We start from the raw sequence: 144179 nt of genomic DNA, 5'->3' as shown, positions 1-144179 counted from the left end.
GGATTGCCTAAATTCAAGGTTGCAGAAATGCATAAGGTATGTGAAGCCTGTCAGTTTGGAAAATAGGCAAGGAAACCATTTCCCATACATGTTCATAAGCCATTGGCATTAATCCACTCTGATGTGTGGACTACTAAAGCTGCATCTCTTGGAGGCTGTCATTATTTTGTTACTTTTATTGATGACTATAACAGAAAATTTTGGGTGTATTTTATGAAAAAGAAAAGTGAAGTTTTTGGGCATTTCAAAACTCTTAAAGCTATGGTTGAAAAAGAAACAAGCCTGCAAATAAAATGCCTAAGGTCAAATGGAGGGGGAGAGTACCTCTCAAATGAGTTTGCAAGGTTCTTGCAGGAGCATGGCATAAATCAGCAATATTCATGCAGTCATACCCCACAACAAAATGGAATTGCAGAAAGGAAAAACAGGCATATTGGAGAGGTATCTCATGCCATGCTCAATGAAAAACACCTGCCAAAATTTTATTGGGCTGAGGCAGTTGCTACAGCAGTCTACATAATGAACAGGACTCCCGCTGCAGCAATACATGGGATGACTCCAGAGGAGAGGTATACTGATAGGAAACCAGATATTTCTCATTTAAAAAAATTTTGTTGCATTGCCTATGTACATGTGCCAGATGAGTTGAGATCCAAGTTGGATCCAAAAGCTGAGAAGTGCATCTTTATTGATTACTCTTTGCAGCAGAAAGGGTATAGATGCTATAACCCTTCTACTCGTAAGTTTACAGTGAGCAGAGATGTTGTTTTTGATGAGATGAGTAGCTGGTATAAACCAGTAAATGTGATTGATGATGTAGATGCACAAAATGGTAATGCTACACAGAATTCACAACAACAGTCACAAAATATTAGTGGACCTGGAGCGTCCTCTAGCAGTGGTTCACATTCTTCACCATGGACAGGTAGATTGAGATCAGGAGAATCTTCTCAAAGCAATGCAGATAGTGGTATGCAGGTATCACGAAAAGGAAAAGAGAAGGTTGATCAGCCCATGTTTGATGTGAATGCAGGTCACTCTTATGTGGATGGTGAATCCAGTGGCTCAGAACAGAGCATTGATGATGAGTTGGGTATTCCTTCTATTGTTACACCTGGAGTAAGGAAGACCAGGGATGTTTTGAGAGCACCTGGGAGTGAACCTACATTGCGCAGGTTTACGAGAGCTAGGTATCCTGTGGATAGGCTGAAATATGATGGATTTACAGCCATTCACTATGCATATATGGTCAAAGTGATACAGGAACCAGAACCCACTTCTTTTGAGCAAGCCATGGGAAAAGAAAAATGGGAGAAAGCCATGGATGAAGAAATGGATGCCTTGGAAGCAAATGCTACATGGGAATTGGTACCTTTGCCTAAAGGTAAGAATGCAATTGGCTGTAAGTGGGTTTATAACGTGAAGCACAATGCAGATGGTTCTGTGAACAGATACAAGGCAAGATTAGTAGTCAAGGGGTATGCACAAACATATGGCATTGACTATGAAGAAACATTCAGTCCGATTGCAAGGATGGCAACCGTAAGAGCAGTCATTGCTATGGCTACATCAAAGGGATGGTCTTTACATCAGATGGATGTAAAGAATGCCTTCTTGCATGGTGATTTGCAAGAAGAGGTCTATATGGAGCAGCCACCAGGTTATGAGCATGCTGTTCATCCTGAGTTTGTTTGTAGGTTGAAGAAAGCCTTGTATGGCTTGAAGCAAGCACCTAGAGCATGGTCTGACAAGATAGGACAGTATCTTGTCACTATTGGCTTTCATATTTCCAAGGGAGATTTCTCACTTTATGTGAGAAAAACAGAGAAATGTATTATGCTGCTTGTCATTTATGTTGATGATTTGATTATGACAAGTGACAGTGATGAAGATATCCTTCATGTGAAAATGCTATTGAAGCAAAAGTTTGAGATGAAGGATTTGGGAGAGCTGCATTATTTCTTGGGCATTGAGGTGATTAGATCACCAAGTGGGATACAGCTCTTGCAGAGGCAGTATGGATTGGACATGCTGTCCAAATATGGGATGACAGGCTGTAAGCCTATTTCAGTCCCTTTGGAGCAGAATGTGAAGTTGAGCGCAGATGCAGGTGAGCTTCTGGAAGACCCTACTATGTACAGACCCATAGAAACCGCATTTGGATGCGGCTAGACGCATACTCAGGTATGTGAAGTCCACATTGCAGTATGGACTATTTTATGAGACTCGGGTTCAGATACGGCTGCATGGATACACTGATGCTGATTGGGCTGGTAGTATTTCTGATAGACGATCTACCAGTGGATATGTGTTCTCTTTTGGGAGTGCTGCAGTCACTTGGAGCAGCAAGAAACAACCTACAATTGCCTTATCGAGCACAAAGGCCGAGTACAGGGGTACAACAATGGCTGCATGTGAGGTAGCTTGGTTGCATAAGCTACTTTATGATATGCATCAGCCTACAGATGGGCCAGTTGTCATTTATTGTGACAACATGAGTAGTATACACTTGGCAAATAACCCAGTCTATATTGCTAGAACAAAGCACATTGAGGTGCATTATTACTATGTGCGGGAGAGGGTTTTACTAGGTCTTATTGATCTAGTTTATGTTAGCACAGAGGATCAGGTAGCTGACATATTTACGAAGGCATTGGGCGCAGAGAAGCTGCGCAAGTTCAGAAACCTGCTTGGTGTGCAGGAATTGGGATTGAGCTCGAGGGGGAGTGTTGAGATATCGAGCTCCACTCGTGATATGCCAGGGTGACCGTTGTGCATTTATGTCACCGACGTGTTAGTTGCAGATGCGGTTGGTACACCGCCCATGAATAATAGCTACATGATAGCTATCCTTATCTACTCTAGTTCGTGGCTCAGTTAGTATACCACCTTAGTTAGTTGAGTTTGGTTTGAGACCCATATATAGGGTTCTTCTATTTCCTTGTACTAGAGTTCTTTTGGCTTACACAACTAAGAAGAGGAAAACTGTTTTCAGCCTCCACCCTTATGTATATTCCCCCATTGTGCAAGCAAGAAAGCTACAAGTGAGACTCCTTCCTTCTCTCCCACAATCTTGACACTTTTAGGGGCATACTCTCCTCGGAAAGCTGCATAGAATTGATCAATCATGGTTATAGTCCCAAACTCTATGTTGTGATACCATACCACAGCCCTTCCTTTTAACGTCATATTAAAGAACATCATGAGATGTCCCTCGTCTTGGATGCGATAATTGAACATCAATCTTTGGAACTCACAAATGTGAAATTCTACATCCTCTTTTGCTAACCCATTAAAAATGGGCAAGGGAACTCCTAAAGCTAGTAAATCTGGCGTCTCTGCAGAAATTGCAATGGGTTGTGCCATGGTGACAATCAGATTAACAATAGGAGTTTGAACGGGTGAATTCACCCCACCACTTGAAGTGGGTAGACTTGGTGGAAAAGAGGAAGAACTTACGCTTCCTCTTGCACCTAACGGACTATGTAGAGCAGTCAGGTTACTAAGACCACTGCCTCTTATACATATCGGGCTACTCCTTTGAGGAGAATAACGACTTAAAATCTCTAACCGTCGTCTAGCCTTCTCAGCATGTTCTGCTTCTTGGATTTCGGCTTGACGGTCCTTGTCAAAGGACATAAACCAACTTTCTTTTGGTCCCTAGAAACCCTAGATTCGAAAACCACCACTTATAGGCGGCTTCCAGCAAACCACCATTGATGGAACCTAAAATGGGCTGGCACTGGCTATGGCACTAGCCGGACCTCATGCTCATGATACACAAATACCCTCATGGCCTCGCGGACCAGGAGTGTCAATCAAATGCTAAAGGACAAGCTGCCCTAAAGTTTAACTCATGCGTTCATAGTTTATAGTCCAACGTTTCCCTTAAACTCCTCGGAGGGAGATCCCAAAGTACATAGGCATAATGCCTCGTCACACATAGATAGGAGACACTCCATCGACTAATAGTCGGAGCCCCACTGTAGCTCTCCTACATCGCAGGGAATGGCCCTTTGATGCACTACTAAACATATAACACAAACGAGCACAAACTCCTCTCAAGATACCAATATTTTATGTTCCAGGGTGTACCATTCCTCACTACACTTTCCCCTTAGGACCCAACGACTAACCTACAGCTTAGGACATCCTCTCACGCTCATCATTGGTCACAACCTAAGGAAGACATGTGCCATGCATCCAGGAGGTTTTTCTGATACCTTTTAATTATTATGCTTAATGCAAATCGTGTATGACTATGTGCTCAGACAAAAGAAAAATCAGCATCATGCATAGTGCATAAAGCTTTCTTTCCATGAGTTTTACTAGCCCATGTTGCGTTGAAAGGAGGCACCGAGCCATATGCTCATGCTACTATCCTCTTTATTTAAACCGGTTCCTATATGCCAAGTGCAATGCATAAATCAAACCTTTTCTTTATCTTTTAGTATTTCAGTCCCTCTTCATCCAACTCTTAGCATTTTGTATCATTGATCGGTTAGATAGGGTTTCTATGCATTTCTCCCTTTAAAAAACCGATAAATCCACACAAAACATAGAAACGGAGACAAACCGAGGCCAACCTCGTGCTTTGCCATCGTTGTACATTGCACAAACATAGATATAATTTTTTCTAATTTTCCTCAGCCCGTTTTCTATTTTTCCCTAATTTTAAACCCATTTTTTCCATTTTGTGGGTATTTTTCCCTATTTTTCTTTAATAGATCATGACTGAAAATGAAGATTGATTTTAGGCTATGGCCCTTAGGTTCATTGACAGCAAAAACTTAGATTTAGTTGGTGTGACATACCATATTTCTCATTTATATAGCAAAACCCCCAATTTTACCCTTAAAACGCGTGTTTTTCATGTAATTTGACACTAATTCCGGCCATGTAGCCTTATATTTTCTGATTTTCAGGTTGCAAACAGATGAAACTCATGGCCAACAATATCATAATGAACTTTCATCCCATATGAACAAGGTTTCATAAAGCAAATAGCATAAAAAGATCATTTTCCTTTATAAAAATAGTATTATTGCTTATTTTCAGGTCTCGGTTTCTTTGTTCTTTGTTTTGGGACTGATTTCCAGCATGCATTTAATGCTCAGCATGACCCCAAGAATCATCATCAGCCTCACGGTCGTCTAGATGCCATCCGATACATTGCCGAACAATGCATTCTCACCCGGGCTTCTTCTTTCTTCTTCCCGCATGCACCACCCCTTAGAGGAGAGAGAGGGAGGAGAGAGAAATACTGATTTATGTCCTCTCTCTACAGTCCATCATTCCATGTGCGAGAGGCGGCGATTTGAAGTGAAGGATCAATGTGTTTCCCTGTTGCCTTCATTACTATGACTTATTCTCAGCCAGAAATCACATCGGGGGGGGGGGGGGGGGGGGCGGAGGGGGGAGGTCCCAAGAGGCACCCCTCTTGACCCCTTACATGTCCACCTTTTCATTTCTGGCCTTTTTTCCGGCCTTTCCCGCGTCCAGTGTCCGAATTGCATTTTGAAAAATTCTGGGCATCCGTCTCAGCATCCTGGATTGGCCGGCAGCTTCTCTGACTCACATAGGTGCACGGAAAAATTACTAAAAATCTGAAAGTGTCGCACGGGTGCCTTTAAAGCACTTGACGCTTAAAATCGTCCTAGCTGGAGGCATCGCCTTCGTGATTGAATATTTTTCTGCTAAATTCCACATTTTTTCGTAATTTTTAGTCCCATTTGCCACCCTAAAATCCAGCTTTCACAGCAGCTTGAAAACGAGACACAGGAGCTAGTGAAAATGCAAAGAGAGCACAAGCTCCTAATAGTTCAATACCAGGAGCTCGCTACGAAATCTACTCAGGTTGATGCGCTTGTGGGTTGAGCTGACTGCCACGGATGAGGAGAGAAAACAAGGCATAAAGGAGCAGCAAGAGGAGATCAAGTGCCTGACAGATCAACTAAACTCTGAAAAAGAAGAGCAAGAGAGGCTAGTCAGGGAGTTGGAAGACCATGAGCAGAAACTCATGATGCTAACCCTAAAGCAAGGAGAGAGCTTGGAAGAGATGAACAAAAGAGTAGAGGAGTGGGCTGCACATAATGAAAAGATGGTGAAGACACTGGCGTGGCGCCTTGCTCTGGTAGAGAAGGAGAAAATCGTCACAGAGAGCAAGGCAGAAGCTGCCCAAGTGTTCTTCAGCACTCAACAGAAGGCCTTCCTCGACACCATCCTGGACACGATCCACGCAGCGCAAGGAGAGTCGTTGGAGGTGACGCAGAGAAAGCTCGGCATGGCACGAAGAGCCTTACACACTGGAATGTAGATGCCACCCCTACCTGCGAAGGTTAGGCTGAGCTTGGATGAGCAACGAAAATACCTATTGCTGGCCGGCCTAACCCCCCAGGAAATCGACGCCCTCGGATTCGAAGAAGAAGTAGCATAGGGAGAACGGTAGGGGGAGGAAGCAGAACTTGAAATCGACATGAACCGATTCAGGGAGGATGTAGTTCCACAACCCCCCTCACCGCAGTCTCAAGAGCCACCACAAGAGGACCCATCTGCGGAAAGAAAAGCTGCCTCTAGGGAAAGATGCAGAAAGCTAGTAGAGGAAGCTAGGAAACAGCTGAGAGCCAAACCAGCCGTGCTACCGTCCGCACCTCTCCCACCGTGCCCTGATGATCTCCCTACGGGATACCACGCAGAACTGGTGTTGTGGGACATATAGGAACAAGGAAAGGATCCATTCATCTTTAGTTTCCTCCTACCTAACAGTCTGTGGAGGGTCTTTTCGCTCAAGGTGATGGACGAGGTAATCGCGATCGGTGGCCGGTTGGGGCAAAGATGGCTAGAAGAGCGAGAAAAAACCCCAACCTCTTGGGGCACAGAAGCCGCTGATTTTACTGGCAGAACAAAGTTTTTGAAGTCCCACACACTATACAGGGCTACAAAAGCCAACCCCTGTGGAGGAGGCGAGTATGGACATCAGCGTGCTCGCCTGGATGGCGTTTTGCAACACCCTACCATTCGAGCGGAACAACCCTACCTACATGGCATACCCTCGAAGGATAGGGGTGGATTTTGATGCCACCCTCCACGGGCGGTACGACTTCCCTATTATTTATAACTCCACTGTAGTATCCTTCGAGCATGCCCTTCTCTTTACTGCCAAAAGCCTAGATGATTCTATGACATGCTTTCTTGCGGATTTCTCCTCATGCCCTGACCCCACCTTTGTAACAACCTGTAATTATCTTAGGTTACTTAGGTTACTCCTTAAGCAGGACCCAACTCCGCAAGAGCGCGGCCTACCTCCCCTCTTCTTTGACCCTAACGCTATTGACAACTACGCCATGGCTCGTTTTATGATGAGGGCTAGCCTCCTCCCCTCTTTTTGCCTAGCCCTCCTGGAAGATATGAATGATAGCCAATTCACTAGGTGCAATCACCCTTTCCTCTCCACCACTTCTCTTCATGTCCGCATGAATCTGAAAGATTGCATGCAAAGTCACCAGTTTTTGAGAAAATCTATCAAACCCCCTTCCCCTCCTCATTTCGATGAAGACAATTAGACCTGGCTATCATTCCACAATATATTTACAAAGAGAGAGAGAGAGAGAGAGAGGGTGAACTGGGAAGAAGAGACAACAACAAAGAATAGCAAGCCAAGGGATGAATCTACTACTAAGCAAAGACAAGAGAGAGAGGATTTCACATGACTCGCTTGCAACTTCCCTTCGCCTTGTTGTGCACCACAACCACTACACCTAGGGTTCTCCCTAGCCCCTTCCCCACTTCACACTTAGGGCACATCAAGGGCAGGACTTTCAGACCTGTCACCCTAAGACTTGCACCGCACCTCCAATGATACACGAACTGGGTCCTCAAGTGTGGGACATTACCAAGGGCTTGCCCAAGGTTCGACCCATCTCCCAGTTCCACTGCCACGGGCACCACGCACTACACGGAGAGGCAGACACATCCCTTAGGGAGTGCACAACTTTTCTTGCAGGTTATGTTTGAGTTTCAAGAACTGGCTATTCAGCTGAAGAAGATCACCCATGGCGTCCTTTAATGATCAAAATTCTTTCCATGTGCCGGACATGACACCATTGATGTTGTTTCGGGAGCTTTTCTGCATTGGAGTGGATGGACCAATGTGCTTCATGTCGCCAACTATCTGCCTTGCTGATGGCTATCAAGCAAAAGGAGTACTCAGTAATAGATCTACCATTGGCATAGATCTTGGAACCTCGTCTTCCAAAGATGCATGCCTAACGCCTCAAGATCTACGGATCGCTTATTGATTCCACAAGCCTGAAGATTTGCAATGGAAGGGTGAAGATCTTCAACACAATACTGAAGACCTTCAACTCAAAGACAAAGATCTTCAAATCAAAGACACAGATCTTCAATGCGAAGACAAAGCCTATCTTTGTCAAGGCAAAGTTCGGGGGGGGCTTCTCCAAGATAAATCCCTCCAATACCATCCTCCTAAGGGATTGCTTATTAATCAAGCGTTTCTATTGCTCAAGGGATGACCGGCTACATATTTTCCACCAGCCCACTGGAACCCCAATCAGCCGTCACAGAATGAAAGCCACAACTGTGTGAGAAATGCCAAGCATCTTCATGAAGCCTAAAGCACGCCGGAATCTCTCCTAGTCATCGTCATTAAACTCCATCACCTCTCTACGAGTTCTGCCTAGCAGTAGACCCAACTAGCCACTACTTCCCGCCGCAGTGCAATGGGGCTGGCACTTGGCTAGGAGGGGGGTAATGTTTACCATGTTTACCACCGCACAGAGAAGCAGGAAAATGGAAAAAAGGAAATAGCAAAAAAGGCGTAGGATAAAAGCAGAAAAATGCTCCTTGACCGATAACCAGACCCTGAAAAATTAAATGTTCGGGCACGACCCTCAGAAAGTCTCAGCGTCACCCCAAACAACAAAAGAGTAAAAGGCGCACCATTAAATGTGGAAGCGCTCCCAAATCCTTGTAAAAGAGCACCAGGCTCGCTCCTGTGCAAATTGTACGCATTAGTTGGGAATAGGATAAATTATAATGGTGGGAAATGGGAAAAAGGGCCTAGGCTACGATCGACCATGTAAAAAAGGGAAAAAGGGGATGACCGCCCAAAAGGGATTTAGGGTTTTGTATATAAAGTTGAAAAGTGAATGAGAAGCCCATTCTTTTGGTGTGTGGCAAAAGGAGTCTTCCTCTTCCTCTCTTCTTCTCTCCTTCTTGCTTGTGTGTGTGCTCTTGAGAGAGGGAGTGTGAGGGAGCGAGTGTGTGGGAGTGAGGGATCAAGTGGGTGAAGCTCTTCACCATCTCCTCTTCTCTTCTTCTCTTCTTCTCTTCTCTTCTCTTCTCTTCTCTTCTCTTCTCTTCTCTTCTCTCATGTGCGCGGCTATGGAGGATGGAGCTTGGAGATGGAGGAGGCTTGTGGATGCTTGAGCTAGCATCAAGAATCGTGGAGCTACCGGAGTGCAAGAGAGAGGAGGGTACTCGATCAAGCATCAAGGTAAGCTCACTACACTCGTAGGATCAACGGCGCGTCGGCTAGGTGAGAGATAGCCATTAGAGCTCGTTTGGAACGCTTGAAGCAATAAGTGGTCCGTGGGTCTTGGCGGTTGAGCGAAAGCTCCCACAAGCACAGACCTGTGCAAACTGGCTGTTTACTGCAGTAATCAGCAGGTGATTCCAGGGCACTAGTGGCTTTCATCCTAACAATGTATATGCCCTTATTATCATGCATTTGAGCATGATATTGGAGTGTTAAATGCTCAGTTTTGGAGCTTATTTGCAAGCTGGAAACAGTGAACTGGTTGCTGTCCTGAATTTGCAAACAATATACATACATGGTTGAAGTATCTGTGATGCTTATTTGCTAGTGACAAATGCTTGGATCATACCTCTTGAGTGGTAGATGCTTTTTGGGATATTGTGAGTGTTGAAAGTCCAAAGTTTGGACTGATTTATTATTGGTTGTACCAAGGTATTGACTAGTTATTGTCTGCAGGAAGGATACCTATCATCTTCACTTGACATAATGCAATATATTCTGACCGGTTAGACATGTATCAACTTCTACATAGAGTGGCAACTGAATGAGATGTTTTGGGGCTATTTTGAGGTCTGAATACTCTTGTTTTAACAGAGAAAATACTGCTAGTTATAGCAGTGGGCTGGTTGTATTTGGTACTGCTACTTGCATAGAGTACAAACATTGATACTTGTATGGATATAGTTTGTTGCTGGGATGTTTTGCCACTACCATAGAATGTTTTGAACTGATTTGAGATTGTTTTATGCTCAGTTGACTATGTTTTTTCATTGTTGTAATACAGTTTACAGCAAGCAGGTTGTTAGGAAAACTGTCCTAAATTGTAGAAAACTATCATGAATAGCAGAAAACTGGTCCTAAACTGTAGGAAAAGGAGTTAGATACTTACAGGTTGTATACATCACTGAATATCTAAGCTGCAGCTATGGCAACTGCTCAAGGCACTGACAATATCACTCAAATTGTGGAAGAAAAGTTGGACAACAAAAATTTTGCTTTATGGAAGTTCCGTATGAAGAATTTTTTAGTTGGCAAAGGTTACTGGGACTTATATACAGGTAATGAGGCTAAACCTGAAATGCATGAAAGAAATTTGACAAATGATCAGAAAAGGGCTCATAAGCTATGGACTGAGAGAGCATGCAAGGTGTTACATTGGTTTTCCTTGTGTATATCAAATGCTATGGTTATATACGTTTACCGCAGCACAGCAAAAAATGGAGCAAAAGTGTGGGAGAAATGGAAGGAGATAACCAAGAAGGCACAAGACAAAGAAAGGAGAAGGGTAAAAGCGTGCCTGGATGGAGGGCAAACTCTAAAAACCTGAACGAGGTGTCACCTCGAGAAAGAAAAGAGTAAAAGTGTGCCATTAAATATGAAGGCGTTCCTGAATCTTTGTAAAAAGAGCGACCGGCTCACTCCCATGCCAATTGTATGCATTAGTGGGAACAGGATAAGTTAGAATGGTGGGAAATAGGAAAAGAGGGCCTAGGCTAATGGCCAGCCATGTAAAAAATGGGGATGACCGCCCAAAAAGTAGGGCATGTATATAAAGTTCAAAAGTGAATGAGAAGCTCATTCTTGGGTGTGGCTAAAGCTTCTTCTTCCTCTTCTCTTACTTCTCACCTTCTTGCTTGTACTTGAGCGAGGGATTGAGGGAGTGTGAGGGAGTGAGGGATTGAGTGTGTGTGAGTGAGGGATCGTGGAGAAGAAGCTCCCCATCTTCTCTCTTCATTGTCCCTTCTCTTCTTCTCTCCTCTCGTCTCGCGCGGCTATGGAGGATGAAGCTTGACGGAGAGGGATTGAGGTTGCTTAAGCTTGCTACAAGGATTATGGAGCTACCGGAGTGTGAGAGAGAGGAGGGAACTCGATTGAGCATCAAGGTAAGCTCACTACACCCACAAGGTAGGCATTGCACGTCGGCTATGTGAGAGATAGCCATGGCCGCTCGGCTTGAAACGCTTGATCAATAAGTGGTCAGTAGGTCTCGGAGTAGAGCTCCGTAGCTCCCCTACATTTTGGTTCCATTGCCGGGATGGACGGAATCAAGCCTTGAGCGCCACGCACATCGTATCGAGCATGGCAGTAGGGTTTATAGCATGAACCGGTGCTTGAGATAGTTAGGAGGATTAGGAGGTTTTAATCCCTAGAGCAAGTAAGTATTTTGATTTGCTATTGAATGTAGAGTAGGACCATCTGCCTTTATTTCTGTTTCTGTCTTTATTTCTGTTTTTGTTTTCTGTTGCAATAGGTTAAGGATAGGACAGGAAAAAGAAGGGAACAGAAGGGTTCTGCTGTTACTGGAGACAGGGAAGTTGGGATGTAGATTTAGACATCTGGCAAGTGGAGTGTATGTGATTAGTCTCTGAGTCCACAACAGACTGTGGGAGGTAATAAGGGGCACAGCAGATTAGGGTGTCCACATTTGACACCATGTCTTCTGAGACAACTGTGAGATTGGGAGCCCGGGAGAGAACGAGAGAGGGAGAGCACTGCGGGAGATTGCAAGGTGCTGACCGATCGAGCGCCCCATCGCTTCGAGGTATGCCAGGCTTTTCCCTCTATTGCTCGCATTGATTTGGAAAGTGCGGCACAATTTGATAGAGTAGGCATTAACCTAAAGGCGCCGTGCACAACTTACGGGCCATTGGCCACGCAGTCGGACCAGTCCGACTGCGTCCACCATCCAATTGCGAGAGTCGGATCGGTTGAAAATCGAACCAATTGAATCCGATTCCCAGAATCGGACTAGCCCACCTAATCGGACCACGTGTCCGAGTCCCAAACTAGAGCCACTCGACCCATTGCAGTGGTGGTCGGATCACTCCCCGTTCGACTAAGGGAGGTAGGACCAAAGTAAGACCAAACCTGCCCACCAGAATCAGACCAGACAGTCCCGTAATCGGACCAGAGCACCAGAGCCTAAATAGAAGGTGACTCTCCTTGGCCACAGTCCTGGGAGTCCTCGTGATGTCTCTGACCCTCCAGGGAACCCAATTTGATCTTGGAAGTTGGATTCTAGACAAGGTGACTGAAGAATCACCCCAAATAGCTAGACACCAGGCTGACATAATCGGGATTGGATGCAACGGTCGGCGACCAGCCACCCAACTAACCAACCATGAAGTAGAATAGGGAATGCAGTAGGGTCTTTCTGTAAGACTTTAGAGTGGCCAGGACCTGCATCTAAAGCCACATCAGGCCACAATTGGAGGCAGTGAGGTGGGACCTGCACCACGCATTTAGTGCATCCTCATCTCACCTCCTGATTTCACCACCTAGGATGCACTACAAGGAAAGGAAAAGCCTACTTCCACACCCAGCACTAGAAAGCACTAAGCACAAGTTGTGGATAAGTTTAATGACGATTTTTAGTAACAAGGATCTTAACAAGAAACATAATAACATCAAGGAATCGACTACTAGGAGAGGATCCCAAGGCATAGTGGGCTACTAGGGAACTCCATCTGTAGGGCCCTGAGAGGACACAAAGGTCCGGAGGACCACAACATAGAGAATCAGATGTCGCCAGAGCTAATAAAGTTGGTTGACGACCTAGTGAACCGGGAAGCAGAAGCAATGTCAGGATCCCAAGGCAAACCCGAAGAGGACAAATTGGACTTGGGAGAATTTCCAGTCATGGTGCAGGAGTTAGTCAACGAGTATGACTTGCTGGCCAGGACGGTAGTTCAGGGTAGGCCGGTAGAGGAAGTAGTAGCGGCCCTAGAAGAGGAACAAAAAGCAATCAGAAGGGCGCTAGAGAGCATGATCGCCTATAACCACAAGCAGAAGACTAGGAGACTCCAACAAGACATGGATATGTACGAGGCCCATGTTAGCCCTGGCTGGAGCAGCAAAGGCAGGACCAAATGCGGAGAGAGAGCGGGCAGTGGAGGCCGACTTGTCATTAAGTGAACTTGTAGCCAGGCGACTAATGGACAACACATCCGCTGAGCAGGGTGCGGCAGCCTTGGCCACAGCCTTACTCTCAGGATTGGGGGTCACACAAGGGGCAAAGGGGCAATCTAGGATCCCTATAGTGGCGAAACAACTGGACAAGTACGAACCTAGCAACGACCCATATAGCGTTGTGGAGCAATTCGAACAAGTTTGTGAAGCAAACGGTCTCACAGACCCTGCACAACGCTCCCAAGCTTTTGGGTTGTGCTTAGACGACAAAGGGAGGGTGTGGTACACTATCCTGGATGCAACCGAGCGTGTGAACTTTGCCCATCTTAAGGACCACTTTATCAAGAGGTTCTCTAAGGCAGGATACTCGGAAAACCTCATCGTCTGCTTGATGAATGTCAGCCATAGAGAAAAGGAGGATGTAAGAGACTACGTCACACATGTACGTAGCCTCTTCAAGAGGATCCCGACCAACGAGCGACCTAACGAAAAGGCTGTGTCTACAATGTTCATAAATGGAATCCGTAGCGAGGAACTCTACAAGGCCTTGGCTAGTAACTCCACACTACACAGAGACGTGCTGGCTAGGGTTTTTGATGAAGCAATAAGAGTAGACGACCAGCTGAGGGAGCGAAGCATGAGGAACACAAGTTAGTACGGCGCATGTGAGAGGGCTTCAGAGTGATCAACGATGTTGGGTGAGAGAGAGAGCTCTAGCGCGCGGGATAAGGGAAAAGGAGTCAACCTAGGCCAGGACCTGGCAGAGGTGAGAATGAAGCTTACACGTTTGCAAGAACAAATAAGGAAGCCTATGCGAGCCCATGTGCAGTGCATACACTGTGGTGGAAACCGCCTTTCAACTAAGTGTCAAGATTCAAGATCTAGACCGTGTTCAAATTGTGGTAGGTTTGGACATGACGTGTTGCACTGCAGATTGCCCAGGAGGTTTCCATACACTCAGTAGTACAACCCTCCTTACCTAGGCAACAGGCCATCTAACTTCCTTGGCAAGGGAGCCCAGCTGGCCCTCCCAGCACCAAACGACACAAGACCAGCCATCCCTAGGCTAGAGATGAACCCAACAGGCATACCCAGACCACCTGGACCCTACGTAACTTAACCACTAAGTGACGCTCCTGTTCATTTTGTGGAGGAACCTAGTGAAGAAGAGAGCTACATAAACCCATACATCTCCGATGATGAGGAGGGCAATCCAGTCCTGATGGACTATCGATCGATGCCGGTGATGGCGCTGGGCAGAGGAAGAGGCAGAGGCTTTGGAGGAACAAGCCAGGATCCAATGGACCTGCGGTCATCCAGGCCATATATCATCACGCTGCCCACCAGAAAGGGAACAGGAAAATCAGGACAAGGGAGACCTTAGGTGGGCTGAAATGTGGGATCACGCACTTGTTCCCTGACTGCCCTAGGTAGAAGCCATCAGCCAGTCCGGCCAACGTGCCCTCCATGCCCTTGGGGCTGTTTGGCGTAGAGACCTTTGGTGGAGAGGACACACCTATCCCATTGCATGTCATGACACGAGCGCAAACAAGATCGAATAGGCATCTCACTACCTGGGCAAAGTAACCTCGACGCCGCCTCTCTGGGAAAGAAAAGCCAGAGGAGAAGGAGAAAGAGAGCAGACGCAAGGATCACTCTTAAGACCGAGGAAGCTACAACCTTAGCGGCAGGAAGAGGGGTCACAGAAGCCGAGGCAGAGACCTCCTCCCCCAAGATGGCAGAACTAGGTAGTGCCAAGGTGGGGGAATACCCTCATCCCAGGCAGCAACTCGAGGCTATCACTAAGGTAAAGGAGTGGGTCAAGGATGCCCAAGAACACCTTAAAGATGTAGAACCCATATTGGAGGATCCAGTGGAGGACCTCTCTAGTGGAAGCCCACCCGATTTTCCATCGCGGCCTCAATCGGGGAGTGCACTGACACCCCGAGAGATGCCACAAGGGCAAGACTAGGAAGAAGCTTATCAACAAGCTGGCCATGACATGTGGCCGAAGAGTGGTGACCGAGGAGAAGGCCGAGGAGAAGGCCAACTGCCCATCAATCTCCTCACCACCGTAGTAACCACCCTAGTGACCATTCATTTAGGAGACCTGCCTCGGCATCACCCTCCATTGTGGCGAGAATTGAGGCACTGGGTGGAGGGAAAGGGGGAGTATGCTGCTGCTGACTTGCATAAGCAAGACGCAGTCACGCAAATTCCAAGCCTAACACTGCACTCGGCTCCAAGGTCACTACACATCAACGCCTTCTGGGAAGGCACGGAGATGCATGCAGTTCTACCTGTCCTAGCCTTAGGGGACTCAATACGAATAGGAATTGTGGACACCAGCGCAGGGGTCACTGTCTTGAGCCACGCAGTTCTACAGGCATGGGGAAACACACCTGTGGAAGCGGCTAGGTTCAATGTTACACTAGCCAACGTAATGAAGGTCAGACCATTCGGGGTCTTTAAAAACTGGCCAGTAAAGATCGCAGGAGCGCAGATCTCCGTAAATTTCATTGTCATGAAAGGGGTGGACTACGACATACTGCTAGGCCGGCCATGGATGAGGAATGCATGAGTGATTGAAGACTAGGGAAACAACCTCATATTCTTGGGGAATAGGGCAGAAGCGGTAAGGGTTGAGATGGACACATGGAAAACTACCCCAGTCAACCTCAACGCTATCTCAACAATGTTAAAAGCTGATGCTGCCCAGGCGCGCAATCCTTATGGGACACTGACCAAGTACATTGCCTGCCCTAAGGATGAGAGGGATTGGATGCATTCTTGGCAACCATTGACCTACCATTCTCGGATGAGGAAGATTTGTATAAGCAAGTGGCTAAGTCACCAAGCATGCCAGCAAAGGAACCCACGGTTCCGCTCTGCATGATGGCAGGGAGCTTGTGGGAACCAGGGAGACCGGTCTCGTTCCACACCCCCACGAATAAGCTCGAGCTTCAGGGAATCATGGGGTAACTAACCACCAAACTGAAAGGCAGCGAAGCAGCTAATCTAAAGCCCCTAAGTGATCTCTTGGCTTAGCTTGAATGGGAATGGACCAAAGTGCACGAACTCAACCTATCATACAACTGGGCATTAATCACCAACGAGGTGGAGATTGGAGAGGAGAACCTAGGGGATGATGAGCAGTCGGAGGGGCAAGATTCCAGTAATGAGGAGTATGAGCACTGTCGCTCTGAGACGGACGAGAGCGAAGAAGGGTTTAACATGATAGATTATGACACTGAAGGGAGAGCAATCGAGCAAATTGAGGCAGACTCTAGGCCAAAACGGGAAAGGGATGGAAAAGGAGTTGTGCAGATGGAATGTGATAGAACCTGGTTGGAGCAGGTGGGAGCTATGGATTATGAGCAGGCAGGGATGGCACAATCGTTGGTAGTCCCAATATTGAAGACAGAATCACCTACTAAACTACGACCCCCGGGCAAGACCCCTTCCTCAAGTGAGGGATACGAGTTTAACTGGGAGTCTGAAGTCAGTACAAAGAGTGATCCTGAAATACCCCAACCCTCTAACGTTAGACGCACTAAAGGGGACTTGCCAATCCACTTAAGGCGCAAGCGGATTAAGGAGGGGACCAGGAAGCAAACTAAAGACTCAAAAGGAGAGAAGCAAAGGAAACCATAGGACCTACCCAAATGCTTCACAAAGTTTAAGAAGGGTGATAAAGTGGTGGTTCTGCTAGGAGCAAAGAGACAAGGGCAAGCCAGGGAACCAATTGAGGGACCCGCCAGGGTCAAGGAAGTCGATCTGGCAAAGGAGGGCAAGAAACCACGACCCGTGTTCATTGCTGACGACCTGACTAAGGAGGAGGAGGCTAGTTTGGTGGCCCTCCTACTGTGGGAGTATGTCGACGTGTTCGCCTTGTCCTTGGAGGAACTGAGAGGAGTCAATCCTAGGGTCGTGACCCATAACATTCCCATGGTCCCACAAGCGGTGCCAATGAAGCAGCGACCTTACCCTATGAATCCCAAACACACTCATGCGGTGAAGGAAGAGATCGATAAGCTTATGAAGGCAGGATTTATATACGAGATCCAGCACACAGATTGGGTATCACCCATAGTGATAGTTATGAAAAAAAACAGCAAGATTCGAGTGTGCATAAATTACAAGAAGGTGAATGCCGCTACGAAGAGAGACAACTACCCTTTGCCATATACCGAGCACATGCTGGAGAGAGTAGCAAGCAAAGAAGCTTACAGCTTTCTGGACAGATTCTCAGGCTACAATCAAGTGCAAGTGCACCCTGACGATAGGCACAAGACGGCCTTCGCCACGGAGTGGGGCATCTTTGCCTACATCATTATGCCCTTTGGGCTAATCAATGCTCCTGCAACCTTCCAACGATTAATGTGCACGATCTTCAAGGATATGCTGCGACGTGAGCTGGAGGCGTTTGTGGACGACCTGTGCGTACACTCCAGTTGAGCTGAACACTTAGAGAGGCTGGGAGCCATCTTTGAACGGTGCCGACTATACAAACTCTCGCTAAAACCCTTGAAATGCCAATTCTGGGTGAAGCATGGATGCATCCTAGGGCAGGTAGTGTCATGGAATGGCATTGCCACTGACTTTTCAAAAGTCAGGGCCATTACCGATCTCCCACCGCCCACCAATTACAAGGGTGTCTAGTGTTTCTTAGGCCACACAGGATACTACCGACACTTTGTACTAAACTACGCGCTGATTGCTAGACCATTGTACAAGCTACTGATTGTATTTGAGTGGACTGAGGAATACCAACGCGCGTATGAGCAATTAAAGAAGGCCCTCACCACTACACCCATCTTGTGAGCCCCAGACTGGAGTATAGCATTCCATGTACACATAGATGCCTCCAAATTTGCCATCGGAGCCGTTCTCTGCCAACCTGGTGAACATAGTCTTGATTACCCCGTGAGCTTTGCTAGTAGCAGCTCACCAAAACTGAAATGAACTACTCTACTACAGAAAGGGAAGGGCTAGCCATGCTGTTCATCGTGAAAAAATTTAGGCATTACGTGTTGGCCACGCCCTTCGTCTTTTACGTGGACCATCAAGCCCTACTGTATCTCGTAAACAAGCCATGCGCCATAGGCCGTATAGCAAGGTGGTTACTTCTCCTGCTGGAGTTTGATTTCTCAGTGATTGTGTGCAAAGGGAAGCAGCACTACATGGCAGATCACATGTCCCGCATACCCACCGGGGAAGCTGCTGGCCAAGGCATCCCTAACGATTTACCTGATGCGCACCTCTTTGGCCTGTCTAGCGAAGGGGACTTGTTTAGAGCTGATTTGACACCCTACTGGGCAGACGATGTTGTCCAAGTGTTAGAAAACGGCCTGCCAGAGAGACCTATTAAGAAAGCCAGGTTGAGGAGACTCATCTTAAAGATTCAGCCATACCAATTAATTGCTGGCCAACTCTATAGATTGGGACAGGACGGCCTATTATGTAGATGTGTGTGCGAGCATGAGATGCATGATGTATTGAGAGAGGAGCACGGCGAGATAGCTGGCGGGCATTTTAGTGGGGACACGACTGTCCGTAAGGTATTACAATCCCAACTCTGGTGGCCCACCCTATTTTGCGACGTCGCTAAGTTCGTCAAACACTGCGACGAATGCTAGAGAACTAAGATACCTATGCGCAAAGATAAGATGGAGTTGACCCCCATAGTAGCTCGACAGCCCTTCGAGAAATGGGGCATTGACTTCATCGGACCTATTAGTCCACCGGCTCAATACTCCCATGCGCGCTACATCATTGTGGCAACGGACTACCTCACGAAGTGGGTGGAGGCGCAAACCACCAGAAGAAACGACGCCAGGACTACTACGAAATTCCTGTGGGAGCAGGTATTTTCGTGGTTTGGGTGTCCAATCAAACTAGTGAGTGATAAAGGTGCACACTTCATTAACAAAGTAATATCCCACCTGCTCTCAACCTTTTTGAACATTCATAGAAGGTCTTCCCCTTACTAGCCATAGGCAAATGGCCAAGCAGGGTCCACAAATAAAATCCTGGTCAACATGCTTACTAAGGTAGTATCCACATCACGAAGAGACTGGGATAACAAGCTGATGGCTACTTTGGGGGTTTATCGGACAGCTTATAAGACGGTTGTCGGGCAAACGCCCTTTAGGCTGACCTATGGGACGGAGGCCATTCTACCTCTAGAGTTTTTTGTCCCTACCTCTAGAATAGCAGCGCAGGAACGTTGGGAGGGAAGACAGGCTTGGACTAATCACTTAGAGGAACTAGAGCGTCTCACGGAAACTCGGATTTTAGCCACCCACGCTCTAATCTGCGAAAAGGCGCGACGAAAGCTGTGGTATGACAAGCACGTCAACCAACGTAACTTTGATCACGGGGACCTCGTGTTACTCTACTCAGTGAAAGGGCACAAACAGAAAATGAAATTTTGAGGGCTGGGGCCTTTCCGAGTGCGTGCAATTAGCAGAATGGGCAAGGTCGAGTTGGAGACACTCGAAGGGGAAGGAATAGGCTTCTTCAATGGCAGTCGCATGAAAAAGTACTATCCCCCTTCCCATACGATGCACGAACACCGATGTGCGAACCCCCCATCACTGTCTGCGTGGCCACAATCACCAAATTAACCGATCATGATGAAGAAGCAGTGGCACCTGCCTACCTTCGGATCACGGTCACCGCAAAGTGGACATATTCTTTTGACACTCTGATCGATGAAAGGGCCGCGACGAAAGGGCCGACCAGAACGTCTTGACACATGACCATTGGACACGCATTGGTCAGCCCAAATTACAGCCCACGAACACAAAACTTAGCCCATTTGGGGGCAACACTTACCCTCTCTTGGGGAAATGCCAAGTGGCTGTCTCCGTCGAGTCTGGGAGTATCCCAGTCATCTTTTATGTGTTACCAAACACTAAAGGGGGCGGTGATAAAACACTACTAGGGTGCACTTTCAAAAAGCAGACAAGCTGCAATGTGGACTACAACCTAGACCGCATTCACCTGACCATGGGCAATGTGCGTATAGTAACTACTTTCAGCAAGGGCCATCTTGCACCTTCTACAACTGCAGAGCCACCGATGGAGACCCCCACAACCCAGCCTAAGGCAAAGGGTAGGAATGCCTTACCGTATACCTCAACCGCCAGAGGCAAACCCACCCAAGCCATCCACATGGCCAAGGAACCCACGCACATATGGGTGCCGAAACGGTGAGCCCCGCCTCCTGCTAGACCACAAAAACACGCTCCTAAATGCAAAAAATATCAATCGAGGCCTAAGAGGCAGCCCAGGCGCCACCGACATGGGTGCACCGCCACACCACGATGGATGCCGAAAGATCTCCTGTGAGCGCAGGGATATTATGAGGGCAACTCCTGGATATGGGTGCCTAAGGTCAAACACCCGAAAGTATCAACTTTGGGCAACCCCACTCCAACTGAACAAGTCGCACAGAACGTCAAACCAACAACGGTGACAGTTAAGGCCACCCAGCACCCTCAGTGCCCCAAACCGGATGATCCAGCACCATCCAGGTCAGACAAGCTGCACACCCCCATGCCCGCTCAAACGACTTGCAGCACTCTCCCTACGGCACGGGACCCCACCGCAGCGTTGCCAAATAATCCAAAGTGCACAAATCCATTAACTACCCCTACAAGGGAGTCACTACTGTCCAACCCAACTGCTCCATCGCCACCAGCGGGTTTGAAACCTTCATACGAAAGACGATCCTTCCTGTCAGCGGCCAAGGATCTCGCTAAGACCTCCGGGAATGACGTAGTGACGTGCATCAAGGAGTTGGATGACACCTTCACTACATTCGCTAGAAGCTATGAGAGACTTGACCTAGGACTTCTTGACGAACCCCTCGCATCCGATGTTCACTCGTTGCCATGCACTTGGGAGGACTACAAGTTCATGATTGTCAAGTTTCCCAAGATTGCGGCCGAGCTAATCGCTAATGGAGAGATCTCGAAGGAACAAGCTGTTCTCAGACGACTAGTCACCTCGTACACCGCAAGCCCGCTCGCTCTATGCCGGAACGTGAACTGGAGGAGCTTGTGCAGCTTGCCAGCTCTGCTTCTCCATTCCTGCAACTGTGGTACACCTTACGGCTCCAATGGGAGAAAAAAGGCCGCCAGATCATGACTAATGCTGAGCAACGGAGGGCAATCAAAGCAATTGAACGCGACCCTATGTACGTGGCACCTCTTTCATTCAGAGTTCTGACCATTACATGCAACTTACACTTAGATGATCAGCTCTATTGGCCCACCCGTACATTGTTCAATTCCTCACAGAGGAGGAGTTGCACATTGCTAGTCGCCTCAATGCGGGAGACGTATTCCATGGCGTCTTAACTTACATCACTCAAGCTTCCCTGCAACCAGGTGAACTTGATTGCCATGCCCAGTTTGAATACAACCCTAACCTGTATACCTAGCTTATGGACAAGTAGCCCACCCCACGCAGCCCATGCAAGCCTTCCCTACCCCATGCCACTCAGAGAAGAGGGAAGAAGAGCCAATGACGATCAAGGGACTAACCGAGTGAGGTAAAAAAAGGGTGAGGGCTAACGACGCTCTACTAAATTCAAAAGAGGAAAGGAATCAGGGAGAAAAAGATATTGGTTGTTAATTGTTTCTAAAAAAGTTTCATCTCCTTAAGTTTGCCCAGTAAACTGGTGCACATGTTTTTTTTGGTATATTCTAGGAATGAAGCTCATCGTAACTCTAACATTGATTGACTGGGGTAATGACAGGCACATACCATGGCAGGACAAGGCAGATTTCCATTTACGGAAGCAAAAATGACAAAATATGGAATCACCATCGAAACATGGGGCTTCAGCCAATTTACTTTCAAGTATACCATGTACCTGGATGAGGGTGTCTCGGAGGAGCCGGCCGTAAGAGAGCTGGTGAACAGATGCCGCCTCCAAAAGTACGTCAAGAAAGTCAGGCAGGCTATCAACTACAGCATGTGTGTAGAGTTCTTGAGAAATTTTGATGATGAACGAAGCTGTAGCACAGTCACAATAAGGGAAGGTAATCAAGAAAGACAGGTACAGGTACCCCTTGATGCCGCCACCATCGAAAGAGCCCTGGGACTCATGCCCAAGAAGGAAAGACGCCCAAAAAGGGACGTATACGCCATACTGGGGTCAAAAAGGAAGATGTACACACAGTCGATGGAATTATTCTAGCCGACATTCCAGACCCGGTAACAAGGTTGCATGCTAAAATGATCCATTCTCTCTTCTCCAACCACAGGTCCAACGCCTTGATGAACAGGATCAGCGTACCACTACTGGAAAGCATTGCGGCAGAGGTCCCGGAAGAGGTGGACTGGAATGGGTTCGTCCAAAAAACTATAAAGAATTCCGCCGCCCTTCTAGCTCCAGCCACAACGTCAGCTAGCGGGGACTCCCTAGCCTCCACCGCGCCATCCACGAGGAAAAAACCTGTCGTCAAGGCCTCCACGATCAGGTACGGAGGCATACTTACCACAATCATTGACGAAGCCATTAAGGGTGCTGGTGTGGAAGGAGAGCAAGTTGAGCACCAAGACTCACCACATCAAGAGGAGGAAGTCTCAAGTGAAAGGACGGCTAGCAATGTAGGGGACCCTGAAGTACCACCCCCACAAAAGGCCAAGCCTCAAATGCAAATGAAGGACAACAAGGGCCAAAATAGGGCGAAGAAACTGAGAAAAAGGGAGCGAGCCGAGGTGAAGGGGGCTCGAGAAAAGTCATGTGGATTGGAAGAACAACTGCAGAAGAAGGAGAAGGAAGAACTCGCAAGAGTTAAAGAAGAGTCAAAAAGGGTAGAAGAGGACCGGCAAAGAAGGGCGGAAGAGGAAGCCTATGAACTGCGCATGAAGGAACTGGACGAATTGGCTGAGGCCACTCGCAGGTCTATTGAAGAAGCTCACAGACCGGAAGAAATCCACCCCTATGGTCCTCACCATGAAGCCAAAGCGAGTGGCTCTGCGAGGACAGCCCCGATGACTGCAGGCTAGGGAAAGTCACCGCTCCATCCCCTGCCTCCCTCCTTTATGCCAACGCCCACAGACACCCCAAATGCCCCACAGCCCATGCCTTCTCCGGACACCGCCCAACTAATGAGCATGATGCAAATGCTCGTCAGTAAGGTGGCAGAGATCGTCCCAGAACCTGGCTCGAAAAGACCTGCCGCCACCGATGCTGAATCCAGAAAAGTCCCTAAACGGCAAAAACTCGAAGCATCTACCACCACAGCCCCCATCCCCCTATCACCGGGAGCAGACTACGATGCCTACGTAGCTGAGCTCTTAGCACAGCTGGAAGCGGCAAAGGAGGAAAAGAAGGTGGCCATATTGGAGTTGGAGAAAGAAAGGGAAACCTCTGCGGCCCTAAAGCTCGAAGTCTCAAAGCAAGACGCTAACCGGTGAAGGGAGGTCAAGGCATTACAAGACCAGCTGGAGGCAAAGAAGAAGGAGGCCCAGGACAATGAGAACCACCTACATCAGAGGTTGGAGGAGGATGAGGAACAGAACCTGGTGGCCAAACAATGAAGTTTAAAGTTGCTGGTGCGATAGTATGCTGACCTTTCTATTGCAACAAAAGACTACCGCTGAAGAAGCTCACCTACCCCCCCTCTTTTTTTACATCAACCTAGGCATCGATAGTAGAGCCATGACTCGATTAATGATGAGGGCATCCCTCCTCCCCTCCTTTTTCTTGGAACTCTTAGAAAACATGAATGACACCCGATTCACAAGATGTAACCACCCTTTTTTGTCATCCACCCCTCTAAAGGCCCGAGCTGCAATTAAAGAATACCTCCAAAGCCGTGCCTTCCTATCCCAATGCCTACGACCCCCCCCCCCCCCCCCCCCCGGCGCTTCAACTGACAATTTGATCAGCATTAGTCAAATGCCTTTTTTTTTTTTTAAGAGAAGCACACACTTTGCTCATGGCACCTAGGGATCACCCCTAGCCCCTCCCCCCACTCCATGCTTAGGGCACATCAAGGGCAAGACTCTTAGACCTGTCACCCTAAGCTCTGCACTGCATTACACCTCCAACCACGCATGAACTGGGTCCTCAAGTGTGAGACATTACCAAGGGCTTGCCCAAGGTTAGACCCACCTCCTAGTTCCACTGCACATGCACTTACACCTCATCGTGAGACAGATACCCCCTTAGGGAGTGCACAACTTTCTCTTGCAGGCTATTCGTCACTCAGTCGAGCCGCCATTGGCTACATGTATTCTTCAACAGATAACGGAGCCCTATTTGGGCAATTATCATCGACAACAAATTCCAACTGTGCCAACAAGGCCAAAATCTTCATGCAGATCAAAGCAAGCCAGACTCTCTCCAAATCACTGAGCACCAACACCCCACCATCTCTCATCGCAGCGCCACCTTTTTGACAAGTGGTCATCTACCTGCCTTCTTCACTTGACACCAATCCCAACTACCCTGCTGCTCCCCACCCCAGTGCCATGGGATTGGCACTCCGCTAGGAGGGGTGTAATGTTTACCACAGCACAGAAGAACGAAAAATGGAGCAAAAGCGCGGGAGAAATGGAAGAAGGAGATAACCAAGAAGGCACAAGACAAAGAAAGGAGAAGGGTAAAAGCGTGCCTGGATAGAGGGCAGACTCTGAAAACCTGAACAATGGTGTCGCCTTGAGAAAAGAAAAGAGTAAAAGCATGCCATTAAATATGAAGGCGTTCCTGAATCCTTGTAAAAATAGCATCGGGCTCACTCTCGTGCCAATTGTATGCATTAGTGGGAATGCGATAAGTTAGAATGGTGGAAAATAGGAAAAGAGGGCCTAGGCTAATGGCCGGCCATGTAAAAAATGGGGATGACCGCCCAAAAAGTAGGGCATGTATATAAAGTTCAAAAGTGAATGAGAAGCTCATTCTTGGGTGTGGCTAAAGCTTCTTCTTCCTCTTCTCTTGCTTCTTACCTTCTTGCTTGTGCTTGAGCGAGGGATTGAGGGAGTGTGAGGGAGTGAGGGAGTGAGTGTGTGTGAGTGAGGGATCATAGAGAAGAAGCTCCCCATCTTCTCTCTTCATCGTCCCTTCTCTTCTTCTCTCCTCTCGTCTCGCGCGGCTATGGAGGATGGAGCATGACGGAGAGGAATTGAGGTTTCTTGAGCTTGCTACAAGGATCGTGGAGCTACCGGATGTGAGAGAGAGGAGGGAACTCGATTGAGCATCAAGGTAAGCTCACTACACCCACAAGGTAGGCATTGCGCGTCGGCTATGTAAGAGGTAGCTATGGCCACTCGACTTGAAACGCTTGATCAATAAGCGGTCCGTAGGTCTTGGGGTAGAGCTCTGTAGCTCCCCTACAATACAGATTAATGGATGCAGTTCTCCAAAGGATGCATGGGACATACTCATGAAGAATTATAAAAATGTAACACATGCAAGAAAGATTCAGCTAAAGCAATAGTTCAATAACATGTCTAGGAATGGCAGAAGCATTTAAGCCTACAATATAGAGATCAAGAACATAGTGGATCAGCTTGCCACCATTGGATCTTCAGTGTCTGAGGATGATATGATTGCAGTGACATTGAATGGACTTGGCCAAGAGTATAAAGCATTTGATACGTCTATTTCTGTGAGAGCTGAATCCCATGATTGGGATGAGCTGATTGCTTTGCTACTATATGAGAAAGTTAAGAAGCTTGTGTTGAATACAAGTTCTAGTATGTCTCAAAGCAGAGACATTGTTCTTTACTCTAGACAGTGTGGCAGAGGTGGCAGAGGTGGCAGAGGCCGTGGCTCTTTTTTAGGTTGAGGAGACACTTGAAACACTTATGGACATCATCAACAAAATTCTTGGCATGGCACAAATACACAGGGCCAACATGACAGCTTTAGAGGCAGGGGGAGATCACCCCATGGTAGATGTGGTGGATCTCGTTCATGGCAATCAAATGATTAGTCAAATAGAGATAAGGACTGTCATTACTACGGCAGATATGGACATATTGCAAAGGATTGTTCCAAGAAGCAGGGAGATATGAAGACAAAGGGAAAACAACATGGGCACTATGCATCTTCTAGCAATGCTCATGATGAGCAGGTTGACAAATTGTTTGCCATGCAACATGTGTCTAAGAATGCATCTAGGCAGAATAGAGATGAGAAATGGTACATTGATTCAAGGGCTTCAAATCATATGACACCCCATGGAGAATGGTTTGATGAGATGGTTGCAAGTTCACATGGTTATGTGTGTATTGGGGATGACACCCAACATGACATTCAGCACACAAGAATTGTTTCATTGTTGATGCTTGATGGCAAGAAAAAGAGCCTTCATGATGTACTACATGTACCTACAATAACCAAGAATCTTTTATCAATTGGATAGATGGCATAATAGAATCTACAGGTGAGATTTAATAGAGATGGATGCTTTGTTGAAGAATATGGTAATGGCTGCAAATTGATTGCTAGAGGCCGAAGAGATGGCAGAATGTTTACTCTTAATGCGTCAATTCTAGAATTGAAAGTAACGATGTTTGCACATGATGATGGTGCTATATGGAATGTTGAGATATGGCATAAGCGGATTGGCTATGTGAATGTACAAAAGCTGAAATCTATGCAGCAGAAGGAGATATTGTGCTTGGACTACCTAAGTTCAAGTATCATGACTTTGGACATGTATATGATGCATGTCAGTTTGGAAAGCAAGCACGGTTTCCATTTATGAGACATGTATGGAATAGCTTACGACCCTTGCAGTTGGTACATTCAGATGTATGGGGTCCGTCTCATAATGCTTCATTTGGTGGTGCTCGTTACTCTGTATCCTTCATTGATTATTTCAGTATGTATACTTGACTTTACATACTGAAACATAAGGATGATGTATTTGATGCATTCAAGGACTTCAAGAGAAGCATGCTGAAAATGAGTTGAGCTGTAAAATTTCATGTCTTAGATCAAACAGAGGTGGAGAATATGTATCTAGTTACTTTGACAAGTTCCTTGCTAAACATGGGATCAGAAGACACTTAACTTACAGCTATATACCACAGCAAAATGGTGTAGCAGAAAGGAAAAATAGGATACTGATGGAATCGGCAAGAGCTTTATACTGAATGAGAAGAGTTTTCCAAATGGTTATTGGGCTGAAACAGTAGTGACTGTTGTCTATGTGCTGAATAAAACCCCTACAAGAGGGATTCATGATGTAACTCCATATGAGAGGTTGTATGGTCATAAGCCAGACATTTCACACTTGAATGTATTTGGCAACATTGCATATGTGCATGTTCCTTATGAAAAGAGAAAGAAATTGGATCCTAAAGCTGTCAAGAGTGTGTTCCTTGGTTATGCACAAGACCGAAAATCTTACAAGTGTTATGTACCATCTACACATGAGACATTGATTGGCAGAGATGTTGTTTTTTATGAGCTAGCATCGTGGTATGGTAATCCTATTGCAATGGCTACTGATGGATCAGATAGCACTAGTAATGCTGAAAATACACCTACAATGAGTACATCTATGAGTGGTCCTACAGGTGATAGGTCACCTATAGTAATTCCTTGGTCAAGATGCTTATGGAGTCGTACTCCTACATCCACTGACACGGATATGTCAGTGAGGGGGAGATTGGATAAGAGAAAAGAAAAGATGCTTGAGGATGTGACAGGTCCACTTACAACAGGTTATGAGTCATCTAACAGCGACAGTTTGGATAGTGAGTTGGTCATTCCGTCTATTATGATGCCTGGAGCAAGGTAGAGTCATTATGTACTGCCTCATGAGGCAAACTCAGAGTGAGCCACAGTTACGGAGATTTGAGAGAGTTAGAAAACTAGTTGATAGGTTTGCATACACTGGTTATTCAACCCACCATTATGCATATATGGCTAGTGTGATAGGTTACAAAGAACCTACAAAGTTTAACGATATAGTTATAGATGATAACTGGTGTGCTACCATGGATGAGGAGTATGCATCCCTGGCTGAAAATGAGACATGGGAATTGGTTGAGTTGCCTGAAGGCAAAGTCCCCATTGGCTGCAAATGGGTGTAGAAGGTTAAGTGCAAGTCATATGATTCGTTAGAACGCTATAAGGCTAGGCTGGTCAAGAATCGCATGGTGGGGGGACTTGCTCAAGATGATGCGTCGAACACACATAGAATGCACAAGGAGAAGCTCACTCAAGAGACAAGAAGAGAGATGGAGGCCAAAACGTTTTCTTGTTGGTTTCTTCTTCTTCTTCCACACTCTTTTCAATGTACACAAAGTATAGATAAGATACAACATAAAGGAAAGTGGCCTACTAAGTCAAACAATGCATAATGACTACACTAGTCGACTAGCGTTATAACTATGCCAGCTGTAAATAGGTGTAACAACCTGAATATAATAAGTAATGAGTCAGTGGCCATGTGAGAGTCATAATGACCACCGACATGCTAAGTGTAGACGTGTGGACCCATCTAACCAGGCAGTCCATCATTAGTGTCCGCATGTGTTGAGCTTGTCATCTCAACACTCCCCCTCAAGCTCAACTGCATCTCTGCAACTCCAAGTAAGCTTTGAAACTTTAGAAGCTTTTCTGTACCCAATGCCTTCGTGAAGATGTCAGCTATCTAATCCTATGTGCTGACATACACCAAGTCAATCTCACCTACTAGTACCTTCTCTCTCACAAAGTGGTAGTGTACCTCAATATGTTTTGTCCTGGCATGGAACACAGGGTTCCTAGCCAACTGTATATTGCTCATGTTGTCACAATAAATGACAACTGGACCTTCCACTTGCACATCTAAATCAGTCAATAACTTTTGTAGCCATATTACCTCACATGCTGCAACAGCAACACCTCTATACTCAGCCTCTGTACTCGACAAAGCAACTATAGATTGCTTTTTGCTGCTCCAAGCAACTGCTGCACTACCAAGAGAGAACATGTATCCGCTGGTAGATCTTCTATCAAACATACTACCAACCCAATCTGCATCCGTGAATCCAAACACCTGTACATCTGTACCTGCCTCATAGAAAAGTCCATAATGTAATGTGGACTTCACATATCTCAATATGCGTCTGACTGCATCCAAATGTGGCTTTCTAGGTACTTGCATAAACTGACTCACAAGAACAGCGTAGCTCAAGTCTGGCCTTGTAATGGTCATGTAGATCAAACTCCCCACTATCCTCCTGAACATAGTAGGGTCTTCTATCTCATCCCCAATATCAGCACTCAACTTTACATTCTACTCCAACGGGACTGAAAGTGGTTTGCATACTGTCATACCATACTTGGACAACATATCCAAGCCATACTGCTTTTGGGACAGCCATATACCATCATCACATCTGATCACCTCAATGCCAAGGAAGTACCTTAGCTCACCTAAATCCTTCATCTCAAACTTCTTTTTCAAAAAATCCTTGACTTCAACAATCCCACTATCACTATCACCTGTAATAATCAAGTCATCCACATAGATGACTATGATGACCAAACCTGCATCTCCCTTTCTCACATAAAGTGAGTGATCAGCATCAGAAACATAAAAGCCAATATTGACAAGATACTCTCTGATCTTGTTATACCATGCTCTAGGTGCTTGCTTGAGCCCATAGAGTGCCTTCTTCAACCTGCACACATACGTGGGATGCTCTAAATCTTCATAATGTGCTAGTTGATTCATATACACTTCTTCCTGCAAATCACCATGCAAGAAGGCATTCTTCACATCCATTTGCTACAACCTCCAACCTTTGGCTACTACCAAAGCAATCACACATCTGACAATTGCCATCCTAGCAACTGAACTGAAGGTTTCTTCATAATATATGCCATATGTCTCGGCAGAGCCTTTTGCAACCAGCCTAGCTTTATACCTACTAATAGAACTATCTGCATTGTGCTTAATCTTATAAACCCACTTGCATCCAATAACTTTCTTGCATTTCAGCAATGATATAGGGCAACTCAGCCCATCGAATCCCATAATAGATCTGCACAAAACAACCAAAGGAAGCATCAAGCTGATACAAAATAGACATATACTAAACACAGCACAATGCTCACCCTACCCCCTGACAGAACCAAGGCATGACATCCACAAGGAGTAGGCCTAGCATAATCTAATAGAAGGTCCGTAGCTAGTCACTAACCAACTGCTCCAACACGGCCAAACTAAAAAGAACTATCAAAGAGGTTGCCCTAAGTGGTGGTCTGAACTACCTACCTAACTAAGGACAACACAACCATGAGTCCTACTAGGCGAGGACTCCTATAGCCTGATCAAGAAATATTTTCTTTCAGCACATTTCTTCTTTTAGGGTTTTATTTTTCCATACTCGGGTATGTAAAAAGGACGAAGCTGAGCATAGTGACCCAAGGAGAACATGGCATCGGCCTCGGGACTTGTCTCGGTACCCAAGAACCTACCAAGCCCTCGCAAGGCGACACTTAATCCTTTTCTGACGCTCACTTTTATTTTCGCTTCAACCTTCCTTAATTTTTTCTTTTCCAGCAAGATGCTACCCCTAGGAAGACAAGGCATCAGCCCCAGGTCTGACTTGTCCCCAAGAACCTACCAGGCCTTCACAAGGCGATGATCAACTGCTTATAAATTTTCTTTTCTTTTCTTTTCGTGGATAGGGGTTAGAACCCCTTTTTACACACCTTCGTATATATTTATTGTCCTGTAAGATATTCAGGGTTTATTTTTATCATCATTATTTTCTTCTGGCAGGCTTCTCTAACTGCCTCACAACTAACAAGAACTCCGAGAACGGCTGCCTAGCAGGCTAGCAGAACAGGGTCACTAGGACTACCTTCTAAAACAGATCTTTTAATGCTTGACAATGTCTTTACAGGAAGCAACGACTACTCAGACCTCCCTCAAACATACTAAACCTAAACCTAGGACTTCATGCCTTGGTTGCTGGTCCCCAACAAGAAAAGAAAAACCCTTTAACAAGTACATGGAAATATATGGCATAAAGACTACGGTACTCATAAAGGAGAGATATCACCTGGATAGGGCCACGAGAAGCTTCCATGCAACAAAAGGCTCCTTCCAAGCTCGTCTTCCGAACCTGTCTAGCACAAAACTAAAACAAGAAACCATTAACCGCACCTGCACTAAACAGACAACTGGCCCTCTTGGCCTAATGAAATAAAGCACTTCACCACGAAACTTAATCGGCTCTCTTGGCCTAACGAAATAAAACAGTAACACCTCGCAAAACTGGCCCTCTTGGCCTAATGAGATAAAATAGAATAGCACCTACACATCCCTCCCTGAAAGAGCACAGATATACAATAATAAGCTCCTTTCCAAGGAGGAAAAACATAGGGCTCGCAGCCCTAAACTAAATGCATAAGGTTATGACCCATCCCTCCTGCATATATAGCAAGAGGCATACGCATAACATGTTGTCTAACCAACCTATGGGTCTAGGATAATAACGGTAGATTGGTCTCGGCTACTCTTTGCATCACCCATATCAACCATCGTCTGCCATATATTGCATGCTCTGATAACATTCCCCACAATCGACCGGGTCCTATTTCATCATTGATAACAATATCCAAACTAGGACCACAATTAAAGAAGAGGTCTTCCTCATAAGAAAGATTTGCCAGTGAATCTCCAAAACTGATTCCAATAACGTGGAATCAGCTGAAAAGACACTCTCTCAAACTCCTCAAGTAGGGTCATCGCAGTCCGATGATACATACAAACAATGGGATTCCGCACTGTGTATGTCCCATCTAGCTGATTCAGGATCAACTGGGAATCCCCTTTTACTAACAACTGATGAATACCACCTTGCTTGGCAATATGCATTCCCATAATCAAGGCTTTATACTCCACCATATTGTTAGTGAATCCTACCCCGAGATAAGCAGCTAACTTCATCGTAACTCTATGTCGGGGATCTCGGATTACTACCCCAACGCTCCCTTTTTTATAAGGGCCTCTGGATGCTCCGTCAAAATATAATGTATACATCCACAATGGGTTTACACAGCCTGCCATCACGAACTCCTCTATTCGTAATTATGATAGTCAAAGTTTAACATGTTGAGAGGATGAACTGACGGCTCCATCCCACCTTCTTCATTGAACTCAACAGGGATACTCTTCTGCAGGTCTCAAATCATCCCCAGCATGGACCTGCAATGTATTTTCTTTGTATTATCAACTTAGAAATAATAAGGTTTAATCTTATCAAGATTAACCTTATTTTTAAACTTGACTCCCTGTAGATCAGCTAATAGAGCTGTAGACCTATTTTTCCCCAGCCTAACAATCTTGTAGGGGCCATCCCATTTAGGTTCCAGCTTCCCTCGAAACAGCTCCCTACGTGCATCATAATACAGAACTAATTGCCCCTTTTTAAAGGTATACTTCTTCGCTCTAAGGTCATGCAACTGCTTCATCCGACGTTTAGCTATCTCCTAGTGTAATAAGCTCTGCAACTTCAGTTCATCTAGGTGGGCTATGGTCATGAAACGTTCAAAAAGGAAATCATCATCTCCCAAAGAGTGGTTAATTGCAAACCTTATGGTTGGCAACTCAATCTCGAGGGGTAACACATACTCTTCCCCATAAACTAATTTAAATGGAGTATGGTCGGTAGCTTGCTTGAACATGGTATTGTACTCCCATACTGCCACATACAACTTCTTGTCCCAGTCTCGTTTCTTCTCAGAGACTATTTTAGACAAGATCCCCACAAGCTACTTATTAGTACTTTCAACTTGCCCATTTGCTTGCGGATTATAAGGAGTCGTTTTATTGTGCTTGATTTGCCAAGCTTCAGTCAAGCTTTTGATCACTTTATTCAAAAAATGGGTTCCACGATCCGATACTAATTCTTTCGGTGGACCAAAACAGCAAATAACCTGCTCTAAAAGGAAACTTGTAGTCTCTTTTGCATTGTCCTGCCTCGTCGCCCGCACTTCTGACCATTTTGTAAAATAATCAGTGGCTACTATAATGTATCTCTTCTGGGTAGTAGATGACGGGGTAATAGGATCCACAAAGTCAATGCCCCACTTCTCAAATGGAAGGATAGCCATAATAGGCGTAAGTGGGCGTTTCCTATTCTCTCTAATGTCATGTCTTTGACAAGTATCACATCTCTTAACATACTCAAAAGAATCTTGGAAGGTGGACAGCCACCAATACCCAGCTCGTAACCGTCAACCGTCCCGCAAAGTGCCCTCCACATGCAGAGTCATGGCACTCTTCCAAGATGAAAGGAACCTCGTCAGGCATCACACATCGGCGGTAGATATCATCAACACCCTTCCGATATAGTGTCCCTGCGATTAAGGAAAACTTCAAAGCCTGTTATTTAATTTTCCTCTTTTCTGACTTTGATAAACCAGCTCCCGTCTCTCTTGTTGATAGATAATGCGTAATAGCAGCATACCAAGATGGGATAGAAGCTATATCAATTTTAAACACTTCCTCAATATCACTTCCTTCAGCCAAAGTTTCTTTTGGCTCCCTGAAATCCACAAGGCATTCCACAATACCCTGCAACCTCGGTGGCTTACTCTTAATATCATAATCGAACTCCTGCAAAGTGATTAACCACTTTGCCAAACGATCAGGCAGTTGCAATTTGTTCATAAGCAATCTAAGCTCCTCCGCCTTCGTATAAAACACTACCTTTTCATAGAGGATGTAATGCCTGAATTTCTTAGTCTCAAAGACCATCGAAGACACAACTTCTCCATGTAGGTATAATTGATCTCTGAAATGCCCAATTTTCGACTAGCAAAAGCTATCGGATGATACCACTTTTCCTCCCAAATTTGGGCTAAACAGCAGCACTATGCATGGTGGCTGCTGAAAATATGTAGAACACCTCGCCTCTTTTAGGTGCTTTTAGAACAGGTGCTTTTACTAACTCCTGTTTCACATCCTCGAAAGCTACCTTACAAGGGTCGCTCCATTCAAATAGACAGCTAAATGATAATAAATTCATTAATGGCAACGTCCTTTCTGCCAAGGCATTTATAAACCTCCGATAGTACCCTATCAATGACAGAAAGCTATGTACCTCTTTCGGAGTGTGCGGTGGACTCATAGCAACTATAACCTTGATCTTTTCAGGGTCAGATTGTGATTCCCATTGAACTGACCACATGGCCTAGTAATAGCCCATAAGGTACTCCAAAGACACACTTCCGTGGGTTAAGAGCGATACAAAATTGTCTGCAACGCTCAAAACACTTTCTTAAAATAATTAGCATTCTTTCCCTTACAGTGGCTGCCCCCAGGTCATCAATAAACACTTTCAACTCGTCTAGGGAGATGTCACCAAAGGTCTTGTCTGTTGTTCGTTGCCACGATCCAGGTGCATTGCACAAACCAAAGGCCATCACATGGTATGCAAAAGTACCAAAGACAGTAATAAAAGTCGTTTTCAACTTGTCCTCTTCTGCAATTGCCATTTGATTATATCCCGCAAAGCAATCTATAAACGAGTATATTTCCCTACCCGCTAATTGATCCAAAATCTGGTTAATAAACGGCAACGGATAGTAATCCTTAGCTGTCTGCTTATTCAACTCTCTAAAATCCACACATAATCGGATCTGGTTATTTTTCTTCTTCCTGATAACAACTGGTGAACACCATTCTGTGTGTTGTACAGGAAAGATTAAACCAGCTTTTCGTACCTTTTGTAACTCTTCAAACAGCCCATCCCTCAATTCAAAAGGCATACGCCTTACCTTCTAACGCACAGGACGACTGCCTTCTTTTATAGGAATAGTATGAACAGCTAGGCTGGGAGGAATGCCTCTCAGCTCATCATAACTCCAAGCAAAGATATCACGGAATTCTTGAATCAAGGACACGTAGTCCTCCCTTTCTGCTGAACTGAGCATGGAACCTAATTTAATTGGCCGCGAATCGTTCGACGTGCCAAGGTCTAACTCAATCACATTCGCGTATCTTATCCTATCCTGTGGCTCTATCGACTCGTTTAGAGTTATCTGATAGATATCCTATGTAGTGAACCCCTCTTTAGATTCGTCATTGGATGATGTCTCACTACCAAATGGATCGTCTCCTGTTTCTAATTCAGTAGAAGATAAAGGAGCTCTCTCACTTTGAGGAGACTCAGGGTAAGCATCGACTATTACTCAATTAGCACCTCTACCTAGAACCACTCGACCGGCAGGTATATCAACTTGACAGTCTGTTCGTAAGATCCAAGGCCTACCTAGCAAGACTCAATAGCTAGGACGTCCTGCAAATCTGATCACCCTAAAGTCCAAGAAGCATTCTACACTTGCAACTGTAACATGGACTTTAGTAACGCAACCTTCTGGTTGTCTTAGACTATCGTCAGCCATTCTAAGGAGGGTGGAGCTATCTTTTTGGATGCCTAGACCTAGTCTCTCCATCAACTCTAAACTCATGATATTGACGGAGGACCCAGTGTCTACAATAGTATGTTCCACCAATAATCCATCCACATAAGTTGAAACCCTAGGGAAATTCTTTTCAGCATGATCAAACCAATCTTCCCCTACTCGTGCTATGCCCAAAGGTTCTACAATATACCCGATACGCAGGATCTTCTTAAATTCCTTGCATACTCCTGGAGATAATTTAATCAATTGCAAGAGGTTCACATCTGGTTTAACTTCACAAAGAGAACTTGCCAAATCAAAGTCATGATAAGTAGCCAAAGCTCTCTTTTCTCGCCAAACCATTCTCTCTTTTGGTCTTTGGACCGGTTTTCGTGCTTCTTTCTTAGCTCTTGCCTTCTTTCTTGGCACTTCCTCATCTTTTTTAGGGTCGCCTTTTCTATTAACCGTCTTTAGCGGTCCCCCTTCTATGCTAGGATTCTGGACTTGCGTCCGGGGTTTCCCTCAACCGGTTTGGTATTATCTTTGTCAACCTTTTTAGCATTTTGGCCTCTTGTCATGGCTCTTAAGTTAGAGGTTTCAGCAACATTGACTCATACAGCCTCAATAAGGCTGACTCCGTTGCCTTGTGGCAACTCTTCTATAGTTGTTTTTCCCCTCTGCAATATTTGTCTTGGTGCATCATTCTGCTGCAAGTTATTTCCTTGCGCTGTATGATTCACAGGGCTTGGCTATTTACTCCCTTGTTGGAGGGAACTAATCTTACTCCAACAGGTAGTAGCTAAGTGGCCTGACTTCCCACAAATGTCACATTTCACATTTGGACAGTTTCTAGGGAAATGCTGTCCACCACACCACTTACAACTGAATCTTGAGGGTCCACCCTCTTCAGGGCGTCGACTCCCTATCGAATTTTGTTGCTTCTTCAAGAAATTAACGTCGACAGCTATTTGTTGATATTGTTCAGAAATCATGTCGGTATAATGCTTCATCATATCCTTGACTTCACCAAGGACATTAGATGCACTCGACTCATAGCCTCGATCGTCGACCCGTCGTTCCATTGGCCTAACAATCTAATTTGGCATTGGCTGTTGACCCACAGGAACAATGTTAAAATTCAAAACTTGGCCTCCAACATTTGGTGGAGCCAACTCACTTGCCATAGGCATAGTCACACTGGGAGGAGCTAGCAGCAAAGGTACATTCTGAACCATACTTCCTCTCCCATTAGGGTTAGTCATAGGCATCCCTTGACTTCCATTCGTCAATGATAGATTGCCTCCAAGTACTAAACCCACATTAACATTCATTCGAGAGGAGTAGGCCGTTTATAATCGTGCTTCTACTCCCTCTGCCCGCGTAATAGCGGTGTCTATATCTGCCAAGGCCACACTCCTCAATTGTACTTGGATATTAAAGTCCCCAACCCATGCAAAAATTATTGCAATTGGGCAGCCGGCGGAATGGGAATGTAAGTTTGTAACTTACGAAATACTTCCTTCAGCTTCTTGGCATATGCTTTCACATTCTCATGAGGATCTTGGCGCGTTACATTCACGACCCGCAACCAATATTGGCCACCTCTTTCAGGGGCATATTCTCCTCGGAAAGCTGCATAGAATTGATCAATTATGGTTATGGTCCCAGACTCTATGCTGTGATACCATACCGCAGCCCTTCCTTTTAATGTCATATTGAAGAACATCATGAGATGTCCCTCATCTTGGATGCGATAATTGAACATCAATCTTTGGAACTCAGAAATATGAAATTCTACATCCTCTTCCGCTAACCCATTAAAAATGGGCAAGGGAACTCCTAAGGTTGGTAAATCCAGTGTCCCTACAGGAATTGCAATGGGTTGTGCCATGGCGACAATCGGATTAACAATAGGAGCTTGAACGGGTGAATTCACCCCCCCACTTGAAGTGGGGAGACTTGGTGGAGAAGAAGAAAAACTTACGCTTCCTCCTGCACCTAACAGACTATGTGGAGCAGTTGGGTGACTAAGATCACTGCCTCTTATATGTACCTACAGCTAATGCATAAATCAAATATTTTCTTTATCTTTCAGTGTTTCAGCCCCTCCTCATCCAACTCTTAGCATTTTGCATTATTAATCGATTAGATAGGGTTTCTATGCATTTTCCCATTTTAAAAGAACAATAAAAACGCACAAAACATAGAAACGGGGACAAACCGAGGCCAACCTTGTGCTTTGCCATCGTTATACATTGCACAAACATAAATATAATTTTTCCTAATTTTCCTCAGCCCGTTTTCCATTTTTTTCTTTTTTCAAACCCATTTTTAGGCTTTTTTCGTTATTTTTTTTAAATAAATAATGACTAAAAATTAAAGTTGATTGTGGGTTGTGGCCCTTAGGTTCATTGACAGCAAAAACTCAGATTTAGTTGGTGTGACATATCATATTTCTCATTTATATAGCAAAACCCCCAATTTTACCTTTAAAACGTGTGTTTTTCATGTATTTTAACACTAATTCCGGCCATGTAGCCTTATATTTTCTGATTTTCAGGTTGCAAACAGTTGAAACTCATGGCAAACAATATTATAATGAACTTTCATCCCATATGAACAAAGTTTCATAGAGCAAATAGCATAAAAAGATCATTTTTCTTTATAAAAATAGCATTATCGCTTATTTTCACGTCTCGGTTTCTTGGTCTTGATTACGGGACTGATTTCCAGTATGCATTTAATGCTCAGCATCTTCAAGAATAGCACTCTTCAAGTCTTCATCCATCCGGAAGCAATCCGGTCTCATCCGGACAAGCTTTCCTCCACCATTCTTCATTGTCTTCTTCCACACAAGAATAGCCCCTTAAGGGAGAGAGAGGGAGGAGAGAGAAAGACTAAAATCAGATATCTTCATCCAAGCCATCATTGCGCGAGCGAAGGTCGGCGATAGCATCAACATACAAGAGGGAATCAAGCCCCAATGTCAATCAGGAGAGTTACTTGCAACCTGCCATCATGATCCTCATGGATCATGGCGCAAATTTCAACACCATCAGACGCCATCTCCACGCTTCTCCTACTCACGTTTTTTCATTCTTGCCTCATAAAATTTTGGGGGGGGTCCAGTGCTCCCAAAAGGCACCACTCATTTGGCCAAAAATAAGTCCACCTTTTCGTATCTTGACCGGTTCCTTGGCCATTTCCCCGAACCCACACGGCAGTCTGAAAAATTATCAAAAATCAACAAGTGTCGCTCGGGCGCCTTTAAAGCACTTGACGCTTAAAATCGTCCTAGCTAGAGCTGTCGCCTTCGATGTTGAATATTTTTTCCTTGATATTCGTAATTTTTGGCTATTTTTAAGCACTTCTTGGCATCAAAACTCCGCTCTCAAAACACGTGGGCTCAACATCCTCAACTAGTTTCACCATATAAGCATAATGGTGAGCTGCATAACCTTCAAAACCAAATCTTTTAACAGGGTATCTGACCCTGCTAGATCTTCGTACCACCAGATCACTCAATGGAGCCTTTACATTACTATGAGCTCTCTGTACACCTGGTGTCCTAACAGAAGGAATGCCAAGCTCATCATCCAAGCTCTCTGAGCCACTGGAGTCTCCATTAAGAACTGCATCAATGCCTTCTGACACTTTATTCTTTTCTTTGTCTTTACCTGTAATGCTACTAGACGCACCTGAAGATGTAGAGCTACTCCTTAGTCTCCTAGACCAAGGACTACCAGATGATGTCTCTGGTCCACTAAGAGTCCGTGATTCTTGCTTTTCAGCCTACACATGAGTGTCATGATCATCATCATCATCCAATGCATCACCACTAGATGCATACCAACTGCTCATTTCATCAAAAATGACATCCCTGCTCACTCTGAACTTACATGTGACAGGGTTATAACAGTGATACCCTTTCTGCTCTAAAGAGTATCCAATAAAACACATTTTTCTGCCTTTGGATCAAGCTTCTTCCGTAGCTCATCTGGCACATGAACGTATGCAACATAGCCAAATACCTTCAAGTGCGATACATCAGGCTTCTTGCCAGTAAAGCATTCTTCAGGAGTCATCCCATGAACTGCAACTGTGGGAGTTTTGTTCATAATATAAACAGCAGTATGAACAGCCTCAAACCAAAAATGCTTAGGCATATTCTTTTCAGCCATCAAGGCACGTGCAACTTCTGCAATATGCATGTTTTTCCTTTCTACAACCCCATTTTGCTGTGGGGTATATCTACATGTGAACTGTCTCTTTATCCCATGAGACCTCAGAAAATCACTGAACTCATTCGAGAGGTACTCTCCCCCTCCATCTAACCTCAAGCACTTTACTTTCAAACCTGTTTCTCTTTCAACTGCAGCCTTGAAAGTTCTAAAGTGCTCAAACGCTTCACTCTTTTCCTTCATAAAATATACCCACATCTTTCTAGAACAATCGTCAATGAATGTGACAAAGTATGAACTGCCTCCAAGAGATACATTTTGTGTAGGCCCCTGTGGGAGCTTTCGCTCAACCGCCAAGACCCACGGACCGCTTATTGCTTCAAGCATTTCAAGCGAGCTCTAATGGCTATCTCTCACCTAGCCGACGCGTCGCCGATCCTACAAGTGTAGTGAGCTTACCTTGATGCCAATGCGAGTAGCCTCCTCTCTTACACACCTCGGTAGCTCCACGATTCTCGATGCTAGCTCAAGCATCCTCAATCCTCCTCCATCTCCAAGCTTCATTCTCCATAGCCGTGCATGTAAGGAAAGAGAAGAGAAGAGAAGAGAAGAAGAGAAGAGGAGATGGTGAAGAGCTTCACCCTCTTGATCCCTCACTCCCACACACTCACTCCCTCACACTCTCACACTCCCTCTCTCAAGAGCACACACAAGCAAGAAGGAGAGAAGAAGAGAAGAAGATGAAGACTCCTTTGCCACACACCAAAAGAATGAGCTTCTCATTCACTTTTGAACTTTATATACAAAACCCTAAATCCCCTTTTGGGTGGTCATCCCCTTTTTACAAGGCCGGCCATTGGCCTAAGCCCATTTCTCATTTCCCACCATTCTAATTTATCCTATTCCCAACTAATGCGTACAATTTGCATATGAGCGAGCCTGGCACTCTTTTACAAGGATTCAGGAGCGCTTCCACATTTAATGGTGCGCCTTTTACTCTTTTGTTGTGTCGGGGCGACACTGAGACTTTCTGAGGGTCGTGCCCGAACATTTAAATTTTTCAGGGTTTGGTTACTGGTCAAGGTGCCTTTTCCTTCTTTTATCCTGCGCCTTTTTTTTGCTATTTCCTTTTTTCCATTTTCCCGCTCCTTTGCTCCATTTTCCTGCTCCTCTGTGGTGCGGTAAATACGGTAAACATTACCCCCCTCCTAGCCAAGTGCCAGTCCCATGGCATTGCAGTGGGAAGTAGTGGCTAGTTGGGTCTACTACTAGGCGAAACTGGTAGGTAGACAACACTGATTCAAAGGTGATTGTGTGAATGAAAGGTGATGGAGTTTAATGACGATGTCTAGGAGAGATTCCGGCATGCTTTAGGCTTCATGAAGATGCTTGGCATTTCTCACACAGTTGTGGCTGATAGAGGTTCCAATTGGCTAGTGGAAAATATGTAGCCGATCATCCCTTGAGCATCAGAAACGCTTGATCAATAAGCAATCCCTTAGGAGGATGGTATTGGAGGGATTTATCCTGGAGGAACCCCCCTCCCCCCGAACTTTGCCTTGACAAAGATATGGTTTGTCTTCGCATTAAAGACCTATGTCTTTGGTTTGAAGATCTTTGTCTTTGATTTCAAGATCTTCAATGCTGCGTTGAAGATCTCCACCCTTGCATTGAAAATCTTCAGGCTCGTGGAATCAATAAGCGATCCGTAGATCTTGAGACGTTAGGCATGCATCTTTGTAAGATGAGGTTCCAAGATCTATGCCAATGACAGATCTATTACTGAGTACTCCTTTTGCTTGATTTGGTTCAGTCATGGTAGCCATCAGTAGGCAGACGGTTGGCGACATGAAGCATGTTGGTCCGTCCAATCCAATACAGAAAAGCTCCTGAAACAACAGCAATGGTGTCATGTCCGGCACATGAAAAATGTTTTTGTTCATAATAGGATGCCGTGGGTGATCTTCTTCAGCTGAGTAGCCAGTTCTTGAAACACGAACATAACCTGCAAGAAAAGTTGTGCACTCCCTAAGGGGTGTGTCTGCCTCTCCGTGTAGCGCGTGGTGCCCGTGGCAGTGGAACTGGGAGATGGGTCTAACCTTGGGCAAGCCCTTGGTAATGTCCCACACTTGAGGACCCCATTTGTGCCAAGGGAGGTGCGGTGCGAGTGGCTTAGGGTGACAGGTCTAACCATAGGCGAGTGTTACCTCCCTAGGTATGTCCTGCCCTTGATATGCCCTAAGGGTGAAGTGGGGGAGAAAAAGGGGCTAGGGGGTTAGGAGCGGAGCCGACTGACCAAAGCCACCGGGCACGCCTAACTTGAGAACCCCTAGGTGCAGTGATAGTGCTTATGTGGTGATTGAGTGCTTCTACAAGTGAGTGCTTGTGTTGTCATGCTTTCTGCTTTGCCTTTCCTTCTTAGCTTTTCTCTTTTTGTACATTCTTTGCTTTTCTTTTCTTTTCTTTTTCTTTTTCTTTCTTTCTTTTTTTTTTTTGAATAAGGGAAGAAGTTACAGAGGGGGATATGGCTACTGTTGCTCACTCTGATCATGTTGGAAAGGAGGTTGGGGTTTGCGGGATCTATTAAGGAAGGGTCGGCTTTGCAAATACCTACGTAGATCGAGGCAGGTTTGGAGTGTGGTGGTGGAGAGGAAGGGATGACTACAAGTCGAAAATCGGTTGTCGCTCATATCCTCTAAAAGGGCTAGGCAAAACGACGGTAGGAGCGTGGCTCGCATCACGAGACGGGCCATGGCACAGCTATCAATCATGTTAGGATCAAAGAAGAGAGGGGGTAAGTTGCACTCTTGTGGAGTGGGATCTATCCTAAGGAGAATTCTAAGTAGGCGAAGGTAATTACAAGTGCTGATAAATGCTGAGTCAGGGCAAGAGGAGAATGTGTCTAGGAAGTGTACAATGGCATTACATAGATCGCTAGGGGTGAAGATAAGATCATCCTCGTAATTTGTACAATTAGGGTTGTAGATGACTGGGAAATCATACCTTCCATGGGCACTTGGGTCAAAATCGACTCCAATCCTCCAAGGGTACGGCATGTGAGTGGGGTCATTACGCTCGAAGGGGAGTGCGTTGCAAAAGGTCATCCAAGTGTCCATATTCGTCAAACATAGCCTTCTCCTCCACAGAGGCTGGCTTTCGAATCCTGGCACAAATCTTGGTGATCTGAATATCTTGTTCTACCAGTATTCGCTGTCTACATTGCTCCACGCAGTCGGATGCTGCTCTCTTTCCAGCAACCACCTGTCTCTTAGCTTTCCAGGACATCTATGACTTCGTCCACCACTTTAATGGGTAAAACTTTTCTTAAGTTTGTGGGAAAGCTGAAAGCAAAGTCATAGGGTTGTCTATTCAGTTCCCTGATGCTCCCAGGTGGTGATGTCTGCTTGGAAGCATGCAGGGCGCTCTTCTAGGGTGGGCGGAATTGGCACTACGGCCGCTATCACTGGCCGAGCCCTCTGTCTAGCCCTGACCTCTTCAATAAGCTTCCTTTGCCTTTCTTCTTGAGCGGCTGTTAACGTGTTTCCCGCAGCATAAAGGAGCGGAAAATGGAAAAAAAAAAGGAAATAGCAAAAAAGGCACAGGATAAAAGCAGAAAAAGGCGCCTTGACCGGTAACCAATCCCTGAAAAACTTAAATGTTCGCGCACGACCCTCAGAAAGCCTCGGCGTCGCCCCGAGACAACAAAAGAGTAAAAGGGCGCACCATTAAAATGTGGGAGCGCCCCCGAATCTTTGTAAAAGAGTGCCAGGCTCACTCCTGTGCAAAGTGTACGCATTAGTTGGGAATAGGATAAATTAGAATGGTGGGAAATGGGAAAAAGGGCCTAGGCTACGGTCGGCCATGTAAAAAAGGGAAAAGGGGATGACCGCCCAAAAAGGATTTAGGGCTTTGTATATAAAGTTGAAAAGTGAATGAGAAGCTCATTCTTTGGTGTGTGGCAAAAAGAGTCTTCTTCTTCCTCTCTTCTTCTCTCCTTCTTGCTTGTGTGTGCTCTTGAGAGAGGGAGTGTGAGAGTGTGAGGGAGTGAGTGTGTGTGAGAGTGAGGGATCAAGAGGGTGAAGCTCTTCACCATCTCCTCTTCCCTTCTTCTCTTCTCTTCTCTTCTCTTCTCTTGTACGCGCGGCTATGGAGGATGGAGCTTGGAGATGGAGGAGGCTTGAGGATGCTTGAGCTAGCATCAAGAATCGTGGAGCTACCGGAGTGCAAGAGAGAGGAGGGTACTCGATCAAGCATCAAGCTCACTACACTCGTAGGATCGACGGCGCATCGGCTAGGTGAGAGATAGCCATTAGAGCTCGCTTGGAACGCTTGAAACAATAAGCGGTCTGTGGGTCTTAGCGGTTGAGCGAAAGCTCCCACATTTTGGTTCTGTTGCCGAGACCAATGGATTCAAGCTTGAGCACTTGCGCGTCGGCTAGGTGAGAGATAGCCATTAGAGCTCGCTTGGAACGCTTGAAACAATAAGTGGTCCGTGGGTCTTGGCGGTTGAGCGAAAGCTCCCACATTTTGGTTCCATTGCCGGGACCAACAGATTCAAGCTTGAGCACTTGCGCGCCTCATATCGAGCATCGAAGTAGGGTACTCATCCCCGAAATGGAGCTTGAGATAGGTAGAAAGTTGGGTATTTTTAATCTTCAAAACAACTAAGTATTTTGGGATATTTTGATTGTTTGATGATTGGAAAGCATGGAGAATCTATTTCAGTTTTTTGCCTTCAATCTTTGTTGCATTTAGCATAGGTTAGAGTTAGGAAATCGAACCGGAAAAGGGTAGGGTTTGTTGTTTCAAAACAGGGCAAAACAGGGAAAAAATTATGCAAAATGTGTAAAATGCTCGCTAATGAGGCCTAAGATCGGCAAGTGAGTGATTGGGGGCATCAACGCCACATTTGGGAAGGCATATAAGAGCCAGGAGGCCAAAAGAGAGCTCATTTGTACCATTTCAGTGAGAGAGAGAGAGAGAGAGAGAGCTCCAGCCCATGTTGATTCAATCGCATCACCGACGCACTTACCGGCCCGTTCAGGTATACAAATCCCTCCCTCTACTTCCCTAGATAGGATCTAGAAGTGCATAACCATGGTGCCGGCCTACATTGGGTTAAACGATCAAAATCGCATTCGCGCGGGTTACGTGCGCTGCATTCGGCCCGTCCGAGTGGCCTCTCCTGGGCCGAGTCCCAAAATCGGCCCTCGGCCCTTGTCACTCGGCCCACTTGGCACCCTAGTCGGCCCTCGGACCCGTCCAAGGCAACTGTCCAAGTCAACCCACTCGATCGTCCGAGTCAAAGCTCTTTGCCACGTGGCACATCCGGTCCGAACGACCCGTCCAAGTCTCAAATTCGGCCCTCGGCCACACCCAGGATTCGGCCCTCGGCCAAGCACCGTTCGGCCCGTCCGAATTACCCTCTCCGAACCCGCCATTTGGCCCGTCTGAATCAAAATCGTCCGAGTCAAATCCGAAAATTCGGCCCTCAACCCCATGCCTCAGCCTATCCAAGTGACCTACTCGGACCCTACAATTCGGATCAATTGGTCCAAGTGCAACTTTTTGTCAAATCTGTCAGAAATTTGACTCGACCCGGCAAATACACATTAGTGCAAACTGACGAAACCCTTCGGGCGCTCAGAACTTGATTCTGACACACGTGATAAGAGAAATTGTAGTGCGCAGCCGCTTAGCGGCTAGAAGTGGACAATTGCGGGACCCAAGGACTTGGACGCAAGTCGCTGAACCATAAAACCCGATCGACCGAAAGCGAACAAGGCAACATACAAGGAAACCCTAAATCCTGACTAAATGGCCAGAAAATGGGCCTACAAGCCTATTAGGCCCAAAACAAGCGATAGTATGTAGGACGCTGAGGAATTGGTCGCTGCACTCACATGGAATTTTTGCACTTGAAGTACACTTAAGAAAGCTGAAAGCCTGATTGGGGACAAGTGCACGAGGAACGACACACTCACCGAGTGACCATAAATTGAGGTCTATATTCAATAACCAAAGGAACTTACTTAGATAAACCACTCAAGGAACCCACCAATAGGAGAGGACCCAAGACATAGACAAACAATTGAAGCACAGGGTAGGACCAAGCAAGGAGCGCCAACGACGAGGATCTGTCAAGACTATTCAACCTGATCGACAGCGCAGTGGGGCGCAAGAATTCAACCATGACGGAAGAAATCTCAGACCATCGGTCTAATGAGGAGCTCGATTTGAGTGTATTCCCAAATGCTATCCAGTAGATGGTGAGCAGTTACGACCATGACGGAAGAAAGCTCAAACCATCGGTCTAATGAGGAGCTCGATTTGAGTGTATTCCCAAATGCTATCCAGTAGATGGTGAGCAGTTACGATGCGCACACTCGGTACGAGCTTAATCTTCATTGGCAATAGAACGGACGCCGTAAGAATAGAGATGGACACTTGGAGGACCTCACCAATCGACCTAGACCCCATCTCTGCTATGCTCAAGGGGAACACTTAGGTCAAGAATCCCTATGGGTCCTTGACCAAGTATATCCCATGCCCAGAGGATGAGCGGGATTGGATGCACGTTCTCGCTATAATCGACCTGCCATTCTCAGACCATGAGGCGTATGAGCAAGCCATCAAAACGATTGGCAAGACCAATGAAGCACTCTCTACACCAGTCTGCATGATGGCAGCAAGTCTCCATGGAAAGCCTAAGCCTGTCACCTTCCAAGTGCCATCCAACAAAAAGGAACTCCAGGGGGTGCTAGAATACCTAACGGACCAGCTCGCTAGCAACCCAGCTGCAAACTTCAAACCACTCCAGGATCTCTTAGAGGATTCCAAGTGGCAATGGACCAGGGTGCACGAGTTAAACCTCATGTATAACTGGGCCCTGGTTTCCTGACCAACGACACGAGACATACCAAGCCCTAGAAGATGACAAGCAGTCGAATGACAAAGATTCCAGCGATGAATACGAAGACTGCCAATCCTTCAGTGATGATGAGAGCGAGGGTGAAGTAGATACCATAGAATACGACATTGAAGGATGAGAAATTGAGCAGATACGAGCAGATGCCAAGCCGCAGAAAAGGCAGGCCCTTAGAATAGAGTGAGGGGTCATGTGCTTGGAATGTGATCATGCTTGGTTGGAATGCATGGGAGCCATAGACCTTGAGCAAGCAAGCCTACCCCAGCCAGGAACGACATCAATACTTAGGACCGAATTGCCATCTGAACTGCGGCCACCAGGAGACCACCTCTTCTAGCGAAGATGGAGGGTTTGACTCTGAATTGGAGGTTGCTTCGGATAGTGACCTAGAGGTCCCTAGGCTACCCATGACCAGACACACCAAGGGGGACTTACCCGTCCACCTGAGGCGTAGACGGTTAAGGCAGGATAAGGCAAAGCACCCCAGGGATACAAGATCAGAAGAACAGCGGAAGCCACAGGACCTCCCTAAACGCTTTACGAAATTCAAAAAAGGGGATAGGGTGGTAGTTCTGTTGGGTGCCAAATGTCAAGGGCAAACAAACGAAACAATTGAAGGACCAGCCAAGCGAACCAAGGTCAAAGAGGTAGACCTAGTCCTGGAAGGGGAGACACCCCGACCAGTGTTCATTACCGATGACTTGACTGGTAAAGAAGAATTGAGTCTTGTCGCTCTCTTGCAGGAGTATATAGACGTGTTTGCCTGGTCCTTAGAAGAGCTACAGGGGGTAGATCCGAGTGTTGTGACTCACAACATACCCACGACGTCGGACGCAACACCAATCAAGCAGCGACCGTACCCTATGAATCCAAAACATGCTCATCCTGTCAAAGAGGAAATTGACAAGCTGATGAGAGATGGATTCATTTACGAAATTGAGACACAGACTGCGTATCACCCATAGTCATTGTGATGAGGAAGAACGGCAAAATTCGAGTGTGCGTCAATTACAAGAAGGTGAATGCTGCTACGAAGAGAGACAACTATCCCTTGCCGTACACCGAGCACATGCTCAAGAGGGTGGCAGGCAAGGAAGCCTACAGTTTTCTAGATGGCTTCTTAGGGTACAACCAGGTGCAAGTGCATCCTGCAGACAGGCATAAGACCGCCTTTGCCACAGAGTGGGACGTCTTTGCATACATAGTCATGCCCTTCGGGTTGACCAATGCCCCCGCCACCTTTCAACGTCTCATGTGCACCATCTTTAAGGACATGCTTTGCAAGGAGTTAGAGGTCTTTGTCGACGATCTGTGTGTCCATTCGACCTGGATCGAACACTTAGACAAACTTCGCGTAGTCTTTAAACGGTGCCGCTTATATCGTCTCTCATTGAACCCCTTGAAGTGTCAGTTTTGGGTGAAGCACGGATGCATCTTAGGACACGTGGTGTCAAAGAATGGCATTGCCACTGACTTCTCGAAGGTCAAGGTTATTGTTGACCTTCCACCCCCAATTAATTACAAGGGAGTTCAATGCTTCTTAGGCCATACAGGATACTATCGGCGGTTTGTGCTGAACTACGCCCTGATCGCCAGGCCATTGTACTAGTTGCTGATTGTCTTCGAGTGGACCGAGGCATGCCAACGAGAATACGAATAATTGAAAAAGGCTCTAACAATAGCACCAATTTTGCGCACCCCAGATTGGACCATTACCTTCCACGTGCACATGGATGCTTCTAAGTTTGTTGTGGGGGCAGTGTTGTGCCAACTTGGTGAGCATAACTTAGATTACCCAGTGAGCTTTGCTAGCAGGAAACTCACTGAGACAGAGATGAATTACTCGACAGCAGAAAGGGAGGGACTGTGAAGAAATTCTGGCATTATCTATTGGCCACACCCTTCATCTTCCTCGTGGACCATCAAGCCCTGCTCTATTTAGTGAACAAACCTTGTGTTACGGGACGCATAGCTCGATGGCTCCTCCTGCTCCTAGAGTTCGATTTCTCTGTGGTGGTATGAAAGGGAAAACAGCATTACATGGCTGATCACATGTCCCGTATACCCACAGGAGAAGCTGCTGGACAAGGCATCATTGACGAGTTACCTGATGCCCACTTATTCCACCTGTCCAGTGAAAGAGAGATCTATTTAAGGCTGATCTAACGCCATACTGGGCAGACGACATAGTCCAAGTGCTGGAGCATGGACTACCTGAGCAACCAATAGAAAAGGCACGACTTAGGTACTTGATCCTGAAGATCCAGCCCTACCAGCTGATTGCACGCAAACTCTTTAGGCTGGGGCAAGACGGATTGCTGTGTAAGTGCATGTGTGAGCATGAGATGCACGATGTGCTCTCGGAGGCGCACAGCGGCATCGCAGGAGGACACTTTAGCGAAGACACGACAGCACGGAAGATGCTGCAGTCTCAACTATGGTGGTCCATACTTTTCCGCGACACCACGCGATTCGTCAAGCATTGTGACGAGTGCCAACGGACAAAAGTCCCGATTCGTAAGGATCAAATGGAGTTAACCCCAATCATTGCTCGCCAACCCTTCGAAAAATGGAGAATTGACTTCATAGGACCCATCAGCCCTGCGGCGCAGTACTCACAAGCCAAGTACATCGTGGTGGCCACGAATTACCTCACGAAATGGGCAGAGCCAAGAGCCACACAAAAAAACGATGCTAGGATGACTGCCAAATTCTTATGGGAGCAAGTGATCTCGCGCTTTGGTTGCCCCATCGAACTGGTTAGCAACCAAGGCACACACTTCATCAATGAAGTGATAGCACATCTTCTATCCACCTTTCTCATCATCCATCGCAAATCCTCACCATACTACCCTCAGGCTAATGGCCAGGCAGAATCAACTAACAAGATTCTTATCAATGTCCTGACTAAAGTAGTCTCAACCTCACGAAGCGACTGGGACAAAAAGTTGATGGCAGCCTTGTGGGCCTACCGCACAGCTTATAAAATGGCTGTCGCGGCCAAACCCCCTTTAGGCTGACCTATGGGACTAAAGAAATTCTACCATTAGAATTCTTCGTTCCTAGCCTAAGAGTGGCACTTCAAGAACGATGGGAAGGGAAGGAAGCATGGACGCAACGCCTGGTCGAGCTGGAATGCCTATCAAAGACTCGTCTTCTAGCCACCCACGTGCTTATCTGCAAGAAAGCCCGACGCAAGAGCTGGTTTGACAAGCATATCAAGCAGCGCGAGTTTGAACAGGGTGACTTAGTGCTCCTCTACTCAGTTAAAGGACATAAGCAAAAGATGAAATTCAGAGGTCTCGGACCCTTCAAGGTTCAGGCAATCAGCCGAACCAGCAATGTCAAGCTTGAGACCCTAGACGGTGAAGAAATAGGCTTCTTCAATGGCAGTCATGTCAAGAAGTACTTCCCTCCCACTCATCCTTTGCATAAGCCACCAATGTTAGAACCGCCGGTCAAAATACGAGCAGCCACAATCACTGAAATCAACGAAGATGATGAGGAAGCTGTAGAACTCGCTTACCTTCATGTCACGGTCACTGCCAAGCAAACATGTGCTTTCAACGCCTTGATCGATGAGGGAGAAGACTTCAATGTCTTAACCCACAATCGATGGCGCCAGCTTGGCAAACCATTGCTTCAACCCACAACTGCCAAGTTAAACCCATATGGAGCTCAATCGTACTCACTTCTCGGCAAGTGCAGGGTCGCCGTTTCTATTGAGTCTGAGACTGTTCCAATGCTTTTTTAAGGGTTGCCCAATGCTACAGACATAGGCATGGAGTCATTGCTCGAGCAAACCTTCAAAAAGCAGACTCATTGCAATGTTTATTATGAGTCGCAGCGCATCCACCTAGCAATCGGCAACGTGCGCATTGTCATAGCTTTCAGCAAGGGCTGCGCAACACCATCACTGTCCGGAGGGCCACCAATAGAAACATCCGTAGGCAAGACTAAGGAGGGGTAGTGCGCGGCTGCCACTCCCCGACTTCCATAAACCACAGCCCGTAGCGACCAAAGCAAGGGCCCAACAGCCTCGCCTCCAGTGGGTGCCTAAGCAACCTCGAGAACCGCCTAAGACTAGATGCGCCTATCCTCATAAGACCTAGCACTCTAAACCTAGGAGGCAGATGCAATCACAGGAAGAGCCGTGTAATTAAGCAAATATGGGTCCCTAAAGCCCTCTTGCACACGCAAGGTTACTATGAGGGAAATACCACACTGTGGATCCCCAAGGCCCCCACGGCCAAAGGCACTAGTCGTATGCCACCCTCAGGCTTGATCAGCCCACGTCCCTCGGCACCGCGAAACCATAGGCCGCAACGCCCTTCAGAGCCCCAGCCATCTGACTCATTTACGCTTTGACCCAAGGGAGTCGCGCAAACCTATCGGGCCAAGCAACAATCACTATCATAGGAGGCATCACCCCACCAAGTCAATCCCACTCCCCAAAGCAAAGCTGAATGTAGTAGTCCATCTATTAAGGCTGACCCTAATCTACCCATGTCCCAAACAGCCCAACCGCAACTATGTATTGTCAAGGCCTTTAGTTCTAGCAAACCTCGACCGCCCGTCGGCCTTACGCCCTCCTATGAACAAAAATCATTTCTAGCACTAGCCGCTGACCTATCTAAGGACACCGGTGATGATGTGGTGGACTGCATCAAACAACTCGATGCCACCTTCGTGTCGCTCGCCCTCAGCTCTATGACCACTTGGATTTGGGTCTATTAGTAGAACCTTTTGCAACGGAAGTGCACAATATGCCTTGCTCTTGGGAGACTTTTGAATTCGCCTTTGCAAAGGCTTCTCGCTCTGCTATGCTGAGTTGCTCGGTAGAGAAGTCTCCAAAGAGCAAGCCATTAAGCAATGTCTCATCACGTCATACGATCCACGGACCACTTCTGTTATCACACTGACCAAGAGATTGCAAGGTTATCCCACCTCGCTGACACTGAATCCCCTTTCTTGAGGCAGTGGTACGCTCTTCGGCTGCAATGGGAAGTTGAGGGGTGCCGCATAATGACCAACACTGAGCAGCGCCTCGCAATCAAAACAATAGAATACGACCCCACCTATGTTGCGCCTACCTCGCATAGAGTGTTAACCACTCTCCGGGGCCGACCCATGGATGAGCATATCAAGGGGCATCCCTATCTTGACCACCTCTTAATAGAGGAAGAGCTCGACATCGCAAGTCGGATCGACTCTGGTGACTTCCTCACAGATGTCCTCACATATGTCACACATGTAGGAATTCGACCCTTTGATCTGGACCACACCGCTCAACTGGAATACAATCCAAATTTCTACACTTGGCTCCTTCACAAGTAACTCCTGCCCCAACAAGCCCAAAGCCCCTAACCTTTTGGACCCCAATCCTAGGAAGGATTCTTTTCTAAGACGGAAGGGGAGGGGGTATGGTGAAGGTGAAAGGAATCAGATGGGAAATGAATCAAAAGGTATGATGAAGGTGAAAGGAATCAGATGGGAAATGAATCAAAAGGGATACAGTAAAGTAAAGGTAGTGAAAAGCATAAGCATATAGTATTTATTTTTTATTTTATTTTTTAAAGCTTCCTAAGAAATTCATTCAAGAGTTGTTATTCTCACGCAATCAGCGAAGTGATATGTGGAAAATGCTAATGAAAGTTACGAATTATGGCAAGAGCATAAAATGTCGCAGCAAGACCGCGCCCATGGACTCCCATTCATAGACGAGGAAAGGGAGTAGTATCGCATCCATCTAGAGAACCGTGCATTCGGCTAGCTCAAGTTCCGAACAATCCACAACATAGAAGTTGTGGTGGCCAAGGAGGAAGCAGCCAGGAGGGTGGTGGAACAATGCAACCTCACAAAGTATATTGAAAAATTCTCGTAGGAGCCGGACCACCTAAAGTGCGTAGAATTCCTCAAAACATACAACCCAGACCAAGAAGGTGGTATTGTAACAGTGAGCAGAGGAGAGGGTGCAAAGCAGGAACAAGTCCGGTTGGATCCAGCCTTGGTGGAGAAGGCTTTGGGATTGGTACCAAAGATAGAAAGGAAACAAAAAAGGGATGTTTATGCCATGCTGAAAATGAAGAAGGAAGAGGTGCTCACGAATGATGGCATAAGCATCCAGGACATCCCTGACACAGAAGCCAGGTTTCGTGCCAAGCAGATGAACTGAGGAGCTTGAGCAGATGAACTGAGGAGCCGAGCAGATGAACTGAGGAGCCTGAGCCGAGCAGATGAACTGAGGAGCCTGAGCCTACGTAGAGAAGAGGGGCCAAGGTCTAGCACGCAGGTGCCAGAGTTTGTGCCACCTCCAGTCCCTGAGGGCAAGGACAAGGCCCTGCTCCATCCGATTCCTACCCTCCTGGTGCCTTCCGTTGAACTCACCACCATCACCCCCAGCATCCCGACCAGTGCAGACGTGTCAAACTTCGTGGCGTGGATGCAGTATTTCATCAACAAAGAGATGGGCCAGGGAGACAGAGCACAGAGACCACGGCCACAGGACAAAAGAGGCCAGCTACGAATGCGGAGTCCAGGCAAGAGCCCAAAAAGCAAAAAGTCGAAGCCTCAACCTCACCCATCCACACAACGATGACGCCATCGGCTAATTACGACGAATACGTCGCCGAGCTGCTCTCCCAATTGGAGAAAGCTAAGGAGGAACGCAAGATAGCCGTGGCTGAGTTGGCAGCCGAGAAGGAATCAGTGGCCACCTTTTAACTGGATAAAACAAGAATGATAGCCTTGCAGCAGCGGGAGATTGCAGAGCTCAGACAAGAAATGAAGGCTAGGGATGAGAGGGAGGAACACTGGAGGCAGCTGCTCGAAAACGAGACACAGGAGTTAGTAAAAATGCAAAGAGAGAACAAGCTCCTAATAGTGCAATACCAGGAGCTTGCTGCGAAATCTGCTCAGATTGATACACTCGTGGTGGAGCTGAATGCCAAGGACGAAGAAAGAAAACGAGGCATGGAGAAACAGCAGGAGGAACTCGAGCGCCTGACAGACCAGCTGACCTCTGAGAGAGAAGAACAAGAGAGGCTAGTCAAGGAATTGGAAGACTATGAGCAGAAACTTATGATGCTAATCCTAAAACAAGGAGAGGGCTTGGAAGTGATGGACAAAAGAGCAAAGAAGTGGGATGCGCACAACGAAAAGTGGGTGAAGACACTGGCGTGGCGCCTTGCTCTAGCAGAAAAGGAGAAAATCTTCGTAGAGAGCAAGGCAGAGGTAGCCCAAGTGGCCTTCAGCACTCAACAGAAGGCCTTCCTCGACGCCACCCACGCAGTGCAAGGAGAGCCATTGGAGGTGATGCAAAGAAAGCTCGGCATGGCACGAAGAGCCCTACACGCTGGATTGTAGATGCCACCATTACCTGCGGAGGTTAGGCTGAGCTTGAATGAGCAACAAAAATACCTAATGCTGGCCGGCCTAACCCCCTAGGAGATTGACACCCTCAGATTCGAGGAAGAAGCAGCACACACAGAACGGTAGGGGGAAGAAGCAGAATTGGAAATCGATATGAATCGATTCAGGGAGGATGTTGTCCCACAACCCCCCTCATCGCAGTCTCAAGAGCCGCCACAAGAGGACCGGTCTGCAGAAAGAAAAGCCACCTCTAGGGAAAGATGCAAAAAGCTGGTGGAGGAAGCCAGAAAAAAACTGAGAGCCAAGCCAGCCGTGCTACCATCCGCACCTCTCCCACTGTGCCCTGATGATCTTCATGCAGGATTCCATGCAGAACTGGTGTTGTGGGAGATACAGGAACTAGGAAAGGATCCATTCCCCTTTAGTTTTCTCCTACCCAACAGTCTATGGAGGGTCCTTCCGCTCAAGATGATGGATGAGGTAATCGCGATCAGTGTGGCCGGTTGGGGCAAAAATGGCTGGAAGAGCGGGAAAAGACCCCGACCTCTTGGGGCACAAAAGCGGCCGACTACTGGTAAAATAAAGTTTTTGATGTCCCACACTCTGTACAGGGTTACAAAAGCCAACCCCTGTGGAGGAGGCGAGTATGCGACATCAGCATGCTCGCTTGGATGGCATTTTGTAACACCCTGCCATTCGAACGGAACAACCCTACCTACATGGCGTACCCTCGAAGGGTAGGGGTAGATTTTGATGCCACCCTCCACGGGCGGTATGACTTCCCCATTATTTATAACTCCACTATAGTATCCTTTGAGCATGCCCTTCTTTTTACCGCCGAAAGCCTAGATGAGCCTATGATGCGCTTTCTGGCGGATTTCTCCTCATGTCCTGACCCCGCTTTTGTTACAACTTGTAATTATCTTAGGTTACTTAGGCTACTTCTGAAGTAGGACTCGACTCCACAAGAGCACATCCTGCCTCCCCTATTCTTTGATCATAACGCTATAGACAACTGCACCATGGCTCGTCTCATGATGAGGGCTAGTCTCCTTCCCTCTTTTTGCCTAGCCCTCCTAGAAGATATGAACAACAGCCAATTCACTAGGTGCAATCACCCCTTCCTCTCCACCACTTCTCTTCATGTCCGCATGAATCTGAAAGATTACATGCAAAATCGCCAGTTTTTTAGCAAATCTATCTGACCCCCTTCTCCTCCTCATTCCGATGAAGACAATTAGGCCTGGTTTTCATTTCCACAAAAAAAAAAGAGAAATGCACCACCGTCACTGCACCTAGGGTTTTCCCTAGCCCCCTCCCCACTTCACACTTAGGGCACATTAAGGGCAGGACTTTCAGACCTGTCACCCTAAGACTTGCACTGCATCTCCAACGACGCACGAACTAGGTCCTCAAGTGTGGGACGTTACCAAGGGCTTGCCCAAGGTTAGACCCATCTCCCAGTTCCACTGCCACGGGCACCACACACTACACGACGAGACAGACACACCCCTTAGGGAGGGCACAACTTTTCTTGCAGGTTATGTTCGAGTTTCAAGAAATGGCTACTCCGCGGAAGAGGACCACCCACGGCATCCTTTAATGACCAAAACTTCTTTCCATATGCAGGCATCCAACCATCTGCCTGCTCATGGCTACCTTGATTGAACCAAGTCAAGATAGATCTGCCATTGGCATAGATCTTGGAACCTCATCTTCCAAAGATGCATGCCCAATGTCTCAAGATCTACAGATCGCTTATTGATTCCACTAGCTTGAAGAATTTCAATGCAGGGTTGAAGATCTTCAATGCCATATTGAAGACCTTCAACTCAAAGACAAAGATCTTCAACTCAAAGACAAAGATCTTCAAATCAACGACACAGATTTTCAATACGAAGACAAACTATATCTTTGTCAAAACGGAGTCGGGGGGGCTTCTCCAAAATAAATCCCTCCAATGCCATCCTCCTAAGGGATTGCTTATTGCTTCAAGCGTTTCTGATACTCGAGGGACGACCGGCTACATAACGGGCACCACAACAGTGTGAAAGATGCCGAGTATCTTCATGGAGCCTAAATCATGCCGGAATCTCTCCTGGTCATTGTCCTTAAACTCCATCACCTGACATTCACCCAACCACCTTGAAAGCAGTGTCATCCACCTACCTAGCAGCCGACCTAACTAGCCACTACATCCCACCCCAGTGCCATGGGACTGGCACTTGGCTAGGAGGGGGGTAATGTTACCGTGTTTCCCGCAGCACAAAGGAGCGGAAAATGGAGAAAAAAAAAAGAAAATAGCAAAAAAGGTGCATGATAAAAGCAGAAAAAGGCGCCTTGACCGGTAACCAGTCCCTGAAAAACTTAAATGTTCAGGCACAACCCTCAAAAAGCCTCGGTGTCGCCCCGAGACAACAAAAGAGTAAAAAGGCGCACCATTAAAATGTGGGAGCGCCCCCGAATCTTTGTAAAAGAGTGCCAGACTCACTCCTGTGCAAAGTGTACACATTAGTTGGGAATAGGATAATTAGAATGGTGGGAAATGGGAAAAAGGGCCTAGGCTACGGTCGGCCATGTAAAAAAGGGAAAAGGGGATGACCGCCCAAAAAGGATTTAGGGCTTTGTATATAAAGTTGAAAAGTGAATGAGAAGCTCATTCTTTGGTGTGTGGCAAAAAGAGTCTTCTTCTTCCTCTCTTCTTCTCTCCTTCTTGCTTGTGTGTGCTCTTGAGAGAGGGAGTGTGAGAGTGTGAGGGAGTGAGTGTGTGAGAGTGAGGGATCAAGAGGGTGAAGCTCTTCACCATCTCCTCTTCCCTTCTTCTCTTCTCTTCTCTTCTCTTCTCTTCTCTTCTCTTCTCTTCTCTTCTCTTCTCTTCTCTTGCGCGCGCGACTATGGAGGATGGAGCTTGGAGATGGAGGAGGCTTGAGGATGCTTGAGCTAGCATCAAGAATGGTGGAGCTACCGGAGTGCAAGAGAGAGGAGGGTACTCAATCAAGCATCAAGATAAGCTCACTACACTCGTAGGATCGACGACGCCTCGACTAGGTGAGAGATAGCCATTAGAACTCCTTGGAACGCTTGAAACAATAAGCGGTCCGTGGGTCTTGGCGGTTGAGCGAAAGCTCCCACAGCTGTTCTATCTGCGGATGGGTCAATGGGGGCGGCTGGTCTTCTGGTGGTGGCGAAGGAGGTGGATGGACCAACTCCTCCTCTTGAGGCCCCATTTCGAAATTGAAGTCGGTCTTATCCCCCTCTTGTCGTTGCTCTTGCTGCACTGCCTCTGCTGTGAAGCCCAACAAGTCTATCTCCTGGGGACATAGCCCTGCCTCTAGTAGTGAATTTCGTTGTTCTTCCAGGCTTGGGCTGGCTCTTGTCATTTGAGCCCGCAGCTGTAGTCCTGCTTTTAGTGCTCTGCGTGCCATGCCTAGTTTCTTGCAGACTGTTTCCATTGTCTCGTTGCCTTCTGGCACTCTTACGTCCAGCAGGGTGGTCATGAAGGCACGTTGTTGAGCATTGAAGCTCATGAAGATGGCACCTGCCTTGCTTTTCGCCGTCAGTTTATCTTTCTCCAGCTGCCCTAGGTGTTGGGCTAGTCTTCACCCGCCTTTCATTGTGAGTGGCCCACTCCTCGGCCCTCTTTCTCATATCCTCCAGACTCTCACCTTGCCTTTGAGCGAGCACTGTCAGTCGCTGCTCTTGGTCTTACATGTCCTTCTTCAGTTGTACCTGTTTCTCTTGCTCCGCACTCAGCTCCTCTTTTAACTTTTCTATCTCTTGCTCATACCTACGAGCCCTCTCTTCTCCTACCACCTCCAGGTCATTCACAGCCTTATGGATCTTCTCCCCCTGGACCTGCAGATCCTCACCAAATCCTATAAGTTCATCATTTCGCTGTCTTAAAAATGCCATGACCTCGGCGTCTTCACTGGCCTTGGTCTCATACTTGGCTTCCGCATCCTCCTTTTCCTGGAGCTGCCCTTTCAGCTCATGTAGTTCTCTCTGAGCTGTTGCTAGCTACCTCGTTGTTTCCAGCTGGAAGGCAGCTCTAGCCTCTTTCTCAGTATCCAGCTCAGCAGCCGCTGCTTTCTTCTCTTCCTTCGCCTTTTCCAGCTGAGTTAGCAGCTGCTTCACGTATTCATCATATTCTTGTGCTGGCATGCCTGTTGTGGGGACGGAGGTGATGGAAGTTTCTATTTTTTGTCTCTTTGGGTCCCTTTGCGACTCTACATCAGCAGCTATAGGTCTCTTAGTTCTGGGTGCAGAGGGCGTGACCTCTCCTCCTCCTTGACCCATCTGCTTGTCAACCAAAAACTGCACCCACTCCAAGACATTGCTATGATCGACCTTGGGAGTGGAGTCTGGATGGCGATAGTAGTGGGCGTTGTCGTGATGAGAGTGGCTGGTGTGGTAGGTACAAAGAGAGGGGGAATTGGCACCATTAGTTCTTTGCCTTTTCCTTTTGCTGGGGGCGGGGGTGTGATTTCTGGCACACTAGTACTAGAACTAGGTGCTTCTGTCCTACGTGGGCTCTTTGCGCCCTCCTCATCTCTTTTATGCTGCTCCTCAATGGAGCGATGGGTGGCCAATGCTATTTCTTCCTCTTCCTTTCTTCTCAACTCCTCTTCAGTCTTCTTCCTCTCCTCTTTTGCCTTCTTTGATTCCATCTCAGCTAATCTTGCCTCCTCCTGCTCCTTTTTTCTCTCCTCCTCATCCCTGAGCGACTCCCTCCGAGCCCTCTCTAGATCTTCTTTTTCTTTTTTCTTGCGCTCTTCTTCCCTCTTTCCATGCAGGGCTTTCGTTCTTTGTTCTGTGTGCCTCTGTGGGCTACTCTGGGACTCTCCCTCTTCGTCTTTGCCAGTCTCTGTTTCATCTGATTCTTGGATATGGCAGTAAGGATGCCTCCAAACCCTATGGTTGAGGCCTTGGAGGATGATGCCTTGCGTTTTTACCTGGACGATGGGGATTCTCCTCCAGCGGCTCTTTCTCCCATTGCTAGAGCCTTAGCTGAAGCCTCTATGGTTCTCCTCACAAACCTGTTCAGGTTTACCTCGTCCAGTGATTGTGCCGTAATGCTTTTGAGCAGAGACATGTTGATCCGGCTCATTATGGTGTTGTACCTGTGGCTCGAGAACAAAGTGTGCACCATTTTTGCTTGCAGCTGGATATCTGGTTTTGGGATGTCTACCAAGCTAATCCCATCGTTGGTATGGACCTTCACCTTGTCCATTCCCAACATGGCATAGACGTCCCTCTTCGGCTTTCTTTCCACTTTATTTGGCAGCCCCAGTGCCCTCTCCACCAATTCCGGGGTCAGCTCAATCTGTACTTGTCGGGTGGCTTCATTCTCGCGCACCGTGATGGTGCCTATGTTTCTGTAAGGTGCGCAAAAAGTCGGCCCACTGGGGTTAGTCCACCCTCTGGCCCACTACTTCTAGGTATTTCTGCAGCAGATGGCACTAGTTTATAATCTGGCACAGTGCCGGCTCTTCGATGGCCACATCTTCAAGGTTGAAGATGTGACGGAGCTTCAACTGGTTAAAGGCTCTAGTCTCCACTATGAGCCCGTACTTCGCTTGCTCCTCCTCCAAGAAGGGGAGCTTGCCAGCCTTGTCCTGGCTTGCCATGAAAGATGCCTGCAAGTTCAGCCATTTCCACTATTAGTGCTTTTTGACAAGTAACTTGCTGAAAGAAGAAAAGCGTAGCAAATTTTATTGATCTGAAATATTTTGAGTATAGCCTTAACTTTTCTTTTCAGACTTTTACCATTACATTTTACCATTGCACTTCAACTTTTATTGATATTTCATACTTGGTTCACTTTTTAAATTCCACCTTACCCCCTCCCCCTTTGGAATGAAAAGAATTCGTCCCAGGATTGGAGGTTGAGAGGACAAGGGCATTCAGCATATATAGAGCATCGCTCTATTTGTGCAGAAGCCAAGCATAGAAGTTGGGATTGTACTCTAGCTGAGCTTCACGGTCTAAATCGAATGGACGGATACCCACACGCATGATGTATGTTAGAACATCGGTTAGGAGATCGCCAGAATCGACGCGACTAGCAATGTGGAGGTCTTCCTCTGTTAAGAGGCGGTCAAGGTGGGGATGCCCCTTGATGTGCTCTTCCATGGGTCAGCCACGAAGAGTGGTTAATGCTCGATACAAGGTTGGCGCGACGTAAGTGGGATCGTACTCTGTTGTTTTGATTGCGCAACGCTGCTCAGCATTGGTCATTATGTGGCACCCCTCAACTTCCCATTGCAGCCTAAGAGTGTACCAATGCTTCAAAAGCGTGGAGTCAATATCAACGAGCTTGGGTAACTCTATGATTTCCTGATCAGTGATAGCAGAAGTGGTTTGCTGATCATAGGATGTGATGAGACGTTGTTTAATGGCTTGCTTTTTGGAGATCTCACTGTTGAGCAACTCAGCAACAAAGCGAGAAGCGTTTGCAAATGCGAATTCAAAGGTCTCCCAAGAGCAAGGCATATTGCGCACTTCCATTGCAAAGGGTTCTTCTAATAGACCTAAGTCTAAGTGGTCATAGCTGAGGGCTAGCGACACGAAGGTGGCATCGAGTCGTTTAATGCATTCCACCACGTCATTCCCAGTGTTCTTAGCGAGGTCGGCGGCCAGCGCTAAAAAGGATTTTCGTTCATAGGAGGGCGTAAGGCCGACAGGTGGTCGAGGTTTGACAGAACAAGAGCTTTTGCCAATGAAGATGGGCGGTTGGAAGTTTCCTTGAGCCTGCAGTTGGGCTGTTTGGAATATGGGTGGATTGGGGTCAGCCACAACAAATGGACTGCAACATTCAGGTTTGCTTTGGGGAGTCGGATTGACTTGGTCGGATGATGCCTCCTTTGACGGTGGCTGTTGCTTGGGCCGATAGGCCTGTGCGACTCTCTTGGGCCAAAGCGTAGATGAGTCAGATGGCTGGGGCTCTGGAGAGCACTGCGGCTTATGGTTTTGAGGTGTTATGGGACGTAGGCTGATCAAGCTTGAGAGTGGCGTATGAATAGTGCCTCTGGCCGTGGGGGCCTTAGGGATCCACAGCCAGGTATTTCCCTCGTAGTAGCCTTGTGCATGCAAGAGGGCTTTAGGGACCCATCTTTGCTGGATCATGTGGCACTTCCTGTGATTGCATCTTGGCCTCCTAGGCTTAGAGTTCTGGGTCTTATGAGGATAGGAGCGTCGACTCCTAGACGGTTGTTGCGGCTGTTTAGGCACCCATTGAAGGCGAGGCTGTAGGGCCTTAGCTTTGGCTGCTGTGGGTTGCAGTTTATGGAAGTCGAGGAGTGGCGGGCTGCGCACTACCCCCTCCTTAGTCTTGCCTACGGATGTTTCTATCGGTGGCTTTGTGGACGGTGATGATGTCGCACAGCCCTTGCTGAAAGCTGTGACAATGTGCACGTTGCCTATTGCTAGGTGGATGTGCTGCAACTCATAATCAGCATTGCAGTGAGTCTGCTTTTTGAAGGTTCGCCCCAGCAGATTGACTCCGTCCCTGCATCTGTAGCACTTGGCAACACGTAAAAAAGCATTGGAACAGTCTCAGACTCGATGGAAACAGCGACTCGATGGGCGAGAGGGTAGTACTTCTTGACACAACTGCCATTGAAGAAGCCTATTCCCTCATCGTCTAAGGTTTCGAGTTCGACATTGCCTGTGCGGTTGATTGCATAAACTTTGAAGGGTCCCAATCCTTGAAATTTCATTTTCTGTTTATGTTCCTTAACGGAGTAGAGGAGTACTAAGTCACCCTGTTCAAAGTCGCGCTTCTTGACATGCTTGTCAAACTAACTCTTGCGACGGGCCTTCTTGCATATAAGTGCATGGGTGGCTAAAAGACGGGTCTCTGATAGATGTTCAAGCTCGACCAGGCATTGCGTCCATGCCTCCTTCCCTTTCCATCGTTCTTGAAGGGCTATTCTCAGGCTAGGAACAAAGAATTCTAAGGTAGGATTGCTTCTGTTCCATAGGTCAGCCAGAACCGGGTTTGACCCCGACAGCCGTTTTATAAGTTGTACGGTAAGCCCACAAAGCTGCCATAAGCTTGTTGTCCCAGTCGCTACGTGAGGCTGAGACTACTTTGGTCAAGACATTGACAAGAATCTTATTCGTGGATTCTGCTTGACCGTTCGCCTGAGGGTAGTATGGCGATGATTTGCAATGGATAACGAGAAAGGTGGACAAGAGATGCGCTTCATTGATGAAGTGCATGCCTTGGTCTCACTGACCAGTTCGATGGGGCAACCGAATCGCAAAATCACTTGCTCCCATAAGAACTTGTCAATCATCCTAGCATCATTTTTACGTATGGCTCTTGCCTCTACCCATTTTGTGAGGTAATCTGTGGCCACAATGATGTAGTTGGCTTGTGAGTACTGCGCCACAGGACTGATGGGTCCTATGAAGTCGATTCCCCATTTCTCGAAGGGTTGTCGAGCAATAATTGGGGTCAACTCTATCTGATCCTTGCGAATCGGGAATTTTGTCCATTGGCACTCGTCACAATGCTTGACGAATCGCATGGCATCGCGGAAAAGCGTGGGCCACCATAGTTGAGATTGCAGCACCTTCCGTGCTGTCGTGTCTCCTCTAAAATGTCCTCCCACAATGCCGATGTGCACCTCTGAGAGCACATCATGCATCTCATGCTCACACATGCATCTACGCAGCAATCCGTCTTGCCCCAGCCTATAGAGTTGGCCTGCAATCAGCTAAAGGGCTGGATCTTAAGGATCAAGTGCCTAAGTCGGGCTTTTTCTATTGGTCGCTCAAGTAGTCCATGCTCAAGCACTTGGACTATGTCGTCCGCCCAATATGGCATTAGATCAGCCTTAAATAAATCTCTCTCGCTGGACAGGTGGAATAGATGGGCGTGGGTAACTCATCAATGATGCCTTGTCCACCAGTGGCTTCCCCCGTGGGAATGCGTGACATATGGTCAGCCATGTAGTGCTATTTTCTTTTCCGCACAACCACAGAGAAATCGAACTCTAGAAGCAGAAGGAGCCATCGAGCTATGCATCCTGTAGCGCAAGGTTTGTTTACGAGATAGAGCAAGGCTTGATGGTCCATGAAGAAGGTAAAGGGTGTGGCCAAAAGATAATGCTGGAATTTCTTCACAGCGAACACCATGGCTAATCCTTCTCCCTTTCTATTGTTGAGTAGTTCATTTCCGTCTCAGTGAGTTGTTTGCTAGCAAAGCTCACTGGATAATCTAAGTTGTGTTCACCAGGTTGGCACAACACTGCCCCCATGGAAAACTTAGAAGCGTCGATGTGCACATGGAAGGTAATGGTCCAATCTGGGGCTCATAGAATTGATGCTATTGTTAGAGCCTTTTCAATTCTTCGTATGCTTGTTGGCATGCTTGGTCTGGCGATCAACGCATAGTTCAGTACAAACCGCCGATAATACCCCGTATGGCCTAAGAAGCATTGAACTCCCTTATAGTTAATTAGGGGTGGAAGGTCAACAATAACCCTGACCTTCGAGAAGTTAGTGGCAATGTCGTTCTTCGACACCACGTGCCCTAAAATACATCCGTGCTTAACCCAAAACTAGCACTTTAAGGAGTTCAAGGAGAGACGATACAAGCGACACCACTCAAAGACTGCGCGGAGTTTGTCTAAGTGTTCGATCTAGGTCGAGTGGACACATAGATCGTCAACAAAGACTTCTAACTCCTTGCAAAGCATGTCCTTAAAGATGGTGCACATGAGACGTTGGAAAGTGGCAGGGGCATTGGTCAACCCGAAGGGCATGACTATGTATGCAAAGACGCCCCATTCAGTGGCAAAGGTGGTCTTGTGCCTGTCCGCAGGATGCACTTACACCTGGTTGTACCCTGAGAAGCCGTCCAAAAAATTGTAGGCTTCCTTGCATGCTACCCTCTCAAGCATATGCTCGGTGTACGGCAATGGATAGTTGTCCCTCTTCGTAGCAGCGTTCACCTTCTTGTAATTGACACACACTCGGATTTTTCCATTCTTCTTCATCACAATTACTATGGGCGATACCCAGTCTGTGTGCTCAATTTTGTAAATGAATCTAGCTCTCATCAGCTTGTCAATTTCCTCTTTGACAGCATGAGCGTGTTTTGGATTCATAGGGTACGGTCGCTATTGACCGGCGTTGCGTCTGGCATCATGGGTATGTTGTGAGTCACGACACTCAAATCTACCCCTTAAGCTCCTCTAAGGACCAGGCAAACACATCTATATACTCTCGCAAGAGAGCGACAAGACTCATTTCTTCTTCATCAATCAAGTCATCAGCAATGAATACTGGTTGGGGTGTTTCCCCTTCCTGGGCTAATTCTACCTCCTTGGTCCCTCGATTGGTTCGCTCATCTGCCCTTGACGTTTGGCACCTAACAGAACTACTACCCTATCCCCTTTTTTGAATTTCGTGAAGCGTTTAGGGAGGTCTTGCGGCTTTCGCTGTTCTTCTGTTCGTGTATCCCTAGGTTGCTTTGCATTTTCCTGCCTTAACAGTCTACGCCTCAGGTGGACAGGTAGGTCCCCCTTGGTACGTCTGGTCATGGGCAACCTAGGGATCTCTGGATCACTATCCGAACTAACTTTCAATTCAGAGTCAATTCAGAGTCAAACCCTTCGTCTTCGCTAGAAGAGGAGGTCTCCCCTGGTGGCCACAGTTAGATGGTGATTCAGTCCTAAGTATGATGCCGTTCTTGGCTGGGCTAGGCCTGCTTGCTCAAGGTCTATGGCTCCTACGTGTTCCAACCAAGCGTGATCACATTCCATGCGCATGACTCCTCACTCTACCCTAAAGGTCTTCCTTTTCTGCAGCTTGGAGTCTGCTCGTATCTACTCAATTTCTTGTCCTTTAGTGTCGTATTCTATGGTATCTACTTCACCCTCGCTCTCATCACTAAAGGATTGGCAGTCTTCGTATTCGTCGCTAAAATCTTTGTCATCCGACTCCTCGTCGTCTCCTAGGGTTTGGTATGTCTCGTGTCATTGGTCAGGAACTAGGGCCTAGTTATACATGAGGTTTAAATCATGCACCCTGGTCCATTGCCACTTGGGTTCCTTTAAGAGATCCTGGATTGGTTTGAAGTTTGCAGCTGGATTGCCAACTAGCTTATTTGTTAGGTATTCTAGCATCCCCTGGAGTTCCCTTTTGTTGGATGGTACTTGGAAGCTGACAGGCTTAGGCTTTAGATGAAGGCTTCCTGCCATCATGCAGACTGGTATAGAGAGTGCTTCGTTAGACTTGCCGATCGTTTTGATGGCTTGCTCATACGCCTCATGATCTAAGAATGGCAGGTCGATTGTAGCGAGAACGTGCATCCAATCCCACTCATCCTCTGGGCATGGGATATACTTGGTCAAGGGCCCATAAGACTTCTTGACCTGAGTGTTACCCCTGAGCATAGCAAAGATGGCGTCTAGGTCGACTGGTGAGGTCTTCCAAGTGTCCATCTCTATTCTTACGGCATCCGTTCTATTGCAAAGGAAGATCAAGCCATTACCCCAATCTTCGATGACTCTAGCATTGTGCATCCAGGGTCGGCCTAATAGGATATTGTAGTCCACTCCCTTCATGACTATAAAGTCAACAGAGAACTGGACACCTGTGATCTTCACTAGCCAATTCTTAAGTACCTCGAATGGCTTCACTCTCATACCGTTTGCTAACGTGACATTAAACCTAGTAGTTTCGATAGGCGGGTTTCCCCAAGTCTGAAGCACTGCGTGGCTAAGCACACTAACCCCAGCTCACGTGTCTATGATTCCCTTTTTTGTTATGTCACCTAGGGCTAAAACTGGCAAGACCGCATGCATCTCGAAACCTTCCCAGAAGGCATTGACATGCAAGGATTTAGGCATAGAGTGCAGCGTCAAGCTCGGTATTTGCATTTCGACGTCATTGTCTTGAAGGTCTGTCATGACCTGCTCTCGTGACCCTTCAACCCACTGCTTAAGATCGTGCCATAGGGTAGGATGCTGCCTAAGCATATCTCCTACGCTAAGTGTTACAGTGGTAGTCACTAGTGCGGTCAGGAGATCGTTGGATACTCGTCCTTCCCCTAACCTAGATTGTCCTGGCCAATGGCCACAACTGATCTGCGGCTCTGTAGCATCAAGGCTTAGTTTTAGCAGCACTACTTGTGGCACGATTGCTTCTACCGACTTAGGTTGAGGCAGTGATATTGGCATGCTTACACTGGAGAGATCATCGATCTCGTCCTCTATGATGGGCTCAGTGTCCTTGAGATGCTCTTGAGCCTCCTTCACCCATTCCTTCACCTTTTCTATGGCCTCTAACTGTCGCTTCGGATGCGAGTATTCCCCTACCTTAGCGCTTCCCTTTTTGCCGTCTTAGGGGCTGAAGTCTCTACCTCTACATCTAAAACCTTCTTTCCAGCAGGGAGAGTCGTAGCACTCTCGATTTTTAGTGCGACTTTAGCATCCGATCTCTTCTTTTTCCGCCTGTGGCTTTTCTTCCCTATCGAGGTTGCGTCAAGATTTCTAGGTCCTGACAGAGAGATGTCGGTCTGCTTCATTTGGGCTTGGGTCATGACCCGCAATGGGATAGGTGTGGCCTCCCCATCGAGGTTTTCGACACCAAACAGCCCTAATGGGGCAGATGGTACGTTGGCTGAGCTAGAGGATGGCTTTCGCTTTGGGCAATCTACGAAGAGATGGGTGATTCCGCACTCTGCGCAGCTTTGGTCAGCCTTGTCTCTGTTTTGTTGCTCTCTTTCAGGGTAGCATGATGAGACATGACCGGGGTGACCACAAGTCCAACAGGTGACTAGATCCTGTGTCTGCCCTCCTAGGCCACGTCCCCTTCCTAACGCCATCACCGGCACGGGTCGATAATCCATGAGGACCACGTTGCCCTCGTTGTCATGTGAGACGTAAGGGTATATGTAGGTCTCTTCCTCATTCGGCTCCTCCACGTAGTGGCTTTGAGTGTCGCTCGATGGATGGGTCACGTAAGGACCAGGCGGTCTAGAAATGCCTGTAGGGTTTATGTCCATTCTAGGGACAGCTGGTTTCATATCGTTAGGCGTGGGAAGAGCCAATGGGGCTCCCCTTCCGAAGAATGGCTACGGCCTGTTTGCTAGGTAAGGCTGGCCGTAGGGTTGTGAGTACGGAAGTCTTCTTGGTAATCTGCATTGCGCGACGTCATGGCCAAACCTACCACAGTTAGCACAAGGTATTGACCTAGGATCTTGACATTCGGCCGGTAAGTGGTTTTCACCACAATACACGCATTGGACGTGCGAGCGCGTTGGTCGTCTCAACATGTCTTGCAACTTGGTTAGTTCCATCTTGACATCAGCCAAGCCTTGGTCTGTCTCGGTGGCCTTCCCCTTATCTTGGGATGATGGGATTGATCACTCATTAGAGGCTAACGCTCTCTCTGAGCTTCGCAAGTTGGTCTCCTCTAGATTCGAGCTCCTAGAGTTCCTCTTCTTCAACTGATCATCGACTCTGATGGCTTCCTCAAACACTCTAGCTATTGCGTCTCGCTACAAGCTCGAATTGCCTGCCAAAGCCTTATATAACTCCTCATCCCGAATGCTACTGATGAATACAGTCAAAACTACTCTTTCAGTTGGTCGCTCGCCCAGAGGGATTCTCTTGAAGAGACTCCTCACGTGGGTTACGTAGTCGCGGATGTCCTCCTTCTCTTTCTGCTTGACGTTCATCAAGCGTACTAGTAGGTTATCGGAGTATCCGGGCTCGGCGAATCTCTTGATGAAGAGATTATTGAGGCCATTGAAGTTGGCTCGCTCTACAGCATCTAGGCTTGTATACCACATCCTACCCTTTCCTCCTAGGCAAAGCCCAAATGCTTGCTAGCGTTGAGTTAGGTCGATGAGGCCGTTGGCCTCACAGACTTGCTCAAACTGCTCAACAAAGCTGTATGGGTTGTCATGGGATTGGTACTTGTCGAGTTGCTTGGCAACAATCGATATTTTGGACTGGCTCTTTGAGCCTTGGTTCGCCCCTAGTCCTGTGAGTAGCGACGTTGCTAGTGCGCTGGCGCTCTGCTCTGCTGTTGTATTATCGAGCAGCCACTTCATGAGAAGCTCGCTCAACGTCAAGTCTCCCTCTAGTGCTCTCTCATGGTCCGTTCGATTTCGACTAGCTAAGTTCAGCACTCGCTGCACCTCATGCAGCTCCATGCTTTGCCTTTGGCTCCTAGCCTGCTGATCCCTATTGTACTCGGCTATGCTCTGTGGTGGGCTAGCCTTCTATCCTCTTCTAGATCTGCGATGATTGCGTCCGTTGTCCTGCTGCGGTGCTCATACCGGACGTGCACGTCGTAACTGCTCACCAGTGCTGAATAGCATCTGGGAACACATCCAAATCGAGCTCCTCATTAGACCGATGGTCTGAGCTCTCTTCCACCATGGTCGAGTTCTCGCACTCCACTAAGCTGTCGATCAGGTTGAATAGACTTGAGAGATCCACGTTGTTGGTGCTCCTTGCTTGGTCCTACTCTGCGCTTTGATGGTTTGTCTATGTCTTGGTTCTCTCCTGTTGGTGGGTTCCTTTAGTGGTTTTATATGAGTGAGTTCCTTGACTTATTGAATACAATCCTCAATTTATGATCACTCAATGTGTGTCTTTATCGTGCACTTGTGGTCAATCAGGCTTTCAGCTTTTTTATGTGTACTTTAAGTGCGGAATTCAATGTGAGTGTGGCAAACAATCTCTATATGCTTACGCCCTCTTGTCTCGTCTCGTGTCTGATAAGCTTCGTCACTCAAGTCCTGACCGTTCTAGCGGATTCTAGGGTCTGCGATGCTTCTTGCTGTTCACTCAGGGGTTGATCACAGGTCCTATGATTGGATTTTCTTTCTCAACACGTCAGGTCATTGGGGAGTGCTCCAGCACTATCCCCCTGTCCCTTGGTCGTCGTGACTCCTACGTCGGGAACTACCTACAAGGCGTTCGCTATGTTGTCTTGAAGCGGGTTGCGCTTCCAGTCGATCGCGGGGGTCAATTTTTTATGTTTTCTTTTTTCAACCTAAGGGTGTGTCCGATTCTCAGAATCGGACGTCCGATTTACCAGTGATCCGATTCTCAGAATCGGACCAAGTGGGTCCGATTTTGAGCTATCCAATTTTGAGATGTCCGATTCTCAGAATCGGACAGGGGTCAAGTGTTCGATTTTCGAAAATCATACAGGGGTCAAGGGTCCGATGCTGATGTGTCCTAATCCGTGGGTCCGATTCTACAAATTGGGCAAGGTGGGTCCAAGTGTCCGAGTTCGATCGGACAGGATGGTCCAAGTGGTCCGATTTCCAAAATCAGATGGGTTGGTCCGAGTGGTTCGAGTGCTCCGATTTCCAAAATCGGATGTGTTGGTCCGAGTGGTTCGATCGGACAGGACGGTCCAATCGGACGGTTGTCCGAGCGTTCAATTCTCAGAGTCGGACGTCCGATTCTGAGAATCGGACACTGGATCGGGTGTACAATTCCGCCGACCCGAATGCACTTTCAAGCATAAAATCATCAAAAATCTTCAGGTATTGATTATTGCAAGCTACAGGAATGATGTTGGAGTGATGGGGAAGAGATCTATATACCTAGGGATCGCCGATAGCAACGTAACTCCTCGCACTGATCGATCGAAATGGGTCACCCAAGCTCACACACACGCACACACACACACACACACACACACACACACTCTCTCTCTCTCTCTCTCTCTCTCTCTCTCTCTCTCTCTCTTTCAACTAGTTACAAATGAGGATTTCCTTGACCTCCAAGAACTTATACCCCTGATGGACATTACCCGGATGTTACCGATCACTCTCCTTGTGATTCCTACACATTCAAATGAGCATTTCCTCCATTTTCCACCTGTTTTTCCCGATTGTTTTACAGCAACAGACCCTATGCCTCTCGGGTGCGATTTCCTAATGTTAGCCTACTCTAAACGCAACAAGAATCGAAAGCAAAAAACTGAACTAATTTCTCCATGTTTTCCAATCATCAAACAACCAAAATATCCCAAAATACTTACTTGTTTTGAAGATCAAAAACACCCAAACTTCCTACCTATCTCAAGCTCCGTTTCGGGGATGAATCCCCTACTTCGTGCTCGATATGAGGCGCACAAGTGCTCAAGCTTGAATCCATTGGTCCCAGCAACGGAACCAAAATGTGGGAGCTTTCGTTTAACCGCCAAGACCCACGGACCGCTTATTGCTTCAAGCGTTTCAAGCGAGCTCTAATGGCTATCTCTCACCTAACCGAACCGCCGCCGATCCTACAAGTGTAGTGAGCTTACCTTGATGCCAATGCGAGTAGCCTCCTCTCTTGCACACCTCGGTAGCTCCACAATTCTCGATGCTAGCTCAAGCATCCTCAATCCTCTTCCATCTCCAAGCTCCATCCTCTATAGCCGTGCGTGCAAGGAAAGAGAAGAGAAGAGAAGAGAAGAAGAGAAGAGGAGATGGTGAAGAGCTTCACCCTCTTGATCCCTCACTCCCACACACTCACTCCCTCACACTCTCATGCTCCCTCTCTCAAGAGCACACACAAGCAAGAAGGAGAGAAGAATAGAAGAAGATGAAGACTCCTTTTGCCACACACCAAAAGAATGAGCTTCTCATTCACTTTTGAGCTTTATATACAAAACCCTAAATCCCCGTGGTCATCCCCTTTTTACAAGGCCGGCCATTGGCCTAAGCCCATTTCTCATTTCCCACCATTCTAATTTATCCTATTCCCAACTAATGTGTACAATTTGCACAGGAGCGAGCCTGGTGCTCTTTTACAAGGATTCGGGAGCGCTTCCACATTTAATGGTGCGCCTTTTACTCTTTTGTTGTCTCGGGGCGACACTGAGATTTTCTGAGGGTCATGCCCGAACATTTAAATTTTTCAGGGTCTGGTTACCAGTCAAGGCGCCTTTTCCTTCTTTTATCCTACGCCTTTTTTTTCTATTTCCTTTTTTTCATTTTCTCGCTCCTCTTACCATTACGAATATCATCTTTCTTAGCATAACATTGGGCTGCAATATGACATGTTTTGCCATAGTAGTGACACACAATACCAAAGTTGTTAGAACCTCTATTCTGCCATCTACCTCTTCCTCTAAAGCTCCCCCTACCTTTAAAGTTACCACGACCTCCTGAAACCTGCATATCGCCAAATTGTTGATTCAATCTATTTTGCTGGTTGTCACTACCACGTCCTGTACCACGGCCTGTTGAAGAGAACCTGCCACGTCCCCTTCCTGAATTGGAGTAGAAAGCTTGGACCTGTTCACCACTTTTTTCAGATGTCTCACTCTGCATGTTGATCTCTTCAGTGATCATAAGGGAGACCAACTCATCGAAATCTGAAAATGGCTTTCTAACATATACTGAAGTTATAAAAGACTTCCAAGCCTTTTCATTGTTAAGTCCACCCAAGGTAGACGATACCAAATCATCATCATTGGGCATTGCATCAATCGATGCCAATGCATCTGCAATGCTTCTTACCTTCAATGCATACTCATTGATAGACATCTTCCCTTTCTTCAATGTATTCAACTCTTGCATGAGTTGAATCTTTCGTGCCTTTGTATTTACGAAAAACATACTTTCAAGTATGGTCCAAGCTGCATATGAATTCTCCGCATTTCTAATATGCCCCAGCATATTATTGTCAATTACTGCAGACAGCCAATACATGACCTTCTTATCTTTGCATTCCATTCCTTCCGTGCCTTTGTCTCTTCTGCAGTTGGAGGATCACTCACCTCCGGCTCCTTTTCTTCACCTGAAACAAACCCATAGAGGCCTTTTCCAATAAGGAAGTTCGTGACATGGAACTTCCATGAAGGATAGTTGTTCTTGTTGAGCTTCTCAATGATGGGGCTTCCACTGTTCTCTGCCATTATCACAAAACTAATACCAAATAACAAGCAAATCTTCTGCAATCCTCAACCTGTAGTGCACAGCAATACACCAAACAACCTTTTTCACTGTCTGCTCAACAATACATGCAATCTGCAACCTATTTGCAGATAAACCTTATGTTTGCTTCCTGCAAACACCTCAAGAATTACAGATGCGCAATCTGTAACCTGCGCACCCACTTTCGGTCAAAATAGCCGAAATCACAGTGTACCCTGAAACTGCTGTCCGCAACCTTGCGGCTCTAAAACGGGACTTGAAACGGCCTCAGATGCCCAAAATAATTGCGGACAAGCCCTAAATGACATTTCTGCAAAATATACAGCGCTCTTTGCGCATACCAAATTTCACTGCAATCTGAGATTTTTTTACTCTGCCCTGCTTTCGGTGCCTCCATAGGCACTACCCAAGAGAAAGAGTGGAAGGATAGGAGAGCTTCTTACCCGTGGCTTGCTTGCTCAAACCTTGCTTCTTTCCTTCACTTCAGCCTTCGAAATTAGCCTCAGTGGCGCGGCTCTGATACCATGTCAAGAATCGCGTGGTGGGGGGACTTGCTCAAGATGATGCGTCAAACACACACAGAATGCACAAGGAGAAGCTCACTCAAGAGATAAGAAGAGAAATGGAGGCCAAAACGTTTTTTTGTTGGTTTCTTCTTCTTCTTTCACACTCTTTTCAATGTACACAAAGTATAGATAAGGTACAACGTAAAGGAAAGTTGCCTACTAAGTCAAATAATTCATAACGACTATACTAGTTGACTGGCGCTATAACTATACCAGCTGTAAATAGGTGTAACAACCTGAATATAATAAGTAATGAGTCAGTGGCCATGTGAGAGTCATAATGACCACAGACGTGCTAAGTGTAGATGTGTGGACCCATCTAACCAAGCGGTCCATTATTAGTGTCCGCATGTGTTGAGCTTGTCATCTCAACAAAAAGGGTATGCACAGCAATATGGCCTTGACTATGAGGAGACTTTCAGTCCGGTGGCTAAAATGGCAACAATCAGAATTGTCATTGCTTTGGCAATATGCAAAGGCTGGAAATTATGGAAAATGGACATCAAGAAAGCTTTCTTGAATGGTGATTTGGTTGAGGAAGTATATATGGAGCAGCCTGAAGGCAATGTTTACCCTGACTTTCCTACACATGTATATAAGTTGAAAAAGGATTTATATGGACTGAAACAAGTACCTACAGCATGGAATACTCAGATTAGCAGTTATTTATAGCTACATGGATTTAGATCGGGTGATGCATATCATAGTTTGTTCACGAAGAATACATATCATGGATATGTGTTTCTAGTGGTTTATGTAGATGATCTTATCATCACTGGAGATTATGAAAAGGGCATTGCTGAAATTAAATCATGTTTAGAAGTTGAATTCAAAGTCAAAGACCTTGGTGAGTTGAAGCATTTTCTTGGGATTGAGGTAGTCTCTACGCCTCAACGTATATGGCTGCTACAAAAGCAGTATGCTCATGATATGTTACAGAAGTATGGTATGGTTGAATGCAAGCCTATGGAGACACCTCTTGATCAGAATTTCAAGCTATAGATTGATGTTGGGAATGACATAGAGAATGTGACCATGTATCGATAGATGGTGGGCAGCTTGATATACTTGACTATTACCCGTCTTGACTTATGTTATGCAATGGGGCTGATTAGTCAATTCATGCAGAAGCCTCGCAAACCACATTTAGATATAGTCAGGAGGATCATGAGATATGTAAAGGGTACTATAGATTATGGGTTATTTTATGCATATGGAAAATCTCTTGACTTAACAGGGTTTACTGATGCTGATTGGGCTAGTTGTGCCTATGACAAGAGGTCAACCAGTGGTTATGCATTTGGATTGGGCAACAGTATGACTAGTTGGCAGAGTAAGAAACAACCTACTATTGCATTGTCTAGTATAGAAGCTGAGTACTGAGGAGCTGCCTGTGAAGCAGTTTGGTTGATGAAACTGCTAAAAGACTTGGGAATACAGCTGGAAAGCAAAGTGAGATTGCATTGTGATAACCTCGGTAGTGTTATGTTGGCTAGCAATCATGTCTACTATGCTAGGTCCAAACATATTGAGATTCACTACCATTTCATCAGAGAAATGGTTATTACAGGGCAAATTGACTTGGTTCATGTGAAGACTAAAGACCATGTAGCATATATATTTACCAGTCTCTTGGTAAAGAAAAGTTCATATATTTCAAACAACTACTTGGAGTTTATCATATGGTTTGAGCTTGAGGGGGAGTGTTAGAATATCAAGTCTCTTAGTAAAGAAAAGTTCATATATTTCAAACAGCTACTTGGAGTTTATCAGATGGTTTGAGCTTGAGGGGGAGTGTTAGAATATCAAGCTCCCGTTACTCTTCAGTCAGTCTATCTTTATGTGTATGACTGACATACCTATGTGTCTAAGTCTCTTTTAGTTAGTATGATGGAAGAATAATGGAAGAACAACAGCAATGAGCTGAGGCTCATCTTCCGCTCCACTCTGTCTCTCTCCCTCTCTTCCAACAGTAATGACTATTGTGGTAGAGACCCACATCAAAATAGATCTAAGTCTAGATGTTGTGGGTAGGCTTGGTTTAAATACCATGGTCCTAAGTCCTCACTTACATGCCACTATTGTGGGCAACAAGGATAGACATGGCCATAGTGACATAAGGTATGCCACGACATGCATTATAAAGGTAAAGAGACAATGTAAGTTAGTACTAAATCATCGAATGGTCAGTGCATCACTAAATTCAATGTCAACATTGAAGAGATCAATGCATTGGAGTACGTTCAAATGACTATATATTGACTACTTCTTCACTTAGTAACACATAGTTGACTAATGGTCAATCCTCATTCTCTCAGAGTTGCTTACTTGATTTAAGGGCTTCCTTTCATGTGACCTTGCATTGCATTTGGTTTTACACCTACCGTATCATTTCAGGCTCTATACAACTAGGAGATGATTATGTATATGGCGTCATTGGCATTGATGATGTTTGCGTATAGTTCTTCTTTTGTTTGCATGATGTATGGCATGTCCTAGCTTATACAAAAAGCCTTATCTCTATGGATTGAATGAATTATGTTTCGTCTAGTGATTCTACTTGGAAGATTATCATGGTAAGCTCATTTTTTTTATAGGTACCAAGGTTGGAAGTATTTATCCCTTGCTTGTCTCTAAATCTACGAGTCATGTATTGACAAGCACTCATATTCCTCATGTGTCTCTATGGCATTGTCACCTTGAGCACATGTTACTTAAAGAAATAAAAGTTTTGACTCATTTACAATATCTCACACCCTTGGACGATTCTTGTGATCATTGCTTATATCTCCACTCATGGGCCATAGGAACCCCTCCTTTTTTAATTAAATTTAATAGAAATTTTTTTACCTTTCCCCCCTATCGTTGCCAAATAGGTGGCGAGGGTGGAAAGGAGAATGACGATGACATCAGGGAGGAGAAAAACGATGACGTGAAAGAGGAAGAAGGTATGATGACAAGGAAGAAGGAGGTGACGTGGATGACACTGATAAAGTAGGAGAAAAAGGTGATGTCAATGATTGTGAGGGGAGGCCCTAGCACCCCCTTAGGCCACCTGTCCAATCCACGACCCAAATTGGGCTCCCCGCTGCCATGCAAAATTAATGGGTGGTGGAGGCACTACCACCACTCCACTCTTCCCCCTCCAATAATACCCACCTCTCCCACTATAGAGCCCCCTTCCCTTTTCCCCTATGCCATATGAAGAGGCCTTGAATGGCACGTTGAAGGAAGAGAGAGAGGGAGAGAGAGCGTGCGACAAAGAGGGAGAGAAAGAGAGAGGGAGAGAGACAGAGACAGAGACAAAGAGAACCTTCCAATAGGTTCCCCTCCTAAGAGGGTGGCCATATGCACCTATCTTTTTCCCTTCCCCGCGAGATTATCCTCCACCCCGCAAGCTCAATTTTTCTCCCAATTGGCCCCGCTATTTGAGAAGGAGGTTGCTGAAATCCTGTGGGAATTGCGCGCAGAAGAAATTATGATCGTGAATGGCCCCCAAGCGAAGAATGTCAAGTGCCGGTGGCAATTCCACAATCTGCAACGAAGCCTCAGGCAAGGGCATCACTACTAATCCCACTGCAGTACCGGTCATAAATAATGTATCTCCGAATTGATAGATGCTTGCTTTGATTCTTGCATAAGATACGCTAGGCCCCATGCTATGCTACATGAGAATAGGTCATCGAAAAGGATATATTTCATCTAACATATTTGAAAGGTGGAGTTTGCAAAGTGCATCAAGATCCTAGGTGACAAACCCCATAACATTCCATGGGAGTGCCGCGTAGTGTCACTTAGATTTGTCTCTTGATGGACCGCTAAAAACGTGCCTAAACAGCCGATAGGTGGGCACATTACAGTTGGTATCAGAGTGAAACTTCGTAATGATATATGATTGATGGTTCACAAACATATCCTAAACATATGAAGATGAAGACTTTGAACCCGCTACACCTCTTCAAGATGATTAGAAATCCTAGAAATTTTATCAACATGTAATACAACTTATATCTGGAATAAGTCCTACTCTTGTACCTACGATTAATTGCAATAATATGAGTTGCACTACTTGAGTCATTAAGAGTAGCATAGTGGACGCATGGTGGGTCCTAACCCACAGGCCTTAAGCCCCATTAATGCTTGTCTTCCCCAGTTTCTTCCGAGATGAGGACATCTCGAGTTCTCTAAGGGGGAGAGAATGTAATATCCCTCCCCACCTGCAGGCCATAGGAACCCCCCCCCCCCCCCTTTTTTATTAAAGTTAGTAGAATTTTTTTTAAACCTTTCCCCCATGTCGTCATCGAATAGGTGGCCGGGGGGAAGGAGAATGATGATGATGTCAAGGAGGAGAAAGATGATGACGTGAAAGAGGAAGAAGGTGATGACAACAGGGAAAAAGGAGGTGACATGGATGACGCTGACAAAGTAGGAGAAGAAGGTGATGTCAATGATTGTGAGGGAGAGGCCACATGGCCTATCACCCCCCCAAGCCACCTATCTAGTCCATGGCCCTAATTGGGCTCCCCGTTGCCATGTGAAATTGACAAGTGGTGGAGGCACCACCACCACTCCACTTTCACCCCAATAATACCCACCTCTCCTGCTATAAAGTCCCCCTTCCCTTTCCCCCTATACAATAGAAAGAGGCCTTGAACAACACGTTGAAGGAAGAGAGGGAGGGAGAGAGAGAGAGCGGGAGAGAGAGAGAGAGAGGGGAGAGAGAGACAGAGAGAGAACCTTCCAATAGGTTCCCCCCTTTCCCCTCCTAAGAGGGTGGCCACACACACCTATATTTTTCCCTTCCCTGCGAAATTATCCTCCACCCCACAAGCTCAATTTTTCTCCCAATTTGCCCCACTATTTGAGAAGGAGGTTGCTGAGTGGGAATTGCGCACAGAAGAAAGGACAATCATGAATGGCCCCCAAGCGAAGAATGTCAAGTGCAGGTGGTAATTCCACAATCCACAATGAAGCCTCGAGCAAGGGCATCATTGCCAATCCCACTATGGTACCAATCGTAAGTAATGTATCTCCAAATTGATAGATGCTTGCTTTGATTCTCGCATAAGATACATTAGGCCCCATAGTATGGTGTACAAGAATAGGTCATCAAAAAGGATAAATTTCATCTCACATATTCAAAAGGTGGAGTTTGCAAAGTGCATCCAGATCCTAGGTGATAAACCCCATAACATTCCATGGGAGTGTCGAGCAGCATCGCTTAGATTTGTCTCTTGATGTGGAACACTAAAAATGTGTGTAAACAGCCGATAGGTGGGTACGTTACATGGCCCAAGATCCATGTGTTGTGCAAGATTACATTGATATTGGATAGAGAGGATATGATATATCGGCTCCATAGCTAGTTTTGTGATGCTTTATTAGAGCATCACATCCTCTTGATGATCGTCATGAGTCCTCAATGGATTATGTCACAGTCATGGTGATAGATTCTACTGAGCCCTTACTTTTGAGGGGCTTTTGAGGAGGCTATGCACAAATGTGATAATTCTTCTTGGAAAAGGGCTATGTAGTCTGAGTTTGATTCATTTCAAAAAAACCATACGTGGGATTTGATTTCTCTACCTAATTGAAAACATGCATTGCCATGCAAGTGGGTGTACAAGTTAAAGAGCACTCCAAGTTGTCCTAAGCCAACATATAAAGCCCATTTGGTTTTGCAAATGATTACTTTGATGAGATATTATCACCCATTGTCAAAATGACTACCTTCGCTTAGTTTTGTCCTTGGTTGCATAGTTACATATAGACTTGTATCAAATGGATTTAAGACATCTTTTCTACATGGGGACCTAAGGGCTTTACGGAAAAGGGGAATGAGCACCTAGTGTGCAAGTTGAGGAAGAATCTCTATGGACTTAAGAAAGTACCTAGGGCATGGTATCATAATTTTTATGTATTTATGCATTCATATTCTTATTCATATAATGCTATGGATTTGTATCTCTATAAAAGAAGGCTAGCGACCCTTATTATTTTGATACTCTATGTTGATGATATGTTGGTTGTTGGGAGTGTTCATAATGAGTTGAATACTTCAAAGACTTAACTCAAGAGGAGCTTTGAGATGAAGGACATGGGGTATGCTTCTCATATACTTGGTATGCATATTATGCGCAATTTCTTTAAGGGACTTCTCTACTTGTCATAGAAAGAGTACATTCACAGGATACTTGAGAGATTCCATATGCAAGGTGATAAACCCATTGGCACCCCTTTATGTTCTCATGTGAAGTTCTATTATGTAGATTATTCCCAATCAAATGATAAGAAGGTGAAGATGGCTTGAATTTTATAAGTACCTGTAGTGGGAAACTTGATGTACGCTATGATAGCCACTAGACTTGACATAGCATTTGTAGTGGGAGTTGTGGATTGATACATGGTAACACTTGGCTAGTAACATTTGAATGCCATGAAGGATATTATGAGATACCTTAAGGGCACTATAAACTTGTGCCTTTACTATGGCAACTAGGATATTAGAGTTATGGGTTACACTTACATTATGCAGGACATGTAGCTAGTGGGAAGTCCATCTTTGGCTATGTCTTTATCTTTGTTGGGGATCTTGTTTCTTTGGAAATCCATCTCTAGCTATGTCTTTACGTTTGTTGGGGGTCTTATTTCTTGGATGTCCAAGGTGAAAAAGTGTATTTCATGGGTTGACTACATTGCAACCATTGAGGCTTGTAAAGAGGCACTATACTTAGGCTATTTGATTATTGCAAACATTGGTATTACTTTTATGACTCATACCTTGCATTCAAATTCTATGAGTACCATCTAGTTGGCATGCAATCCTATCTTTCACGAAAGGCCAAGCACATTGAGGTGCATCCTCAATTCATCAAAGAGGTGATTGAGGACAAGAACATAGAGCTTTTCAAGATCTCTACATATGAGAATCCCACTAATTTACTCACTCAAAGTGTCCTAGTGGAAAGTTATGAGGTCCTGAGAAGTTGATGGGAGTAGGATGAGATTATGTCTTTCCTCATCCACTTATACTCATATGCACATATTGTATTTTTCTCCCCACCATAAGCACATTTTTCTTTAAGTGGTAGGTTGTTGGGTGTTAAAGGTTGCATGTTCCTAGCCACATGTATTTACCTTATAGTCAATGCCCGCACACATGTACATGGTAGGTCGCGATCACCCATCACTACCATCTTTATTCATTATTCTTTATACTATGATAGAATAATAAAAGGAAGGAAGTCATACATTGTGATTGTTAGAAGTTCCCACACACAAATCTTTCTTGATTGATTTCAAGCCTCCATAGCTCTTGCTCTTGCTTTTGCTTGTGCTCTTCTCTCTCATTCTTGCTCACCCTTTCACTTTGAGGCCATTAATTAGTTTGAAGGGAGCCATAGTCATTCCATCCATCATGGGATCTTCAATTCATGGGGTTACTTTAGCATTATCAATTGGTTCATCTTTTGGCTATATGGATTCTTCCTCATCACTTTCATAATCATCCTTTTGAGACTCTATTTTTGCTTCTAGAGAGAGTCTTTATAAGAGAAGAATGGGGTTTCTATTTCAAGTCCTTCTTCTATCTCTTACTTTAGAATGGCCATGTAACAAGGAGAACAATTCATCTGTGCTTCAATATTTGTGTTGAAAAGTTAATCCAGATTAGGGAGGAGGTAGTCACCCATTGCTAAAGGCCTTATGTATTTGGATAATTAGCCAACAATGCCAACTTTCATGAGGCAATATCAAAGGGGTTTTAGTCGAAAGGTCGTATCAACTAGGGATGAGAGAGAGAGAGAAGGAAGTAGAAAATAGGAAATAGAAGAAAAGAATAAGAATAGACAAGAGGTACATAAGATAAAGACAAAGCTCAATAAATCAAAGCACTATGTGTTGATAGAACTTGAGAAGATAAACAAAATCCTTGTCTAGGACTACTCAGAAGCAATCTCCAAGCATTAGATCTCCTAGAGCTCCCTGGTAGACTAAAAACTAGCTTCTTCTCTGCTGCTCAGATGGCAAATCTAATGGTTCTAGGGATAAAACCCCAAGATACTTGGTCAGAACTCTCCCAAATCACTCCTTCTTCTTCTTCCCATTCAAAGAGCTGTTTGCTGCCTGTAAATTGTGATCACACCATGTGCAATTTCGAAACCCCTTCTTTTTGCATGAGATCTTCCAAAACTGACTAAAAAGCCACTTGCTTTTTGCATGTCACTTTATTCTAGACGTTTCTTCCATCTTTTAAGGATATTTATAAGAAATAATATCCAAAATATCAAAAATAGGCTAAACTTGTCCAAAATCTTATATTTTTGAACCATCCACACTATGGATACTAAGGACTAATATGACATTGACTCTCTAGATTGATAAGAAAGCTAGATTATGATGCACTCGAGGTTTTTGCACACTACGTCTGTGTAGCAGCATGACATCTACCCCCTTTGAACCTGCAAATCCTCCAATATGTGCCAAATTTCCTAGTTGTCACCAGATTCTGATTCCTCCTCATCCTATGCAACCATATCCTTTGCTTCTTCCTCTTCCATATCTTCCTACCTAGCCCTTGTATCATGGCCACTATTTTCATCTAGTTCTGGCAAGTCATAGGCAGTAGATTCTCGTCTCTTGAATAATTTGATTTTTTTCCTTGCTACCAAAATTTTTATGGGTGTTCCATCTAGCTCATTTAATGCATAATTAGCATTATTAAACACTTGTCTTACAACATAGGGTCCAAACCATCATTTGGAGACTTTACGCATGGCACTATGCTAGTTTTCCAAACTGTTGTCAGAAACTAGCACCCAATCCCCAACTTGTATGGTTCTTGGCCTCAATCTATGTCTTTTGTCAAATCGCTTCTTGTTCTATATCCTTGTTTCCCTTAACTTTGCAACTGCTACCTCTATGTCTTTTGACTTCCTTTCCAACTATCTAATACTTAAGGCCAACAACTCCTCTCGATTCAACTCCTCTTCTCAAGGTAGAATACTTCATGTGACTATCATCTCTTGTGTCAACATGATAGATTTTTAACCATACATCAATTCAGCAAACACATATCCTGTAATAGCACTATGAGTTGTTTTGTCATTCCACAAAGCATAAGGGAGCAATCATGGCCACTCTTTTACCTTCCCTCCACATGCTTTTGCCAATGCCTTCACAATAGGTGGATGACCTCTTTCACTTTTACCATTTCTTTCAGGGTTATAAGCTGAAGTTAAACCCAACCATGCAAAGAAATCATGGTCTTCAACTACATCCAGTTCACCCCTATTTGCTATAATTTTTCCCACATAGCCATACCAATAAAAGATCTCTTCTAGGAGAAAAGTACACATTGCATTTGTTATCTTGGTACATTGAGCTCTCCTTTCCACTTGATTAGTCAAGTCTTCATAGACAACTACAAGATATCTCATTTGCCAAAGACTTATAGGCATCATGACTAAATCCATCACCCACTTAAAATGAAGAGACAAGGGATATGTGGGCCACAATCCATCCCGATGTCTCACAGATGAATACATTTGACATGTCATATATGTTTCCACAAAGTGAGCGACATCCTTATACATGCCCTACCACCAATATCTTTATTTGATATTTGCAAAAGTACCCCAAACACCTCTATGGCCAGCCCATAAGCTTTCATGAAATTCTTGCATAACGTTTACTTGTGAAGCTCTGTCACCCAGAATTCGCAATGGCATACCTTGTTTGTTCTCAGCATATTTTCACAAGTACCCATCTTTTAAGAAAAACCCATAGTCTTTCCTCTTGATCTTCTTAAACTCCTCATCCAACCACTCATCTCTCTTTGTTAATGTGTTGAGGTATTGACCAATTCTCAGCCCCTCTCGTGCATATTTGTATTCCAAAAACACTACTACACAAGATACATAACATCTAAAGTGTCTTCTCTTTGTTATCCAAGCTTCTTTTAATGTTGTAGCAACTCCTTGCATTGCTAAATTCACTCTTGCAACACTTATACTTGATAAACCAACTGATGTATTTACTGCATTTAATATTGTCCTTGCATTCATGAGAGCTGTACTTGTAGTTGCAACGACTGTCAATTCAGTTTTACCAATCAAAACATCATTTTTAGCTATAAGAAAGTCATATTCTTCCTCCTCATCCATCATCCCATCTTTGTTCTCATAGCGTGGCTGAGATAACATGTCTGCCAAAATGGGTTATCCCTTCCTACAATATGCTGAAATTCATGGTTCAAAGATTTGATGTATGCAATCCACCGAAGCATAGCAATGTCTGGGGTAGCACAACTAGTAATCATACCCAATATCAGCAAACAATCAGTCTCAATGACTACATGAGCACCCATAAAATACTCCTTATCACATTTAAGAGCTGCTACAATTCCCCATAATTCTCTTTTTATCTGTGGATACCTTCTCTGTCATTCGCTCAATACTTTAGTACCAAACTGAATTGCATATCTTTGCCCTTCCTCATCATCTTCCCCATTTGCCCATCCAATCCTGATTGGGCTCATATTAATAGTAATAATGTTAGGCTTCCCATGTGAATAACCAACCTTTCTCAATGCAGAGCAAATTTCAAGAGCCACTTCAATTTCTTCATTGCTTTCTGATGCTTCCTTTCCTAGTGAAACCTCATGACATTTCATCAAGAGCTGATATAGAGCATCAACTACATGTAAGTGAGGGATCCATATAAAATAAAACACACATACACCCAAGAATCTATGCACAATAAACCAACGATTTGAATACGGGGCTGAAGAGAGCTCCAAGATCTTCATGCAAATATTTTCAATTAGCAAATCCATTACCTTTGGCAAGTAAGCTTTAGGCATTGGAATAGGCCTCAAGTTCCATGGTACATGTGGCATAGTAAATATTACCATAGGAGAAACAAAATTCGGATCCACACAACCTATTTCTGTTGGTTGAAATGAAAATGCTTTTCCATGCCTAGCCAATATTTGTATAAAACATCTCTTTCAGCAAGCAAAAGAAACCCTTCTGCACCAACTTTCAATTCATGTAATGTTTCAGCTATAAATTGATGACCTATATCTTTAGGATCCCGTAAACTTGGTTGCCTTGACACTATCTCATATAGACCCTCACTATCTAATGGAAGTGGCAAAGCAACTAGGTTCACCTTTTTGTCAACTATCTTATACTTTGTCTCCACAACTGCTTCAACCCATTGTAATCTTTCCTACTGAGCAAACAATGCTATAACATCATACACGTACAAAGAACATACTGATAACACTCTATTTTTAGCCTCATTTTTTGCATGTATGATTGCTAAAATTTCAACCATAGTATGAGTAATATTCAACCCATAAAAAAGGCCTAAAATGCCTTCATTTTTAGCTAACAACCCTAATTCTCTCAATTCCTTAGTAGCTCGTTTCATAGATATGCATTCAGCCTTGCACATAGCTTCCATAGGCTTAAACAAACATGAACTATTTGCTATAAACTAAGAATAACTAGCAATAAATACATGCTTCATTCCATCAAGAGGCGAGTATATCATATGAATAACACTATTGTAGCCTTGCATTATAGTAGTGCTCAATGAAAATCTGGGTCTTTGAATTCCCTTGCATTTGGAGGCAAAGGAGACTCTCGAAGCATATCCTAATTCCTAAGATGATCAACACAAATGGTAAGAAATTGGACTGTTTTCCTCCCATCCTTGCTTTTGACTCTTACATAAGTAGAACCATCATCAAACACCTTTTTTTTTCATATGCACTCCTGTAATATAGGGTCGTCCCAAAATCACTGCATATAAAAAATTATATTGCACAAAGAAGTGTTGCTCTTCTTGTACATCACCAATCATCACTTTTACATTAGGACATACAGCACAAAGCTCCCCCAAAGAATTATTTGCAAGCCTTATACACCAACCATGATCAGTATCCATAGGCCATGCACCATTCTCATATAATCCACGCTCAATGATATTAATCTTAGACCCGTGGTCAAGCAAAGCAACACAAGGAGTTTCATGCTCCCCTATTTTCACTACCATTTTAGTGGCAGTCGTGGCCCAATGATTTCTTGTGTAATGACTCCAATAAATAAATCATGGAGTCTTTTCCCCATATTGTTGCATCAGCCTTACTCCACCATGCATATTGCTACAAGACAATGCATTTTTAGCCATTTCTTCTCTTTTTCACATGCTATCCACTGATTAGCAACATCTTGCATAGATAAACCAACACTTACATCATGCTCATATTCAACCCAAATACCTAAAAAACCAGTTTCCTCTTCAAATTGCAACAATGCACTAGTGGTATCACCAAGAAACCGACGCTTCTTCTTAACTATGTCAATGATTTGGTCATGAAATTCCTGATTGGTGATGCCAAACACCTCGCCCAAGGTGAATTCTACTCGACTTATTAAAATCTGTTCTTCAAGAACCTTCTTAAATCCATGGTTTTCTCAATATCAGACTGCACCTTATATCCTAGCCACTTGCCCTTCTTTTTGTCCTCTTGTTTGTTATCATGTTTATGCTCCTGCCCAACCTTTTCCATAACATGCTCAGGAGGTGGTTGATTTGCAGCCTTAGATTGATCCACACTTCTTCTTGCTACTCTCTTAGACATCCCTACATTATCTTCATCTCTATTTCATTTCTCTTCCACAAGTACATTCATGTTTTGCACCTTTGCTAAATATACATATACTGAATATGCATCTACCGATGATTCCCATTCAGTTATGTCACGAATGCCTTGCTCTATTGAGAAATTTCACTATCAGTAACTTTCCTCTTTTCAGTTGCATGCAAATCATGTGTTCATATTGCAACCTTCAGACCATCACTTGGCCAAGCATTCTCCAACTGTGTAGACCAAAAGTAGAAGCATGTACAACTGCATAAGCATTTCAAATAACCAGGTCTTCCAACAACTTTTGCATACCTCCCTTTACAAAATTCAAAGCAAGAGGCGATCCCGTTTATTGTGCATGGATCTTGCCATCTTTCCAAAAGATGAGTTGTCATGCCAAGGCCCCTGATAAGTAGCACACTCCTTCCTTTCATGCTGTAAACTATCACACCACATACATATTTTCGCTAGGCTGCTACTTGTCCCCTTTCCTCTTGTCCTTTCTCATCCAATTTTGCGACCTTCAACTAAAGCTCCCACATGCCTTTGACTAATTCAATCTAATACATCTTCCCTAATAGTGGGAACATCAGGTGCAACCATAAGTTTAGCCACAGAAGTGGGTAGCTTACTAGATACATCAACTATTTTGCCCGTAACAGTGGGCAAGCTAGATACATGCAATCTTTCTCTTCTTCTATGCTTTTTCACCAATGCAGTAATAGCTTCCTTAACATGCCTCCACTATGTTTTAAGCCATGTCTCTATAGTCCGATCCTTTAATAAATCATCAAGCTTCTCTTGAATCTCAAGATCTGCCACTTGTAGAAACAATTCAATTTTCTGACTTGCAAGAGCTTGTTATTCTACAAGATCTAACTGCTCAAACCTGTTGAGATGGCAAGCTCAACACATGCAGACATTGATGATGGACCACCAGGCTAGATAGGTTTGTATGTCTACACTTAACATGTTAGTGGTCACTATGATACTCACATGGCCACTAACTTATCCCTTATTATATTTAGTTTGTCACACCTACCTACAGCTGGCAAAGATATAGTGCAAGTTTATTATTGTAGTCTGTTATTCACTATTTGACTTAATAGGCCACTTTCCTTTATGTTGTATCTTATCTATACTTTGTGTACATTGTATAGTGTGTGGAAGAAGAAGATGAAATTAGCAAGAAAACGTTTTGGCCTCCATCTCTCTTCTCATGTTCTTGAATGAGCTTCCTCTTGTGTATTTAGTGTGTGTTTGGTGCAGTAGCTCAAGAAAGTCCCTCCATCACACGACTCTTGACATGGTATCAAAGCTTCCCACTCCAGTGAGAGAGGCTAATTTTGAAGGCTAAGTGAAGGAAAAGAAGCAAGGTTCAAGCAAGCAAGCAACAGGTAAGAAGCTCTCCCATTCTTCCACTCTTTCTCTTGGATAGTGCCTGTGGAAGCACCAGAAGCAGGGTAGAGTGAAAATATTAGATTGCTGTGAGATTTGGTGTGCGAGAAAAGCACTGTATATTTTACAGATAGGCCCTTTCGGGCTTTTCTGCAAATTTTTTGGTCATTTGAGGTCATTTAAGGCACCGTTTTAGAGTTGTAAGGTTGCGGACAACAGTTTCAAGGTACACTATGATTTCAAATGTATTGACTAAAAGTGGGTGTACAAGTTATAGATTTTGAATCTGTAATTTTTGAGGTGTTTGCTAGGAAGAAAACATAAGGTTTATCTACAAATAGGTTGCAGATTACATGTACTATTGAGCAATCAGTGAAAAAGGTTGCTTGGTGTATTGATGTGCACACATTGTGAAAGGTTGTAGAAGACTAGCTTGCTATGTTGTATCATTTTTGTGATAATGGTAGAGAAGTGGAAATCCCATTATTGAGAAACTTGATAAGAACAACTACCTTTCATGGAAGTTCCATGTGATGAACTTCCTCATTGGAAAGGGCCTTTATGAGTTTGTTTCAGGTGAAGAAAAGGAGCCAGAGCTGGGCATCCCTCCGTCAATTGTAGATAAATTAAAGGCATGGAAAGAATGGAATACAAAAGACAAAAAGGTGACGTATTGGCTATCTGCAGTCATTGATAATACTATGCTGGGACATATTAGGAATGTAGAAACTTCAGATGCAGCTTGGACAATTTTTGAGAACATGTTTTCAATAAATACGAAGGCACGAAAGATTCAACTCAAGCAAGAGTTGAATACCTTGAAGAAAGGAAAAATCTATGTCAATGAGTATGTTTTGAAGGTGAGGAGCATTGGAGATGCTTTAGTGGTGATTGATGCAATGTCTAATGATGATGATTTGGTTTCCCTGTGCTTGCATGATGGCTAGATAAAGAGTTTGACAGATGTATTACATGTGCTTTCAATCACAAAGAATCTAGTGTCTGTTGACCAAATGGTAGAGTAAGGGTTGCAGGTCCAATTCAATGCAAAAGGTTGTTTTGTCGAAGACTTTAATGATAAGTGCAGGTTGGTTGGTTGCAAAAGGAAGTAGAGTTAGCCGCATGTTCACTTTAGATGCTGGAATTTCTATAATGGATATTGCTATGTATACTAAAGGAAAAGGAGTGGTTGCAAACATTGAAATATGGCATAAATGTATTGGACATGCAAATGTGCAAAGGCTAAAATTAATGTAGTCCAAAGGATTGGTTACAGGGTTACCTTCCTTCAGAGTTGCAGAATTCCATAAAGTCTGTGAAGCATGCCAGTTTGGTAAGCATGTAAGATAACCCTTCTCATGCATGATAGAGAAGTGAGCAAAAATATAATTGATGTAGTGCATATAAATGTTTGGGGGCCTACACAGAATGTATCTCTTGGTGGCATCAAATACTTTGTCACATTTATTGATGACTATTCAAGGAAGCTATGGGTAGATTTCATGAAGGAAAAGAGTGATGCATTTGAGCACTTTAAATCTTTCAAGGTAGCTGTTAAAACAGAAATAGACTTGAAAGTGAAGTGCTTGAGATCAGATGGAGTGGGAGAGTACCTCTGTAATGAGTTTAGTGGCTTCTTGAGGACTCATAGGATAAAGAGGCAATTTACTTGCATGTATACCCCACATCAAAATGGGGTTGCAAAAAGAAAAAATAGGCATATTGCAGAAGTTTCATGGGCATTAATGGCTGAAAAGAATATGCCAAAACATTTTTGGTCTAAAGCTATCCATTCTGCTATCTATATTATGAACAGAAGTCCACAGTTGCAGTTCATGGGATGACTCCCGAAGAATGCTTTACTGGCAAGAAGCCCAATTTATCACACTTAAAGGTGGATGTCAAATCATGATGAACACTGAGCAACAACGTGCAATCAAGTCATTGTAATATGACCCAACATATGGATGTGTTGCATATGTTCATGTGCCAGATGAGCTACAGAAGAAGTTTGATCCAAAGGCTAAAAAATGCATTTTTATTGGATACTCTTTAGAGCAGAAAGGGTATCATTGTTATAACCATGTCATAGGTGAGTTCAGAGTGAGCAGGGATGTTATTTTTTATGAGATGAGCAGTTGTTATGCACCTACTAGTGATGTATTAGATGATGATAATGATCATGATAGCTATTTTTTATGAGATGAGCAGTTGTTATGCACCTGCTAGTGATGTATTAGATGATGATAATGATCATGATAGCATGTGCAGAAAGAAAAGCAAGAATCATGGAGTCTTAGTGGACCAAAAACATCATATGGTACTACACCTACAGTGAGCCCTTGGTCTGGGAGACTAAGGAGCAGCCCCACATCTTCAGGTGGATCTATAAGTAATATAGGCAAAGACAAAGGAAAGAAGAAAGTGTTGGATGGTAATGATGCATCTACTAGTCATTTGGGATTTGATGGAGATTCCAGTGGCTCAAAGAGTTTGGATTATGAGCTTGGTATTTCTTCAGTTAGGACACTAGGTGTACAGGAGCTCATAGTAATGTAAAGGCTCCATTGAGTGATCCAATGGTACGCAGGTCTAGTAGGGTCAGATACCCTATTAAAAGATTTGGTTTGAAAGTTATGCACCTCACCATTATGCTTATATGGTGAAACTAGTTGAGGATGTTGAGCCCACTTGTTTCGAGGAAGCTGTTGGTCATGCTCATTGGGATGCAGCAATGGATGAGAAGATGGTTGCATTAGAAGCCAATAAGACTTGGGATGTAGTACCCTTGCAAAAGGGTAAAAAAGCTATTGGATGTAAGTGGCTTTACAAAGTCAAGCATAATGAAGATGTTCTGTTAGCAGGTATAAGGCTAGGCTGGTTGCAAAAGGCTATGCTCAAACATATGGCATAGATTATGAAGAGGCATTCAGTCTAGTTGCTAGGATGGCAACTGTTAGATGCTTGATTGCCTTGGCAGCAGCCAATGGTTGGAGTTTGTAGTAAATGGATGTTAAGAATGCCTTCTTGCATGGTGAATTGCAAGAAGAAGTGTATATGGAGCAGTCAACAGGTTATGAGAATTTAGAGCATCCCACATATGTGTGCAGGTTAAAGAAGGCACTCTATGGGCTAAGCAAGCACCTAAAGCATGGTCTGAAAATATTGGAGAGTATCTTGTCAAATTTGGATTTTGTATTTCTGATGCTGATAACTCAATTTATGTGAGAAAGGGAGATGCATGTTTGGTCATCATAGTAATCTATGTGGATGACTTGATTATTACAAGTGACAGTGACAATGGGATTGCTGAAGTTAAGGACTTCTTGAAGAAGAAGTTTGAGATAAAGGATTTGGGTGAGCTGAGATACTTTCTTGGTATTGAGGTAATCAGATGTGATGATGGTATATAGCTATCACAAAGACAGTATGGCTTGGATATGTTATCCAAGTATGGCATGACAACATGTAAGCCTCTTTCAGTACCATTGGAGCAAAATGTGAAGTTGAGTGTCGACATTGGGGATGAGATAGAAGACCCTAATATGTTTAGGAGGATAGTAGGGAGTTTGATTTACATGACTATCATAAGGCTAGACTTGAGCTATGTTGTTGGCCTTGTCAATTAGTTTATGCAGATACCTAGAAAGCCTCATTTGGATGCAATTAGACGTATATTGAGGTATGTGAAGCCCACTTTACATTATGGACTTTTTTTATGAGGCAAGTAAGGATGTACATGTCTTTGGATACATAGATGCAGATTGGGCTGGTAGCATGTTAGACAGAAGATCTAGTGGATTCATGTTTTCCCTTGGTAGTGCAGTAGTTACATGGAGCAGCAAAAAGCAACCTACAGTTGCTTTATCGAGTACAGAGGCTGAGTATAGAGGTGCTGCTATGGCAGCATGTGAGGTGGTATGGCTATAAAAGTTATTAGGTGATTTGGATGTGCAGGGAGATGGTCCAGTTATAATTCATTGTGACAACATGAGTAGCATACAGCTAGCCAGGAATCTAGTATTCCATGCTAGGACAAAAGGCATTGAGGTGCACTACCACTTGTGAGAGAAAAGGTACTTCTAGGAGATATTGACTTGGTATATGTCAGCACATAGGATCAAATAGTTGACATTTTCACAAAGACATTGGGTGTAGAGAAGCTTCGAAAGTTCTGAAGCTTACTTGGAGTTGCAAAGGTAGAGTTGAGCTTAAGGGGAAGTGTTGAGATGGCAAGCTCAACATGTGTGAACATTGATAATGGATCACCTAGCTAGATGGGTCCGTACATCTACACTTAGCACGCTGGTAGTCATTATGGTACTCACATGGCCACTAACTTATAATTTATTATGTTTAGTTTGTTACACCTACCTATAGCTGGCAAACATATAGCGCCAGTCAATTAGTGTAGCCTATTATGCGCTATTTGACTTAGTAGGACACTTTCCTTTACGTTGTATCTTATCTATACTTTGTGTACATTGTATAGTGTGTGAAAGAAGAAGAAGAAATCAATAAGAAAATGTTTTGGTCTCCATCTCTCTTCTCGTGTTCTTGAGTGAGCTTCCTCTTGTGTATACAGTGTGTGTTTGGTGCAGCAGCTCAAGCAAGTCCCCCCACCATGCAATTCTTGGCAAAACTGACTTTCAAATTCTCTTAATAACTCTATAGCCACAAGACCCTTATTGGATTGTAGAACCCACTCTTGGAAAGTCCTGCAGGTAATCAAACTGGTGTCTTCAATGTAAAAATCTTCCCTGAGTATCTTCTTAAAAGTTACCAAGTCAGCATCGTGCATGTATAATTCAGTAACTCGACCTTTCAATTCATGTATAATGACCCATACAAAATATTAGCTCCATGCAAGTTGAGCCATCCCAAAGAACTCCATCTTTTGAGCATAAGTATGCAAATATGTAGATATATTCTTGCCATTAAACAACTTCATCTGACACTCTATTGCTACTTGTAGAGCGTTCATCACAATAGTTTCTATTTGAACAAAAGCTTGCATCACCTGTTGTTGTTGTTGTACTTACATAAGCATGTTCATATTTTTCATTAACTACTATAAAGCATCACTAGAAATTGTGCTTGAAGGTTCTCTCATCTTGTCTTTCCTTCTAATGACCTTTCATGTTGGGTTCACCAATGTCGAAGGGGTTTTAGTCGAAAGGTCATATCCATCAGGGATCAGAGAGAGAAGGAAGTAGAGAATAGGAGATAGAAGAGAAGAATAAGAATAGACAAGAGGTACACAAGATAAAGACAAAGCTCAATGAATCAAAACACTATGTATTGATAGAACTTGAGAAGATAAACAAAATCCTTGTCTAGGACTATTCGAAAGCAATCTCCAAGCATTAGATCTCCTCGAGCTCCCTAATAGACCAAAAACATGCACCAAAAACTAGCTTCTTCTCTGTTGCTCAGACGACAAATCTGATGGTTTCGTTGGCTTCGAAAGGGGTAAAATCCTAGGACGACTTTTTGCATGAGATCTCCCAAAACTGATTGAAAAGCCACTTGCTTTTTGCATGTCACTCTATTCTAGAAGTTTATTCCATCTTTTGAGGATATTTACAAGAAATAATATCCAATATATCAATATTAGGCTAAACTTGTCTAAAAATCTTGTACTTTTTAATCATTCACACTATGGACACTAACACTAATGACTAATGTGACATTGACTCTCTAGATTGATGAAAGTCGGATGATGATGCACTCCAGGTTTTTTCACACTGTGTCTGCATAGTGTCACGACAACGAGCCTCTATTTTCTTTAGAAAGTGTCCAAAGAGACTTTTAAGGAGGTGGATCCATTTCCTTTTTGAGAGTTGTATAGCTTTTGGACTACTTTGTTTAGTCCTCTCTTTCATATAAATTGAAATACCATGCCTTGAATGTGGCAAGGAATATTGCAAGCCAACGATTTGAGCACCCAACCACCTGAAATTATTGGCCACACACACTACTATGAATTTTGCTACATGTAGATCGAGGTTCATTATACTCTCCCTTAAAAATAGGTAATGAAACTATGTTACTAGGATGATCATCAACATTTTCAAGACGTATTTGACTAGAAAGGGGACCTTGGTTTGGTTGTGCCATTGGGACTTCTGTAAAGAGCGTTGCAAGGGTGTCAAAAGATTCTTCTTTAGCTAATTCATTTTTGGCTCTAGCCTTGGATTTTTATATTCTTAAGTACCGCTAGAGATGTTCCAATGCTTAGTCTCTTTATTGACTCATTCATCAGAAAATTGGTATCACCTAGCTTATCACCAATCAACAAAAAGGAAGAGAGGGATTTTTGCCTTCCTTGATCATGGAAGGATTCTCTTGCTAACACCTTTTTAGCATATTCTTTCTCACACTCTCTAAATTCTACCATCATGCCACTACAAAGGGGGAGAAATTTGATTTTGAAGTTCTTAAAATTCATCCACCTTAGGATAGTCGTTATGCCATCATTGTGATAATACCATCTTCTAAGGGTTTCAATACTATAGGTTGTGAGGAAAATATGATTCACCAACTTCAACTGACTTGCTAATTGAATGAACAAAAGATTATTGATGCATCATGCATCCCATGTATTCTACTGTTGGGCATCCACTAGGAGATTTCAACTCTTCTCTTCCTTACTTTTATGAACTTCCACTACTACAACTTTGGAAGCTTCTTCATAATCTCCCACTTCTTTAGAAAATCCTAGCCAAATTTGCCATTGCCAACAATTTTCCTTACTTTTATTAGGTGCAAGTTTCTTTAGCATTTGTTGTTGACAGTGGGAACAATCCATCATACAAGGCTTGCATCAAGATGGCATTGTGTTTCCTCCATTTGGGAATGAATTTCTTATGAAGACTTGCCTTTCCTATGAATCTATTTTCTTCATTTTCAGCCTTTAGAGTGTTTGTTGATGGCAATTTTCCTTGGATGTGCATGAAAATATGGAGCTCTTGAGAGAACACCAAGAAAATGAGAAAAACAAAAAAAACTATATTGTCACACAAACAAGCATTTTCTCAATCTTCTAATAGCACCACACAAGAAAAATAGAAATAAAGAAAACAACTTCACACAACATCATATAACAATTCTCCCATGGATCTATCTTCAAACAAGCACATAATCTTTTTCATATTCACAAACTACAAAGCAAAGAATATATCCACATGCCAAGATTGAGTGGAAAATAATCTTGTAGTATTACAATGATTGTCTTTAATAGAGCATCTACTGTTCTCTTCGCTCACAGTGTCACAATCTCCCATATATATAATGTATTGCAATGATTATCTTCAATAGAGCATCCATTATTTTGTTCTCTCACAATCTCACAATCTCTCATAGATATAATTTACTACTATCAAATATGACTCTCTCACACACAATCACTCTCTTATACAATGATAAAATATAATGATGATCCATAATCCTCTCTTGGTCATGGAACCACCCTCCAAAGGGTATGTCTGATCTAAAGAGGCACCGAAGCCACTGTAATGTCCTTTCACAATAGACTACTATCACTGTCACTTCAAGTCTTTAACTCTAGTCTTCAACTACAACTTTCTTTGGTAAAACTAGCCAAGAAGAGCTTCTATTGTCTTATTTCCAAAGAAGGAAAATATTCCTAGCCTATTAACCCATCATAACAAAATCAATATAAACATATACAAAAGGCTATAGAAACATATAGGAGCTCATAAAATCTATAGAAGGTAAATTGAAGGCAATAATACCTATATAGTCAATACAAAACCCATATCAACCAATCAAAATCCTTCAAAAGACTCTCAAATCATATTCAAACTTATATATTCATAATCATAAAATCTCAAAAGAAAAGAAAAGCATGGCTCAATATAGACAAATAGAAGGAAGCAAAACCCAAACAATTATCAAATTGAACACATCGTAACATTCTAAACCAACAAACCATAATGAGGTATTAAAAATATTCAATCCATTCAAACCCATCCCAACACTCAACAAAACAATCATAAAAGAGTCAAAACTCTCATAATCATATATGAAATAGGCAATATAGCTCCAAAAAGCAACAAAAAAACAATCATTTCAAGTATGCAATAGGTAAGGAAAAAGTTAGCAATAATAGAAGCAGCTCTCTAATACAATTTTGATGCTATAGTACCAAGATCAAAAGTTCAACATGCTAAATAGGATTTGGTTTGTAAGCAGTGGTTACAGAAACTAGGAAATCAAAGAAATGGTCTTTACACTAACAATTGCTTTATGAGAGCCTTCTACCTCTAGTGTTATACCACATGAACTTGAGGAGAATGCAATATGACATGTAGATTTGCAATGGATGGCTTCTCTCCATAGTCAATGTATAATGATAATTGGGCCCATGGAAACAAAAGAATAGTTTACCTAGAACACTTTGAATAATACCCTAGTGGACAATCCATTTCAAATATGACAGGAGAACGATCCAAACATCTAGATATACTACCATGAATTCCATTTAGAATGACAATGGTGGAAGAGTAGGAGTTTGAGATTTCCAATGAGAAATTCTTGTTAGCATGAGCAAAGACCACTATTCCCAATTCCTTTGATTGTGTCATTCCTCATAATTTCAAGAGAGCACTACCCATCTCCATCAACAAACTCATCTTTGTAGGCACACTTATATCTTCTTTTGCAATGCCTAAATCTCCCATTAGATGAGTAAGCTATAAAGCTTTCTTATAGGCCCCAGTGGCTACAACATACTCTACCTCAATGGTTGATTAAGTCATATATGGCTACAATCAAATGATCCAAGAGACTGCACCACCTGTGAAAGTGAAGAAAAAACCTATAATAGATCTCCTAGAGTCCACACTCCCCACAAAATCAACATCTACATCATTCCTTCTAAAGTATATGCACATAGATCTAGCACCATTCAAGTATCTCATGATACTCTTTACTATCTCCCAATGCTTCTTGCTAGGATTTTCCATATACTTGCTAACCACTCCCATTGCATAGGCCCGGGGGGTCCACTAGGGTTTACCGTATGGTACCACGTGAGTGTAAGGGAGGGGGGTTATTTAAGGGAATGAATGTACATTTTATAAGGTAAGGTCCCATAAATAGGGGGTAGATAAGGGGTATTTTCATATATTTCTTGCACGCAAGTGACGTCTCCTTATTACTACTAGTGAATCCCCCGTGTGCATAGGTAATGTCTAGACGTGTAGCAACCAAGGCATATATCAAGCTATCAACAATTGTAGATACATATAGAACCTTGTTCATTTAGCCTTTTACTTATCTGACTTGCATCTATCCTCTTGGCCAAGTTTCAAATATGGAGGCAATGGAACACTAATAGCCTTCTCCCTCTTCATATTGAAATGCTCGAATACCTTTCCAGTGCATTTCTTTTGAGATAAATAAAGCATTTTTTTGTCTTGATCTCGCATAATGCACATACCAAATAACATTCCTGAAGTCCTTCATGTCAAAGGTTTGTATATGAAACCTTTTCTTTAAAGCATCCACATCCATGGTTGACTTCCTAGCAATCAACATGTTATCCATGTAAAGAATCAAGATTATAAGGCTACCATCCTAGCCTTCCTAGTATATAGGCAATAATCAATCTCACTCCTAGTGTATCCCTGAGACCACGTAAAGGCATTGAACTTATGGTACCATTCCTTGGGAGCCTGTTTCAAACCATATAAAATATTATGCAGCTTATACACCAATTGGTTCTTACCTTCCACAACAAACCCATCAAGTTGCTACATGTAAATATCCTCATGCAAGTCTCCATGAAAAAAGTGGTCTTTACATCCATTTGAACCAACTCCATGTCCTCTCTAACAACCAAGGCAAGAACCATATGAAGGGTGTCTATCTTGACTACTCAGTGAGACTATCTCATCAAAGCCAATCTCTTTCTCCTACTTGAATCCTTTGGCCACCAATCTTACCTTGTACTTAGCTAATGCATTAAATGGAGATACCCCCAACTTGTAGACCCACTTGCATGGAAATGCACATTTACCGTTAAGTAAAAAAACTAGCTCCCAATATGTGCTAGATTCCCCCGAAAATACAAATGGATCCCAGCCAAACATGCCCTCCAATGATATCTTCCATTCTTTCGTGCGACAACCTGAAGAGAGTCTGGAATAGGGTATTCTGGGAAATTCCAATAATGGGGTTGATTGATACACCCGACGGGATTGATGCTAGTGCACGAACAAGTAGCATTCTTTGCCAAAGAATCTCTCTTATTGCATAGCCCTCTTCCAATTCTTATGATTGTTATCTCTAGTCATAACATCTCCATAACAAGAAGGCTCATCACAATCCATGATCATGACATAGTCTTAAAGCAAATCAAGTCCCCAAAAGAACATGCCTTACTTCAACATTTTCTTGGCCATGTCCTAACTACTAAATACCACCTCAAAAAACCTCTGCTACTACCATAATAGATTTGATAAATATTACCTTCTATTTTGAGGATGGTATTGAACCACTTGGCAACCTCCATTGTTTTTGGAGGTTAACCTATGAAGAATGCTAAAACTACCTTTGTGTTGAATGTAGGCACATTTCTACATACCTTGTCTATGTCCAATATCATATGATAAGCCATCACTTCATACTATGTTCCATGAACTCCTTCAAGCACAATTCAAGAATCTCTATTTCGACTTGAGGGTTCACTTTGAGTTGCAAACTATAATGTTTACTCAAAGCCTATATCTGATCCTCTTGTGAGACTTTGGATGGTTTTGGCAATCTTTGCCTATATTAGTTGCTTCCTCATTTGATGACTGACTCTGCTTCCTCTTGTGAATCCATATAGTAGAGCCCATGCTTACCATCAAGATTTGAGTCTCCTCCACCCTTTGACTCATGGAAACATCTCCATTCCCTTCATTCTCCTTGGCTAGCATCAATTTGCCACTTTCCACGCAATCAACTACATGGAAGATGGTGATATGGCATGAGAGTAGGAACATGGGTCATTATTGCCACACACATAAGGTGCTATTTACTTTCTAACCTCTTGCATGCTTCATTGGTAGCTTTTTTTTGACTCTAAAGTTTCACCCAATAATATGAGAGAGAGAGAGAGAGAGAGAGAGAGAGAGAGAGAGAGAGAGAGAGAGAGAGAGAGAGAGAGAGAGAGAGAGAGAGAGAGAGAGAGAGAGAGAGAGAGAGAGAGAGAGAGAGAGAGAGTGTGTGTGTGTGTGTGTGTGTGTGACAACGTCTAACATTTTTTTGGTAATGTGATAATTATATTAAATAATAATGACAAAGATATTCACATCTATGGACAGACACTTGGCCTAAAAAATTAGCCACATTTGCACAACATGTGTTTGTAGGCTACCTTGAACACAAGTGCTTGCTTCCTCAAAGCTCTAAATATTCCTAAGCTATCATTCCTACAAGCCTTTAATACATCGGTTATGTGAATTTTGGGTTCCTTTTTCATCAAGATTCAGCTCCTATTGTTCCACATGTGTTCCATTCCATGGCTACGGCCCAAGCTACATTCCATAGCTTTAGGGGCTCCTTGTCTAGTCCTCCTTTCTTGATCTCCAAAAAGCACACTTCTCATATTTACCATGTCATTCTGACTTGCCTTCTTGAACCAATCTTTAAGTTTCTTCATAGGATTCTAGTGTCTCTACAAGACCAAAATGAGTACTTGACCATCTATGCACAACACAAAACACAAAATTTAGATTCACTCTTGTCACTTTTCCTATCCTATCTTTGATGGGGTAATTTTTTTGCCACTGCCTCCCAAAGTAGGAGGTTTAGTTTGTCGAATTGGTATTGCTTTCCAAACCTTTTTTGTCCTTCTTTTCCATGTGGTTGTACATGTGTACGAATAACTATCCTTCCAAGCATTTTTGACCTTTGAAATGACATCTAGTGAGCCATTTTGAAAGTCTCATTTCTTTTTCATTTTGATAGTCAGCTTGCCCATGTGATTGCCAAGACAATCATGTACCCTTGGGGGTCCGATCTTGGTAGAGGGTGGTAATGTTTGTTTCTTCTTTTATGCCACTTTTCTCACCCATTCCTTCTCGGTTGTCATCTAGACCAAATTTGGTACCTATCTCTTTTGTTGTAGACATCTTAGCCCTAGATTCATCCCAAATGTCACACCACTTGAGCATACCGTTTGCAGTAGGCCAAATTTGGGAGCTATCTCTTTTGATATAGACATCTTAGCCCTAGATTCATCCCAAATGTCACACCACCCAAGCATACCCTTTGTAGTAGGCCAAATTTGGAAGCTCTCTCTTTCGATCAAGATATCTCAGCTTTGGATCCATCCAAAATGTCATGCCACTTGAGGATACCCTTTGCGGCAATCTTTTGGATTGTCTTGGCCTCTTATTATTGATGAGGGGAATGGTTATCTTCAAATGCATGAGGAAGACACCAAATTGAAATTTCTCCTTTCTAGGGTCCTTCTGTACATTTACTAGATTTAGGGTTATCTTCAAATGCATGAGGAAGACACCAAATTGAAATTTCTCCTCTCTAGGGTCGTCCCTTAATCACTCCTTCTGTACATTTACTAGATTTCTTATGGTCTCAGATCATTTAATGCTAATCTTGGCGACCAAGGTTGCTATTTTGTCTTTCCACGCAAGTGCTAACTAGATACCTCTCTTAGTAAGCCAGCTCTGTTGATTATTGACTTGCTTATGACCACCCAAGGTTCATTTGCTTCCAATCACATGAGTAGCTTGAAGGAGATTCTCTTAACTCTATCCTCCAATTTCTCTAATCCCAGTCCTAAACTTCTAGTAGGAGTAGAGACTATGTCCCAAACTATGGCATGCCAATGCTCCCCTATTCCAAAGCTCCACAAAAAGGTTATCAACACCTTTTCTAGCCTCTCCCATTGCCTTTTGGTAAATGGAATGACAACCACTACAAACACGGCTACATACATCAAAATCTTGTTTATGATGATCAAGCAACCACCAAATGAGATGGGTACTTTGGCATAGTACAAGACCTTTTCGTTCCTAGTTTAGTAGCCAATCCATCTTTTGCCTCTCACTATAATTGCAAACCCAATAGGAGCACCTAGGTACCTCAACACCTCCCCCGTCTTTACCACATTGAATCCCAATTGATGGAACTAGTTAGGGAGGTTTTCCAATCCTAGGAAAAGAAATTCAGTTTTGGGTTTGTTGATAAAAGCACCTGAAACCTATGTGTATTGGTCATACAGTTAAAGTAGACTCTCAATATTAGACTTCTCAGATTTGATGATATTCAAATTACTATCAACAAATAGTTGGGTACACATTGCAAGCTCATGTAGATTCCAACCTTGTAATCTAGAGCCTTCAGGGTGGGTCAACTTTGCTATAGCAAACAAAAGTGGTGCCAAAGGACACCCTTATTTGATAGATCTTTGCAAGTTGAATGAATGAGACCGAAAACCATTGGCATACCCCTATGGTGGCATTGGTGAAACCTCTGTGGTGGTGTTGGTGAATAAAGTTCCAACCATCTTGCAAAACTTGACTCCAAAGCCTAGTTTTTCCATCATGGCTAGCAAGAAGTCCCATCTTAGCCTCTCATAGGTGTTATCTAAGTCCATGCTTGCCAATATGAAATTGGCCCCCCCGCAACCAACCCCCTCACTCCCCCAAAAAGAAAAATCTCAATAGCATGTTCTATAACCACCATTAGATTTAAGATAGCATCTTGTATCTCGCAGCCATACATGAGTCCATATTGAGCTTTGCATAATATTTAGGAAAGGACAAACTTCATTCTTAATTCTATGGCCTTAGCGATCATTTTACAGGAGACATTTAGCATTAGTGTCCTCCATTGACCTTGTTTTATCCTTACCACCATTTTTGGCAGTAACTTAATTCTCCCTTGGTTCACATATGTTAGGATTTCTCTTGCCTTCATGCATGCATTTGCAAATGCACAAATAGCCTTCTCACATGCATTCCATATTGCTTCATACATGTTTGTAGATATTCCATCATGCCCAAGGGATTTACCCATCTTCATCTTTTTGACGACATAGTGTAGTTCATCCACTAGAACGGGGCCCAAGGACTGCTGCAGTTTTTTCCCATAATCTAGTTCATGGGTCTTTGTTAGGCACAAGTTACAAGTAGCTAAACCTACAAGCGTTTGTGCTTTGGCTGCCCTCTCTTTCCTTGCATTTTGTTAATGTCTGTTAAATAAATAAAGGAAGGTGAGCCGGCAGTTATGGTGTGCACATTTTTGAATAAAAGTGCCGCTCCTTCACATTCACATTCACATCCCCTCCCTCTCCCCTCTCTCTCTCTCACATTACCCCCCGCCCCATCATCTATCACCACTGTTATCATCATGATCATTCATCGTCTTTACGGTTTCGGAATAGCCAGCCCGCACGTTTGAAAATCGCTTCGAAGCAGAGCAAAAACGCACGCAGAAGAGGAAGAGAGAGAGAGAGAGAGAGAGAAAACCACAGATCACACGCACGATCGATCCTTTCCTTCCAACACCAAACAAGCAAAAATCACCCCCACATTTGGCAGGATTGTCAAGCAAAGCAGCCCTCCCACCCCTCCCAAATCAATCAATAATACTTTTTGCTTGTTGTGGTTGGTGTGTATCCGGGGAGCGAGAGAGATGAGAGATATCCCAGGAGGAGCAGGCAGGCCGTGCCCTTTCTTTCCTGAAGAGGAAAGCCAAGGCGAGAGAAAGAGACGCAGGAGGATAATGGGGACACAGCACATCCCCTTCGCACGCTCCGAGCAATCTTGTGGCAGGCATCAATCCGCGCCCTCGGGCAGTCTCACATCTCTTCATCTTGGCCGTTGATACGAGGTGGGTGCAAGTCCTTGTAGGCTTGTTGTTTCTATTTCGCTCCTCCTTTTGGCTGCTCTGTTGTGAGTGAACCCCTTCATTTTAATTCCAGCATTCAAGGCTATGACATTTTCTGCATTGGGAAAGGATGACTCATCATCATCACCATCCTGCAGCAGCAGCAGCAGAGCAGTGTTCCTTGAGCATACGTAAGAGCGCCAAGAGATGGAAGCAAAGCCAAGGCGTGGTCAGCACCTGCCTGCTTGCCGTTCTCGCACTTGCATTGGCGACTTGTGCTTGGCTTTCTCTCATATTGCCTTCTTGGGAACCCTGTTCCAGCATTGAATCAAGACCAAGCAATCCTCTTGCAATGTTCCCTTGGGAGCCTCCTGAGCCAGACCAACAGCATGGGATGCATTGGTGGCCTTCATTTGGGCAGGCCATCAAGAACTTCCATGACTTGAACCTGAATAACATTGTCTTTGGGATAGCAGGGTCTGCTCAAACCTGGCCTCGACGCAAGGAGTATGTGAAGTTGTGGTGGAGGCCAGGGGAAATGCAGGGTTTTGTTTGGCTGGAAGAAACTGTGAAGCAGGATCCTGATGAGCCGCTGCCTCCAATCATGGTTTCTGAAAACATCACTGGCTTCAGCTATACCAACCCAAGTGGGAACCCATCTGGAATCCGGATAGCACGAATTGTTCAAGAGATGTTCAGATTAAGCTTAACTGACGTGCATTGGTTTGTCATGGGCGATGATGACACTGTGTATTCGCCAAGCAATTTAGTTCGGGTTCTTAGGAAGTACGATCCCAGAGAAATGTACTACATAGGCAATCCTTCAGAGAGTCACTCATCAAATACCTACTTTAGCCATGGGATGGCATTTGGTGGTGGAGGCATAGCCATCAGTTATGCACTTGCAGAGGCTCTCACAACTTTTTTGGATGAGTGCTTGGAACGATATCCTTTTCTCTTTGGAAGTGATGATCGGTTGCATGCCTGCATTACTGAACTTGGAGTGCCACTTACTAAAGAAGTTGGATTTCATCAGGTTGGAGAGCATATTTGTGGAGTTTATATCTGATGTAAGTGATGCTTCATCTAATGCCATATCATTTGTGCTCTACAGTTTGACATACATGGAAATGCGTTTGGTCTGCTGGCTGCACATCCTATTGCACCATTTATCTCTCTGCATCACTTGGATGAGGTTGAACCTGTGTTTCCTGGTTACAGTGCCATGGACAGCATGCGACATTTGACAAAATCCATGCAGATGGAGCCCAGTAGCTTTCTTCAGCACAGCATATGCTATGACCGGAATCTGAAACTTACCATTTCAATATCATTCGGTTTTGTTGTGCAGGTATACCCATATGTACTTCTTCCTAGAGAACTAGAAAAGCCTGAAATCACTTTCAAGGCTTGGAACAAAAAAGTTGGAAGAGGGGAATTTGATTTTGACACTAGGCTGGCTGTGAAGTCAATTTGCAAAAAACCTTTCTTATTCTTTTGGGAGACTGGTTATTCACAAGGTTTGGATGTCATCAATCTTTACAAAGGCCGCTTTACAGTTGATTCTACTAAGCGGTGGTCATTCTGCTTCTCTTATACACTCAAGTTGAAAGATGTGCACAGGATTCAAGTCATAAGCAAGCCCATGAGTGATCAATGGTTCAAGGTGAGATTTGTTAATATTTGAAGCAACAATTTTTTGTTACTGTAAGAACGGAGTATTTTACATTGGTTGAAAATTGAGAAAGTAGCCGAAGAACCCTTGTGCTCTTTGTTGTGCTGTTGGCATGTGGGGTTTCCAATAACAAGATCAGACAAAGGTTCTGTGCATGCTTTGTCAAATGTTTGTGTACAGTGGGTACATCACCCAGGGGAGTTTCTAACAAATAAACTTAATCCTATTCTACTTATGTCTTAGCACCCTGGATGTAACTGCTACATTTGTGAACCTAAGTCTTGTTGAACTATAGTATTGCACACAAGCACAGCAGATAGCTGGGCCATTACAGGCAAGCAAGGGTCAATCCTACTTGTTGACTCTTTGTGCATGAGAAATGCATCATCCTCAGCACCTCTGTTTTTCTCCCTTGACCTTGGCATCACAGACATGGGCCAGTTTCTTTTCTCCAGCAGTCTTACTAAGAGTGCTTCATCAACAAAACTGGGAGGCTTTTCAGCTCATCTAAGTTGTTGCTTTCATATATTTTTGGATTGGATTGGTCTCACAAAACATCAGATCAGACATGCTCTGCTGCCCGTCCATTTTCTCAGGACAGCAGCAGGCTGTTTTCTCCCAGTTTTGTCCTCTCATCAGACTTGCCCTGCTGCATTTTACCCTGAGGGCCACAGGTTTACAGTTTTCGTAGATCATCTTCTTCAGGTTAGGCTCGAATCCCATGTTTTCTGTTTAGCCCAGCTCTCAACAAGAAAGATCATTCTTTCCAATTGCTTATGCAGAGGATTTGGCATCTCCAGCTGGAATCGCCTAGCCATACAAATTGCTTGAATTCCATTGGAGGGTGAGTATGTCTCCACCTGTTGATGTTTTAGGAGGCCACACAGGCGATTTCTCAGGTATTTTTCCTAATTTCCATAGAGTCAACTTTTCTATTTACAGTCCAGAATCAATTTCTCTATCAACACAACCCTTGACCATAAAGCTTTCAACCTTCTATGGTTGAACTCCAACAATTAGACTTTCCAATGCAGTCAATAGTGCAGGTTTCTAGCATTTTAGCATCCCAGAGCTTCATTCCTCGAGGGGGGGGGGGGGGGGGGTGTCCACAGTAGCAGTTGGCTCATAATCATGAGGTTATGTATTTACTGGGTGCAGTGTTTGATTGACATCTATGTCCTCATAGTCTGCTCATATAAGTTTGGGCTCTCAACCACTCAAACACTAGGTCAGTCCTACTTGGTAGGGTCACCAAAGAGGAGGGTCTCAGTGCGATCAAGCTGCATTGTCCATTCGGCTTGTGAGCTATCCTATCTGCACAAAGGAAATAATGCTAGTGCAGTCTTTGCCCACTCTTGTGAAATATTTAGAAAACAAAACATGCGGTGTTTGGGTGTGTGTGCTTTTTCTCAGGGGAAAAAAGTGGGGGAGTCCCCTTTTCTTGAGCTTGTGGACTCTTGAGATTGTCCATTTGTGGGGTCATGAATACTCTGCTTTTCTGGAAGTTTCTAGTTTAACTTCTTCAAATGAAGTCTGGATAGTTGAGGTAAGATATAGTTTCTAGTTTTAATGTCAATTTGGAACAGGATAGTAGTTGTTTATATTCTTTGATACAATAACCAGATATATATCTTCTCCACCCAGCTTTCTAGCCACTGGAGGCAATTTTCCAATACTTGTCAGTTCAATAGTGTCCACCAATCTCAGCTTTGGCAATGTCCCTATACGAGCCACTTCAGCAGCATCCACACCCCAGTCCCCTGCCCTTCAGGTCAATGGGAAGCTTTCAGCTTTTAATTCAGCTTTCCAGAGACGAGGGGTTTCTTGGAGATTCTGATGCATTGTACTTTTATTTAGTCTAACAGTCTGGACTGGTAACAAATTTTCAGAAGATGGACAACAAACAAACTGGACGCTTGCTCTAGACAATGCCTCAACATTCAGATAGAGTTCTTGTTGGAATTCCACTCCAAGCTTGAATTTAAGCAATCCTACTTTCACTTGGGTTAGCAGTAGACACTTCTGCGACTGAATGTGAAGTTAGTAGTGTGAATAGATTAAATTAGCAGGTCCAAGTTCCACCGTAGATGGTTTTACATCTAGTACTCACTTGCACCTCAAGGAGTATTGCAGTGAAGGAGAATGCGTAGTCTTAGTTGGGGGGGAGTAGCATGCTAAATGACGTGCCATTTTTTCCATTTTCTAGGAGACTTCCACATCTATGTACTATATTTAGGATTCTTATAGGCAATTCTATAGCTGGCCTACTATTTTGTAGGTGTGACTTGCATTATTTCATTCAAGCTAACTGGAATATTCAATTCGATTGGACCAAGTCCAAATTTGATGCCAGAACCATCGTAGAGACAAAGTGAAGATATAATTCATATCATATCATTTGGGTTAATGTTGATGTCCTTAATTTTGCATGAAACCAGATGTTGTTTGCCTGCCACTCTGTGTTCGATGTGATGTCATGTTTCAATGGGAGATGTTTGATGTTGCTTATTTGAAATTAGTTGCCTTTTTGATGTTTCTCTCTTTTCTGTATATGCACGTGTGTGCGTGTGTGTGCATGTGTAGAATACATTCATTGATTTAGGGTATTGGTGGAAAGGGACTAGTCTTCTCACTAACGGCTTATTTCTACATTTATAACTTTAGTGCCAGCTGCCATCCAGCACCTAATTGAGTGTGCTGTGTTGGTGGTTCAGGTTCCCAGAAGGCAGTGCTGCAGAGCCACACCGTTTGCCAATCAAGAGGTGAACATAAGTGTGAGCTCTTGCTAGGCTCCTGACATGCTTACGTTTCTCCATGTTGAACACATTGTAACAAGGTGAACAGATCAACACTTGTATGAGTATACCTTGACATGCAAATATGAGAACATGCATTTGAGCAATGCTAACATGCACACCTTAAAGAATTCTCATTTGTACACTAACCAGCTTGTCAACAGAGCTGAATATCTATTTGTAAAGGATGGCCAATTTTGTGAAGGTCCACCTTTAAAGTGAACATTATTCTTTGTCCTTTCCTCTATGAAGGTAAAAGGATGCATGGTAGAAGAAGTATACACAGTTCCATGATATAAGAGTTCATTTAACATGGGAACAACCCATTCTTCATTGGCAGATGTTTTGTGGGTTTGCAATTGCATTCAAATGGAAATGGGTTCCATGGGCATTTCAACCAATGCCTTTTGTTCTAGTAGTTTGGATAGGTTATCTATGCTAGTAAACTCACAAGTATAGGAAAGTGAAGTACTTGAATCAGCATGGTCATTCCCTATCCAAGTTAGATACACTCGTAGTGTCATGAAAAGATTGAGCAAAGGATCACCATAATTAGCATGAAAATCAGGCTGATGCCCACAAATGCCTCATGAACTTAATTTTGGCAAGGATTAAAGAGGGAACTTAGTCATGCTTGTTGCACAAATTAGCCTCCCAAGCTTGAATCCTTGATCTTCAAATGATATAATATATTTGAAATGGAGATAATAGTAGCAAGAGCATTAATCTTGAAAAGAGGTATCCGTCAAGATGGAGAATAATAACAAAAAGAAAAACAAACATAATTGTAATGTAGGTTGTAGAAATTTCCAAATTGCCTATCAAGTTTGAAACATTATCAAAATATGCGTGGATGTTTTGGTCAATCTAGTTCAAAAGTTAGCTAGTTTGCCCTTTTTCATAAATTTGAGGATTCCTTTGGACATGGATAGATTTGTGTCTTTAAGGATTCATTTGTGAATACTCTATTCAAATATCAATACGAACAATCTCACTAAAAGGGGTATTGTTTATGAATCATGAGCTATTTTTCTCATGAATATATGCCATTCAGCTTTCATATCATTTCTCAAGTTGGGCGTGTTTTTGCTTGCAATAACTTAGCGGATATTGCAATGTTTTCATTATTTAGTTTATTTTAATAAACAATGTGTGTATACATTTCAAAAATTGATGGTAAAGATTGCACATTTTTATTATTAGTTTTAATTATGAAGATAATTGTTATTATTAATGAGGTATTATATGCTAGTTTATGAAAGTAAGACTTGGGAAATCTTCCCAAGACAAGCTTATTAAAACTATGCTTGTAGTATCAAACAACAAAAAGAATTAGTTCGTAAATAGTCACTTGGCAGTTAAGTGCACTTGGGTGATGACATTGTCGAGATGGGTGATCTCTTCGGAATATTTTTTGATGAGCTAGTGGGAGTTTCTCACGTGTAGCCAATATTGCCAACAAAGCATGTTGCCAAGTATACCAAGGTTTATGCCTCGATCGCACGCCTTGGAGTGATGCTTGTCTCCGATGGTGTGCGGTGCGTGCTCGAGCATCTATATATTCGTTAATTTTTATTTTCACGCTACAAAAATGGAGCCCTCTTCTTGATGTTATCAATAATGTTAAAAACACTAAAGAAAGTGTGCTCTCTTTGTTATTGATGACGTCACCAAAAAATGTTAAAAAGTAAGCATTTTCTCTTTACTTCTCCTTTCCTCTTTTCCTTGCCCATTATTATATAAATAGGGATAGAGCGTCACGTCAAGAGGTACACACAAACACACAATCTGTGCTAAAATTGCTCTATTATTAATGTGATGAACCTTTGTTGCAAGCAGCCTCTCTTTCTCTCTCTCTCTCTCTCTCTCTCTCTCTCTCTCTCTCTCTCTATACCTATGCAGAAGTGTTGCTCAAATCCATCAAAATTTTCCCATGGCTCCCAAGAGACGTTGAGATGTTGAGTGAGGTCATGCTCGGAGAGCTTCCCAATGCAAGGAAGTAGTCACTGTTGAGGAAACTCAATACGATGCCGAAGCATAAATGAAAGTTAGCCTTGGATCCATTCAACCCAAAGGACCACAACAAGTTGAGGTTGCGGTCATGCTCCGTAATCACGATGGATGGTCGAATGGAGATAACTAGGTTAGTACATTGGAAAAGGATTACGTTAGTTATAACTTAATTAAACTTACAATGCTTTCTTACACTCTGCAGAGTGTGGAAAAACTCACATGTGGGTGCGAGTCTTATGCTTTTGAGGGAGTGGGTGTTTTTGATATTTGATCACTCGAGCACCTGAGAGGGCAAAGGGCCGAGTGATAAGTGCCCTTGTTATGTAGGACAGCTTTGGAGGCTCAAGGAAGCTTAGAGGGGCTCTGAGCCAGTAAATTCCTTGTTGATTGTAGATGGAGTGCGATCATATACAGCCCAATCCCGAGGGATTGGAAGGTCCTATCCTAGGTTGGATAGTGTCTTTCTGTGGAAAGATAGTTTTGCACCACTCTGTGGAGTGATGGTGAAATAAAGTATATGATTTTTGAATTGTTTATTATGTGCTAAATTGAGTTTAATGAACCTAGTTTAATGGAGTAATAAAAGGAAGCTGATTTTATATGTCCAAATAGCTTGGTAGTGTGCTTTGCTAATTAGAAAACTAAGCAAACCCAATTAGAAAAGTGGGAGGCTTCAATCCTGACGGTCGAACGCTTATGGTTGGGTGGACTCGATAAGTCGGGTAACTTTCCAACACTAGATAGGGCTGATTAAATTGTGACCCTCTCAATACTGCTAGTATTAGTTTACTAGGTTTAACATTGCTTTAGGGGGCTGGAGTTGGAGATTTTACCTTATGGGTAGGGGGATCGAGTTACACTCTCCCTCGTCTCTCACTCTCTTTGAACCAGTGCGGTGTTACCCTCACTCCTGCCTTTGATTGATTACAAAGTGGTCTTTCTTAGGTGGGTGTTAGATTGCTGTTAGGGGTGACTTGTCCATGCTTCCCTTGTGAAGTAGAATTGAGATTCCCATGTTTAACTAAGTCCAAGGTTTTCCATGGGGAGACGGGATGGTGATGTGCATGGATATGAATTTCAATCGGCTACTAAGAGGACTCCTCCGGGTCTATTAGAGGAGGCACCTCATAGATATGATGGATTAAGAATTGGGTTATCTTATGAACCTTTGGCCAAACATGTAGGGGCTTTTGGGAATTGGAGGGGTAATATTGGGGTTACAACCACATATGAGTATTTTGATAGTTTTTACATCTTGACATTTCAATAAAAATCTTGATTATTTACAATGGAAGGGCCATATCGGAGTCAAATAACTTGTAGATTGAAATTGATAGTGATATTGGGTTTAGGTTGAATATCTAGCATCCCAAAAGTTTACAATGTACATTCGTAGAATCAATGTGACACTAGGTTGTAAAAAAGAGGTGGGAGGTGATCTAGATATAGTCAATGTAGTTGTAGACATGTGCTTGTTTGAGCAAACTAGTATGTCATGTCAACCTACAATGCCAAATGTTTGGATACCTCTAGACCAAGTGTAGAGAATCTCTACTTGAAGAGCTCATATAAGTTTGTGAATAAAATTCATTGTTTAGAAAAGGGCCTTAGACATGATGAGTGGTGTGCAAACATCTTCTCTATCTCACATTGCACTACTGACTCGGTCTTGATCATTTGTGAGATTAATAGCGGTGGGTTATATCCAATCACGGGGCTTTGACAAACTCTAGTCTTTCAAGACTTATCTTTCTTAATGGTTTTAAGCTATCTCCAACATAGTTGGATTGTACTCTAGCTTTGAATTGACTATGCAATCCCTATGCATGAAATAGAGCAAAGAAAGCTCAAAGTTTGTAGTAGACACACCAATTTGAACTTTCATTGCAATCTACCCAACAAGAGGGCTTGATGGTCCCACCATTCCAGATATGCAACCTCACATTAGGTTTAGTTTATTGAAAATGGGCATCTTAAGAAATGCCAACTTAGCTTAGAGAGAATCTTTCCTTTTATTTAACAATGAAAAGCACTTGTGCATGATGTAGAGAGCAAAAAAATAGCTTTATGGGTTGATGGAAAGCTTTATCCCGTAGACCCTTTGAAAAAGTCCACACCTCCATTCAAGGATGTGACATCTTTGCGTAACTTTATTGGTGATGAGTGTAATAGGTTTCTAGGATACACACATTATCTTGACGTGGATGGATTGATCCTATGATTAGAGAAGGATTTGCTTGAGAAAGAGAATATGTATTTAAAGCACACCATGAATCAATATTTGAAGAAGTTAAAAAAGTGGTAAAGAGAGCATTTTGTAATTATAAAAACTAAAAGAGGCATTGTGACTAAAGCGAATGCCATTAGGTCTTTGTAAAAGAGAAAAGAAGTTATGGAAAATTGTGGTATGCCTTGCTTTAAGCCATAAAGACTCATATTTAGCTTGTAGACAAGCTTTTCTTTGCCCTTTATCACAAAGCCCTTTGTTGCATATAGATCTCATCATGATGGTCACCATGTAAGAATGCTATCTTTACATCCGACATCATAAGGTCCATGTCTTCTTTAACCACTAAGGCAAGCACAAATCCAACCGTGCTCTTGCTTGAAGCCTTTTGGCTACCAAATGTGTTTGTGTACTTTGGCTTAGTGTTATAAATCCACTTACATATCAAAGCATTCTTGCCCTAATGAATCAATTCCCAATTTTGATTCTTCATGAGAAAGTGTAATTTTGATTGCGTAGCTATCTTCCACTTAAGCCTTTCATCATGATTCATGGCCTCTTTGTAATATGATGGCTCCTGACAATCTACAAGCATCACATAATCAACCCCAAGTTGAAATCTCTCAAGGGGGATAAGAGAAACAAGTAGATCTTCATAACCCAATGGGTTGACTTTGAGTGGGAATTTTAGCCTCCACCTTTTCTTTGTGAGACACCAAAGGGCTCTTAACCTATTGCTCAATAAATTTATTAGCTTCTTGCTCACTAGCAAAAACACCACTTGAGCCCTCTATCTACACACTTGGTGCACTAGCATTTGTCCCTTGTTGTAGTATAACAAGTGGAAATGTATCTTGAAAAGTAACTCTTCTTATTTCCACTTCCTTGAGGGGTTGTTTGGTATCTTTTTCTCATGAAACATCACATTGTAACTACGTATGATCTTCCTAGCTTCTGGATGCCAAAGGCAGTAATCCATTTTTCCACTTTGTCCATAGACTCCAAAGATGCATTTTCATGATTGTCTCAACTTATTGCACTTCTCTTTTGACATATGCACACAAGTTGCTCAACCAAATACTCTTACATGATTATATGAAGGCTTGTTGCTTGTTTAAGCCTCATCAAGAATGCCACAATCTAATGTAGTACTTCGTGATTTGTTTATCAAATGTATAAACATCACCATAGCTTTAGTCCAAAAACCTTGAGTAAGACATTTGAAAGTATAATTAGGATTTTTTGATTAATGATATTGTTTATGCATTTTGCCACATCATTTTGTATAGGATTACTAGGTGCAATGATCTCCCTCTTAATGTCACGTGTTTCACAAAAACTTTTAAATTTATGAGAGACAAACTATCCACCATTATCAGTCACAAGACACTTTAAACTCTTTCCAAATTGATTTTGTGCAAATGCCAAAATTTTTTGGAAGCACGAAAATGCATAATCTTTCCTAGCCATAGGAAAAGTCCACACTTTCCTAGTGGCATCATCAATAAACATCATAAAATAAGATACTCCCCTAAAGACCTTGTAGGTATAGGTATGGATGTGTCATTGTGTATTAAGTCAAGTGGCTCACTCTTCTTTTTGTTTAAGTTTCTCTTATGGGTTGAATGACATGTTTACCGTCCTTAGATATATGACGTAACCAATGATACCACAAGGATATACTTGGTTGCTCAGTTACAATTATATGATCTTTTACAAGGGATATATGAAGAGGATACAAGGTTATACACAATGCTTACGTATAGGGAAATCAAAATAGATAATTAGTAAAGTATCCCAAATGAGAAAGCATTTCTATTCCTTTCTTAGACATATGACGTAACTAGTGATACCACAAGGATATACTTGGTTGCTTAGTTATTGCAATGTATGATCTTTTACAAGGGATATATGAAGAAGATACAATGTTCCACATTTGGTTCCTTTAGTTGGAACAAGCAAGCCTTTGTGTCTTTCCATGATTGACTACCAAATGTAGTGAAATACCCCAAGTTGTCAAGTTGACTAGTAGAAATTTAGCTCTTTGTGGGCTTGGATAGACCTTGTACATTATTAAGGATAAAGGTAGAGCCATTTTGAATGAAAACTCCACATCTCCTACATTCACTATATCACATACATAGTTATTCCCAAGGCGGGAAAATCCACACTTGCTAATGTCATATGAATAGAACACTCCCTATGAAGTGTTACATGAAAGCAAGTGCCAAAATCCATTGTCCAATCTTGATTAAAGTGCTAATTTCATATAATTGATACATGTGCAAGAAGACTAGATGTAAACAATATTTCACCATGGTCTTCATATGCAGTAATGAATTCACTTTCTTAACCTTTGCTTTGGGTTTTTCCTCTTTCTTGTTAGTATCCTTGTCATCTTTCTTCTTACCTTTTTGGTTTTACTTCCATTTATAATAGGTCTTCTTGATATGTCCTATTTTACTAGAGTGAAATCATTTAATGTCTTTTTTGGATTTACTATGTAATTGCTCACGGTATTGGTTCTTCCTTTTATACTATTTTCTACCTCTTTCTTCTCAAGTTGCCAATGATTAACCATTTTTGCCTTGGTTCATTGGTTTCCTATGTATCTTTTTAGCCAACAAACTACCCACAATATAATTAAACTTCAACTCACCATTTGGAGCTAAATTATTGATGGCTGTCCTAAAGGTGTCCCAAGATGCAGACAAGGAACACAATAGAAAGATTGCCTTAACCTCATATTTGGACTTTAGTTTTTATGCCAACATTTGGCTTGAATATTATGTTGAACTCATTGAAGTGGGAGGCAATACAATACCCTTCATTTGCATCCCAAACAATTGCAAGTACATCTCATTTGTGGCAGTCTCCTCATATGTTTTGCATAACCTTTTCCATAAGTCACATGTAGTGGTTTCATTCACAATAGTAAAATAAAATAATTATTCCAGGTGCAATCTGATAGTGGACTTAGCCATTGTATCTAACTCCTTTTGATCCTCTTCAGATATGTTTGTAAGTTTTGCATCTATACCTATTATCGACTTCAATTACTTCTTTTGTATTTGGATATCTTGCGTTCCACAAACTAAATTTTACACCATCAATTTTCTTTGATATTATAGAGTTCTTTACCCATAGTAGACGATGAAGCCATTTTCACAAACAACAACTAGCTTCAAGTATAAACAACCAACAAATCATGAGAATTGCACAAAAAGCTTGGTAGAATTTCTACAACAATTGCTTAGCATAACTTGAATTAAGAACAAGACAAATGAGTCATTGATGAATAATGAGGCATATAATATTGTCTAGAAGTTGTGAAAAATCACTACATAGAACTAGTGTACTATATTATTATGTCAACAAGTCTTCATGAACGTAACATCATAATGGTGTCCAAAAGTACATCAGAGATTGATAACCATTGGAGTAAAATTAAAAACAATGTTTGCAAAATGCCCACTCACTATAGCACACTTCATATGTTGAATCTCATGTTATATCTCATAGAGTTGATATCATATGTAGGTCGTATGCAATCTACGATCTCTATAAAACAATTTGCAATTTAATACATTGTGTATCCAAAAGTTTGTAATATGTTACCTTTACTAGGTAATAGGACTACAACTTGTGACATGATCTACAGGTTTCAAATAGTTTATATAGAATTGTAGAAAAAGACGAAAAAGCATGTGCAATTACAAGTGAAAAATAGAGTTTGAAATAGTCTCATGTTAAAAGAATGAAGTAAACTAAGCCCTTAGCCTCACCTTGAGTATTTGTTGACATCTTTGTGCATGTCAAACTGTTAGTAGCTTTGATACTAGTTCATGGAGTTGCATGGAGTGTGGAGAATGCACACACACACGAGAGAGAGAGAGAGAGAGAGAGAGAGAGAGAGAGAGAGAGAGAGAGAGAGAGAGAGAGAGAGAGAGAGAGAGAGAGAGAGAGATTACAATTCCCCTTCCTCACCCTCCAAGAAACATTTTTTCCTAGCACCTTGCTTTCAAAACCTTAACCCTAAGTTCTAACTATTTGGCTTGATAAATGTAACTCTAATTTGTCTCCTTCCAAACCCTGAATCCGTGTCCAAATATGGGGACATGGACAATTTAAATGACCCCCAACTCCAATATGTCACACACACACACACACACACACACACAGTATTACAACGTGGAGAATCCTAACATCTAGAACTTGAATATGTGGAGAAGGAAGAAGTAAGGCTAGTGTAGTGGCAAATGTTGCTTCACCAATAGCTTTGCATGAAGCTAAGGAGATTGTTTCCTTCCTTACCTTTGTAGCTATATTTATTGGTTTGTACACAATTATCTACTAGAAATTCTTTACTTTGAATTTCCATTAGAAAGGTAGATGATTAAAATTTAAAATTTTTATATCAAACACACTATTACATTTTCCATCAAGGTGGCATAACTAGTGAAGCAAACATGTGTCATTTGGGATCATCTATTTTTGCACGATTGAGATCATTTATTAATATTCATAAAGTGATACTTTTTACTTTTATCCCAAAGCAAAGTTCTCATCTACATGTTCTTTTGTTAATATTTATAAAGTCCTACTTACTACTTTTATCCCAAAGAAAAGTTCTCATCTACATAATCTTGTATAGGAAATGTCAAACTAAATGGAAAAAATAAGTGAATTTTCATTGTACACCATTTGTTTTGAAAGATGGTTTTGAATTATTAATTCCAAATATGTCATGATTGTTATTACTATTACACAAGTAAAGTTTTTAAAGGAAATGTAGTGCCTTTATGTATTATAAAATGTGAATGTTGTATCCACATGTAAGGAAATGATTTCCATGTAGTCATTTGCCAATTTAAAATGATAGTAAATGAATAGATGTTATACATCAATATGTTCTCTTTGTCATTCCCATTCACCATAGCTTTTGCCTCAATTCCATCATGTCATCATGTTTTTCAACACCTTGTAATGTCTAGCTAGAAGCACTCATTCTATACATGTAGTTTCCATGTTTTACTTTATATTTTAATGCACTATTGGCTCACATGTCTAGACAAGTCTAGAACTACAACATGGTTAGAGAAGTCAAGACACATCTAGACAGGTCTCAATAGGGCTAAAGAAGGATATGTCACCTAATGTTGATAGCTTCAAGGATGATGATGTGATAGAGCAAGATGGGCTCAAATAGCATTATTTAGCACTTGGGGTGATGTGAAAATTACCAATATGCATCTTGATTTATTTACATGCTCAAGGTTTTTCTTATTAATTGAAGTGATTCACAAATTTCTAAGAATATTGGCTCCTCATTAAGTAGAGAAGAGGGGGGCATTATCATTAACACAATCATCCTTTCTAGTAGCAAACCATCCTTGCTTTCCATGCTGCCATCCTATCAAAAACTTCACATAAGCACATGAGTCCCAAGAAATCCAAGCTATCTCATCTCCTGTATGATCGTATCAATAGATCCCTCCTCATCATTTGACTCACTAGTTGCACTGCTTGAGTTAGTGGGAAAGCATCAAGACAACAAAGATCTCTATCTTACACGTACACAAGAAATTCATCAATAAATCATTGATAGAATCTTCTCTTGTCTTTCAATGTTGAACCATACAAAGGCTATCACCACAACTTAAAGGAATCTCTCTTGTTGTACACAATCAAAGCATGAACTCCTCTACTAATAGTAAGTGTTCCACTACTAGAACAAGTCACCAAAACCATGATATCACAAAGTAAAACCACTCATAAAAACTTATCATACAAGCAAATACAGATACGTCTCAAGTAACACAACTAAAAAAAATTGATAATATCCTAGCTGCCATAGCAAATGTATAAGTCTATAGTGTCCTTAAGGTATCGCATGATGCCCTTCACAACATCTCAATGTTGATTGCCATATAACGAGCCATAACTCCAACTAGAAACACTATATCAAATCTAGTGGCTATCATGGCATACATCAAGCTGCCCACAATAGATGCATATAGGAACTTGGCCATCTTGGCCCTCTCATCATTTAATTGGGGACAATCTGTGTTGAGATGGCAAGCTTAACATGTGCAGACATTGATGATGGACCACTTGGTTAGATGGGTCTGCACATATACACTTAGTACGTTGGTGGTCATTACGATCCTTACATGACCACCATTGACTTAACACTATGTACCTACCTATAGTAGCTGGCATAATTAGAGCGATTAGTATAGTTAGTCATGCATTGTTTGACTTAATAGGCCACTTTCCTTTATGTTGTATCTTATCTAAACTTTATATATATTGCATTGTGTGATACAAATTTTGAAACTGTAAGCTTTGAGGTGTTTGCTTGGAAGCGAACACAAGTTTTATTTGTTAAACAGGTTATAGATTACATGTATTATTGAGCAGTCAGTGAAAGAGGCTACTTGGTATGTTATTGTGCACTTGCTGTGAAAGGTTGCAAAAGACTTGCTTGTTGTTTTGTATCACTTTTGCAATAATTATAGTGAATAGTGGAAACCCCATCATTGAGAAGCTAAACAACAACAACAACTATCCAATATGGAAGTTCTATGTGACAAACTTCCTTATTGGAAAATGTCTCTATGAGTTTGTTTCAAGTGAAGAAAAGGAGCTAGAGCTAAGTAATCTATGACTCCAAAAGAATTAAAGGTGTGGAAAGAATACAATGCAAAAGACAAAAAGGTGATGTATTGGCTATTTGTAGTCATTGTTGATAATGCTATATTGAGACATATCAGAAATGTAGAAAGTTCACATGTAGCTTGGATATTTTTTGAGAATATGTTTTTAGTAAATACAAAGGTGCGGAAGATTCAAATCAAGCAAGAGTTGAAGAGATTATGACTCTAGTACTATTCTATTGATTCTCATTTAATGTTGACACATTCGTAGATCTTCTACTATTGCTTGGAGATGCTTTGTGGGCCACATTGAGCTCCTTTGGATTGGTTTGTAGAGATGGTTTCATTGTTGGAATAACAAGATAGTATACTATTTTATCAGTGATCTTGTATGTCTATTGCCACTAGATGCTTTGTGAGCACTTTGGATGCTATATCGGGGTATATCATTGATCTTGCATGCCTGATTGTGCTCATAACATGCTATTGAGGTGAGATTGGAGCTTGGCTTTATTGACATTGGTTGTCATTCACTGTTATGGATGCTCCTTGGATACCATAGTAAGAGTTCTATATATTACTTGGGTCTCATGCTTTCGGATGTTTGTCATATGAATATTGGATGTCTAGATGCCACACACATGATGTGTTGAGCTTCTTATGCTTTTTTGGCACTCAACCTTTATTCCAATGGGAGCTGCTACTTTGTTGATACTTGGATGTGTATTACAATGAGACTATGGGACTCATTGTGGCATGTACATGCTCTCTTGGTACGTATTAGATACAATTACTGTTAACCCCAAGTCGAGATGGCGGAAAAATGGAGGAAAAAGCAAAAGGAAGATGGGAAAAGAGCAAAGACATGCAGGCGGCCTCTAAAGATGAACCGGGGCAAAAAGCGCAACCTTAAAAGAGAAGGCGCCTCAAAAAAACTCAGAAAATTCTTGTAAAAGAGCGCCAGGCTCCCTCTTGTGCCAATTGTAAAATATTAGATGGGTGTAGGCTAGAGGCACAAGGCTAGAAGAGGGAAATGGAAAAAGGACCTTGCCACAATGGCCGGTCATGTAAAAAAGGGGTGGGTGCCCATGGGATTTTAGGGTTTATATATATAAAGTTCAAAAAGTGAATGAGAGATCATTCTTTGGTGTGTGGCAAAAGGAGTCTTCTTCTTCTTCTCTCCTTCTCACCTTCTTGCTTGTGTGTGCTCTTGAGAGAGGGAGTGTGAGAGTATGAGGGAGTGAGTGAGTGTGAGAGTGAGGGATCAAGAGGGTGAAGCTCTTCACCATCTCCTCTTCTCTTCTTCTCTTCCCTTTTCTCTTCTTGCGCGCACGGCTATGGAGGATGGAGCTTGGAGGTTTGGGATCAAAGAGCAATTCTATGCAAAATTTACTTAACACTTGTATGCACAATTCTTAATGTCATTCTTTTTACGATTATGCCATTCATAACCCCTGACCGATTATTCCTTGTAATTTCTCTGTCAACGAATAAGCCATATGCAACTAGGTGTAATTAACTTTCCTTGATACATGCACTTCGTAAACTCCATCTTTCGAATATTTGCGATGAATTTATTCTTTTCAATAACCCATTCTCGTGTGGTGTAGTGCGGGGCCTTATGTGTCTCATGTGGAAATCAAAGCAAGTAGCTAACAACTTAGAAATGTATTATTTACATCCGGTACTGTAGTTGTATTGGTGGTGATACCCTCACTCGAATCTTTGTTGCTAGTTGTGGGATTGCCATTCGCATGCAACATTCTTCACTTGGGGGCCATCATTCGCAAGTGGACTCGAGAAATAAAGAAGGAGGAATGAATTTGAGATGGGAGAGCGTAAGAGAAGATAGCTTAGTCGAAGACCGAGATAGGGGGAATTGAGGTAACTCCTCTCTCTCTCTCTCTCTCTCTCTCTCTCTCTCTCTCTCTCTCTCTCTCTCTCAGCATCTCGGGGTCTCCTTGTGCTTCCTTATGTCTCCCATGCCTCATATTTATAGCTAAACAAGAGAAGAGGGGTTGTGGTTGAGAAGAAGAGCTCTTTGTGGAGAGGATATTGAAAAAATAAGTGATCTAATGCTCAAATCATAAATCTGATGGTTTCATTGGCTCCAAAAGGGGGGTAAAACCCCAAGACACTTGATTAGAAATCTTTCAAATCACTCATTTTTCTTCTTCCTGTTCGAAGTGTTGTTTATTGCCTGTAAACTGTGATCATGGCACGCACGATTTCACTAATCTCTTTTTTTTTCTTTTTAATAAAATCTCCAAAACTAGCTAAAACATCACTTACTTATTTTTAAAATATGACATCCAGTTCTAGAAATCTCCATATCTTTTTAGGACAATATCTAAAATATACTAGTTTTGCCCAAAATCTAATATTTTTGGACCATCCATACTATACATATGAACACTAGTGATTAATATGGCTCATAACTCTCGTTCACGTTGTAACTTCTGTGAAGGGTGGCTATGGTCCTTGTTAATCCGTGAAAAATATCAGATTATGACTTGGTTTTTTTTAAAAAAATACTTTAATTAAATAAAAATCTTTAATTATTTAAAGTTAGTTTTTACTTTAGTTAGTAATTTTACTAACTTATTAATTGACCAACTAACTTTTAATTGCGTGGAAATATTACAGATTAAGAGATAGATTACATGTAGATATACATCACAGTAGAATGGTGTTGTAGAAAGAAAAAATAAGATCATTGCTAAAGTTGAAAGAGCTATGATGAGCCAAATGCTTATGTCATTGACCTATTAGGCTAATGTAGTACATACAATAGTTCATATTATAAACGTGACTCCTATAGCATTGACTTATCACTTATAACCGTATGAGAAGATGTATGGGAGAACACCTATAGTTGTATATTTTAGGGTGCTTAGTTGTGTATTCTATGTTCATATTCCTTATGACTTAAGCAAGAAAATAGAACCAAAGACTACCAAATGTAATTTCCTTGGCTATCCAAATGAGAAGAAGGGTTACAAATATTATGATCCAATCACCAGATAGGTCTACATAAGAAAAGATGTAAGATTCATGAATATGAGTCATGGTACAATCCTAAAGCTATAGTTGATTTGGATGCTTATGAGAGCAGTGATGGTGATGGTTATGGGAAGAAAATTGCAACAAATAATACTCAAAGAAATCTACATATTGAAGACATGTGTACTCCTCAAGAAAATGAAGAAAGCACTTGGATTTATAGCCCATGGAGGGATAGGTTTAGGAGTGTATAAAAGAAGGTAGAAATAGCAAAAGTAAAAAACCCTATGGGTGAGTGTTTAGAAGATGAGTCTATGGATGATGAATCCCTTGTGTTAGAACTCTAGGTATAAAGAGTGTAGGGAAGTATGCAACACCATGTGTAAGAACAATTGGGACACTATTGTGGTATAGATTACCATCCTTGATAAGAATAAAAAAGACCATTGAGAACAATATGCACAAGTGAACTATTTGGAAAAATCTCATATGTTACAATAAAATACTTCTTAAAATTTTTTGCATTTGTCAAAAAATTAGTCATCAATGGAGTCGCCTTCATCCATATGTTCCCTTTCTAACTGCTTATGCATGTAAGAAACTATTTTTTTCTTAATACAAAAATGTAAGAGTATTCCAAGCATTCTTAATTGTCTTAGATGATTGAATATGTGGGTTCATAGTATGTTTAATAGACAATGCAATCAAAACATGAGCCTTTTCATCTTTGGTATCCCAAGAATCTACTTAGGAGTAGATGGTGATGGCACTCTACCATCAACTAGAGAAAAATCTAAACCTATAGCATCATGACCATCAACTATTTCTATTTCATAAAGCCCCTTTGTTCTAAAGCCCCTTTGTAACCAATACATAACACATCATATAAGCCCACAATGGATAGTTGTTTCCATCCAACTTTTCCTAAAAAACCAACATACGTAATACATCGTTGCTTCCAACCATGGCGATTGATTGTATCTGATGCAAAAGCTACCTACATAGAGGAATATATGCACAAAACCAATATGTGCTATATATCCTAGTATATAAAGAAGATTGTAAGGGCTCTTACGTGTAAAAATGACTAATATAAAAAATTCTACACAAAAGAATGAAATATCTTGTGTAATACTAGTAGTAGTGAAAAGGAGGACCAAATAAACTTGAACTTAAAAAAATGATGACACCAAGCCCTTATGGCCCATCATGTACTATTTTGTGACTTGTGAATGCTCATCAAAACTTAACCATAACAAGGTCACAAACTTGAGTTATGCAATTGAAGTGATAAGTGAGCTTATGTAAAAGCCATAAAAATCACACTTAATATATAAGAAAAGTGTTGAGATATGTAAAGAATACAATGAGTTATGACTTATTCCATGAGAAAGGAATCAAGCCCACCTTGTTTGGATAGATAGAAGATCTACTAGTGTGTATGTTTTTCATTTGATTCAGCTATGGTGAGTTGGAGCAATAAGAAACAACCTACATTAGTATTATTAAGCACATAAACATAGTATAGACAAGTAGCACTAGCAACTTGTGAGCAGATAAGGTTGAGATTACCTCTATGTGACATGGGGATTGAGATAGATAATGGAGTTATCATAGAGGTTGAGACTATGTGACATGGAGATTGAGATAGGTAGTGGAGTTATCATTTTTTTCTACCTCAATTCTTTTTAAGAAAGCCAAAGAGGGATACCGATCTGTAGCAAACACCCTGAAAAACAAGAGGGTTACAAAAAGTAAAGGTGTTTGTGAAGGGGCATTACTTTTTGCCTAAACATTTATTTGGCAATACTTTCAATATGTAGTTACATTGTCCCTTTCATCAAGGAGCTCTCTCTCTCTCTCTCTCTCTCTCTCTCTCTCTCTCTCTCTCTCTCTCTATCCACTTTATAGTCACCTTTATAATCTCTACTAGGGATTATAACAATATGGACTAAAAAGGATCCTTGAACTTAAGCATTAATGACTCTCCTAATCATAAGATATTTGAGGTGACCAATCGGAGAGGGGGTAGTGTGCACATTTTATTCACTCGCTTTTTAATTCCCCCTTAGGTCCACCATAAGTAGACTTGGACCCCTACTCCCCTCCGCCCCCAACATTTACCTATGGGGCAACATATCCCCCATGCTAGGTGAGCCCGACAAGGCATTTAATAGTATATGGAAAATTTTGTCTTTTTTTTTTCTTCCTCTCAAAAAGGCCAAAATTTTCTCCAAAAACTCATTTCATGTTGTGCATGATCAGAGATAATATTTTTTGTATGTTTCTCTAAGAACTACTACTTCTTTTGGAATTCTCTCTTTCCATTCCATTAATGCATCCATCAAATCTTTCCACTGTCTCCTCTCTTCCACAACCATAGCCATAGCCTCAAAGTAACTATTCTCAGTTAGTGCTCCATAGTTATCATTCCTTTCTTTCTTACAGTCTACTCCTTGCCTTCTCCCTCCCAAGAACTAGAAGGAGACTAGAAGTATCTCCTTTTTGATTCATTCTGATGGCATTTGCAATTCATCAACCATGTTCTTGAGATTCTATCGAGTCTATTTTTGTTCATAATACAAAGGATATGGTCTATGGATAGAAGCAACCTTTAAAAAAATTCATAGATGTGCATGTAACCAAGAGCAACAGGCCCTCCTTGCGTAAGACGTTGAGTAAATTGAAGAATAATTGGAAAGATAGATTGCTCAATTTTAAGAAGGTTTGAGACAATGATCTAGTTGCAATAGTATAACATGTTTATAGTGCAAATGATTTAAATCTTGGCCCCAATGATGCACATCATATATTCCCGTCTAATTATAAGTCTTCATGGCAATACTCTCTTTCTTGCTTTAGTTGCTTTGCAATCATAAATTTCATCTACTTATATGTACATTCCATCATTACATATATATTTTCCATCAAATTTAATAAAGGAACAACCCTTGAGGATCCTAACCAAAATGTTTGAAGCTTTGCAAGTTGATATAGGCAAACAATTGATGGTTGGGAAGTCTTCACAAAGCCTTCTCAAGTCTATTTTTAGTATAAATATCAGGTGCCTATCTCTTTGATCCATGTTCATCTCTAAATCCATGTGGTTCTCTTGAACTTCTTCATTGCCTATCGTTGATCCCTAATTGGTGGTTAATGTATCTATTATTAACAAAGATGTTAAATGATATTCACAACTCCACAAAGTTATTCAAAGCTTCAAGATGTGTGGGCTTTGCTTGGTTTGTGCCAATACATGTTTTCATGCATATTTTCAAGGCTACTAATTTGCATCATTGTCCTTCTATATTTATTTGCAAAGGTAAAGTGTTCTTCATATCTATTTTTGGATAAGCTTAGGATAAGGTAGATAATATCCATAGAGGTGATGTATACTCATGTAGGGTGCCTAGTAGTAGCATAACATTTTTATACTTGATTGCATGTTCCTCCACTATCATATATGCTTCCATTATCAACAATGGATTTAAAAAATAGGCAATCAGATCTATCTAGTGTCTAATGAAGACGGGGGATCCTCCTTCGACATTGAGATTCATATGCCAAATAGATTGGTGGAAAAAGTGTTAATGAATAATTATTAGAGCTTATTAAAAGTGGGTGAATGTATAACATTAATGGTGGGAAGTGTGGATAGTGATCTTTTAAACTTTTTAATTGGATGCAAAAAGTGTATTTGTTTGACTACTTCTATTATCTCCTATGTTTTGATGCTTACTAAAATTTCAAATTTTTTAATGGTCTTATCTTAGACCTTGTATAAATCCATAAGTATTTGATTCTCATTTTTTATAGCTTGCTTTCTACCTCCCTCTCACCTCGCAATCCATGCCCTCAATCCCTTCCTTTACATAGTACTTAAATATGGACTCCCAAGTAAGCAAGTTCATGAAATTTTTTGGAGAGGAAAAAATTGAGAGGTTGTGATTACCTATTTCAAATTGTCAACCCTTCCATCTCTTTCTATGATATAGTACTTTGGCATGGGGCCAATCTCAGAGGGCCTGCTGAATATATGAACACCCACTTTTGAGAGATGTGGTTGTTAAAAATCGCATGGTTGGGGGAATTGCTTGAGTTGATGTGCCAAACACACACCATACACACAAGAGGAAGCTCACTCAATAAGACAAGAAGAGAGATGGAGTCCAAAATGTTTTTTTGCTAGTTTTTTCTTTTTCTTTCACATGCAATATAATGTATACAAAGTAAGGATAAGATATAACATAAAGAAAAATGGTCTACTGAGTCAAACAATACATAATTAATTATACTAATCGATTGGTACTATAACTATGCCAGCTTTAGTAAGTTTAACAAACTAAATATAATTAGTGATAAGTCAATGGATATGTAAGGATCATAATGACCATTTACGAGCTAAGTATAGACATGCAGACCAATCTAACCAGGCGGTCCATCATCAATGTTTGCACATGTTGAACTTGCCATCTCAACACTCCCCCTCAAGCTCAATTATATCTTTGCAACTCAAGTAAGCTTTGAAACTTTCGAGGCTTCTCTACACCCAATGCCTTTGTGAAAATGTTAGCTAACTGATCCTGTGTGCGCTGACATATACCAAGTCAATCTCTCTTGCAAGTACCTTATCTCTCACAAAGTGGTGATGTACCTCAATGTGTTTTGTTCTAGCATGGAACACTGGGTTCCTCACTAATTGTATGATGCTCATGTTGTTATAGTGAATGACAACTAGACTATCTCCTTGTACATCCGAATCATCCAATAGCTTTTGCAGCCATACCACCTCACATGTTGCCATAGCAACACCTCTATACTCAATAAAGAAAATGTAGGCTGCTTTTTGCTACTCCACGTAGTTGTTGCACTACTAAGGGAAAACATGTATTTGTTGATAGATCTTTTGTCACACATGCTACCAGTCCAATCTACATCTATGTATCCAAACATATGTATATCCTTACCTACCTCATAAAAAAGTCCATAATGCAGAATGGACCTCATATACCTCAATATGCATTTAACTACATCCAAGTGAGGCTTTCTGTCAAGATTGTGGGAGAGAAGGAAGGAGTCTCACTTGTAGCTTTCTTGCTTGCACAATGGGGGAAGACACACAAGGGTGGAGGCTGAAAACAGTTTTCCTCTTCTTAGTTGTGTAAGCCAAAAGAACTCTCTTACAAAGAAATAGAAGAACCCTATACGGGTCTCAAAACCAAACTCAACTAACTAAGGTGGCATACTAACTGAGCCACGAACTAGAGTAGATAAGGATAGCTATCATGTAGCTATTATTCATCGGCGGTGTACCAACCGCGTCTGCAACTGACAAGTCGGTGACATAAGTACTCAACGGTCATCCTGGCGTATCACGAGTGGAGCTCGATATCTCAACACTCCCCCTCGAGCTCAATTCCAATTCCTGCACACCAAGCAGGTCTTTGAACTTGCGCAGCTTCTCTGCGCCCAATGCCTTCGTGAATATGTCAGCTACCTGATCCTCTGTGCTGACATAAACTAGATCAATAAGACCTAGTAAAACCCTCTCCCGCACATAGTGATAATGCACCTCAATGTGCTTTGTTCTAGCATGATAGACTGGGTTATTTGTCAAATGTATACTGCTCATGTTGTCACAATAAATGACAACCGGTCCATCTGTAGGCTGATGCATATCATAAAGTAGCTTATGCAACCAAGCTACCTCACATGCAGCCATTGCTGCACCCCTGTACTCGGCCTCTGTGCTCGACAAGGCAACTGTAGGCTGTTTCTTGCTGCTCCAAGTGACTGCAGCACTCCCAAAAGAGAACACATATCCACTGGTAGATCGTCTATCAGAAATGCTACCAGCCCAATCAACATCAGTGTATCCATGCAGCTGTATCTGAACCCCAGTCTCATAAAATAGTCCATACTGCAATGTGGACTTCACATACCTGAGTATGCGTCTAGCCGCATCCAAATGCGATTTCCTTGGAGCCTGCATAAACTGACTTACCAATCCAACAACATAGCTCAAATCTAGCCTGGTAATAGTCATATAAATCAAACTTCCTACTATGCGTCTGTACATAGTAGGGTCTTTTAGAAGCTCACCTGCATCTGTGCTCAGCTTCACATTCTGCTCCAAAGGAACTGAAATAGGCTTACAGCCTGTCATCCCATATTTGGACAGCATGTCCAATCCATACTGCCTCTGCAAGAGCTGTATCCCACTTGGTGATCTAATCACCTCAATGCCCAAGAAATAACGCAGCTCTCCCAAATCCTTCATCTCAAACTTCTGCTTCAATAGCATTTTCACATGAAGGATATCTTCATCACTGTCACCTGTCATAATCAAATCATCAACATAAATAACAAGTAGCATAATACCTTTCTCTGTTTTTCTCACATAAAGTGAGAAATCTGCCTTGGAAATCTGAAAGCCAATAGTGACAAGGTACTGTCCTATCTTGTCAGACCATGCTCTAGGTGCTTGCTTCAAGCCATACAAGGCTTTCTTCAACCTGCAAACAAACTCAGGATGAACAACATGCACATAACCTGGTGGCTGCTCCATATAGACCTCTTCTTGCAAATCACCATGCACAAGGCATTCTTTACATCCATCTGATGTAAAGACCATCCCTTTGATGCGGCCATAGCAATGACTGCTCTCACAGTTGCCATCCTTGCAACTGGACTGAATGTTTCTTCATAGTCAATGCCATATGTTTGTGCATACCCCTTGACTACTAATCTTGCCTTGTATCTGTTCACAGAACCATCTGCATTGTGCTTCACCTTATAAACCCACTTACAGCCAATTGCATTCTTACCTTTAGGCAAAGGTACTAACTCCCATGTAGCATTTTCTTCCAAGGCATCCATTTCTTCATCCATGGCTTTCTCCCATTTTTCTTTTCCCATGGCTTGCTCAAAAGATGTGGGTTCTGGTTCCTGTATCACTTTGACCATATATGCATAGTGAATGGCTGTAAATCCATCATATTTCAGCCTATCCACAGGATACCTAGCTCTCGTAGACCTGCGCAAAGTAGGTTCACTCCCAGGTGCTCTCAAAACATCCCTGATCTTCCTTACTCCAGGTGTAACAATAGAAGGAATACCCAACTCATCATCAATGCTCTGTTCTGAGCCACTGGATTCACCATCCACATAAGAGTGACCTGCATTCACATCAAACATGGGCTGATCAACCTTCTCTTTTCCTTTTTGTGATACCTGCATACCACTATCTGCATTGCTTTGAGAAGATTCTCCTGATCTCAATCTGCCTATCCATGGCGAAGAATGTGAACCACTGCTAGAGGACGCTCCAGGTCCACTAATATTTTGTGACTGCTGCTGTGAATTCTGTGCAGCATTACCATTTTGTGCATCTACATCATCAATCACATTTACTGGTTTATACCAGCTACTCATCTCATCAAAAACAACATCTCTGCTCACTGTAAACTTACGAGTAGAAGGGTTATAGCATCTATACCCTTTTTGCTGCAGAGAGTAACCAATAAAGATGCACTTCTCGGCTTTTGGATCCAACTTGGATCTCAGCTCATCTGGCACATGTACATAGGCAATGCAACCAAAAATTTTCAAATGAGAAATATCTGGTTTCCTACCAGTATACCTCTCCTCTGGAGTCATTCCATGTATTGCTGTAGTGGGAGTCCTGTTCATTATGTAGACTGCTATAGCAACTGCTTCAGCCCAATAAAAATCTGGCAAGTCTTTTTCATTGAGCATGGCACGAGATACCTCTCCAATATGCCTGTTTTTCCTTTCTGCAATTCCATTTTGTTGTGGGGTATAACTGCATGAATATTGCTGCTTTATGCCATGCTCCTACAAGAACTTTGCAAACTCATTTGAGAGGTACTCTCCCCCTCCATCTGACCTTAGGCATTTTATTTGCAGATCTGTTTCTTTTTCAGCCATAGCTTTAAGGGTTTTGAAATGCCCAAAAACTTCACTTTTCTTTTTCATAAAATACACCCAAACTTTTCTGCTATAGTCATCAATAAAAGTGACAAAATAATGACAGCCTCCAAGAGATGCAGCTTTAGTAGTCCACACATAAGAGTGGATTAATTCCAATGGCTTCTCACTCTCTTGAACATGTCTAGGAAATGGTTTCCTTGCCTATTTTCCAAACTGACAGGCTTCACATACCTTGTGCATTTCTGCAACCTTGAATTTTGGCAATCCTGCAACAATATTTTGGGCCTGCATTGATTTAAGTCGCTGTACATTAACATGACCAATGCGTTTATGCCAGATATCAATATCTGCAACTACACCGGTCTCATGTGCAAACATTGCTGCACTCAATTCAGACATGTCTGCATCCAACGTAAACATTCTGCCCTTCTTCTTTCCTTTTGCTATCAAGCGACCTTTATTTTTCATATCCTCAATAAAGCATCCATGAGGATTAAATCTGACCTGCAAGCCCTGCTCAACCATTTGACCGACAGAAACCAGATTCTTGGTGATATTCGGGACATGAAATACATCGGACAGGTATTTCTTTTTCCCATCCTGCATAGACAATGGAATTTTTCCAATCTGCACAATAGGATGTGCAGTATCATCACTAGTCTCCACAAATCCTGGTTTTTTCATTTTCCTTGCATCCTCCATCCATTCTGCATGACCTGTCATGTGGTTTGATGCACCTGAGTCAACATACCATACATCATTGCTTTCTTCTACACTTGTCATAGAATTGTTCATGTGCTGCACCATGAACAAATGCTCATTTCTATCATCACCCTGTCTGTTAGAAGATGCATAATTCCCTTGTTGCAGTTTTCCATTCATGATGTCATTCTGCTTTTTATAGCAGTCTTTAGCCATATGACCCATTTTACCACAGTAGTAGCATTCAACATTACTATTTGTATTTTGACCTCTTTGCCATCCACCACGATCTCTTTGGCTCCCCCTGCCTCTAGAGTTACCACGTCCTCCTCCATAGGACTGGTTTTCTTGAGTTTGCTGCATATTCTGATTTCTACCACGGCCTCCAAATCGGCCTCCTCTACCTCTGCCTCTACCTCTTCCAGCATTTGAGTAGAAGACAGCTTCTTTTGAAGTTCCTCCTGAAGAAGATGCACCACCATTTCTCTATTCCTCAGAAATTAGAAGAGCAATCAACTCCTCAAAATCAGGAAATCTTTCACGAACTGAAATGGATGTCCGAAACTGTGCATAATCCTTTCCTAGACCATTCAAGGTCACAGAAACTAAATCATCATCTTCCACTGGTGACCCAATGGAAGCAAGTGCATCTGCAATCTTCTTCACCTTCATGTGGTAGTCGTTGATGCTCATATTTTCTCTTTGCACATTGTGCAACTCTTGCTTGAGCTGCATTTTCCTGGCTTGCGCATTTGTGCTATACATTTTTGACAAAGTATCCCATGCCTCCTTTGGCGTACTTGCATCCTGAATATGCACAATCATAGAGTCTGAAATGCTAATAGACAGCCAATACATAACTTTCTTGGCCCTCTCATGCCATGCTTTAAATGCCTGCATTTGCTGTTGATTGGGAACATCAGGAAGAACTGGTTCTTCTTCATTTCCTGCAACAAATTTCCAATATCCTTTTCCCATAAGGAAATTCGTCATTCTAAACTTCCATGCTTGGAAGTTGTTCTTGTCAAGCTTTTCAGTGACAATCTGTGAAAGAGAATCAGATGCCATTACAGAAGACTCCAAAAAATTCTGTCACTGCAAAAACCACAGCTTCACCCTCACAAGGGAAAATCTGCAAAACTGGCGAAAGTGGTATTTGACCACACAGTCACTTCCTAGTGACGATTTTGCATCAACAGGCAACAGGGATGATTCTGTAACTCCCAATGTCTCTGCACAAGCATACAATGCAATTTTTACAGTAACTATTCACTGACCTGTAGAACAGTGGCTGCACAGCATAAAACTGGGCCTTTTCCTGAGTGCGTGCAGAAAACTTTAGCCTCCAAAACAGGCCCCGAAATGGCCTCAAATCAAAAAAACAAGGTTGCCATGGGCTAAAGCCCTCTCCCGCAACATATACTACCCTCTTGCTTCACCGCGAAGGGCGTCTCAACCTGAGACAATGCACTCCTGCACTTTCCGGCTGTGCTACCTGCAGAGATCTGCTCCCAAAATAGAAAATGAAAGCAACACTGCTCCTCTTACCAGAACACCGCGAGCTTGGCTTGCTTTCTTGAGCTCCTTACCATGAACAAGGCTCTGATACCATGTCAAGATTGTGGGAGAGAAGGAAGGAGTCTCACTTGTAGCTTTCTTGCTTGCACAATGGGAGAAGACACACAAGGGTGGAGGCTGAAAATAGTTTTCCTCTTCTTAGTTGTGTAAGCCAAAAGAACTCTCTTACAAAGAAATAGAAGAACCCTATATGGGTCTCAAAACCAAACTCAACTAACTAAGGTGGCATACTAACTGAGCCACGAACTAGAGTAGATAAGGATAGCTATCATGTAGCTATTATTCATCGGCGGTGTACCAACCGCGTCTGCAACTGACAAGTCAGTGACATAATTACTCAACGGTCACCATGGCGTATCACGAGTGGAGCTCGATATCTCAACACTTTCTAGGCATTTACATAAACTAACTAGCAAGGCCAACAACATAGCTCAAATCTAGCCTTGTGATAGGCATGTAAATCAAACATTCTACTATCCTTCTGGGCCATAGTAGGGTCTTCTATCTCATTCCCAACATCAACACTCAACTTCATAATTTTCTCCAATGGTACTAAAAGAGGCTTACATGCTGTCATACCATACTTGGACAATATATCCAAGCGATATTGCCTTTGATATAGCCATATACCATCATCACATCTGATCACCTCAATACTAAGAAAAGTACCTTAGCTCACCCAAATCCTTCATCTCAAACTTCTTCAAAAAGTCCTTAACTTCACCAATCCTAATGTCATTTGTCAACTATAATAAGCAAGTCATCTAAATATATGAAAAATCTACATCTCTCTTTCTTACATAAAGTGAGTAGTTAACATCAAAAATATAAAAGCCAATGTTGACAAGATACTATCCCATCTTGTCAAACCATGCTCTAGGTGCTTGCTTTAGCCCATCGAGTGCATTCTTCAACCTACACACATATGTGGGATGCTCTAAATCCTCATAACCTGCTCGCTACTCCATATACACCTCTTCTTGCAATTCACCATGTAAGAAGGCATTCTTGATATCAATTTTCTAAAAACTCCAACCTTTGGCTACTACCAAAGCAATCATATATCTAACAATTGCAATTCTAGCAACTGGACTGAATGTCTCTTTATAATCTATGCCATATGTTTGAGCATAGCCTTTTGCAACCAACCTAGTCTTATATTTGCTAACAAAACCATCTACATTATACTTGATTTTGTAAACTCATTTATATCCAATAACTTTCTTTTCCTTAGGAAATGGTACTAGATCCCAAGTCATACTGGCTTCTAATGCAACCATCTCCTCATCTATTATTGCATCCCAATGAGCATGACCAACAATATTCTCAAAATAAGTGGGCTTAATATCCTCAACTACCTTTATCATATAAGCATAATGGTGAGATGCATAACCTTCAAAACTAAATCTTTTAATAGGGTATTTAACCCTACTAGACTTGCGTACCATTGGATTACTCAGTGAAGCCTTTACATTACCATGTGCTCTCCCTACACCTGGTGTCGTGATTAAAGGAATACCAAACTCATCATCCAAACTCTCTGAATCACTAGAATCTCCATAAAATCCCAAATAACTAGTAGATACATCATTACCATCCGCCACTTTCTTATTTTGTTTGTCCTTACTTGCAATACTTGCAGATGTACCTAAAAATGTGGGGCTACTCGGCTAACTATAGATGTAGTACCAAATGATGTTTTTGGTCTACTAAGACTCTTTGATTCTCGTTTTTCTTTCTACACATGACTATCACGATCATCATCATCATCGAAAGCATCACTATTAAATGCATACCAACTACTCATCTAATAAAAAATGAATTTCTTGCTCGCTCTAAAGTCATTTGTGATAAGGTTATATCAATAATAACTTTTTTTCTCTAAAGAGTATCCAATAAAAATATATTTTTTAGCCTTTGGATCAAGCTTCTTTTGTAGCTCATCTAACACATGAACATATGCAATACAACCAAACACTTTCAAGTGTACCACATCGGATTTCTTGCTTGTAAAGCATTCTTCTAAGGTCATCCCATGAACTATAGATACGGGAGTTTTGTTCATAATATAGATAACAATATGAACAACTTCAAACCAAAAGTATTTTGGCATATTCTTTTCATACATCAATGCCCTTAAAACTTCTACAATATAACTATTTTTCTTTTTTGCAACCCCATTTTGCTATGGGATATACACGCAAGTAAACTATCTCTTTATCCCATGAGACCTCAAATAGTCACTAAACTCATTAAAGAGGTACTCTCTCCCTCCATATGATCTCAAGTATGCTTCTACTTCGACAGCAGCCTTGAAAGTTTTGAAGTACTCAAATACATCACTCTTTTCCTTCATGAAATATACCCACAGCTTCCTTGAGCAATCATCAATAAACATAACAAAATATTTGCTACAATCAAGAGATATATTTTGTGTAGCTCTCCAAACATATGTATACACAACATCAAGTATATTCCTACTCACATCTCTATCATACAAAAAAGGTTGTCTTGCCTGCTTACCAAAGTGACATGCTTTACATACTTTATGAAATTTTGCAACTCTAAAAGTAAGCAACCTTGTAACTAGCCCTTTGGATTGCATTAATTTCAGCCTTTACACATTTACATGTCCAATGCATTTATGAAATATATCAATGTCTACAATCATATCTTTTCCTTTAGTATTCCTTTGTGACCAACCTACACTTATCATTAAAGTATTCTTCAAAACAACCTTTTGTATTAAATCAAATTTGCAACCCTTACTCTACCATTTGGCCAACATGCACTAAATTCTATGTGGTTGATAGCACATGTAATATATTTGACAGGCCATCATGCAAGAATAATGAAACCTTTCCAATGTGTAAAATTGTGTGAGGTATCCACCAACCTCAATCCAAGGCGCATCTTTTAGTAGTCCATCAAGAGGTTTTCCAAAAATGATGCCACCCGGTGCTCCCTTGGAACGTCAAGGGGTTTTTCACTTAGGCCCTACTGAGTCTGCTTTGCAACGTGAGAGTTCCGACCGAACCCATTAGGATCAATCTGAATTTCTAGGTTCCTAAATCAGACGAGTCTCAAGCATTGTCTTCAAGAAAGAATCCACGGTATTTTTTAGCGAGATGCGGATTGGGCTACATTCAAAAAAGCCCTACGTGAAGAATTATTCTTAGAAGACTCTAACCTAATGATGAAGAAAAGTTTTACTGATTGGGTTGAGAAACCCAATAAAGGTTTAGATGTAACAGCTTTATACCATGAGTTTGAAAGTAAATTTAGACAACTTGATGCCGAAGACTAACAAAGTATGGAAGGTCAAAAGATTTAATTATTCCTTAAGGCTGCAGATCCCATTCTGCAAGAGAAGCTTGTTGATTGCCTAGAAGATGCTACCGTCGAATCAGGAGTCAAGTCTGCATGGACAGATGTTACTAATGCAGTTAACATGATTGCTCGAAGAGAGCGGATGTGACTAAGATTGGGCTCTACTTCAACTTCAACAACTCCATTGATGGAGCTTGTTCCACCTTCAAAATCCCCTATTCCTTTGACTAATCAACCAACTCTTTCTTCTTTTATTCCTTCTAAAAATGATGTCATGAATGAACTCATTAAAAGCATGTGTGGCCTTCATCTTAATCTTATAGAAATTAGTTCAAAGGTGGAGAAGTTAGATGTCAAAGTTGAAGAACGAGGACGATCATCAACTCAAAGACCTATGAGAGAAGGCTACAAGAGGTGTTGTATTGGGTGTGACAGCCAACAACATGATAAGAGGGAGTGTTCTATCTTCCATGAGGCTAAAGCACAAAAGCTCGTCTTTTGGAAAGATGGAAAAATTCATGCAGCTGAAACTGGTCTTCCACTGGAGCCAAATTTTGGAAATAGTGGAATGAAGAAAAGATTAAAAGATTTAGCTATAAAGAATACCTACGTAGCAATTGATGCAGCTACCTATGGGCTGCAAATTGAGCCAACTAAATCAAATTTGAAAGCAAGTAAAGCTAATGTGCAATCTAAAGTATGGATGCAGGCATTAGATCAAATGGAAAGTGGCAAAGTAGCCGAAGATGATTTGACTAATGCCAGTCAATGCATTCATGGAATAACTCATTGGAAAGAACCGGTAGATTCTTTTTCTGCTTTTGCACGTTTGGCTGACGTTAATCATAAAGAAGTCTTGATTGAAGAAAAGAGAAGAAGAGAAGATGAACCAGGGCCTTCCTCTTCTGGCCCTCCAAAACAGGTAACTAGAAGAACACCTGAACAACAAAAGCTTGCTGAAAATATAACCCCAGATCAAGAGATGGAAGATGTGCCACACAAACAAAGAAGACCGAAGGAAAGAAGAAAGGCAAGCAACTAGGCTACAAATTGCAGTTTGACATAGAATCTGCAACTGATCTCAAACGACTTCTAGAAGAACGAATTCTGGGAAGTAAAATTGAGTTCACCTTAGGTGAAATTTTCGAAATTGCCAAATGTGAATTTCATGATGTAATTATTAATGTAATCAAAAGAAAAAGACAATATGTTGGTTATGATGTTGAAGAAACAGTGCATGCTTTTTCGCAAGCTCTTCGAGTCTTTGTGCAAGATGAAGAGAAGCTGACTGCACAAGGAATTCAGCTTGAAGCAGTTAAAGAGTTAATTGCATCAATTAAAGCTGAAGATAAAGAAAGCATGGATGCAAAAATTAAAGAAGTGAAGGCTGAAAATGTAATGGTCGGCTGGTCCAAACCAGTTGGGCAGCCCACCTCTAAAAAAGAAGGTCGTCTACAGCACATACATGATGAGGAAGAAGCCCGATTCATTCCAACTAGTCACTACTCTCGTACACATTGGGCAACAGCAACAACGGAGATAGTCATCAAAATTGGAGAAAAAGAAATACCATGTATTGCACTCTTAGACCATGGTTCTGAGACAAACATCATGGCAAGGAGTCTCTATGAAAGCAGCGGATGACCCATAGATGTTGATCCATGTTGGCGAATAAGAGCTGCAAACAACTCTTCTGGAGAGTTATATGCTACATGTCCTAATGTGCACGTAACTATTGGAGACATAAAAGAAAATTTTTACTTTTTTGTTCAAGATTCTATCATTCTTGGGCAACCTTACATTTTTGAAGCCCGCTTGGAAACAAAAGCTCTTGATTATGGTTCTTCCTATGCTCGAATCCGAAGCAAGGATAATGAACGAGCTATCCAATTTCTTATTGTGCGTGTTAACCATCATCAAAACAAAGATCGACTGGGTGATTATCTTGTGCCTCCTAATACCCGAGAATTCAAGGGTTTTCGAGCTGCACTGTTGTAAAAGGAGGCTATGGCAGTGCGTCATGTAAAAAGATTGAACCTCCATAAGCTACAAAAACTGTGTCTCTAGAAAATCTATACATATGTGCAGCCAATAGTATGGGCTATTATAAGTCTCTTCCAACCATGACTAAAGCTGAAAGAAAAAATTTATGTCATGTAAAAAGAGTGATGAAAACTTATGATATTATGATTGAAAATGAAGATATTTTGGGTTTTTTTTTTGACTGATTACTACTGACACATTGGCTGAAATATATGCAACTGCTCATACAGAAAATCAGGCTAAAAATCAATCCATAGAAGTATGCACATTGGATTTTTATTAAACAATTCAAGAATTTGTTGAGTAGAAAGACATCGGTTTTCTCAACAAGGCTGAAGCACAAGTGGATAAGATAAAATACAAGACGGTGGATAAGAAAGTCAAGCCAGTGTGGCAGTCCCACTGCCTCCTGAAAGTGAAGGGCTGTTTGATAGGGCAGCAAATCAGCCAAGTCTTCATGATCCTTTCAACATTGGTCACAAGTTTACATCTGAAAGTATAAAAGAGCTCAAAATAGGTGATAATTCTTTCCTTTCGTCGGCTAAAAAACACTCTTTTATGCAAATGCTAATGAAACATGAAAAAGCTTTTGCATTTCAGCCAAGTGAAATAGGCTGTGTGGATCCAAATATTGTGGCTCCTATGGTCATTTTCACGGTCCCCCATGTGCCTTGGAATCTCAAGCCCATTCCCATTCCAAGGACGCATTTGCCCAAATTATTGGAACTTCTAAATGAGAAGATCAGAATGAAGATTTTAGAACCTTCTTCAACACCGTACTCAAACCGATGGTTTACCGTGCCAAAAAAAAAGGATCTTTACGATTCATTCAAGATCTACAACATGTTAATCATGTCACAATCCGAAATATTGGTTCAGGTCCAATTGTTGACAAGTTTACTGAAGCTTTTACAGGTAGAGCAATTTATTCTATGGGTGATCTATATTCAGGATATGACCAATTTTAGCTTTCATTAGAAAGCTGAGACATTACCACAATGAAGACACCTCTTGGATTGGTCCGTATGTGCACTCTACCACAAGGTGCAACAAACTCCGTAGCTCATATGATGAATGCCATGCACAAAGTCTTAAGGGACTTTATTCCACAACTTACTCTTCCATTTCTTGATGATGTACCTATCAAGGGATGTGAAGTCAATGAAAAGAATGAGGAGCTTGACAAAGATGGCTGCAGGACATTTGTAGTTAACCATATTCTTGATTGTGATAGGATTTTGACAAGGCTAGAAGAGGTACATCTTACCCTTTCTGGAGCTAAGTCAATTTTTGGAGTAGAAGAAGTCCTAGTGGTCGAACATCTGTGTGGCCCCTATGGACGTAAACCTTCACCAATCAAGATAGATGCCGTCAGCAGAATGTAAGAAAAATACACAAATATTTCAAAGGTGAGAAGATTTTTTGGCGCATGTGTATTCTATCTTGTATGGATACCACATTTTTCTCATGTAGCCAAAAATCTCTATCAATTATTAAGAAAAGACCAAAGATTCTCTTGGGGCAAAGAGCATGCTCTCATTGTACGCGAACTAAAGAAGTTATTAATTTCAACCCCCACTCTCAAAAGGGTTGATTATTCAAATGGTCAACCCATCATCCTTACTATGGATACAAGTCCCATTGGGATGATAGGATGGGCTGTTGGCCAAGAAAACCTTGAAGATAATAGGTATGCAATTTGATTTGAAGCAAAGGTTCTCAATGAACATCAAAGAAGGTATGCACAAGTAAAATGAGAATTGTGAGGAGTTGTAACAACATTAAAGTGTGATCGTGAATACTTTATAGGTGCTTCCGTAGTGGTTGAAACTGATTGTCTTCCACTCTTAGGCATGATTGCCAACTGCTCTACACCCGACATTGCTATGCTAAGATGGATTGCATATATTAAATCTCTCAAACCCGAATTAAAGCATATTGTAGGAAAGGCAAATCTAGTTGCTGACATGCTATCACGTGCAAGATATGACAATGAAGAAGAGATGATGGAAGAAGATGAAGCTGAAGAATCTATACTTGTTGAATTTCATTCCATGGCTGCTGAAAGTACCCTTTTAGTTGGTGCATATACAAACCCAAAGCTGAATCTTGCAAGTGAAGTTGATCTTTTTAATGGTATAGCATTAAGTACAGTAAGAACAAGAAAAGGTACTGCTATAAATCAGCATACAATAACAAAGATCAAAGATTTATCTATAGAAGAAGGGTGATTAACTAGAAGCCAGCATGCTCATTGCATTGCTCAAGTTCTAGTTCATTTCCTTGAAGAGGATTATGAAGAAGATTGGCTCAAGAGGCCAATATTTAAGTACAATGAAGAAGAAAGAGACTTGGACTAATGAAGAGTTCAAGCATATTAAGAGGAAAGCTTATGGCTTCTTTCTTAAAAATGGGCATCTATGGACGCACGTAAAGAAGAAGAAAGGAGCGTATGTCCGAGTTTTAGGTAATAAAAGGTTGCAACTATAGGTAATGAAGGAATTTCATGAAAGCTTGTGGGCTAGCCATGGAGCTATATGGGAAACCTTTATTAAAGTCAAAGAAAAACACTAGTGGCAGAACATGTATTGTTATGTGTGTCAAATGTATTCTATGGTCAAGCATTGAGACGGGTTACAACCAACTTATCCCTTGTCTATACATTATATATGGGTTATTGATCTTGTAACCATGCCTTCAAGGATATGGAATATGCGGTATTTAGTGCTTGCAAGAGAAGATCTAACCAATCAAGTTGAAGATAAAGCTTTAACAACCAAGACTACTCAAGCTGTTTGTTGCTTTTTTCTTGAAGAAGTATTTTGTAGATATGGTTGTGTTGGCAAGGTAACTGTAGATAGAGGAGAATTGGATGCCGATGAGACACACAACTTCTTTGCTCAATTGGGTATCAAGTTGGCTTTGACATCAGCCTACAATCCTAAAGGCAATGGAAAGAGTGAGAGAGGACATCAACCTATTCTCAAAGCTCTAGCAAATTCTTGTAGAGGAAAGATCAAAGAATGGCCTAAAATGCTACCTTTTGCATTATGGGCTGACCAAACTATTCACAGTATAGTGACTAGCTATATGCCAGCTAAACTTATGTATGGACAACAACCAATTATGCCAATTGAAAAATCTATTCTCACATGGAGTCTTCTACCTTGGGAGGAAGACATCAATAGAGAAGAGTTGTTGACTTTGCACATATGGCAGTTAGAAAGAAGGCTTGAAGATGTTCAAGCAGTTATTAAGAAGTTAAAAATAGCAAGACTAAAAAACAAAAGAAGATTTGATAGGCAACATCAACTTCGGCCAAGAGCTATCCAAGAAAATGATTGGGTGCTTGTCTATGACAACAGCCTAGATAATCAATGCAGTGCTTCTAGAAAGATGGTAAAGTGTTGATTTGGCCCATATATGGTAAAGATCGTTCATGACAATGCCACATATTCATTGGCTGAATTGGATGGAACAAGCATGAATATACATATAGCTGGAAAAAGAATCAAGCTCTTCAAACAAAGAGAAAGTTCAACATATGAGTTAAAAGACTTGGATATAATTCAAGTGCATGAAGACATAGAGGAAGAAGAAGAGATAAAAGATGAAGACATTGACATGCCAGAAGTTACTTCTTCTGACATTGCAAATTCATAAGACTTTGGCACATGCTAGAGGATGTGCAGATTAGGAGGGGGTGGATGTCGTGCCGCTACGTGCACATCGTGTAAAAAAATCTAGAGTGTGGCTTTCTTATTGATTTAGGGAGCCAATGCCATTTTAGACATTAGTGTTAGTGTCCATGATTCAAAAATATTAGACTTTTGGACAATTTTAGCAAATTTATGATATTTTAGATATTATCTCTTGTAAAAAACCATAAAACTATAGACAACTTCTAGATTATGATAGCATATAAAAGAAAGCATGTAGGTTTCAGCTAATTTGAGAGGATTTTATGTAAAAAGAGAGATTAGCAAAATCGGGCGATACGTGATCGCTGATTTCAGGCAGTGAACAGCACTCTGAACTGGGAGATGAAGAGGGAGTGATCTGGCAGAATTCTGGCTAGGTGTCCAAGTATTTTACCCCCCTTTTGGAGCCAATGAAAGCATCAGATTGGTGATTTGAGTAACATAGAGGAATGTATTATTTTATACACGTTTTTGTCTATTAGAGTTTTATCTTCTCATAATGCAAAAATAAAATGATAGGCTTCATCTCTGTTAGTATTCTTCTGACACTGCAAATCCATAAGACTTTGGCACATGCTAGAGGATGTGCAGATTAGGAGGGGGTGGATGTCGTGCCGCTACATGCACATTGTGTAAAAAAATCTAGAGTGTGGCTTTTTTATTGATTTAGGGAGCCAATGCCATTTTAGATATTAGTGTTAGTGTCCATGACTCAAAAATATTAGACTTTTGGACAATTTTAGCAAATTTATGATATTTTAGATATTATCTCTTGTAAAAAACCATAAAACTATAGAAAACTTCTAGATTATGATAGCATATAAAAGAAAGCATGTAGGTTTCAGCTAATTTGAGAGGATTTTATGTAAAAAGAGAGATTAGCAAAATCGGGCGATACGTGATCGCTGATTTCAGGCAGTGAACAGCACTCTGAACTGGGAGATGAAGAGGGAGTGATCTGGCAGAATTCTGGCTAGGTGTCCAAGTATTTTACCCCCCTTTTGGAGCCAATAAAAGCATCAGATTGGTGATTTGAGTAACATAGAGGAATATATTATTTTATACACGTTTTGTTTATTAGAGTTTTATCTTCTCATAATGCAAAAATAAAATGACAGGCTTCATCTCTGTTAGTATTCTTCTGACACTGCAAATCCATAAGACTTTGGCACATGCTAGAGGATGTGCAGATTAGGAGGGGGTGGATGTCGTGCCGCTACGTGCACATCATGTAAAAAAATCTAGAGTGTGGCTTTCTTATTGATTTAGGGAGCCAATGCGATTTTAGACATTAGTGTTAGTATCCATGATTCAAAAATATTAGACTTTTGGACAATTTTAGCAAATTTATGATATTTTAGATATTATCTCTTGTAAAAATCCATAAAACTATAGACAACTTCTAGATTATGATAGCATATAAAAGAAAGCATGTAGGTTTCAGCTAATTTGAGAGGATTTTATGTAAAAAGAGAGATTAGCAAAATCGGGCGATACGTGATCGCTGATTTCAGGCAATGAACAATACTCTGAACTGGGAGATGAAGAGGGAGTGATCTGGCAGAATTCTGGCCAGGTGTTCAAGTATTTTACCCCCCTTTTGGAGCCAATGAAAGCATCAGATTGGTGATTTGAGTAACATAGAGGAATGTATTATTTTATATGCGTTTTTGTCTATTAGAGTTTTATCTTCTCATAATGCAAAAATAAAATGATAGGCTTCATCTTTGTTAGTATTCTTCTACATTTTCTATTTTTTTTTGTGAATATTCTTCTATGTCTTCTATTTCTTTAAACCCCTTCTCTTCCATCTAGTCCTCTCCATGAATCTCCCTTCACCCTATTGTCTCTTACCCCCATGGTGGACTTTTGACATCGAACGCTCTGACACCGTGTTAGGGGAAGTTTATGCTATCATCAGAGGTGAATTCCAGAAGATATTTGGACTGATTTGGGGTTGATATATTTATCCATATTCAGAGAATTAGCTACAATGTTATTCTTTTAATTCATTTCTTACTTAACAGAAGACATCTTGTCAAAATATGCAAGTATTATGTGCCCCCATGGTAGGGCAATGTTTGTAGATCATTCATAGATGCTTTGAGTTGAATTAAGAGGAGCTTTTTCTCTTATTTCTTGGATGTGGTAGCTTTTCCTTATGAGGAACTCAATTTGAAGCTCTCTTGAAGCAAGTCTCTTTGCCCTACAAGCCTTGTAATTGACTCATAAGCTTTTATCCCTAACAGTCTACATTGAATGTAATCATGCAAAGTTGATTCATGCTATGGCATCATGTATGAATGATGGGATGCAGAGTTGTTTATGATACATGACAACATATTGTACTTGATTTTATAATTTGTACATTCAAGAAAATAAGCTTGATTTGAGTTAGAACTTATGAGATAATACTCTTGTGATCTTTGCTAAGAACATGCAGTTGGAAACTCTATTAACATCTTCAAGAACTTGGCTTGAAACCTTCAACCCTTTTCTTATCTCTACCATCTCCGGAGTCTAAGCTCTTGAACTCCCATACATTCTTCTCTCTCAAACCCATGTGATTGATCGTGAAGTACCTCTTGAACCTTTAAACATTCAATGTAATCTACCTTTCTCTAGAAGACACATCTCCATCTATATTGTCCAGTTTTCTTGCCAAACCTCTGTGGTGACCTTCAACCCTACACGCTGCGACAACAGGTCAATAAGGTGGGACTATCTGATTGCACCCTTGATATTTGCATTGGTGACTTAGCCTCTATGGATACAAATAAATTATAAGGTGTAATGTGGTTTGATCAAAGAGCTTACTGGAGGGCCTCGAGGGGGCTGAAAGGGACGCTCTAAGTTTGTTGAAAGGTTAAAAGCAAAAAAAGGTCTTGCATTGGGGCTTGTAAGTGTCACTGATTGTTTTGAAAGCAGGTCATTGAACTAGATTGCCACATTGTATAATATCACATTGTGTGCTGATTTTTGTATCAAATTGTCAATATCAAGACCCTTTTGAATGATTATGCAGTGACATAATGATGTTGTAGGTGGTAATATGTGGTGATGTTAGGGACTTTAAATATCTTAGTGGTGATTATATTGTGCTTATGAGATGATAGATATTGTGGGTGGTGATAGATGGTAATCTCTAGGATTTTAAAAATGTCAATGTTGATTATGGTATCTTAGGGAATTATGTTGAGGAGGTGACCATCGTGTTGATATGGCTCATTATATCTTAATGGTGACCTTCATGTAATGTGAACCCCATATGGGTCACCACCAAGTGAGAGAGCCCTGTTGCAATAGTAGAGTTTCCTCCTATCGCTTGGTGGTGACTCTTGTGGATGGCAAGGGTGAGAACCACAAGTGCCAAGTGTGATACGATGTTATAGGTGGCAATACATGGTGATCTTTGGGCCTTTAAAAATATCAATGTTTATTATAGTATCTTAGGGAATTATGTTGAGGAGATGACCATTGAATTGATATGGCTTATTATTACTTGGTGGTGACCTTTGTGTGATATGAATTGAAAATAGATAAAATGGGAGAGAGATGAAGCGCCCAAGAGCAGACACACACACAAAAGCAATGGAGACTTGAGAACATAGAACACCATATTAAAGATTTTGGAAATTTTCCAAGTCTCACTTTTAATGTGTCTATTTTTGTGAATGAAAGAGAGCACTATGTTTATTTTTATCTTTAAAAGGTACTTTGTATGTTACAAATGTGAGATCACACATCTTGAGAGCTTAAGTGATGAAGTGTAAGGTATGTTGTTATTAGGAGATTTGGATTTTACTGTATCTTTTCTAACATACTAACAAAATGCGATGTTGTATGGTGGTGTAAACATCAATGAGGCTTAGCTAGGATATACCTAAGAAATTTCCAAGTGTGATGTAAGAATACAAAGGTTTAAAGGTGTGTACAGAGAATCTAAAATACAAGAGCCTCAAACATTATATGAAGATATGTTATCATGGCCAAGTTTTACAATGTTATTGATTTGAAGATATTATAATATGATTTTTTTCTTTTAGATATAGCATCATTTAAAGCAAAATGTATAAGTTTCATAAACCAAGACCTTAAAAGAGTCACCACTTAACTAGGTGTGGTTTAATAACTTGATCTGATACCATATAGTAATAAGTTTGGATAATCTATGACGTGATGGTTCTTTTTTTGTGTGTAAACCAACAGACTTAAGTATGTTAAATAATTGCTCATCCCATTTGTGTTTTTTGTATGTATATGCATATATAAATATCTTTTGTTCAAAAGTTCCATCTATCTTAACAACATATAGACAAGATGAATATTGGCTTTGGCCAAAATCAATTAGCTTAACACTTTGAATAGCTAAATGAACTTTTATATCATAAAATGAATATTTATATACCAAACTAGAAGTTTATGATTTTTCTAAGACCAAAGATTTAAATTTTGACCAATGATTTATGTTTCCAAAAAACAAAAGACATAAATTTTATTATTAATTAAGACTTAGTTGTTAGCTAAGATATAAAGTACAAAATTGGACTTAAACCACTTTGTAAGAAATTTCAACACAATTAACTAATGTTATTGAAAGAATAAAAAACATTAAGTAGATTCTCTTATTAATATTGGTGGTGTTTAAAAACACCAAGATAATTACATAAAACACTTTAAATTTCCAACAAGCATATATTTCATTGCTATGTAAAAGCCCTTAATATAGGGATATATTTATTATGGGAGTCAAAATTA

The 144179-nt window shown here is 42.6% G+C and overlaps 1 protein-coding gene across 1 annotated transcript; it reads left to right on the top strand.

The window, feature by feature from the left end:
• Window positions 1-58703: 58703 nt before the first annotated feature.
• On the top strand, window positions 58704-106745 carry LOC148039518 (uncharacterized). Its single transcript, XM_087690341.1, has 6 exons — window positions 58704-58743; window positions 59232-59382; window positions 101600-101745; window positions 101901-102778; window positions 102857-103408; window positions 106132-106745. The coding sequence occupies exons 1-6, from the start codon at window positions 58704-58706 to the stop codon at window positions 106204-106206; spliced, it is 1842 nt and encodes a 613-aa protein (XP_087546467.1). The 3' UTR covers window positions 106207-106745.
• Window positions 106746-144179: the final 37434 nt, after the last annotated feature.

The sequence above is a fragment of the Lygodium microphyllum genome, chromosome 2 (assembly GCF_053477565.2).
Source record: "Lygodium microphyllum isolate KBCC chromosome 2, Lygodium_microphyllum_v1.1.10, whole genome shotgun sequence".
Taxonomy (NCBI): Eukaryota; Viridiplantae; Streptophyta; class Polypodiopsida; order Schizaeales; family Lygodiaceae; genus Lygodium; species Lygodium microphyllum.
This window is presented reverse-complemented; position numbering and strand designations above follow the sequence as displayed.

Coding starts and splice junctions, on each gene's coding strand:
- LOC148039518 (XM_087690341.1), top strand. CDS start 58,704: ATGGCGATAGTAGTGGGCGTTGTCGTGATGAGAGTGGCTG. Junction 101,746..101,900: donor ATCTTGGCCGTTGATACGAG/GTGGGTGCAAGT, acceptor ACCATCCTGCAG/CAGCAGCAGCAGAGCAGTGT. Junction 102,779..102,856: donor AAGAAGTTGGATTTCATCAG/GTTGGAGAGCAT, acceptor TGTGCTCTACAG/TTTGACATACATGGAAATGC.